The 144179-nt window shown below is 38.2% G+C and overlaps 6 protein-coding genes and 1 non-coding gene across 14 annotated transcripts in view; 5 read left to right on the forward strand and 2 right to left on the reverse strand.

Moving 5' to 3' along the window:
• The window catches only part of LOC146456904 (uncharacterized), an 11131-nt gene extending 2835 nt beyond the window's left edge, over positions 1-8296 (forward strand). The window contains exons 3-5 of the mRNA XM_085092568.1: positions 3322-3554; positions 4743-5126; positions 5942-8296. Coding sequence (XP_084948694.1) covers positions 3322-3554; positions 4743-5126; positions 5942-6108 — 784 coding nt within the window. The 3' untranslated portion in view covers positions 6109-8296. The remainder of the gene's footprint in view (positions 1-3321; positions 3555-4742; positions 5127-5941) is intronic.
• A 13359-nt stretch (positions 8297-21655) lies between these two features.
• Positions 21656-70142, forward strand: LOC146456905 (uncharacterized). 5 transcript variants are annotated; one of them, XM_085092503.1, is made up of 31 exons: positions 21656-21970; positions 22063-22483; positions 28328-28559; positions 30025-30097; positions 43885-44011; positions 45993-46072; positions 46247-46313; positions 47327-47391; positions 48438-48482; positions 49376-49441; positions 49908-49988; positions 50926-50994; positions 52090-52299; positions 52958-53151; positions 53842-54200; positions 54954-55198; positions 55916-56039; positions 57180-57193; positions 57568-57618; positions 58167-58253; positions 58373-58429; positions 59417-59664; positions 60242-60329; positions 60787-60840; positions 61307-61373; positions 61984-62026; positions 63075-63143; positions 63253-63318; positions 63991-64060; positions 64728-64851; positions 66419-70142. In XM_085092503.1, exons 1-31 carry the CDS (start codon positions 21848-21850, stop codon positions 68317-68319), a joined length of 5520 nt encoding a protein of 1839 aa, XP_084948629.1. In that variant the 5' UTR covers positions 21656-21847; the 3' UTR covers positions 68320-70142. The 5 variants fall into 5 exon arrangements, with proteins under 5 accessions (XP_084948629.1, XP_084948630.1, XP_084948631.1 ...); XM_085092504.1 differs by having other exon boundaries at positions 43888-44011; XM_085092505.1 differs by lacking the exon at positions 63075-63143 and having other exon boundaries at positions 21657-21970.
• A 3362-nt stretch (positions 70143-73504) lies between these two features.
• On the forward strand, positions 73505-83416 carry LOC146456906 (uncharacterized). Of its 2 annotated transcripts, XM_085092497.1 has the most exons (7): positions 73512-73844; positions 74423-74798; positions 76739-76777; positions 78678-78749; positions 79384-79473; positions 80041-80257; positions 81971-83416. In XM_085092497.1, exons 1-7 carry the CDS (start codon positions 73616-73618, stop codon positions 82211-82213), a joined length of 1266 nt encoding a protein of 421 aa, XP_084948623.1. In that variant the 5' UTR covers positions 73512-73615; the 3' UTR covers positions 82214-83416. The 2 variants fall into 2 exon arrangements, with proteins under 2 accessions (XP_084948624.1, XP_084948623.1); XM_085092498.1 differs by lacking the exon at positions 76739-76777 and having other exon boundaries at positions 73505-73844; positions 81971-82467.
• A 2360-nt stretch (positions 83417-85776) lies between these two features.
• LOC146456907 (solute carrier family 4 member 11-like) lies at positions 85777-105476 on the forward strand. Of its 3 annotated transcripts, XR_014858673.1 has the most exons (20): positions 85777-86219; positions 88620-88666; positions 88807-89014; positions 89737-89821; positions 91341-91464; positions 92347-92454; positions 93292-93414; positions 93673-93757; positions 94784-94906; positions 95617-95730; positions 97206-97338; positions 98218-98291; positions 98418-98604; positions 99076-99182; positions 100170-100335; positions 101130-101303; positions 101785-101980; positions 102602-102771; positions 103059-103493; positions 103777-105476. XR_014858673.1 is itself a non-coding variant. In XM_085092520.1 (19 exons), exons 1-19 carry the CDS (start codon positions 85964-85966, stop codon positions 103120-103122), a joined length of 2544 nt encoding a protein of 847 aa, XP_084948646.1. In that variant the 5' UTR covers positions 85777-85963; the 3' UTR covers positions 103123-105476. The 3 variants fall into 3 exon arrangements, 2 of the variants coding, with proteins under 2 accessions (XP_084948646.1, XP_084948647.1); XM_085092520.1 differs by having other exon boundaries at positions 103059-105476; XM_085092521.1 differs by lacking the exon at positions 85777-86219 and adding an exon at positions 87097-87200 and having other exon boundaries at positions 103059-105476.
• On the reverse strand, positions 105178-110076 carry LOC146456908 (RING finger protein 11-like). The gene is made up of 3 exons (XM_085092551.1): positions 109844-110076; positions 109596-109738; positions 105178-107478 (listed from the first exon to the last, which is right to left on the reverse strand). Exons 1-3 carry the CDS (start codon positions 109946-109948, stop codon positions 107298-107300), a joined length of 429 nt encoding a protein of 142 aa, XP_084948677.1. The 5' UTR covers positions 109949-110076; the 3' UTR covers positions 105178-107297.
• Positions 110077-110308: 232 nt separating this feature from the next.
• LOC146456909 (nuclear pore complex protein Nup155-like) lies at positions 110309-143881 on the forward strand. The gene is made up of 34 exons (XM_085092508.1): positions 110309-110659; positions 111865-112002; positions 113301-113397; positions 114077-114147; positions 114881-114973; positions 115974-116134; positions 117634-117739; positions 118259-118332; positions 119280-119371; positions 119961-120058; positions 120659-120814; positions 121652-121755; positions 122327-122494; positions 123362-123472; positions 124862-124924; positions 125847-126139; positions 128210-128276; positions 128458-128582; positions 129093-129148; positions 129868-130007; positions 131017-131076; positions 131656-131787; positions 132208-132285; positions 133093-133153; positions 133952-134087; positions 134704-134854; positions 135556-135660; positions 136572-136729; positions 137936-138185; positions 139274-139394; positions 140847-140957; positions 141527-141663; positions 142664-142770; positions 143565-143881. Exons 1-34 carry the CDS (start codon positions 110518-110520, stop codon positions 143704-143706), a joined length of 4104 nt encoding a protein of 1367 aa, XP_084948634.1. The 5' UTR covers positions 110309-110517; the 3' UTR covers positions 143707-143881.
• Trnaa-cgc (transfer RNA alanine (anticodon CGC)) lies at positions 112988-113059 on the reverse strand. The gene has a single exon. It is a non-coding gene; the product is annotated as a tRNA-Ala (tRNA).
• Positions 143882-144179: the final 298 nt, after the last annotated feature.

Consider the following 144179-nt stretch of genomic DNA (forward strand, 5'->3'; position numbering starts at 1 on the left):
TTAGCAGATGGCGATGTAATTGAAACCAAAAGCAGCAGATTTCAAAGAGCTTAAGTGCAATCTAAAGCATATAAAAAAGTAGGCTTTATCTCAAGCACTTTTCTAAAGCTTGTTCGGTGAGCCAATTATTTGCAAGCTCAAAAATTACTGCTGTCTGGTTGTTTTTGGCATCAAAAAAGTCTCACACAAGAAAATGTCTGATCGCGCCATTGGCCCTTTTTTCCAAATTGATGATTGTCAGCCTCAGCAGAGGTAAGCAGACAAATTTGAAACACGTCCAAGAATTTATCAACATTCTTGGCTTTATTTTTAAAAGTGATTGGCAGCCAGGAGCTTTGTTTGAAATAAGTAATGTGAACAAGGAATGTATATATAGCCTACGTTGTCAGCTCAGCAGCAACATTTGAACCATTGTGAGGCGACAAGACCTTGGTTTCCCAATTATTGTTCCTAATTAATAGGTAAAGTGCAACCAAGATGAGGACTATTTTGACTTTATCAGCCATCAGGATATTATAACTTTTTTGAGAAAGCTTGCTGTCTCAGACATGACACAACAAAAGCATGCGAAGATGTGGCAGCTTTGACTTGGCATTCTACTCACTACCAGATAAAATTTGCTAAATCATAATTCAAAAGTTTGCTTTAGCTCTCTAGCAGGGCTGTCACTAAGATTTCAAGTTGCTGGATAAATACAACAAGTAGGCGGGGAATCAAACAGCTAGGATTTTCTTTTGGTTCTATTTTTCTTCTATTTTCCTATGAAAATTGGCGGGGGCCATGTTCTTAGTAACCGGGGCCCGGCCCCCACCTCTTAATGACAGCCCTGCTCTAGTGTCACCACAGTCAGTCATGCCATGGCCATGACTGGCTGTTTTTTGTGTTTTTCATAGTAAAACATGCATGTTTCAGAAATCAGTTGGAGGGTTATTAAATAAAATATGAATAACCTCCTTTCTGGCTTGCTATTGTTATCAGTGTGATAATGCCCTCAGCTGAAAGATTGTCCCAATTTCACAGTTACCCTTGGAGCTTCACTTCTCAGCTAACTGTTCATTTTTTGGACAATCTTTCAGCGTTGGGCATTATCCTCCAATCTACCAGCTGCCTGAAGAGGTTTATTTGCTAAATACAAGCTACATGTATATGTAAATAAATTATTTATTAATATGTGCCACCCCAAGGGTAGCATATTACTTCTCTTTAAAATGCAAGTGACCCACACAAAAGAAGAACCAACACTTTACTGACTTTGCTGTGTTCAAGACTGAAATTTCTCCATCAGTTTCCAAGGTCCTAATTTTTTAACTCTGTTAGTCTTGAAATTCGAAATGCAACAAGTACCGCTTCCCTTTGTAGTAAGCTGAAAACATTCCTCTTATCATAAATATTTCTTTGTATATTTATTTATTTATTTACCTCTGCTTTTCACTTTCATTGTTTTTTTTTTTTAGCCTAACTATGCTCAAATTATATGACTATGTAGTATATTTTAAGATTTACTGTAGCTCTGCCATTGATTTTGGTCCCATGTGTAACTATGATAATATTTTGTTCTAAATACTTAACTGAGGGAGCCCATTCCTTATAAGCCCGGTGGCTTCCCTTGGGCTTCCTCACCATTATTGTTTAAATAATAATTTTTTTTCTTGCTTTTGTACAACTTATGGCAGAACAATAAACTGAACTAAAAACTGTCAACTGACTTTAATTTGTTGTGTTCAAGACTGAACCAACTCAAGCAATGTATTCATGCAGGTTGTGAACAAAAGAAATATAAAGTCAAGCATTCATTTGGTACCTCTTCTGTGTAGATTTGCTAGCATTTGAAAGAAAAGTAATTTATAAGCTATTTCTTGTTCATTTAGCACTCTACTCAAAAACTAAATATACAACCACAGTTCTTACATAACAAGCAGTCTTTGTGCCAATTAAAATAGAGCTTAATACATGTATCTGTTGCAATTTTGATTTCAAGGCAAAAAAAGTCACTATCAATAAATAATTTTCTTGCATAAAACACTTTAATAATTATTAATTATTTTAATTACTTTAATAATTACTAAGCTTAAATAATTATTGGCTTCCTCACCATTAGTGTTTAAATAATTATTTTCTCCTTGCTTTTGTACAACTTATGGCAAAACAATAAACTGAAACTGAATAAAACTGGTTAAATCTCATTACAACCAATTTTAGTGCCATAAATAAATTTATAATAATACATTGTCCATGTAAAACATACATAATCTGCAAGTTTGCATGCTGTACTTAATGACTAAAATTAGTAAAATGAGGGCAAACTTGCCGGGTAAACTTTGTGGCAAGTGATGGTATGTAGAGATGATGTGGCTGGGGGTGGTACATGACTTTAATCGGAGGCTATGCCCAAAAAGGGTTCAAATTTTCAGGCTGTGGATATATAAAATGGTAGGGATTTCACAAGCTGAAGTATTCAAAGGATAGGGTAAACTGTCCTTTAGATATTTTTAAAGGATGGTGCCTACTTTTGTTATTGCGCATACGTTCTGTGCATCTCGAGATACTCGGGTTTCCTATGGGTGGTGCCTGCTAATACAGGGATATTTTTGTGAGGTTTAAAACTATACAGAGAAAATAGAACTTAGCAAATGCTTTTGGTAGGCCGAAAGAAAATTGGGGGTAACCATGCATTTTTCAGAGATAATTAGGCTTCAATTTAGGAAAAGAAATCCCATGTTTTGGCGCTTTTTAGAGATATTATTGCTTAATTATCTCTAAAAAATGCGTGGCTACCCCCAATTTTCGTTTTGGATTCCAATAGCCCTTGCTAAGATCTGCGTTTTTTGCATAGTCATACACCGCACAAAAATACTTTGGTATTAGTTAAAGGATGTTTCAGAATATCTTGAACAGACCAACCAACAAGAGATGTCCTTGGGCTCTTTGGCCAGCGGTTGGTTGCCAGGAGAAATTCTAGCAAATTCGAAAAAAATTTAATTTTTTATCGGCTGCCTCGTAACAGCTTGCATTGTTTTACCTCAGAAATCCTTTGGTAACAAAATTCCTTTTCCCCAGAGTCTCTCCTGCCGACCAACTGCTGGCCAAAGAGCCTGAGGACTCTAGGTACAAGATTAATGGTAGGTATGTTAAACAGGAACCATTTGCTATGAAAGCTATATGAAATGGTTACATTCCTTTGAAAAATAGTATATAAAAGAGTAAAGGTTTGGATCTTGGGGTACAGCCCCCTATATAAAACTTTCCAGTCACCCTCCCCCTTCCCAGGTTGACATTGAGCCTTAATCTTATCTTAGTGAAGCTCTTTTTATCCTTCCTCAGCTGGCCTGAATTCTTGTCCTTTGTTGATCGAGCCCTGCCTCTTCCTGCACCTAACATTGCTTCAAGCCACAGTCAAAGTAGGGATGGTAGGCGTGGTTTAGAGACCCCTCCATCCAGGCCAGTTTGGGAAACAAGACAGCCCCTTAAGGGGCTGAGCCGAGAGGGAAGGTATCCATCTCAAGACAGTGGTTCGGGTTCAAAGGATATATATGATGAACAACAAAACATCTTAGGTAAGGAAAGCAGTTTTTACTTGCAACTGTTGTATGCAACCTCTGTAGCTCATGTACAACTGTAATTGCAAGAATAGAATGCAACTCTCAGCATTCATGACAATCATGGCATCGCCCATGGAGATTGCTGTTAATTGCCATGCGTGATATACCTAACATTTTACCATTTCCATATGCACTGCGAAACAATTTTAACAACAAAAACAAAAAATAACAAACCTATGCTTCTTGGAATGATAATCAGAATTTAAAAAAGTTGGGCAAATATCCATTTCAAGGGAATTGTAATAAAATATTCATTTAACTGATTTGAGCACTTTTCAAACAATAAACCCGTTAAACATAGTAAGAACGCACTCCTAATACAGATTGGAGTCGAGATTGTATGGGACAACGTTGATTGAATGAATGGATCTTGGGAAGCGTATCAGGCATCCCCCGCAGATTTTGCAGGGGCGGATGACATCATCACCAACTTGGCAAAGGAGAGAGAGCCTGGGATCGAGATCATCGAACACACTCCCTAACTTTGATTGTTACTAGTATTAATTTGATAATTTTGTAATATAATAATACAGTCGAACCTCCACTAACGGCCACCTCTCTATAACGGCCACTTTTTTGCCCCGGCGGACAGTCCATACATTAACTCTTGTTTAAACCTCTCTCCAACGGCAACGGCCACTAAAGCGGGTCCCCAACTGCCAAAATAACCTCTCGACAACGGCCAGTGTACAGTTCTTTTTCATGTGTAAAAGCCTTTTTCTATAAACGGATGCAGTATTCGACATTTGTCTTCGGAAAATTACGTTTCTGTATCCATTTTAATGATATACGTACTTTAATTGTGTGCCATTTATATGCTGCAGTAAGCATAAATTGTCTAGAATAATATAGCGAATGTTGCGAACTTTGCTCGTTTTGTCTTTCCGGTAAACATTTTGATTCAAAACATTATTTACGTTTTATTGTGTTTTTTATCTATATATATTATTTAAGATTGGATTGTCATTATAGGCTACAGTAAGCATGAACTTGGCACAATAAACATGTTGTACTTCCCGAAAAAAAGGTGTCATATTACAACCCCACCTCCCCATAACGGCCACCTCTCCACAACGGCCACTTTCTTCTGTCCCCAAGGTGGCCGTTGTGGAGAGGTTCAACTGTAATTGAAAAATTTTGTAGTGAAACGGCTGGAGGAGCACAGGGTGAGAGGCGGCTTCAGTCAGCAGCAAAGAGATTCTCAGGTCGCAAACTCAAGAGATCGAGAAATTCCCAAGAGGAGAGGCAGTGGAGATAACATGATGTCAGAAGATCCTGAGGAAGAAACAAAACAATTGGAGGACAGGCGCAAGGAATTGTTGAGACGTCAGCATCATCTGATTGAACAAAAACGACAGGTGCAAAAAGAACAAGAAGAAATTGAGCAGATTATAAAGAATCAGAAACAGAAATTGTATGGCGATGATAAGGATTATGACCCAGCACATTACTTTGAGGAAGAGAGTAAAGTCAAGCGGTTTATGAAGTTGGCAAATGCTTTGTATGTCTGTGATCAGCATCAGTCAGGTAGGTAGGAACTGAATGAAAGCACAAACTCGATTTTTTTTATTCCATACTTGTTTCTATGTTTTTGTAAAAGTTACTGCGAAAAAGCTGTCCCTCTATTAAGAGAAACAATGAGAAAAAAACAAACGGTTCTTAAAAATTTGGTTTATTTACACGTAAAGTGACGTCTGGCACGTGCACCTCTACTGCAAGAGATCCTGCGTAATCGTATTCAGAACAGTTTATTTGCGCGTCGTGTGGTCCCCTGCATTCGAAATTTTCGTAATTGCAGTAACTTGTTTCAATTTATTTGCCATAAACCATAAAAATATACAAGCATACATATAGTGTAATACTTACATTTACAGTAAATGTTAGATATTAAAAAAAAAAGGCTTTGGCAAGGAAGGCTATATAGAAGCCGGGGGGCTTATGGACCATATGCTTCCTAGGAATATAGAGTAAATAATGTGAGTTTCGGGTACTGAATATGTAATTAGATTATTTGGGTTCTTTTTAAGGGAAAAATAGCAAAAAAAACAAAACAAACTAACAAACAAGAAGAAAACGAGTGTGTAGCTCTTTAAAGAGTTTATGTGACAAAGTAAGAATTTTTTAAGTCTTTTGCCAAACAAACCAATACTCTCACTATCTTGAATTCCCTGACTTAGAGGTTAATAATAATAATATTAATAATAATAATAAGAAGAAGAAGAAGAAGAAGAAGAATAAGAATAAGAATAAGAATAAGAATAATAAGAATAATAATAGAAATAATAATAATAATAATAATAATAATTATAACGTTTTTCTGCTTGCATTTGTTTTCACTACAGGTCTTATTGAGGCTGACGAAGCTCGACGTCTACTTAATAACTACAACCTTGTAAATCAGTTGGACTTTTCAGCCGAGTTAATAGAAAACTCACTAAGAACTTGTTCAACAACAGATAACAAAGTAAGTGTGGATGACTTGATTGATGAGCTTAAAATCCACCTTTAAGAGTGATGAATTATTTTTTGGAATCTTCGGTGACTTTTGAAGTCCTGGTCAAACGGCTCATGATAGTCGATGATAGTTGATGATAGTCAAAACTATCATCAACTATTATCAACTATCAAGCAGGTGGTCAAACGACTCAAAGAAACTCGCAATAGCCGAGGATGGTTCACCGTGAGCCTCTTGTCTCAGGTACCTGCCAAATGTAAACATTGCAAACATGGCGTTACGTTACAAAACTTCGCACGGGTGAATTTTTCCTCGGCGAAAGAAGGTGGCAGCCTGCATCATTTTCCTTGAGTTGTTGGAGGAACTAACGGAGGATAAACCTCGAGAACGCTGGCGGAGAAAACAGCTGACCGAAAAACTATCCTCGGCTATCATGCGCGTGGTCATCAACTATCATGAAAAATGTGAACATGCTCGATGTGAATGATAGTTGGTGGTCAAACGAGCGCGCGAGTTTTAACTGTCATTGACTATCATGTGCCGTTTGACCAAGGCTTTACAGTTGGTCCTAATTATACTGAAACATAACAGTACGCTAATTAAAAATTTATTTGCGCCGCAGGTTACCTAACTAAACTTCCATATAGTACACAATTGACATAAATGATGGTATGAAATTAAGGGAGTATTCTTTTGGGACAATCCTGATTTTAATAGGAATAACAAGATGCATGATATTAGCTCCCAAATAACACAGTTCTACCTTTACCTTCATCCTCTCTTGGCCTTTACCCATTAACCTGAGAACCTTCCCAAAACAACAGAGTTCCTCTAGACTGCGAGCTGTCGTCCTTTTTTTTCTTAGATCACGCGCGCAATGTGAGGGTAAAATTATGAAAATTAGAATCAGGAGGGAGGAGGGATTGGGGAGAGGGAGGAAACAGTATTTTTTTCCTTCCCTCTGCGCCCGCGTTTCTCGTGGCTCGCGGCCTCGCCGTTCGCTACGTCCATCACGTGCGGAACACGCACAAAGCACAAAAAGAGTGTATGGATTAATACACATCAGGAGCCTGTACACGTGTGTAAATGGGTCTCGGCGACATACCGCTGGGGGAAGGGAGGGGGTAATCCTGCGATGGACTAGCATCTCATCCAGGGGGGAGTAACAATACTCCTAGTTGCTTCATACTACAGAAACCGTGTTATATTTGGGCCTTGTAGGCCACTCTAGGCTCTTGTGTGACTCAAGTAACCTTTTACCTTAAAATGTTTAATATTAAACAAATTTTACTCTTCACAATCACGTAATAATTCCTTGTTACCCTTCTTACAGTTTATTTAACAACTATTCCAACAGCGCCCGTTCGCAATAATTTACAATACTCCGTGCGGCGTATTTTATAATTGTAGAAAATTATTATTTATATAGGCTACTTTACCCTTCCTATATTATCCAAACACATACTTTTCGAAGACGTTAAACAGTGTTTTCTTTCTCAAATTACATTTTCGTATTACGCAACGTCGTTTTTAGACAGCTTGGTTTGTATAAAGTTTTGGGCAGCTCAGCAAAAAATCTTGAAATCTTGAACTCCCTTTACTGCGCCTTTCAATAACATGCGGACTCTAAACTTCAAAATTCAACCAACCGTTACGCTTTTCACTGCCGTCAATCACTGCAGCGGACCTCCTGGAAAACAAAACGTTCGTGCGCTGTGATTGGCGAATTTCGATCCACTTTGTCGGTTTCTGTATTTTTCTGGTGAGTTGCTTGTCACCGTAATTATGATTGACGGCAGTAAAACACGCAAATCATTAGCTGGGTTGAAGTTCAGTGTCCGTATGTTATTGAAAAGCGCAGTAAAAAGTGGAAAATGGCATTTCCTTCGGTTGCTTCAAGCTTTTAACGTGTTTTTGTTTTAAAAAATCGTGTATGAAAAGTTTGCGAACAATTTCTTTCCAAGACAAAAAACATTTAATGTACTTTTGCAAGAGTCATCCTCTCTTGACTTTCGTTATATTTACGTAACAACAAAATTCTCTGCCAGTCTTATACATGACATCTTGTAAAAAGTATATTTAGTCAAAAATTATGAACGAGTTTGTAAATTTTAAAGAATTCTCGATGTTATATTGTAGAGAATTAAGATGTAGATGTGTAAAGGTCCGTAAATACGGATGTAAAAAGAATTCCATCGTATAATGTGCTGTAACGAACGAATAAAAGTGACATCTTAGTCAACTTTGACTTCTTCATAAAACTACTACGTTCTGTGCTGGAGCCTCGAGAGAGGGGGCTTCCCTTTTAAGTGACTGGACCGTTTAGGACGGTGCCTACTATTGTTACTGCGCATACGTTCTGCGCATCTCGTGATACTGGGGTTTCCTATGGGTGGTGCCTAGTTATACAGGGATATTTTTGTGCGGTTTTAAACTATGAGGAGAAAGCAGAATTAAGCAAGTGCTCTTAGTATCCAAAAAGAAAATTGGGGGTAACCATGCATTTTTCAGAGATAATAAAGCTTAAATTTGGAAGAAAATGCCATGCATTACTTTGTATTTTACTGCTTTTTAGAATAATTGTTGTTTAATTATCTCAAAAAATGCGTGGTTATCCCCAATTTTCTTTTTGGATTTCCATAGCCCTTGCTAAGACCTGCCTTTCCCGCATAGTCATTAACAGCCCAAAACTACTTCGCTATTAGTAGGCACCGTCCTTAAGGGGTTAAAATTCGTCAGGGTTGGTACCCTTATCCGGGTATCATCAGGTTATGTCGGCCAAAATAACGCAGAACCTTCAACCTCGTTTTCCCTGGTAACGAGGTTGACGGACCTTCTAAAGCCTGCTCTTAGGGGTCTGCCTCGTCCCCAGTCTCTCTCTTTCGTCGAACGTGGTTTGGCGTTTCGCGTCCTTCCCATCAAGCCCTATGCCTCTGTTTTCCCGCTCTTTCCGCGAAAAGCGTTGGCACCTGGGCATGGCGCCATTTCAAGGATAAAGTTCAATAGACCCTTATCACTCGGCGGCCATGTTGAGTCTCGGGGGAATAAAAAGCTTTCTTTTTGCACAACAAGCCTCGGCCAGACGCGAATTCAGTGCGAGACGTGCCGTGCAAAAACAAATATTTTATATTCTCCTGAGACTCAACATGGCCGCCGAGTGATCAGGGTCTATTCAAACCACAAGTTGACGAGGTTGTGGTGCCTTTCAAGTTAAGGGGTACTTTTCAAACTTTACACAAACTGTCCCGCCACTTTTATAGAAGAGTCCAGCCTAGCGCACGATTAGGCGCATGCGCGGTGATATCCTGCGTGACAGGGCACACGGCAAAATGAGTGCGCATGCTCGCCACACGTGAGCAATCTTACTCGGCAAAATGGCGACATTTTTAAAATTCCCATTGCTTGTTCTCATTTTGCGTGGATAAGCCCAAATCAAAATAGATAGGGTTGTTGCTTTCAGGAAAGGTTCCTTCGAACTTCCTCCATCACATATCTAAAAAATATTGTGGTAACAGGTGTGAATTTGGCGATTGAAGTGGAGCATTTGTAATTGATTCACGCTTGAATCACAAATCTCCGGAGCATGCGCACTCATTTTGCCGCGGTGTCGCTCGAATCACAAATCTGCGGAGCATGCGCACTCATTTTGCCGCTGTGTCGCGTGGGCGGGAATCGGACGCGCACGGGAAAAGACTTATGGCGGGTGCTTCCTTTCCCCTCCCTCCGAGCTCCCCTCGTTTCATACGAGTAACACACGAATATTTTCGGGTAGATACGACAGTCGGATACATAAAGATCATATAGGATGGGTACTTCTCGGAAGTTTTAGTTGGGGTGTGCGGCTCAGTTCTCCAAACCCTGATCCTATTTCAGATCAAAATATGTAATTTTCCGGTGCCCTTTTTCAGACCTGGCGTCTAAAATCCAGATCCATTTGCAGAGGCCGGTTTGTAAAATCCATACCCGTTCTCAGGCTTTCGGACCAAAATGGTTAAAATCTACGATATGAAACAGACAGCGAGGAATACTCGTGCTAAGTGAATCAGCCATGTTCCCGATTTCAGACCAAAACGGCTCAAAAACCATAACCTTTGAGGCTGTACTTACCTGTATAGCTTACACAGGAGAGTAACCCCACCCCACCCCACCCCCACTCCCCTGATGTACCAGTTTGTTATATGATAGCAGTCAACTTCGTTCCCAAGGTCTCTCTTCTTCCACCCCCAAGAGCTCTTGGGGCGGGAAGAAGAGACGTGGGAACGAGGTTGACTCGTAGTTCATGTAAAACACTTCTTGTTAATGAAACCGGAAAGACGACGTTAACCCCAGCAAAGAGGAGATAAACCAGATGGCTATTTACAAACGTGTATGTATGTGGCCGAGGCTACACAGGACTACATAGCTAGTGGCTAGATCTGTGAGCATGGATTTCAAGCCCAGCGCACGCCCTAACCCGGCTGTCAAACATGCTGACTCTTCAAGGAAAACACGTACTTTCCGCCTCGTGAAGTCTTTATACCATGTGAATCATGGATCAAGAATAAATTATGCTGTTTCTTGTTAATGTAAACTGTGAACAGCCTTTTCCGTCGGCTAAGTGGTACGTAGACGTGCGCGAGAAAAATCCTGAACTCCGCGCGCGAAAATCGCCTGTCGCACGAATCATAACACATATCATCATCACGTGCGCTCACGTGCCCACGCGTTGCGTTCACGTGTACTTATTTGAATACCTCTCAGCCTGGAAAGACAGACTGTTTGAAATCTGCTGTTATCGTTGTCTTTTATTTGTTTTGGTGTGATATTGAAACTTTGGTCACTCCCTGTCTGGTTAGGAAATTGTCGAGTTGGTTCTCGCAGGATGGGCTCCTGGTTCTCCGCGTATCATTGTTATTCTTTACCTGGAATCAACTTACGCGGTTCTAGCTTTTGAGGATATGGACGAAATGCTCAATTGTAATCAATCAAATGAAAGTTAATGAGCAGTAGTTTCCTGTAAAGGTCTGCACAGACCTGTTTATCACGCTGTACAAGGTGGTTCTAACTTTTGAGTCTGTGGATAAAATCCTTAACTGTGCTATAAAGGTGTTACTAAGCGGCTACTGAGCAGTATTTAACGACGACCCAGTTTGCTACACAAAGCTTCAGTTTAACAAACGAATTTGGAACATTTGTCAAGTTTTCAGTATAGATTCCAAGTGGCTGCATTTCAGTGCAGTGAATTGATTATGAAGTCTTCTGAAACCGCTTACAGACTGAGAAAAGATTTTATTTCTTCATGGTGAATATGGTTAGAATATTTTCGTGTCAAACTTGCAGTTTTTCCATGACAACCAACGGTTTTTTTCGGTGAACTGATTAAGAGGCCTTAATCACCTCAGAAATTCAGATTGAAAAACCAAGGTTTTTTTCTAGCGCACTTTGTCACGTTGAAAAATTATTTTAAATTAATTATTTTCTTGTTTTCAAAGGGACGAAAAATTCTGTAAAGACAGCTAAGATTTTCTGGTGAACGAAAGTAGTAACAGCTTTCGGGGCATAGGGTCCGGCATGTTCCTCTCAGCTTTAAAACCCGAACAAATCAAACTATGTTAGATTAAACAAGAAAACGACATTTGAAATATTACTCGTTTAATAGTTGCCCCCGATAATTAATTGGCTTGATTTTTCTTGAGACAAAATCAGTTATACATACATTATAAATGTGTTTAATTTGTTCACTACACAAACAATATCTGTCCCTTGTGTATTGCGGAAGGGAGTGCCCCGGATAATTGTCGACCTCATGGGAGAAACACACGACATTAACAATGCAACATATCAAGCGATATTTCATGATCGTGCGTGCAGAATGCCGGTTTTGTTTACCCATAAGTCGGACAAGTTATGTCTAAGTCCTGAACAGTTGTGACGTGCACCAACTAGGTAGTAATATACGTCAGACCGCGGTGAAAAAGGCTGGATGAAAATTTACGTGAATAGGTAGGATTTAATCAAAAGGCGAGTATAAATGGCTGCGAACAGCGAGGTTACAAACCGATCAAAGATTTTGGGATCTCCAACAAGTAAAGTCAAGAGGGTCGAACTCAAAAGAAGTCACTCTTGGGCAGAATCGGTGAGCCGTTTTCGAAAACGCAACTTGGGCCTTTTTAAGAAGTCAGTCAGCGCCTCAAGTTTAAAAGGTATGTTGTGAATCTTTTTACGCATACATTCAATTGGTCTTCAGTGAATACACGAGATTTGTTTTTAAACCTGAAGCCGTACGCGTAGTATAATATAAAATTTAACTGTTGTTCTTGCCAGTTGACTATCAAAACATTCCTTGTTTTCTCGCGATGGTATTCAAGCGCACGCAAAACACACGAGCTCGCGGGAAAAGTTCCTTGGCGCTCGTGAAGTCCGCGGTGGTGAGTGATTTCAACGCGTTCTCGCTGTCATCAATTTTCGGTAAAATTGAGAATGAAATAATGTTTATCCGACAGTCAAATCAAATCAATGCTTTATTTGCCCCGTTCAATGTTTTCTTACAGAAGTATTATTAATAGCTTAGGAGCAGGAGCTCTCAATAAACCCTACTGCGCTTACATGGAGAGCCCCTGGTACATAAATTTGTTGATTAACTACTCTGGATTTACATGGCTGTGTCCTATATGTAGGTATCTATTTTTTGTCTTTTTTGTCAGTTTAATTTGTGTGTTTGCTTATTCTTTTAAATACACGAGGTGAATATCTCAAACAAACTACTTAAAAAAATAAATATATATTTCTTTTTTTACTAAACAGCTAGTTGCTCAATCAGAAAACATAAAGCGAAGGGCATATTAAATATGATTAAAGTTCAATCATAGTTTTGTGGAGGTTCGATTGATCGATGGATGAATCAGTCTATCAATCAATCATTTAGCCAATCGTACAATCAATCAATCAATTAATCAACTAACAACTCAGTCAATCTGTGAATTAATCAATCAATCGATCAATCAATCAATCAAATAATCATAACAATTACATGATCTATTACAATGTAAACAGATAAATAGTTAAAAAAAAATAAGTGAATAAATAGATAAATATAACCACTGTTGTCCAAATAAATAATAGTGATAATAATAATAATAATAATAATAATAATAATAATAATAATAAAAATAATAATAATGAAAATTCTTTATTAAAATATTCCACACAAATTGCTATTTACAAGTTAAAAGTATATAGAAAAAGAGCTATTAAAAACCTATTCACATTTTATAATAATAATAATAATAATAATAATAATAATAATAATAATAATAATTAATTTGTAATTTGGTCGTTACATTGATTGGCTAAACGGCTGGCCGCCCAATCATTGTTTAGGTAATCTGGGCATCCAGAAGTTTTTACTGCCATATAATAATAATAATAATAATAATAATAATAATAATAATAATAATAATAATAAATAATAATAATAATAATAATAATAATAATAATAATAATAAAAGAGACACCATCGAAATCAACTTTAGCTGAGCTGCGAAAAAAGGCTCCAAAAAAATTCAGGATGGAATTGGGAGAACGAGATTCGAACTCATGATTTCTGCGTACCAGCGAGAGCTGATGAGTTCACGGTATACCCATAAAGGTACATATTTTTTTAAGGCTTTCTTTTCGTAGCTGCTTAAATTTTTAGTGTCGTTTGAATAGCCGAAAAACATATTTCAATGATGTAAACATTCAAAATAATGGTCTGTTTTCGTTAACATAATAACCCTACTAGTGCGCAGAAACCACGAGTGACAGAAATCAATCATCTTTCGTTGCAGATGGCAAGGATGGAAATTAGCCAATTTTTTCAAGTTCCTCCAGTGTACTTTAAAAACATCGCTTGAAATTGTTTATTCTTCCTCGGAGAGATCATTCCAGGTGGCATCCCTAACGTCCTGCTAATTACAGTGTGTCACTCCCACAGTCTGTGGGGATGACATCGTACATGCAGAGTGGGTGTGATCACACAACTTGCACAAGGGTGGGGTTATCCAAAGGGCACACTTTCCTCTCTCTCACTATCATAAAGAATGAGACAATTCATACTTTCTAGCTGCCTTAGCAGATTCCTTAACTTCAAATCAACTGTCCACCTAGCCCTAGTTTCGCGAGGTTTTACGAGTCACATATTTTTAGTATGTCAGAGAATAGATTCGTTGTCAAATATTTGAGCAGTCGTTACCATGCAACATACAGCAAAATCCCCGTGACAGTGCCCCTTTAAGATGAGCATATAACTGCGATGGTGTCTCGATAAATTATCAATTCGTTCATCCGAAGTTTTAATATATACTATATCTTCTATATTATATTTTTTGTATTATGGCTATTAATGAGGCTATTTAGCTTGATTAATATTAGGAGCATCAGTCTTTCCTAAGGAAGACCTCGGATCAAGAGTACCTGATGGGGCCGCTGACTAAAAACCCGTCACGGCTGCAGGTTGGAATAGAGCTGGCTGGGAACTGAATACATTATACCGTTAATTGGCTGGAACGTTTCTAAATATCTAGTTTAATTTGCTGAGATTTTTTTTTATTAAAACACTGGTTATAGCTGGGTAAAAATGTCTCGTTAGTTTTTCCTGCCTGTCAAGACCTCTGTCAGGCTCGTAAAAAATCGTATTTGACTTTTCGCTCTTACGCCGTCTTTACCAATCGGATATTTGAAGACAAGTAGTGCGCCAGGAAATAACGGTGGCTCCACTGTTGTATGTGAAATTAGCTCTTAGCGGATGGGTCACTACCAACGTGTAACAGTGCTGGGTGAAACCTCTGATCCTCTGCCTTTCAGCTCCGGAGTAACTCAAGGTCCAATGTTATTTCTCATCCATGTGACTAACTTGCCCGATTCGGTCCTGATGAGCCATGTTGCCATGTTTGCCGATGACACAAAGATATATAAACAAATTAAGTCTTGGGAAGATGCTGCGTACCTACAAGCTGACTTGCTTGCTGGCTAGTTGACAGACATCACAGTTACAGCTGGCTGAGATTTTCATTTCTTAAAAGTCTTGCTCGCTGGCAGAGCAGAAGAGCGGGTATTTTTTCCCAAGGAACGTTAAATAGTAACCAAGATTGACGTAGGGACACTCAGCTAGTGCTTAGTGCAACGTAGGAGTAATTTTCTCTAAAAGTGTCGTTGGGTATTCCTACCTGAGACACCTGATGCTCAAGCTAAGATCGATATAACGACCAGTTGAACTTCGAGTGACAAAAAGCTTTAGTGTGAAGCCTGACAACGTTTGACTTTGGACATGCGCTTTATACATTAAGCAGACTTTTGTATGCTGAAGGTTGCATGTTCAGTAACGTTTACCTTATGTCGGCTAAAAGTCTACTGATGAAAGCTCTTGGACATGACTAAGAGTATTTTCCTAAGCGAACTTTTTATCTCATCTTATATGTACAATATGACGATGTACAAAGTGGTTTTAATTCTTGATCAAGATCTTACTATTATATCTATGACCATTCAAAACGAAAAAGGGTCGCGTGATGGATTCCTGTGGCACTGTTTTTTTAGCCTGCGAGCAAGCTCTCTTGGGGGTGGGGGGCGGGAGGGGGAAAGAGGAGAAAGCTCTCTCCTCTTTCCCCCTCCCGCCCCCCCACCCCCAAGAGAGCTTGCTCGCAGGCTACTGTTTTTTGTTTTTTTTTTGCTGTTTCAGATTGTTTATAGCTTTGAGTCTCTATCAGAAAATCCTAGAGTGTGACTATTTAGACGAAAGCTATCGAGGTGAATACTTTCCAGTTGAGCTATTTATTATACGGTACAAGATCATACTAATTTTTAAGTCTGTGGATAAAATCCTAAAGTGTGACCATTCAAATGAAATCTACTGAGCAGTATTTTCTGGTGATTATGCTGTACAAGGTAGTTCTTATTTTTAAGTCTGTGGAACAGAGCCTAAAATGTTACATTCAAACTGAAACTGGCTACTAAGCAGTACTTTCCATTTGTACTATTTTTTATACTGAAAGGTAGTTCTAACTTTTTAGTCTGTGGAGAAAATCCGCAATTAACTCTATAGAGCAGTACTTTCCCGTGGTACGGTTTATTTTGCTGTACAGGCTCTCTTTTGTAGGCTTTGGATGAAATCCTGGCGTTGCAAAGTGAGGCTCTGTTTGTTATGTAGCACAAGCTGGCGCTAATATAAGTTTGGATCCTACATTCTGGGAATAAAATGCTCACGTCTTTGCTTTTAAATCGGAACACTGATGTGCCTGTTGAGCATTACTTTCGCAGTGGGTGTGTTTCTTTTTGTCCAATTAAGGGACGGACCATTAGAAAAGTGATGGGGGGGGTGGGGGATTTTCAGTCTGCAGGAATTTTTTTTTATGCTCAGTGCTTGTGCAGGAATTTTTTTTTCAGTTGATACCCTCTGCACGAATTTTTTTTTTTTTGTTGTTTTCCAGAAAAAAAAAATTAAATAAAGGATTTTTAAAAAAAAGTTGTACTTTGTGGGCTTGGAATGATTACCTTTAACCCCTGAGACAATATCTAAAAATTACAGCATAATGGTCAAAACTAAACAAAAACAACGAAACCTAGTATCTAGTGCTGGTAGTAAAATCAGCCTCATACTTAAATAAAAGACTGGTCATCATTTTAAAATAATTTAAATCAAATTTCATGTACTGTCTGTTTATTGATTGTTTACTTTTTAACACATTTTAATAAGAATTGATTCAAAATTTTTCAAAACTGTTGGCGCCAAGAAATCTTATGAAATATTTCATAACAAACACTTCAAGTAGTATATAATCTCAACTTACTTAAAATTTAAAAGTCAAATTCATGGTGGGATTGTTAATGTTTTTGCTTAATATTACATGGATACTCTTTTGCTACAGACACAGTCCCCTTTCATTTTATACACGATAGAGTATCATTAGCACAGTGAAATGTTGATTCTTACTTTATATCACAATGATTAAAATGCAAATGATATTTTTTGTATATGATCAGACTTATATGTATGATCTTGCTTCTTTTAAATATATTTTTGTAGAATGTTTCATTTATGTGTTGGTGCTACTATTACTAGAATTTGCCTCTTTAACACTTTCGTTATAACATGATGCTGATGAATGAAACTATTCAATTCTTTCCACGTGTGCCTTTCTCATACACACTGTATTTTCACTAAACATACATAAAGGATACATTTACTGCAAAAGCTTCTCATAGATGTAAATGCAGTGTGAAAGGAGGAAGCCTTGTGGGGTGCATGGTTTCCCTGTACATTTTTGCAGTCCCTTCCCTCTTGTGTTCCTCTCCCACGACTTCAGACGGACGTAATACAGCCGCGTGTAGTCATTATGCATCGGTTTAGCTTGTTATCTCAGTATTACTGGTGTCACCTTAATACCTCTACTTTTTATAAGCCCGAAACCTCTCTAAGCCAGACAGTTGGAGTCGGTCCCGACGATGTGCGTCTTTTTAATAGAAAGGGTTCACCGTACTATATTCAAAGCAAATTTGTCCTACATCCTGATTTTTGCAGTAAAAGCTTTAAACATAAATTATTTTAAAACTATGTCGATTATTGACCGCCTTAATCCTTCAGTAAACAGCAAGTCATTCACAAGATACAAAGTACTTTCGATCACCAGATCACAAAGCACTTTGTGCGGTTTTAATTTGCCTACAGAGCACTTTGTGGTATTGACAATGAGCCACAGAGCATTTTGTGGTGAATAAAGTGAACACTTGTCCTTCAATCTAGATGCTCCTACAAGCGTTTTTAAAAGAGGACTTCTTGAAAATGACTCAGTTTTTTAAATTTTGTAACCATAAAGCACCCTGTGGCCCAACGAATAAAACTATAAAGCGCTTTATGGATAAGCAGATATGCTGGAAGCGTTTTACTGACAAAATCGTTTTTCTTCAAAACTAATTGACCTATTGCTCGTGATTATTGGGTTTACTACCAGTTACAAACACAAAACAAAATACTGAGTTGTAGTAAGGGAAAATTCCAGCCACGCCACAAAATGTGAGGTTGGTTTGTTGTTCATACAAAACAAACTTCCACAAAAAAATTTAGATTTTCAAAACATTAAAAAGGCCATTTTGGGGCATTCTGGAAGAAATTTTTTTGTCATTAAAACCCTAAAAGGTATTTTCTATAATAATTCCTTAATCTCCTTCTGCAAGAATTTTTTTTTCTTCCGTCTCGGCTTGCAAGAATTTTTTTTTCAGGCATTTTGGCTTGCACGAATTTTTTTTTTGTATTTTCCCCACCCCCCCCCCATCACTTTTCTAATGGTCCGTCCCTAAGTTATGGTTGAATACTATCCTCAGATTTTCCCTGAAGCAAACTTAGAAGATACTCTCCTTTGAATTGGCTTAGTTACAATATTTTTAGAAATTCTATGGTAAGTAACATTTGGCATCCCCTGTTGCCTGTAGCTAAGTTGACGGACTTCCCGAATAATTTATTACTGTGTGCATGTGCCGTAAGATATGATTGGTCAGTACTGAGCGCATGCGTAAATGGAATCTTCATTCATGTGTGATCATTCAAACGAAAGCTGTTGATTGTGCGTGACTGTTTACTTCTTGATAATTTTCCAAAACTGAGTTGGCACTTATCTTACTTCGAATTCTTGATATAAACACTCTTGATGCTGATGCTTATATGATGGCGGTATTAGTTGGAGAAGCAGTGTCACCTATATTAAGTGTCTATGAATAGCCTAAAAGCGTATTTGTTTCAATGGAATCGTGATCGTTAAAATAATGGTAGAGATTTGTTAACAATAACCCTACTAATGTACAGAAAATACTATTAATTACGTTTGGCTGCGGATAACTAGGATGGAAGCTCAAGTTTAAGTTCAAGTTCAAGTTTATTAAGTTTTCCAAAAGTTACTTACAAATGAACACCGCCTGCAAACTAGGCAGGCGGTGTTAAGGACATACGTAAACGAATTACTAATTGAAGGCGTTAAAAAAGTCAGTTTTGAATACATTATTTGTCAAAAGAGTAAAAAGTAATGAAAAGTGAAGAAAAATATTATGATTTATGATTGAATTATAATTAAGATGACTTTTTTTAATTCAGAAATAAGAGTGCCGAATGTCAGCATAACTGTCAAGAGTTTCTAAAGTTACAAACAGTAATGTTATGGAAGTGGATTGCACCTTCACTAAATTGGCCAAATTTTTCAAGATCTTCCTGTGTATTTTGGAGAAGTCGTTAAAATTGGTTATGGTTTGTTCTTCGTACGAGAAAAACCTTAATATTTTCTTCCCGATGTTTTAAGAGCAATTTCCTGTTACAAAACAGCTAGGTTCTTTGTCAAATATTTGAGCCGTTTGATCGAAATACAGCTAAATCACCGTGAAAATTCCTCTTCAAAAGGCGAGTATTGTCATACCATGGAAGTTGTGATTAGACGCGGAAAAGTCTTGCTTGACTATATCCTGTGCTGACACTCAGACATATACATAGTGAATAGTAAAAATCGATTTAGGTATAAAATAAAAATATATATGTATTTTTTTGTTTATTTTCTTTTCTCAAACCAAGGCACCGAACAGTTATTTTCGGTGGATATCAGTGTTGGGAAGGTCTTTTAAATCGGAATCGCTTAATCGAAATTCGGAATAAGTCGTCGGACGCCTCAACTGAAAGCACTTATAAGACTTGCTTTACCATGCCCAGCCTGAAGCTCTAGTACAGCGATTTTTAGGTATAAAAGAAAAAAATATAAGGTATTTTTATGTTTATTTTGTTATCTCAAGGAGTACCCAACTGTTTATTTCGATAGATATCTGTAAAAGAAAATCTGCAGCTCAAAATTTCTTAAACACTAAAAAACTAATTACTTTGCTTTTCGTTGCGGTAAATATTTCGTGAGAGCTAGCCGTTCTCGTAAAACCAACGAGTAATTCGTACCCTGCGAGCAAGCAGTGGTTTGTCCACCGGACGCTACGCCACGTCCGGTGGACAAACCACTATTGCTCGCAGAGTAATAATTTCGGGGAATTAAATTCCATAATTTCCTACAACTTTCAGTTGGAAATTGTCAACTGAAGCATCCAATCAGTTCAATTTGTATTACTTTGCATGTGCACAGTACTGTATGTCTTTAAAAGGTCACAAAACGACCAGGGAACAAAGGAGAACATGAGAATGATGAATTTGATCAGTAAATGTGGCATTTACTGATTAAATACATCATTCTCATCTATTCACCAGGCTTAACATATTCCATCACATTATTTCCAAACGAGAACATTTTAAGTATTCATGTTCTTGTTGAATGCCTCTGCTCAATCGCCTTTACTAACCATTTTATTTGTTTATTTATTCTTTTATTTATTTATTTATTTATTTATTTGTTCATACACGAAAATCATATAATATAAAAGCTATACAAAAAATATAATATAGATTAACTAGAGTAAAATATTCTTAATTATTGGCTTTTAATGTTTTACATGATTTAGCACGTGCCTACCTGTCAGACTTCATTTCAGCTTTCAAGTCGGCGTTTCGCTACAACCTTATTCTAGCAGTACTGACGATGGAATTTTTCTTCAGTATTCTCGAACAAAAACTCTTGGTGATCGTGCATTTATATTTGCCGCTCCTTAATTATGGAACGCTCTTCCTTTGGTCATTCGGTCTACCACAAGTCTCTCTTCCTTTAAAGTCCTCTCTTGGTTTAAGTTAAGACTTTTTTATTTAGGAAAGCCTTCGATTGATTTTACTCTGTAAATCGCATTAGAACATTTTATGGATAATGCGCTATATAAGTATTTTTAGTTAAGCAAACTTTTTAGAAAACAAGTTAGCTTTCGACTCCTGCCCGGAATCTGTATGTATACTGAAAGCAAACTTGTTTTCTAAACCACAAAATGACAGTATCAGGAAGCAATTTATTTTCTCAAATAAACTCAGGGTTTATATGATTGATGCGTTGAGCCCAAAGAAGAAAAGTACACATTTATAACAAAGGAAACTATAAAAGGCTTGTTTACAAACAACTGCTGTATTTATAGGCTACTGAAAAACGTGATATTGGATCGCTTTCGACAGCGTGTTTTTTTTTTTTTTTTTTTAGAATATTGCCCGTAGCAATTCATTTCATCAAGGAAATGCTTTTAATAATTAGCCTTAATTTATGCCTTCGCTTATTAAACCCGCATTTTGTCCGTTCGCGGTAGTTTGGAGTTATATTAACCTGTGTTTTTGGGATATACTTTCGTGTATGTGACTGACCACTTCAAATTGGAATGAAATGACACGATAAATGACTGAAACATTTGAAAACACTCTTGTCTGGAAGAGGTCCGTCGTCATTAAGTCTGGCAAAATTACTATGTAAACAGAAAACGAAATGTTTGTTGAAATCTTTCATTGCTTTCGAAACAGAACCCGTGCTATTTATTGCTGTTCAAAAATTAAGTGTCACTGGAAGAAATTCCTCGAGATAATTGTAAAATTCCTATTTCCTCAAAGGTACTTGTCTTTGTTCCTGCAGTTCGTAAATTTATTCCAATAATTTATGCTATTTGACCACGTGACCAAGCTTGCGGTTTCATCACTGCTTGTCAATCAAAGTTCGAGCGTAATGGCATTCTCCAAACACTCGCTGGGAAAGGAGAAGTTACGGGTCTTTTGACTTTGTGAAAGTGTTAAATTTTGACCTCATACGGTCTTGAATGTCGATCAGTTTTGCTTCTTTGCACAATGGTGTGATAATGCGAGGCGTGAAAGGCAACAGGGCGGGATTTGTGAGGTTTTAAAATGACCTCCGTGAAAGCAATATTTCTTCCTTCCACCAAGAAGAAACAACCGAAGCCAGGATCTTCAGTAGTGCCGCCGGCTTCAAATGCACAATCGCCGCCATATCTACGACCATTGACACCGGTTTGTAGCTTTTAGGTTTCGTAGCTTTTCTGTGGTGCAATCTGGGTTATTTCAAAGAGCATTTATTGAAAGAATGTTTTGTTGTTCTGAAGGAATCCATTCGAAAGCAGCCCCCATCGAGCCCGGCCGATCCTTCGCGAGCAATTCAGCGAAGCTCTTCACCCATTCCTTCACCGCTAGAAACTCGGAGGACAAAATCCACCGATGCCGGGTCGCTGGTACTGGAAGATATTCAACTGAGCCAGTCGGTGCCTGATTTAAGATATGGAATACGACATGTCCGAAGTACAAGTCAACCCACCAAACCTGTGACAGCTTCCCTACACAGAGAATCATTTTCGTCCGTGAACTTTACTGATCGCAGTAACTCGGTGAACAGCGAGACTAGCTATTATACCGAAGCAGCAGAAGTTCCAATGATTGTCCAAGAGGATATCATTGCCTTAACATTACACGTTCGAACGTTTTCGGAAGCCCTTAGCTCATTACGGAACACTTTTATTGAATGCGAAGGTAAGCTTACCCGTTTATTTTTTACTACGAGCTCCAGTACGACATGTAGTTGTTGTATAGACGTATAAAGTCAATTTTCTTTTATTCACCGTTGTTTAACGTGCAGTTAAAGAAGCTGTACAAAATGTGACTTACCTTGAATTTGCAATGCATGTTGAATTCGAGCTTTTCCTACGGGAAATATTTCGAAAAAACTGTACATTATAAGCTTACCGAATTCGTGCAACACGCAATTCGAGACAATTTATTTAAGCTGCGAAAGTCTCTCTTTAGTAATCAAAATTAGAGGGAATTTTAGACATAAAGCCTTTGATTGGTTTTAATGACCTTATTGAACATTTTCTCCTCAAATTATGTGTTAGGAAAGAAGTGATATCTTGCAATTCTTTGTGCATTCTCGAGTTTTGTGATTGTCACGGAATTTACGTTTCGAACCTTGACATGCACTGTTATCTTTTACCCTTCTTGAAACCTAAATTTTAGCTATTTATTTCACCTTTAGTAGAGCATATTCTGTTGTAAGATTTTGCTTTCAAATTATTTAACCATCGTGTTTTGTGGTTTGTTTGCGGTTGGTTCGCAAAACTCTTGAAAAGTAGAACAGCAAACTAGCTTCGTAATTACAAACTGAAACGCATGTAGATTTCTCGTGTGTAAACGATTTTAGGCGCTCTAGCGTTTTTTTAGGTTTAAAAGGTTCTAAGTCGAGGGTTTTAAGCTCGATTTTGTGGAACTTATCCCGATAAGTTGAATATATTGACTTAAAAAATTTGTTCATTATGTTATTATTACAAACGAAATGAGAGATTGCATAGCGTGTTTTACTTCATCATGAAATTTGTTTAGCAGGGTACAGAGTCAGTAAAATGGCCAATTTGTTGTGTCTTTTTAAAATCAAAACTTGAGGAATATGTTACGAGGCCTTTTAGTCACTGATATTGCCCAACTGTGAAGTTATCAAATAAATTCGCAGAATGTTTTCATAACTTTGGCTTTTTCCTCAGATGACAGTAAAGGAATGTTTATTCTATGGCTGACTGTCTAAACCTCATTTGAATTGATTTGCTATAGTCATTCACAAAATCACAGAGCAAGTACGCGGACTTTGTTGTAATTGTTTACTTTTTTCCGTAATACCTCAATTGCTAAACACACCAGTGAAACATTTCGATACAAGCATTCCAGATGAGAGCAGCTTTGAAATAAGCGTGGAAGGTAACAATGTGAACCACATAAGTATTATCAAAAATAAACACACTTTCCTCATCTCATTTTGATCTGAATTGCATTGTCAAAAGCATTATGAGAAACAGAAGAAATTGGAAACATCTCAATTTCCTTGTTCTCTGTTAACCCAGTTTCTTGTATAATAGCTAGTGGCTGTTTCCTTTACCCCATGGTTTGCGGTAGCATTTTAACGTACCAGATTCAGAGGTTAAACGGGCGGGCTTTAGCTTCTGCCTTGAGCACCAAAGGCGTGAACGTTGACTGCTGGAGGTACAAACTTCTTTTTCATGGAGGTCAGGGGGCATGCTTCCCTTGGAAATTTTTAAAATTGGACTCTCTAAAATGCAATTTCCTGCATTCCCTGGACTGGAATTGGTTAACCGGGAAGGTCTTTTCAGGCATTAAAAAATACTCACAAATAAATGAAATGTTTGATCATGATTTGGCAATTATAATTAACAGTCTGAGCGCAATTGTCTGATTTTTTAGTAGATGTATTATATGTGACAGGAATTATCTCTTTTTTGCCGATTGTGCGCGTTACTTAAGTGCGCAAAATAGTCAACTCTATCTTTGATTAATGAATACAAAACAAACCAATTTTCACACTAAAAAAAATGATTAATTGGTGTGTGAACTACTGTGTGAACCAGGTGTGAACTACTGGACATTACATCTCAAGCAACCAGACGTTGTGTCCGGCATCCGGCCTGAAAGGAAACCCCTGTGTTACCCATGCGGAAAAAGGGTATCATTATTGAAAGGATTTGGCTATTTTAAGGACTAATGATTTTAAGGAGGAAGAGCCTATAACTGAAGGTCCTGTTACTTTGTTTTTCTACAAGTTGCAATAAACTTCTGTTGCAGCCTTGCAGCACGAGTTGGGGTGAAATTTTTTGCATTACACTACCCCTCTTTGCAACTTTGTCTTGCATCAAAGAATTGTACATTCAAGTTGTAGCCATAGTAGACTAGTCATCTGTTGCATTTCAACATCTGCATGTAATAGTTTTCTTCAACTTTCAGTGCAAGGCTTAATGAGAACAATGTGCTGGCAAGTTTGAGAAACATTGCCTCTTTTAACAGTGCCTTGATATAGACCATTAAAATAAGATAAAGGGGGTTATTTTCTAAAGAAACTGTGGTGCTATGTTGGTGGGGGGTAGAAAGGAATGTTTGGTTTATCAACAGAGTTGATAACTGAAGGGAAATTGGCCTCTGTAAAGAGATTCGAGTGCTGACGTTTTGAACGATAGCCCTTCGTCCAAGCAAATCCAATAATAAGAGACTTCCACTTATAAACAAAACTACCTTAAACTGACCATTAAGAAACTTACAATTATTGGTAGTTTTTTTCTTTGAACAGCTTACAAATATCCAGTCATTGGGTTTTGATTCAAATTGGAATTATATTTAAAAAATATATTTTAATAATAATTTGTATTGCACAAATTTCTTAAAATGTTCAAATGCGCTAACAATAACAGAAAAAAATCCTAATACAACTCCATGATAAGATGAAAAAAAAAATGTTACATTAAAAAGATAAAAACCCTGCAAAATAGAAAGCTATGATAAAGAGTTAGGAACACCAGATCAGATTAGAGGCTCAGCTAAAATCCTTAGAGCAAGGATTAAAAGTACTGTAGTGGTAAAGTAACACTCAAATGCTGTCAATAGAATTTGGGATTTAAACCTGGGCTTCATCAATAGACGGCAAGTCTGATAGACAATCTATCTGCTATCTACAGTCAACTCCCTTTATTGCAGACACTCTCCGGACCGCAAGTTAGTGACCTTAATAGCAAGAGTCCACAATATAAGTGGAAATTTATTTCAGCCACACATCTGTAATCTATTTTTGCCGGGGATTTTGTTGCTGTCCGTATTATCAGGTTGTTCACAAGGCAAGAGTTGACTGTATGTACTGTTAAGTTTTCATAAGTAACATGTCTCGGGATATGAAGATAGGGAACAGTCTGTTACAGGATACCCTAAAGTAATTGCTATGATTCAAAGAAGATTTATAAAGTGGTTGCTTAAGGGGGCGGGGGTAGTTGCTAATGTAAAGTAATTTCTGTGAGACATTCAAACATTCAAGTTCTTATCTGTTTAATTAGCCACAAACATAAAAGTGACATTTGTCAAGAGCAGTTGATTCATAGCTTTAGTTTTACTGTGTGGTTAAGAGAATCTCCTATTAATAATAATATTATCATGAATGGAATAATATAACCTAAAGTCATGATGGGACTAGACTCCACAAGTTTACAATTGATAATTATTTTTATAACCTCTTCAAGTACTGTCAAGGTAATCGTGATAAATTATTGCTTTTATTGTGGTTTTGCCATAAACAGCTGTATGTGTTAAAAAGAGTGTGTATGTCTTTGCAAGCTATGAAAAAATTTATCTAACTTACTGTTAATTATTATTTTTGATTGGAAGAAACAATGATGATATTAAAATTTATATAGGGCAACTTTCCATAAAAAATAATCAAGTGCACTTTACATATGTAATAGGATAACAGAGAAAGAATAATAAAATCTCCAATTATTACAATTATAATGATTAAAATTTAAGATAAATGAAATTGTAAAATTGTACCCACACGGCAGAATGTAAACAGTAAAACAAGATAATAATAATAATAATAATAATAATAATAATAATAATAATAATAATAATAATATAATAATAATTATAACCAAGTGAATATTTTAATATTTAAAGTAAGTAAATTTAATTTGTATGTTAATTTTTTTTTTGAAAATATAAATATCTAATTTTGTTAAAACGTCAGGAAAACACATGCAATGTATAACTGTGTACTGTTTTTACATCTGTGCATGGTTCTCCCAGAGGAGGGCTATTGTTTGAAAATAGGGATGAGTGGCTGATGACTAAATTGCATCTTATCTCTGAAAATAAGTACAGGAATTTCCTGTACTTATTTTCTCCAATTTGTCTCATTCATTGTTCAGATTTTCTATTTGTTTGAACTACATGTAATTGTATTATTCGTTTGGAACTCATGAGAAGTTTATCCTGTCATACTGACTGATTTTGACGTCATAATCCTATCAAATACTCCCTGGGAGGTTGTTTGAAGTAATTATCATATTTGTAAATGTTAACACTTTTCAATAATTTGATTGTAATTCAATCATGATTGAAGCCCAGCCAGCCCAAAATGACCCAAGACAGTAGAGTAGGCCTTTTGCAACAGTTGATCACGTGACCTACTTTTCTTAAACATAATGGTTGTTCAGTAACGTTTACCGTTTGCCGCCTATAGTCTATTGATGAAAGCTCTTGGACAGGACTTAGAGTACTTTCCTAAGCGAACTTTTTATCTCATTTAATATGTAAAATTTAGGGGAGGTAGAGAAATCACGAGTAACACACACACAAAAAAGAAAAATAGTCGAAAAATTAACAAAAAACAAAACTGCAACACAACTTAGTTTCTCCTATCCCTAAACAGAAATGTTCTGTCAAACTCGAGGTTATGTAAGAATGTCAAAGAACTCAGTCTGATAACAATGAACTTAACAGAAACAGAGTTATGTGCTTTTTAACTGGTTACTCCCCAATAGTGATCAGTATCAAATTTCCCCTAACAATGTCACTACTTCACCCTGTAAGCCCTAACAGTGATCAGCATCAAATTTCTCCTTCAACCCCTGAGGCAAGGATAATTAAGGATATGATCACCCAAGGTGGATTTTCTTCATATTTTAAGAACTTCTTCCCAGCAGTTTGTAAGAAAAGTATGGGGACAAGATAGTAGAATTGTTCTTTGATATTAGGGGTTAAAGGGTTAACAAAGGCAAAAAAAAAAAATCAATGATTACTTCATAAATCAAAGAAAATGGTTGTTTAAAATAAATTCTCCTAACTATTACCATAAGAAACATGGAGCAAACAGTTAGGAGAACATGGATGTTGATATTGAGGCTTAAGGTGTTCCTGGAGGCTAATTTGAACATTTTCATCACATAATGTAATCTAAAATGTGTGTGACTCTGACTTGTAAAAAATGTTAAAAACAAAATGTTTATCAAAAAACTTAGCAAGACATTTCAGCTGAAAATCTTTGGCCTTGGTGGTTTAAAAAGTGACAAATAAGCAAACGCTTATCACATATCTACATGAGAGATATGTAAATACCAGCTTCGTTCTTCTGAAGAACTACTATTGCAGTTACCCAAAGGAAAAATGAAGAAAACTCTGGGAGACAGATCATTCCAAATAGCTGCCCTTACATTGTGGAACAGTCTGCCTGCAAGTGTCAGAGACATTGATAACGTTTTGGTTTCTAAATGAACAATAAAGTCTTATTTATTTAGGAGGGCTTTTGCCTGTTATAGTTACATTTAGATTTTAAATTTTAGGTATTCTTAAGTATATTTTATTGTAATTATTATTGGTAGTTATAGTTGTACAGCGCATTTGATCATATTCAGATGTTAATTTGGGCCTAATAAGTAATAAATTATTACATGCATAAAATATGTTGACAAAATCACTTAAACTTCATCATCTTGTCCCAGATGTTCACAATTTATTGTGAGAGTTAACACATTATTGAACCATTTTTTTTTTTTTCAGATAACCCTGAAGGAGATCCCCCAGAAGTGAAAGCTCATGAGCGCCTTGGTGAGGTGCTATCAGTCCTTAAAGGAGTCCTCAACAAATACCAGCCACTTCACTCAACAGATATTCTTGCATCAGCTGGCACACTCATCAGTAAAGTCAAGAGTCATAACTATGAGGACACGAGTAAAGCACCGGATGAGTTCTACGAGTCTATTGACCAACTTGCTCTGGCTTTTAGCAGCAGGTAATTAACAAGTCAACCTCTCTCTCTTAGGTTTACTCTCTTGTAGACCATAAAATGACATCATAAGAAGTTCAGAACTCAAATGGAACGGCTCCTGGTTTCACTGCCAACTTTTGAACATTTTATGGCATCATTTTTATGGCCGATTTATTATTCTTTCCAATGTGTGTTAATTAGCGCTACTTACCCCATTTCAGAGTAAAAATTCTTTGGATTTTGCACATGCTGACGAGGATAGTAAGGCTTATTTTCATGAAAACAAAAGAATAATTCTATTGGCCGCCATTTATGAAAAAGGTCTAGAGACCATAGAAAATTGCTGTTGATTTGCTTTTTACAACAACATGGAAAACGTACAAGTGGAATTGGCTTTAGTTTCTGTTCAGAAAGCGTGCATGTTGCATTTGATGTCATTTTGATTGTCTGTGCTCTTAAAGACAATACCTACGAGCCAATCAGTGCATAGGAATTATGAAAGTTATTGCAAAGAAATTTATTGTCTCTGACTGTTGACTATGGAGAAGTGTTGGTGTTTGGATATGGGCCTTATTGTTTAGTTACAGCGAAGGTATGGTGATGTAGCTGAGTAGTCAGTAGAGTAGTCACTAAAAATATTGTTTTTCAAAAAGATCAATTCCTCAGAACTCGCGCTCTTTCCTTACCAGCAGATACTGAGACTGACTCTAGAAACATGATCGGTCTGGCAAGTTATCATCAAAAGTACATAAATTGGATTAATTTGGAAAGTCCTGTTCTCACTCAATCTTGACTGGTACCCAAATCTGAGGGACCTTAATAAGGGCCATAGCTGAGAATGCCTGTTATAGCTGAATACCCTTGATAGTATCTTGATACATGGGTGGTCTTGTGTGGTGTATTTTACTCAAGGTAACAAGCTTGTTACAGATACAGTGTATGGCTGAAAACTTATGACAGCTGATATGTGATAAAAAGAATTTGTGCAAGTAAGAATAACCCAGGCACTTATCTTATGCATTCAAATGGCCATAGCCTCCTTGCCGTTCCCAGATCTAACCACAAGTCATTTGGTGATCGCTCCTTTGCACACTCGGCCCCTTTTCTCTGGAACAATCTCCCTTGAAAAATACGACAAAGTCTAACTCCGACTGTTTTTAAATCAAAGTTGAAGACTTACTTTTTTAAATTAGGGGTCGATCCATCTTATTAATCATATATGTTTTTATTTTTATTTTTTTAAATGATTCTATTTTTTATACATGCTTCATTGTAAAGCGCTTTAGAATATTTTATTATTTTAGCGCTATATAAATCTAATTTATTATTATTATAACTAGTATTATGTCATGTAAATTTATGTATCAGACACAAAGAAGAGTGCTTCATATGATTTCCACACACCAGGAACTGGTTTGTGAAAAGAGGCACAGTCCATACTCTCTGTTGACTCTGTCATTAAGGATTGATTTGTTTTCACTGTCCACAGTGTCTCTGATTTCCTTATGGGTGAACAGGATATGGTTTTGTCAGAGTCTGCAATGTCTAAGCATCATTCCAGGGTAAGACTTACTGTTCTATGAGGTACCATTAATTTTTATGTCCACTGGCATTATTTTGGGTTAGGCATGTTTACTGGTACTTCTGTGGACAAAATCCTAAAGTGTGACCATTCAAAATAATGAAAGTTTCTGAGCAGTTCTTTCCAATTGGAAAGGAGAAATTTGATGCTAATCACTGTTAGGATTTAAAGGGTTATAATTTTGTGTATGGCAGTGTTTCATGCTGTAAGCAAAAAGTGTGTGGCCGGTCACCTTTGTTTCTTTACGATGCACCCTCCCCTTGTTCCCTGAATCTCATGGCATTTTGTATACGTCTGTCAATAATAAGAGTACTGTGATAGTGATCAACAAAGATAAGTAGATCACAGTTTTGAGACAAATTAAACTGATTATCTTTTTTACAATAGTCTACGGTTAATCCTTTCTACCCTGAATACAAAGCTTGGCTCGTGTAATAGAGCTTTCATTTTTTACTCAGTGAAAGAGATCCTAAGTTGTGACCATTCAAATGAAAGCTACTGAGCAGTACATTCCTGCAGTACTGTTTATAATTTTAATCTTCTCAAAAGGGTTTACCTACAGATGTAGTTACATGTACCACTAAGTTGCTCAATGTGATTAATGTAATTTCTTGGATTTTTGTAAAGAAGATCATGTGGTGTGTTTATGTCAGTGCATTTTTTAATAATACATTCCTGAGAATTATTGTATCATCAGTTTAATTAGTCTTTCCAAAAAGAGATTCCATTGGATTTTATTACAAGTCTGTCCCATCTTTTCATTCTCTTATGTCAAATGTCTGGAATGACCTCATCCAGGATTTACTTTTATTTTCGTGAAGCCACCAGGTTTGAGGCATGCTGTATTTCAGGCCATAACCACTGAAACTTGGGTTTCCTGTGCAAGATGCTAAGAAATTTGAAATTTTTGCAAATAATTTAGGCGATGTTGCCCCTTTCTGTGCCATGTTATTCTGTACCTCAATTTTATGCCTTTGTTGACTACAAGTCGTTTTCCTCAATTGTGCAAAATTTTGGGTGTGACGTTGATACTTGCTTTGATCATCGCCACAGATCAACTTCTATTTTGTCAGTATGATAATTTATTATGGTGTACCATGCAGCTTTTAGATTAAATATTATTACACTCACTTTGCTCTTAAATGCACTGAATAACTTTTTGTTATATCAAATCATCTTCTTGTCTTTTTTATGAATTTACTATTAAATATTTACTTTTTCTTTAAATAAAGTCTTCTTTACTAATTATGCTTTTTGAGATTCAATTGTTTTGCAAATTGTCTCAACAAATCACAGGCAGTCCATTATTATTATTATTATTATTATTATTATTATTATTATTATTATTATTATTATTATTATTATTAGTATTAGTATTAGTATTATTATTGTAGAATATGAGTACAAGTTTATTTACTGATATGAAGCTGTGAATCATAGTGGTAGAAAAATCTGTCAGGAGTATGGCAAAACAAATTACAGTCAACTCTCTCTTAAGCAACCACCCACGTGGCACAACAAAGTGGTCCCTTACGGGAGGTGGTCGCTTACAGGAAAGATCAACAAAATAAGCCAAATACTAGCTAGTTTGATTAATTAATTACATAAAATTAAGCAAATAGTTACATTTTCTACGGAGACAATGACATTTTCTAGTCCTTGGCTTAAGGAAAACATTGAAACCACTGGCATGAAACTTTGTTTGACCTTTTTGAACAGACCACTTTTATTATCTGTCAGCAGTCCGGGGTAGCGTCATTAAAAATTGAACTTTTATCACTTCTGAGTAATTATAATTTACTAACGATCATACATGATTACATGTATGTTGGGTGGTCGCTTACCGGAAACAGAAAACAAAAGAACATGTCAAATTTCTGGCCTAAAAAGTGGTTGCATGGATTTGAGTGGTGGTTACTTACGAGAGAGCTCTTGAAACAGTATTTTACTGGGAAACAAAACGGTTGTTTATGAAGTGGTCGCTTACGGGAGGTGGTCGCTTGGAGAAGTGGTCGCTATGAGAGAGTTGACTGTATTGTCTTTATATTGCTTTATGGCCCCCTCAGATGTCCTGTTTGCTTTAGAGTCAATTTCCTTTCAATTTCTTGCAATTTGTTCACGATAATTCAGTAGAAGAAACTTATCTCACACACTTATGTTGGGCATCCTGTTGGCAGTTCGCACAAATGAATGTAAACCTTCAAGTCGTTTCATGTACTTTTTTCTTTAAATAATTGATTCCACTGCTAAAATAAGCCTTGCCAGTTGGCCCTTTTCAGGTCAATCAACAAAATGTTGAGAAATTGTAGTGGGTAGCATGACAGCTTGACACTTTCTTGTTAATTTTGTTTGTTTGAAATTGCTAGTTTTTGATCAATAAGATAAAGAATCATTGATGGAGACTTTCCAAATATTGAAAGTGATTAGTGATTTCATTGCATAGCAGGGCATCAGGAGAACTTGAACCTTGCCCAATGTATTAAAGATTGAAGCGAGCCGCTGTGGGTGTATGAACCATGAGTGTAATTGTCAGAGAATTTAGAATAAATCGTTTTGTTTATTTTGAACTGTGTTATCGTGAAGTACGGCTGTCTAGGCATTCCTGACAAAAATAAATGTAAGTTCATTCAGTACGTATCTATTAGCTTCAACTTTGAACTTTTCAATTTTTATAGTTGCAGCTGTTTTGCTCACAGTTGCTTATCGAGAATCGATAGGAATCAAGGATGATGACAATAAATTGAAGGCCTCTGTGAAAAAACACACAAGTGATGATCTGGCCTTGGCATTCAAATTTCTCTGAACTTGCCCTAATTTGGCATGCACCCAGACTGGTTCTTGTGCCAAAAACATAGTTCCATATTTCTTTTCTTCTCTGTGATAACTAGCCTTTAGACTCAGGTTTGGCTAAGATAGTTGTTGTTATGTTAGAACTTTTGTTTAGCTTTAAACAAATCATTTCAAACATCACTTTAAAACAGTTCAGAGTTGGTTCAGCTTTCAAGCTAAAGTCATCAGCTTCTTGGGTGAATTCCTCAAATCTCAAAGTAAACATGGAACTATACGTTTCTGATGCAAGAGCCAGCCTGTATTATTGCTCACATCAGAGCTCTGTCAAAGAAATTTTACCAAAGCCAAATCATCACTTACTGGTACATCTTCTTTTGTACCGGTTTTAAAAGAAAATTAAGGCAGAATAGAAGTGAGGAAATTCAGAATAAAAAGTACAAAATATATGTTTATAATTTTAGAAGGAAAAGAAAAAGGAGACTATTTAGAGATTTTTCTTATTCTTTGGCAAGTCTTACTTTTTTTCTTGTTGTCTTTGGCGCTTCAATATGATGTCGTTATCTTTTGCCAGTAATCTGCAAATATTACTCGTACAGTCTGTGTATTTGTCATTCAGTTTTCCTTCTTTTCAATTTCAACACAGCTGCAAGATATAATATTGTTCTCCAAACAAGATTTTTAATCTGTTGGATCTTCTGATAAAAAATATCTGCAACTTAATCTCGTTAGGATAGATTTCTTTAGGCATCAGTGCTTTACATTCCAGAAAGCTTAAGAAGTGAAATACTATATGGTCTTAGTTAAATATTATTTTAAATCTTTCCTGTGAAAATACTGTTTATCTGATCATTGAGCTACCCGTTGATGTTCCATTCCTCAAGATGGAAAAGTTGTGTTTATATTTTGTCTTTGTGGTGAAACTCAATTCAAGGAAAGGGGCAAAAGTCATCGCCATGTTGAAAAGGCATCTTGTCTGGCGCATTCCTAGGAAATTCAGTCATGCGATCACATACAAAGCTGTTGTCACTTCCAATTGTCAAACATAAGACAGACCTTTGGCTCATCCCTTATAAACCGGGATATTGAGTTACACATGGAGTCTACACATTGAATGCATATTTTTGTCAACCCACAACAGTGACTGCATTCCTGCGTAACAAGCATGGCCATTTTCCGGATTATTTTCTGTACATTTGTGTGCCCAGTGGGGCTATAACACCTTGTTATGAACTTCTATGGTTGGATATGAGCTTTATCTTCAAACTGCCAACGAATTGAAGTGCAATAGGACAGTCCAAATGGTGCTTACTTTGGGGAATTCTTGTGACGTTAGCACACAGGATATCAACCCTTCAATGTCATTTCTACGAAAAAGAAAACAGCTAAGTTGTTTTCAGACCAGAACAGTAAGCTACATTGTAAGTTAATGGCTTCAAATATTTCTTCTTTTTCCTTGTGTCGTTAGATTTTAATCTCAATTGCCTTTGTACAAGGGGAAATTCATTCCTCTTTTGTTGTGCATGCGGCTCAAGCGCATTTTTTCATGGAATATTCCTTATCCATAATTGTACTTCCTGTACATAATTTCAAGTGTACATGCACTTCCAGTGTTGAATTTAAACTCAATGCAAACTTCAGTGATTTTTAGACAATGTGGTTGCTTTTCTACACACCAATTTATTTTCTGTTCAAATATTTAGTCAAATCATGCGAAGGGCAGTTAATACTGTAAACTTGATTAAGTGCCACAGGTATTAATAGGTAGAAATGACAGGTTTATATAGCTGTCAAACGCAAGGATAGTATCTCCTCAAAGTTTGTTTTGTTGCGTAGGCTTAAAACCCATACAAGCAAAAGAAGGTTCATCCACAAACCAAAAAAAACTCCTCTCTGAAAAGAATGGAAAACAGTTCCAAAAAAATTGCTGCTCAGCAGTTTACATTTTTGTGGTCATACTTTAGGATTTCATCTACAAATTCAAACATCAGAACCACCTCATACAGCATAATAAACAGCATCAAAGGAGAGTACTGCTCAGTAGCTTTCATTTGAATGTTCACACTTTTGGATTTCACCCACAAATTGAAGCATTAGAACCACCTTGTGCTGAAGGAAAGTTCTGCGTTGTAGTGTCCTTTAAATGTTCACACTTTATTAAGGTTTCATCCATTGATGCAAATATCAGATCTCCCTTGTGCTATGTGATTGTTTGTGTTCACATAAAATACATTCTTAGTCATTAGTCTCACAGCGTTGTACTCACTAATGATTTAAAAGACTCAATAACATTTACCCTAGAGAATAAACAATTGGCGGTAAAATGACAAATAAACTAAAAATAAAATTGATCATTGGATATAAAACACACTCAAATGGAATCAATGTGATGACATCTACCGGAAGAAAATTATAATCTTTTCTAGGAAAGGAAGAGAAATGAAAAGCCTATTTTTATCTTCTTTTAGATATTTTACCTTTTTAAAGGAAATAGTCTCACCATTTTCAACTTTGGAAAGCATGTTTTAGATTCATTTGATTGTTTCAATAAATACAGTGGCTGTTTGTTTAATCCATTGGTTATTAGTCTCAGGACATCATAATGATTTAAAAAAATGGCTTAGAGAATATAAAAATGGCAGCAAAATGACAAAAATTAACTAAAAATAAACATTGATCATTTGACGAAGCACGTTGCATGAAACCAACGTGATGACGTATACCGGAAGAAATTCTAATCTTTTCTAGGAAAGTAAGAGAAACCAAAAATCATCTTTTTGTCTTCTTTACAATATGTTTTGCCTTTTAAAGGAATTAGGTTCAACATTTTCAACTTTGGAAAGCATGTTTGTTGATTTCCTTAATTAATAAATACAGTGGGACAACACATTTACTTTTCGACAGCTTTGTTTACGCTGCTTTTTTGGCTATCTTCTGATCCAATCATTGTCATTGCCAATCAGACAACCTTAGGGTAAGATATATATCATCCATGAACTATGGACAAAGAAGCTACTATATTAATATATTCTTGATCTATTCATGACACAGCTAGTCAACTTGAGATTAAGCTCAGTGTTAAAGTGCTTATTAAAAAGAACACTTTACTGACAATTACAAACAGTTATACAAGAGTGAAACAATTTTGCTTGGTAACAATTCAATAGTACTATAGAATGCACAACAAATAACAAAAAAATATAATTATTATACCAGCCATATCCGTTTGCAAAAGACAGAAATTAATGACATTAAGGAAGTGAGAGGGTAAAATATTAGTGGGGTCTATTGTTATTTACAACACTTTTCTGACATACAAACAGTTATACAAGAGTGAAACAATTTTGCAGGGTAACAATACAATAGTACTATAGAATGCACAACAAATTCCAAAAAAATATAATTATTATACCAGCCATATCCGTTTGCAAAAGACAGAAATTAATGACATTAAGGAAGTGAAAGGGTATAATTAGTGGGGTCTATTGTTATTTACAACACTTTTCTGACATACAAACAGTTACACAAGAGTGAAACAATTTTGCAGGGTAACAATACAATAGTACTATAGAATGCACAACAAATTACAAAAAAATATAATTATTATACCAGCCATATCCGTTTGCAAAAGACAGAAATTAATGACATTAAGGAAGTGAAAGGGTATATTTAGTGGGGTCTATTGTTATCTACAACACTTTTCTGACATACAAACAGTTACACAAGAGTGAAACAATTTTGCAGGGTAACAATACAATAGTACTATAGAATGCACAACAAATTACAAAAAAATATAATTATTATACCAGCCATATCCGTTTGCAAAAGACAGAAATTAATGACATAAAGGAAGTGAGAGGGTATAATATTAGTGGGGTCATTGTTATCTACAACACTTTTCTGACATACAAATAGCTACACAAGAGTGAAACAATTTTGCAGGGTAACAATACAATAGTACTATAGAATTGCACAACAAATTACCAAAAAAATATAATTATTATACCAGCCGTATCCCTTTGCAAAAGACAAAAATTAATGACATTAAGGAAGTGAAAGGGTATAATTAGTGGTGTCATTGTTATCTACAAGTCTATCTTTGGTGTGTAAACTGTCCTATCTCATGTCTGCTTGTGACCTAACTTAACACTTAAACTCCTATCTTGCCCCCATACTTTTCTTATAAAAGTACTGTGGAGAAGACATTAAAATATCAAGAAAATTCACCTTGGGTGATCATATCTGTAATTCTCATGACCTCAGGGGTTGAATAAGCATCAATATTACAAGGAGAAATTTAATGCTGATCACTTGTAGGGCTTAAAGGGTAAACAATAAGCCAACATTTAATAAGGTTGTTATATTTATGTTCCTTTAATGGTGATAGCATGTTTTGGAATGTTTCATTTATTTATTGCTTTGCTATTTTGACCCCAAATCATTTTAAATTGCTTCGCCATTTTGACCCCATTCTCCTAAATATGTGGTGACCTAATTTAATTAATGTTGAAACAACTTCCCATTTCGCTGAATTTGTCTGTAGTACGTGCCATCATGTGCCACGGCTACCTTACTTTAATTAGGGAATTCATGAATTCAGATATACTGGAAAAATCTACTAAAGGGGTGGTGTCACCTGTATTGAGTAGCCAGAAAAACGTATTTGAATCGATGGAATTGTCAAAATAATGGTTCGGTTTTGTTAACAATAATCCAGCTACTGCACCTATATTGATACATGTGTCACCTATATTGAGTAGCCAGAAAAACAGATTGGAATCGATGGAATGGTGAAATTATGGTTCAGTTTTGTTAACAACAATCCAGCTAGTGCACGGAAATTAGTGTTAGTTATGTTTGGCTGTGGATGGCTAGGATGGAAATGGATTACAATTTGAAAAGATTGGCCAATGTTTTCAAGTTCTTACTTGTGTATTGTGGAGAAGTCACTAAAAATTGCTTGTAGCTTGTTTTTCCCTGGCTAAATCTCTTAAGTTTTTCTTCCTGGCGCTCTTACAGCAATTCCATAATTTCATCTTAGCAAAAGGATTCTTAAAAAGTTGAGCAGTTTTGACCAAAATACAGCAAAATCGCTGTGACAGTACCCCTCTAAGCCGTCTCCCTCCCCTCCCCCTTCACCATGTTAGAAAAACTCAGGTATATTAACCCATTCACTGTACATGCTACAAGGACATACTGAATACACTCTGTATAAATTTGAATTACACATATGCTACAAGAACAACAATTTTATTATGCGCAATGGAAATAGTGCCATGGAATATGTTAAGCCTGATGAATAAATGAGAATGATGTATTAATCTGTAAATGACACAGGCATACTTGGAAAGAAAATCCAAGTGCTCCGATCAGGAGTCAAACCTAAGACCTTCCAATTACTACGGTGTAGTTTGGGTTAGCTCCCATGTGTCTCCTGTAGCTCAGCAGTAGAGCATCCGAACTAGTAATATTGGAAGGTCTTGGGTTTGACTCCTGGCAGGAGCACTGTGTCATCTACTGACTTATGCATCATTCTCAATTTTGTTGTTTATGTACACACTGTTACAATATTTGCAGGGCTATTCAGGCTGTTCTTCAGTTTTTACTTGAAAGTGTTCAATGATGCACCAATCAGTTTATATGTAAGAAAAATGAACTACTTTACAAGGATAGTTGGATGTTGCTGTGACCTCACTTTTTTGTCAGATGGAATGTATGTGAAGCAAGTTTCCCGGAAATTGGTTACATCAGTTTTTCCTCATCACCTGAATTTTGATGGGAGTAGGCGTGGGAATGTTTTGAATTCATTCCGCACCGCTTGCCCTGTTGTGACTGTGATACATGTGGCACTTTTGAAACAGCTCTAGACATTTTGACTTCTAGATTGACTTTATTTTGACCTCATCTTATTGTAAACTGAGCTTGGATATCTGTTATGACACAAAATGAGAAAGAATCCATTTATTGAGGATACAGTTAGAATGGCTGATATAGTTCTGCTAGGAAGCATAGATCAGGTAATGAGAGCTTCATATTAATATTAATTATTAGATGGCAGCTAAGAGTCTTTCCACTTCATTTGGAAATTTCAGGCTACTAAGAAATCGGTTACTCGTTATTGCCTTTAACCAGATTGAACCATGTGATTTGAATTAAATTTTAGTGTGTAACCAATGCTTTTACTGTAGTGTGTTAATTACAAATAATTATACTGGAAGAATGTGTTTTTTACTTTTGAACCTTCATCTAGTGATGCAATCCCAACTTCATACACTGTCGCCAAAAAGTGATATAATTTATTACTACCACATAATAAGTAAATACCATTTTGTGAAAATTGTAGGCTGCTGTTCCTGTAAAATTATCTGATCTTAATTTCTACTGGCTGAGAAATCTTGATCAATGTTATACTATTTTACATAGGTTACTTGGAATTTATTCACCTCGTTGAAGGTTTTCAGTCAGATTTTTTGTCTGTAGATGACTTTTGCGCTTTCACATGTTAATCTTTTGCCATCTGTTATGAATATTTTGTCTTTTTTTTAAGAATGTTTACCATAGATATATATAAAAGGGCATTTTACGATACTGTACATGACATCATGATTATTTCTTAAGTTATCTCAAAGTTTTTTTTAAGCCAAGGTCATGGCCACAGACAGTTTCTTCATCTTGCAATTATTGAAACTGTTTCATTTGCAGTCTGTTTGAATTGGCTTGTTGTTCAAAGATGGTGTTTACAGTAGGTGTTTACTTGGTGTTGCCCAAAAATGGTTCTGTTTCCACTGAAATTAACCTTTTGCTATCTTCTTACAACTGCTGGTTCTCAAGTTGTGTCTACCCTTAAGATTTAGGCTTATCACATTTAACGGAAAACTCATTTAGACCTACAAAAGCTCTTGACCATCTTTTGTCCATAGGTAATTCTACCTTTGCTTTTAATTAATCTGACTTGCTATGCTGTTAGAGATAGTAATATCTGGTCAGAGTTTGTGATTTCTCAAGATGATCATGGTTACATTGACATAAGGTGTAAGCTTATGCACATGACAACAGTGCCTACTCTTTGCTAACTGTTGCACTACATTTTGTCGTAGAATTTATGAAAATATGTTCATCTTGTCATAAGAACAGGACACAGAAAAAATATTTGTCTGCGATGGAAATCCAACCAATTACCTTCCACTCATCAGTCACATATGCGACTGATATGTGGAGGGTTTAATTTGACTGTATCTGTTTGGTGTGTATAACGTCATGGGTTTGACTCCAGTTACAGACTCAAAACATAGTTTTCTTTTTGTCTGTTGTGACGAGATAAAAATTTCATCTTTTCTAATTCACTACCTTTATATCTCTTTACCGGCACATGCCACTTTCAACAGGGCTGATCCTAGCAGTATACAGGTTGCCTGCTACATATGAGTCTAGTTATGAGAGTATCTTAGATGTTTTCTTTTTTCAATGCTTGTGACAAGATTAGGGGATTAGGGGAGCAGGGATGGCGCAGTGGAGAGAGCACTCGCCTCCCACCAATGTGGGTTGAGTTTGTTGTTGGTTCTCGTCCTTGCTCCGAGAGGTTTTTCTCCGGGTACTCCAGTTTTCCCCTCTCCTCAAGAGCCAACACTTCCTAAATTCTAATTCGATTTGGAAAGTGTCCCCAATTAGTGCTCTGCGCTAAAGACATTGGCACTTAAATAAAGTGATTTGTTTATTTATTTATTTTTATCAACTTTTCATCTTTTCTATTCATTTTACTGAGCTTAAAATTATCATTTTCTGTCTTAATCAGACATCATCATGTTTGTCTAATCATGGATTGTAACAGTACCTCATTAACCAACAGTTGTAGTAAGGTAGATTCCAATGGAATACAGTAAAAACCCGCATACAAGAACATGTGGATTAAGAACACCCAGGCTGACATTTGGTAAAAAAGGAGCATATATATAACAACACATTCAGCCTGAAAATTGAAAATTGTTCTTATATATAAAAACTCTTCCCTTTTCAGTGTAATAGAACAAACAGTATCTGTAGCTTTACTGTGGTATTGAGCTAATATCTGTATAAATGCTAGTAATTTCACTTGCTGTGTATGGCAAATGTACAACAACTGTATTTGGAATTAAAAGTCTTATAATTACATGAAAATTACATTTTTTTAGACGTAAAAAATTAAGAACACTTAAGAACACTTACAGGCTGATTTCACCTAAACTACCCGATATATAAGAACCCAATCAGCCTGAACCCCGAAAATGGGTGTTCTTGTATGTGGGTTTTTACCGTAACTGATTCAGTTTGTTCATTGGTGGCCATACAGTGGAACCCCGCTTTACGACCACATCGTTAATATGACCATCTCGTTATTACGACCACTTTTTTGTGCCCTGAGCAAATTGAAATTCCAGTCATTTCCTTAGTTTTACAACCTCGTTCACCTGCCACCCTGATAGTATGACCACATTTTCATGGCCCGAAGGTGGTCTAAGTAAAAGGGTTCCACTATTCTTAAATCTGGTTTCTGTAGCACAAAGCAATTAAGTGCATTACTTTTCCTGGATGGGATGCTAGTCGCAGGTTACCCCCAGCAGTATGTCGCCAGCACACATTTATACACCTGGGTGAAGAGAGACAGTGTGGAGTAAGAAAAGAACACAATGCACTGACTAGCATTGAACCTTCCTATCCTTGATCTTGATCAGTTTGTTCAAAAGTCCTCAAACATGTGCAAACTGTGACATGACATGCATCTCGACAATAGTGATGCCTGTCCAGCTAACAACACGTGCATTGTAGCAACCCCAAATGATTAGTTTGATAGAGTATACATTGGTGGCTAGAAAGATGATCCACAAAATTCTTTCTGTGAAAATATGATTATAAGTATTTGTTTGTTTTTTTCTATATTTATCTGCACTACTCACATTAATTTGTTTTTTTGGTTCATAATAAATATTTACGTAAGATTAGAGATATTTTAGAGGATCAAATCTATTCTAGGTATTTACTTTAATTTAGTGGTTTTAAGTTTTTTTTACTGTGTTTAATTCTTGGACAGTTCAAGTTTTTCACTTGTTTGACAGCTAAAGGACTTGGAATTTTAGTTGTATTTTTCCTGCAAGTGCCAATGGTCTAAAATTGATAACACCAGCCAATGGTTTGTTTCATTGGAATGTCTGCATTTTTAGCCTTAATCACATCTAATTATAAATTTGAATTAACTGCAATGAAAAACGAGACTTTTCTTTGATAACATGGAAAAGTCCTATTATGTTTTGGAGGAACCAAAATTCTGTTTCTTGTTGGAAAGGAGGCCAACAAGGATGATCAAAATGCCAGCAGCAACTTGAAAATGTGGGGGAGAAGATCCTGTTTGCTAAAATTGCCAGTATGATTCAGGAAAACCAAAAATGACAAATATTCCGCTCAAATTGTCTCTGTTTACCCTCTGATAAATTTGTGCAACCTTTGGTATTTTTATTGCTGTTAACCATATTTATATTTCAATAGCAGTGGTTTGTAAATTCAACAAAGGATTATTTATTGATTCAAGTCTGTGTCATGGTTGTGTCAAGCCCTACTAAAATTTCTGAATGGCTAGAGATGGTTTAAGTATTAGCTTATGCTTAGTTCCCTGAATGGTAAACTGCATGTCCTTACAGTTTTTGGGAGTAAGTCATTACAACAAGTATGCTAAGAGCAAGAGGTCTCACCACTTTACCATCCCTGCTTCCCCTCCCCCTCAAAAAAGCAAGCTGGGTTACAGCTGAGTTGCTGTTTATCATATGCACTTTCTTTTTGAAAGACATGTTTGGCTTTGTTTCTTGAAAACACTGATTCCACTCTGTTAACATCTTTCTTTCTCACAGTGACAAAGTAGGCAGGAATTGTTCCTTTACAGTGCAGTTTGTTGTTTAAAGTAAATGAAGTTTGCAAATGAACTTGCCTTCTCTAATTTTAGGCATGTGTTCCACCTTTGTTGTTGGTAGGAGTGTTCGTATAATATTATCATTATGTACAAATAACGCAAATCTTTGATGAGAAAAACTTATGGATGGTCAAGCTTTGAACCTCCTTGCTTTGGCTTTGTTTGTCTTTTGTTTGTTATCTTTCTTTGTCTTTTTTTTATGGTTTTGACCTTTCAGTCACCCTTGTTGATGTTGAAAATGTTTCCACATACATGTAGACATGGTGAATGAGAAAGTTTTTAAAGAAATGTGTCATTTGCCAGGAAGGACACGTTGTTCCTCAATTTTGGTAGAAAGCCAGTTTATACCTGCCAGCTCTCATGGCTTAGGCATGAGTCTCATGCCTGTGGGTTGAAAACTTCGATTTCATGCCAGCTCAGGCTTGCAGACCAATTTCTCGCGCCTGGTTGAAAAATGTGAGCTATTACAACCTTAACTGACACACTTTCCAAAAATGTGTAAGTTCAAACCGATGCAAGAAACAAAAAGTCCATGTAAAATGGGTAAATGACAATACTTTCCCTGAAATCTCTGATTTTTGAAGGTCCTTATGGAGCTTATATTAAATCATTTTCTTGAGAACTTCAGAATAATTCGGAACGTCTTTGGCAATCTTCAGATGTAGTCGTGTTGTCTTGAAAATCGTGGCACCCCCAGGATAGAGATCTCATGCCTTTAAGTCAGAAAAAGTTGGCAGGTCTACCAGTTGTGGCTGGTTTGGAAGTTAGTGGGTTAACCCTTTAAGCCCTAACAGTGCTCAGCATCAAATTTCTCCATGCAATATCAATGGTTATTCAACCCCTAATTAAGGTCATGAGAATTAAGGATATGATTGCCCAAAGGGAATTCTGTTGATATTTTAAAAACGTCCACAGTACTTACTAAGAAAAGCTTGTGTGGGGACAAGATAGGAGAATTTGTTCTTTGATATTAGGGGTTAAAGGGTTAAAGCAGCTACCTTTCAAGTATACTAACAGTTTTTTTTTACTTTGGTTCATTTTTTAAGCAGTCATTAGATGACTTTGGTGATGATGACGACGAGGATGACGACAGAGGGTACGAGGAAGATAACGAAGATGAACAAGATTATCTTGAAGATGTGAGGAGAGTTCCAACTGAGAAGAAAGAGTCAGGTAATAAAACTACTGTAATAAACTAATAAAGAATACTATTAACAAGGCTAAAAAGTTAAAAAGATATTAAAAACCAAACGTTTTCGACTGATCAAGTCATCCTCAGGGTAAAAAGACCGTCCGCTACGTGCATTTCTTTTGTGCGTTAGGTGATTCCGATGGGAACGGTCTTTTTACCCTAAGAATGACTTGATTAGTCGAGAACATTTGGTTTTTAATATTGTTTTAACTTTTTAGCCTTGTAAATAATATTGTAAATCTCAATAGAATATTATGGACAAACTAGTAAAGCTTATAAAACTTCTTAGTTTAACTAAGTCTTATATAATAATATATTATTGTAATCATATATTGTAACAGTATGTGTAAACCTGCATGTTGTGTTGTTCTGTTTTTGTGTGTAGTGTGTAATGATGAGTGTAGACAATAATGGAAATCAATCCGTACTAGTCTTAACTTTTGCTGTTATTCCTATTATAACTGAGTCTTACATTATTGTAAAATATTGTTATAGCGTCTGCATTGTAGACTCTAGCGTCCTCTGAAAAATATGCCTCGGAATCTCATAATATCACCACAGCAATATAAGACATTTGATATCTAGTTCTGTTAAAAGGATTTACTCTGAAAACTAAGCCAACAATTATTTTTATCAGTAAGGCTTGTAGAAAAACATGCATGTTGATTGTCAATTGTTTATGCTCTGATGGTTGATTGACAACTGAAATTGAGAATAAGCAGGCCAGGCTACTATTATACCAGAATTTCCTGTTGAAGCTTTTCGAAAAAAGAACAGAAATAATTAAAAACTCAGTGTACCAATGCATGTTCAAAAACAACAGCTCCCAGTGGGTCTATCAGCACGTGAGCTACAATAGGCGGAAGTGTTATCGAGCTAGCGTAACAACGGCATTCATTGTTTTTATAATTGCAAGGACAAAAGCAGAGTTACAATAGTAAGACAAAACTTATTTGAGGAAATATATGACGCTTTAAATGTAATGCTTTAAATTTATTTTTTGGATCCTGCAAGCTAATTTTGTTCTCTAAAGACTAAGCATAGTTACAATAGGCATTACATACATAATAAAGAAGTTAGCCAAAACAAACGTGCAATTGCTGTTGGCGATTAACTATCTACTTACTCTAGAGTTATATTATTATGTGACTCAGTACTGGAATGTTTCAGTCAGTTGTGAAGATAAATTTTGGGTAAAGCTAAACTCAACTTTTCTTCCAAATTCAGGCTTTGAAATAAACCCACTCTCTGTTAACCCTTTAACCCCTAATATCAGAGAATAAATTCTCCTATCTTGTCCCCATGTTTTTGTTATAAAAGTACTGGGGAGAAGTTATTAAAATATCGAGAAAATTCACCCCGGGTGATCATATCCTCAATTCTCATGTCCTCAGGGGTTGAATAAGCATTGATATTACAAAGAGAAATTTGATGCTGATCACTGTTAGGCCTTAAGGGGTTAAGCTCCTGCCCTCAGTGTTCTCCAGGCCTGAAATACAAATACACCTCCGTGGGGCTTCTTAGGGGGTTTACACTATTTACAAAAATAACAAACAAGACCAAAGTTTAACAACAATAGCATGCATCCAATAGACCCTATGCAAAAATGGCTGACATTTTAGTATTCCTTTGTTTGCATTCAAATAAGCCCTACTAACCTCGTTCTTGATTAAAAAATCAAAGGAATATTACCCTTGATCAATGCTAGTGAGGCTAATTTGAATGCAGACAAAGGGCTCTACTGAAATGCACTCATGTGATGTGGGCTCCCTGCCTAAAGATTTTCTTCGTCGTCGTCTTCTTCTTCTTCTTTGTCTTCTTCTTCTTCTTCTTTTTCTTCTTCTTCTTCTTCTTCTTCAAATCTCAGCCATATTTACATAAGGTCTATTTGTTGATTTATTTATGAATAAATATTTTGGGTGAGTTAAATTTATCAATTAATCTTGGTGTCTTGATTTTTAGTGGATACATCGGCTGAGAAAGCGGATGAGCTGGATAGAGCTTTAATACAGTTGGAACATGGTGTTGACATTGCTATGCAGGTTGGAAAATTAAATGTTTTTGTCTATCCAGTTTTCACTTGATCATTTTTATTGTATAACAACTGACATTAAACTGTATCTGCCTGTCAAACAAATGTGTCATTGTAATTTGGGAGAAAATGCGTCAATTAAACCTTTTTTGTTAATAGTGTTTGGGATGTTTTATTTCAACAGAGAACTAAGATTTGGGCCAAATACTCCAAAGACATTGAAACTTATGTTGACAAGAGAGCTCATTTAGGTAAGAGCAGTTGAGAGTTGTTGTGAAGTTTTAGAGGGGTTTCCAGTTGAGTGTTGTAAAACCAAACCAAAGTAATTACTCTGGCCAATCGCAACAGACATAAACAACACAACGAGCCAATCAGAATTCCAAGCAAGTACTTGTTACTAGGGCCAAGCGCGGGAAAACGCGTGCCACAAAAAACACAATTGGTTTTGGTTTGGATTCCCATTTGTTGAGAAAGTGGCGCAAGTTTTGTTAACTAATTGCAGAGTGCAGTTATGCAAAGCCAAAGCAAACATGAAATTACTTTTGACACTCAATTGAAAACCGCTCTAATGAACATCTACTTACTGACTCAGTGTGAGAGCTGAATGGGAATAAATTTAGCACAAGGTCATGGCCTATGGACCAAGCCCACCAAGGTCTGTGTGCACACCATGGCTCAGAGCCTAACCTTATACAGAGAAACCCCACTTTATATATGGACACCCACTTAATACGGACACTCATTATTACGGACAATTTTCTCTGTCCTGCTCCATACATTTTCCATAAAATTAGTTAACCCGCTTAATAAGGACACACTGTAATACGGACACTTTCTGGTCCCAATGGTGTCTGTAATAACAGGGTTTGGCTGAAGAGTCAATACATTTTTTATCATAATTATGACCAATTGAAATTTTTTGTAGTTGATGGAGAGAAAAATAATGAGCTATGGATTTGTGAAGTAAAGTTAATTTTTAATTTGCTGTTTGCTATCGGTGTGTACTCTCAAGTCAAAAATTAGATGAGTTATACAAGCAACAACAATCTTTCAAATCATATTGTAGGGGCCTTCTGTCTCTACCAGGGCTGTATGGCTTTTTCCAGCCCTGCTCCCATACGGCCCTCATACAGGGATTTTCTCAATAGGTTTACGATAAAAGCATTCCCTGGACTTCACTGGTTGATATGATTGAACTTCTTTCAATTCAGTTCTAATTTTATTATTGAGACACTCATTGAGTCCCTTTTTAACCATTTCACAGAACTGGAATACACCAATAAACTAACGAAACTGGCTCAGGCAACAAGAGCAGCGATAACAGAAGAGGTAAGGTAGTCCTGTGTACAAGCAGAGGTACTTGGTTGACCTGTGCACCAGTGAGTGAATAGAGACCTTAAGATTGTTGTGTGAGTACGACTACCAATTTGAGATTTGACTGCAAGTTTTTAGTGAAGTACCAAGAAGAGATAAATCCCAGCTTCACTTTTTTCCTTGTCAGTAACAAATTGATGCAGTTGTTTTGAAAGATGATAAATAATCCTTTCTTGATTCCAAAAAGATGAGATCTCCTACATCTCAAGGTGTTGTTTTCGCCACTACACCATTCTCACAAAAAGCTGTGGTAAAATGATGACAGCTATGTTGTTTTCCTACCAAAATTACACTGTTTCACATGGGTGCACTCCATTTCTATTGGAAAAATGTACTAGAATCTAAAGATCTTTTTTAAGTTGTCTGGGTAACCATCTTTCCTTTGAGTGAGCCCATCCAGTACCAAGGGACAAATAAATTAAGAATCCCAGTTTAAAGGGGTCCTGTCAGGCAGATTGGGCTGTATTTTGGTCAAAACAGTGTCAATATTTGGCAAAGATTAGAACATTTTCCCTAACATGAAATTGCTCTTTGAGCACTGGGAGAAAAATAGTATTTAACATTAAAAACTGGATCATCGTGTAATGCAATTCCAGGGATTTGATTGGTGTAGCAGCCATGGTATATGAGCCATTATACCATGGTTGAGAATAGTGACCATTAAATTGTCTTCAGTCTGGTTTTTCTTTTGAAGCAAAATCAGCAAAATCTAGCAATATATCTTGATTGTTTTTAATAAAACAATTATTCCACTCGCGCTTGTTGGATATAAGATGACTATAGCCAACTCAGCGCCCCTCGTTGGCTATCTATCATCTCATATCCAACACGCTCTGGTGGAATGATTGTTAATTATAAGTAATTTCACAGAGGAAGAATAAACTTTAATAATCATTTTTTATTCCTACAAAATACACTGGAAGAACTTGCAGTTTATGCCAGTTTATCCAGTAAGCTTGATATGTTTTTCTTATAGCAAGTTTGTGTGTTTTATTTCCTAGAACTATCTCCCATTTCAGTCTATCTTTGTCACAGCTCTGGATCAGGTGAGTCGCAACAAATGAAGGGATTAACCCTTTAACCCCTAATATCAAAGACCAAATTCTCCTATCTTGCCCCCATATTTTTCTTATAAAGTACTGTGGAGAAGTTATTAAAATATCAAGGAAATTCACCTTGGGTGATCATCTCCTTTAAATTCTCGTGACCTCAGGGATTGAATAAGCATTTGATATTACAAGGAGAAATTTGATGCTGATCACTGTTAGGGCTTAAAGGGTTAAGTGAACATGATGACTTGGTCTTAAAATGTGTGGTTCCAGAAAAAAAGTCACCCCTCCCCTCCTCCCACACCCCCAAAGAAGGTCATTGGAGAGGGAGGTTGGGTTTGTCTCAAAGCTGAATTGGAATTTCCTGTGGAGGGAAGGTGGGCGGGGGGGGGGGGGGGGTGCAACCAAAACACTCTCAGTGGGAGGGGTGTGGATATGTTCTGGGGCAGCAAAATCCAAGTTTCTTCAAGTTAGCTCTACTTTTATATACAGACTGGTTATCACTTATAGAATACACACGTGGTTAGTGTTTCTATTTTTGCTTGCAAGCTTAAAAATTAATTCAAAGAAAAGTCACTTTTGTTCTCCGTTTACACCAAAACAGAAGAAATTAACCCAGCTCTGGGTCCTCAACCTAGTTGCTTGAGTTTCTAGAAAAAAAGTAATAAGCTTTGCTAATACTTTATTCTTGTGAGGGATATGTGAACTTGCTTTATGTGTTTAATAATGCTGTTGTTGTTGTTTATTTATTTTCATTAAGAACTTTATATTTAGAAGAACTTGTCCATATTTACAGCCTTTGCTTTCTGAAGCAACTCAAGGCAACAGAACAAGTGTGTAATACTTTGTTGAAATGAGGAATTATATATTTTTTTTGTAACAAATGACAGGATATTGATTATGCAGAGAATGCCAGCAAGACATACACAGGACTCATGTCCACCAAGTTTATGGAGGTCAGTACTTTCTCTTTGTAAAATTCCCTTGTAATAAGTTTGTGGGTCAACACAGTTTTTACTTTCTTTGATATGAATGTTTCCGGTTGCTGGTTTCTGTAATTATGTTTCTCAAATTCATTAACAATTCATCAAGAGAAAACAAAGAAAATCACTACCGTGACCGTGGTTTGGATATGTGTTCCTAATTACCATAAAATTTTGCCAACTTTAGCCTCTCCAAGAATTATTGATCATTTGAGAAGCCATATCAAACACTCGAAAGTGTGTTTCATCAGATATCCAAACACCTCGAAGTTGTTTAAAAAAACTCGGCTGCGCCTCGTGTTTTCAACCTCGTTCTCAGTGTTTGGATATCTGATGAAACACACCTTCTCGTGTTTGATATATTACTTGTCAAAAATTAAAATAACACTCTTGGAATGGCTAGTGTATCATCCTAAATTTTTTGCATGTTTTTGTGCAGCCTTTATCAACGAGAAGAAGCACACACGAGAGAGCAAGAAAGGAGCTCAAGGACACATGGTCAAAAGCTTGTAAAAAACTGGTAAGATAGGTTTAGAAAACACAAGAAAACTCTGGTTTTCAAAGATGGGTCATTTTGCCCCATCCATCTCCATAAAGTGAACAACCGTGTACAGTCAACTCGCTTTATTGTGTACACCCTCGGGACCGCGAGTTAGTGTCCTTAATAGCAAGCGTCCGTAATTGCAGGAATTTATTTCAGTCAAACGTCTGTCATTTGTTTTTGTTGAGGATAACGTTGCTGTCTGTATTATTAGGGTGTCCGTAATAGCGAGGTGTCGACAAGGCGAGAGCTGTCTGTATACACCTGGCCCCGATTGTTCAAAGGAATAAAACTCAGTTTCCTAAAACTTTCAGCAACTTAAATTTTTCAGCTAAAGCATCCAAACAGATGAATCTATATTAGCTTACACAATATGTCTTTAAAGTGCCCCTAACCCTTCAATTTGTTTTCTTTTGGTAGATTTCCATATCTTTCAAGAACTCATTTTCGAAAAAAAATTTGAGAAATATTGAATCCTTTTTTTTTTTTTACGAGCGCTAGAAGTGAAGGCTGTCTTGTCGATATTTTCACCTATCGTTCGCATTAGTCCCCCACTCGGCCAAATGTGTCCAAATATGGAGCGTGACGTAAGAAAAGGGCATCGTGCAAAAATATCCGAAGATTCGCGGTAATGCTTCAATTGTAAACAGAGAAAATGGTTGAAAAATGTGTAGCTTTTGGATGCAGCAACTCTCGAAATGTAGAGAAAGGAATCAGCATGCATAAGATTCCTTCTATTCCTATTTATAAAAAAAATTTTCGAAAAAGTGTTCTTCACAGAGATGAAAATCTACCAAAAGAAAACAAATTGAAGGGTTAGGGGCACTTTAAAGGACGTAAAACGATCTAGGAACGTTGCTTGCCCCTGAGATAAGTATGACAACTTATGATTTGTTTTATTTCCTGCAACTTGTAGAATGATTCGCTGGGGAATCTTGAAAAGGCTAAAAACTTGTACATCCAGAAACAACAGCAACTGGAGAAGGTTTGTAATGGAATTTCCAAACTTATGAATTTGTTGGTGTGATAGAAAAGAGAATCAGTACTTGTATCTCTATCGTCACTTTCCCATTTTTTTCGTAAATGAACAAAATGCTGTGGTTAGCTTGTGATGGTTATAGAGGTTAGGGAACTGTTTATAACAAGTGTGTTCCAAAGAGGACCCGCCTTGTCTGGAGTAGGGGGGTTATTGAAGACCCCACCTATCTCATGAACATTACCGACAAAATTTACTGGCTTTAAAATTTGATTTGACACAGAAATATTCAGCTAGCAAGAGTCAGTATTGCTAGATAAACAAGAAAAGTGAAGCGTGAATATCATTTTTCATTTTTACTGCTGGATAGAGGGGGGCTGGGGAGGGAGCTATGCAATAGAGACACCATCTTTAGAGGTTGAGGAAGGGGGGTGCAGGCAGAGACCACCATCTATTTTGTGGTTTGGTGGGTCTAGCTCGAGTAAAGTAGTTTTGACCACTCCCTCAGTGGGGGAGTGAAACCGTAAGAGCATTTATCTCTTATTGCCTTCAAACGAAAGTGAGAAGAAAACTGGAAAAAAGAGAAACTGAAAGGTTCATTGGACACGATCAAGTTCGATTTACCAATACTGCACCAGGCTTGAAAGTGGGAATGGATTTTAGAGACCTGTGACACTAGTATGAAATATTACGTATTGTTGGTTCGAAATAAGGCTAGGGTTTGGAGAAATCTGGTGGCATAGAGCGGTTTTCAATTGAGTGTCGAAATATAAATATAATTTCGTGCTCTGTCATTGGTTGGCAAAGTTTGCGCCACTTACTCAACCAATGAGAAGCCAAACCATAACCAATCGTACCTTAACCACACGCGTTTTCCCGCGCTTGACGCCAGTCACACGTATTGGCTTCGAGTTCTGATTGGTACATTGTGCTGTTTAAGTCTACTGTGATTGGTCAATTTGGTTTTACCACTCTCAATTGAAAACCGCTCTATTCTGACCAACGAGTCCAAGGATTATCTCTCCCCTCCCATTCCTCGGGGTTCTCAACATGAATTAAACAAACAACTGTTTTTCACTTCCATTGTTTTGTTGTTCTTCTCAGGAAGAGTCATCTTCTGCCACTCTTTCCGCTTTTGCTCGTGGCACTAAAAAGAAGGAAGGTGATTTGAGAAAAGCAGACGAAGCCGAGGAATATTACAAACAGTGGGTGAACGAGGCTAATGCTAGGCAAAGGGAATTAGAAAATACCAAGTCAAAAGTGCTACTGGAATTACGGCAACTGGTGTACCAGTGTGATCAGACCATGAAAGCAGTAAGTGTTTAATAGACCCTTCTCCAAAATGGCGGCCGAAAATTCAAATAAGTTAAAATTAAAAACGTATACCAGCACTAGAAGGAGTACTTTTACTTTAGTAACCCTGCAAAGTTTCAGCATATCAGGTGTAGTATCAGTTGAGAAAATGTAAGTTGAAAAATAAAAAAATGTACAGACGTTTGTATGAGTGAGGGTATGACGTATACCCCCAGTCGTACAAACGTCTGTAAGTTTGTCAAATTTCATCATACATTTGCTAAGCCGATATAACACCTAATATGCTGACACTTTGCAAGGTTACTAAAGTAAAGGTGCTCTTTCCAGTGCTGGTATCAGTTTTTCATTCAGTTCAGTTTTAACTCATTCAAATATGTTGCCGCCATTTTGGAGAAGGGTATATTCCTTTTAATGCCTACTAACATTATTAATCGGGAGTCAAATTAATAACCAAAAAAAAAACAACAACAACAACAACACGCAACAAAGACTAGTTATAATCAAAGATTAGGGAGTGTGTTCGTTCCATCCCAGGCTCTCTTTCCTTTGTCAAGTTGGTGATGATGTCATCCGCCCCTCAAAATCTTCGGCGAATGCCAGAAACACGCCTTTAAGATCCATTCATCACTTACTTTAAATAATACCCGTTTTTCACTAGGTCACGTGCAACTACTTCCAAATGATGAACGCCCTGGCCTCTCCAGCCCCTGTTCAGTTCCAGACCCTCGCGGAAAGCAGTAGGAATTACGAGCCTGGAAACCAGTTTTCTGAATTTGTTCGTCTGCAGCAGGCCAACTCGCCACAAGCTGTTTGTCCAGTATATCAATTTGAACCTTATTCGGCAGGAGGATGGTATGTATTAGTCAGTGCAGGGTGTTGTAAAACAAACAGCACCACAGGAAAATACTGCCCAGTAGCTCTCATTTAAATGGTCACACTTAAGGATTTCATCCACAGACTCAAAAGTGGGATTGTACAGCATAATAAAGGGCACCACAGGAAAGTACTGCTCAGTAGCTTTCATTTGAATGGTCACACTTTAGGATTTCATCCACAGACTCAAAATTAGAATTACCTTGTACAGCATAATAAACAGCACCACAGGAAAGTACTGCTTAGTAGCTTTTATTTGAATGGTCACACTTAGGATTTCATCCACAAACTCAAAATTTAGAATCACATTGTACAGCATAATTAACAGCACCACAGGAAAGTACTGCTCAGTAGCTTTCATTTGAATGCTCACACTTTTGGATTTCATCCACAGACTCAACAGTTAGAACCACCTTGTACAGCATAATGAACAGCGATAGTGAGAGCCACCTTGTACAGCGAAATAAACGTTATCACAGGAAAATAATCCTCAGTACTTCATGTAAGTGGTCGCCGGTTAGGTTTACATTGAGAGACTGATAGGAGCTTCCTCGTAGAGTTGAAGACAACCGTTGGCCTTTGTACAAGTTGATGTAGATAACTGTTGTCTTTGTAAGGAAAAAAAGGAAGACACAAAGCAGAATTTTTTATTTTTGTTTCCATTTGTAGTTCTGATAAAGGACCGCAGACCCCGTCACGCCATAACTCCTTATTTGACTCACGCAACAGTCAGCAACAGCTTGCCATAGAAGAGAATGCAAAGATGTCACCATTTACTTCCCGGCGCCATAAGAGTCTTAATCTACACGGATCACAGGCTGTTAACAGTTCGCAGTCGCCTATGAATGCATGGAGTCATTTGAAAGAGAATAACAGTGATTGTGAGAGCACAACGAGTAGATCCCTTCCCGGGTCCCCTAATGGTAGCCCCACTGGGTCCCGTAAACAAGGAAATATCCCGCGGGCGAAATCCCTTGAGTTGATGTCATCCGATGACGGCGAGAATAGAGGCGATGCGAAGGGGAATGGTGAGCGTTTGATGTTTTAATGCTTGATAGGCTTTCTCAGTGCTTTTTAACATCTTAAAGGTTGTAAAACACTCTTCCATTAACATAGCAAATGGCGTTACTTATCTAGCACAAACTTAAAAAGAGAGCCAACGAAGAACCGTTCACAACTTAAACTTTTCTTGAAACAACCTATTTTTTGGGTTAGCATTGACTCTAGTATAATTGTCTTTTGAAAAATAAACCCAATATAGCTTTTGCTTTAAAAAGGTGCTATTGTTTTTACATTACAATACTTGCTGAAACGTTTAAAGCGACTTTTGCCAAAGTTTTGCTTTTCCTAAAATTGCAAAAGGTGCCACTGTTTTCATGCCGCGAACTTTACATTCTCTGCACCCTGTTCTTTTGATAGAGCTCTGTTTATTTAAAAACCAAAACCAGAGTAATTACTGCGTCAGCGGACGCAAAGAGCGCAATGAACCAATCAGAATTCGAAACAAATACATGTCACCCGCGCCAAGCGCGGGAAAACGCGTGCGACCGAGTCCCGACTGATTTTGGTTTTGCTTCTCATTGGTTGAGAAAGTGGTGCGAGTTTTGTTAACCAATCACAGTGAGTTGTACAGTGGAAGCAACGCAAACGAAAAACTGCTTTCAACACTCAACTGGAAAACGCTCTAAAAGCCGAGAACAAAAACAAGTCAAAAATGCAAGGAGCGAAACGTTTAACCGTAATCGTTAACCCAAGATGGTGTGTCATTTTGTTTTACTCAGGGCCCGTGGACCCAGGTTCCAGAAGAAAGCGCCCGGCCAAGAACCGAACGTCAGCCGGGCCTTTCCAGAACAGCCGCTTGTCATCTGCAGCGCAGACTCACACGCTGAAGAAACTCCGCTCAGCTTCCAAATGCCGTGACTGCGACAGTTATGTGTATTTCAACGGCGCTGAGTGTGAAGTGTGTGGACTAACCTGCCACAAGAAGTGCCTGGCAAGATTGAATATAAAGTGTGGAACGTACACGGTGAGAATCGTTTACTTTCGAGATCTTAGCCTCAAACGTACTATTTGACCTGTAAGTTTTTAACGTGTGAAAGGAAAACAAACAGCACCACGGGAAAGTACTGCTCAGTAGCTTTCATTTAAATGGTCACACTTTAGGATTTCACCCACAGACTCAAAAGTTAGAATCACCTTGTACAGCATAATAAACAACACCACAGGAAAGTACTGCTCGGTAGCTTTCATTTGAATGGTCACACTTTAAGATTTCATGCACAGACTCAAAAGGTAGAACCACCTTGTACAGCATAATAAACAGCACCATTCACTTCAATGTCACACCCCAGGTGGTACTCGGGCATATTAGGGATGGGAGGTGCGAAGTGCCTTTTTCTGGGATTAAAAAATTGTGGTGATTTTTTTATGTGAAAGATTTTGATAAGAACTTTTTCGGGTCTAAAAAAGTCGAAAAAAGACTTTTGTTCTGGGCCATTGAACTTTTTGTGTATCCAGCTGTAGGCTAACCAAACCTTTTTTGGGTTAAACAATTTGGCCTCATTTGCGCGCCCCCATCAAAAATGTGCCTGAGTACATACACACTTTAGGTTTTCATCAAAGCAAATGGCCATAAAACTAGAAAACGAAACAGGAGTAAAAACAGAAGTTCATTTTTTTCCCTTGGTGAACCATTTTCTACCCGAAGGAACAGTTTAATTCATTGCTTTCTCTTCAATCACAGAAGGTTCAGCGACGCATGACAACATTCGGAGTTGACTTTCAACGACATCTGCAAGATTCCAATACTGAAGAGGAGAACATACCGCATTTAATCTCATCTTGTATCGACGAAATCGACCAAAGAGGTATGCAAACAAAACTACTTAGGTCATTCCTGATTGCGTTCGACGTAGAACGAACGCAATCTTAATAGCCCAATTTCGATGTATAAAAATTCAGCCTGAAACGATAAACATCACTGTCAGGCGCCGGGAAAAACCCCATTTAAACTCTACAATTTCTTCCCCGGAGCCTTGAAGAGATGTTATTGTATCAAGCTGAATTTTAATATATGGAAACTGGACTATTTGCGTTTGGAGTCGAGATTGTATGGGACAGTGGATCGATCAACGAATGAATAGCCTGTGAACAGGCTCCCAAGTGGGGTATAGGGCGAAGACAAAAATGCGCTCCGCTTGCCCGGCTCGCCAATTTTTCATTTCGCCCTATATCCTCTTGGGAGTCTGTTTACAGGCTACGAATGAATGACGGGATCTTGGGACGCGTATCTGGCATCCCCCACAGATTTTGCAGGGGCGGATGACATCACCAACTTGGCAAAGGAGAGACTGGGATCGAGATCATCGAACGCACTCCTCAATCTTTGATTGTTACTAGTAACAATCAAAGATTGGGGAGTGCGTTCGATGATCTCTGATCCCAGGCTCTCTCTCCTCGTCCAAGGTGGTGATGATGTCATCCGCCCCCTGCAAAATCTGCGGGGGATGCCAGATCCCAAGATTCATTCATTCATTCATTCATTCATTCATTCATTCATTCATTCATTCATTCATTCATTCATTCATTCATATTCATTCATTCATTCATTCATTCATTCACTCACTGAATCAACGTTTTCCCATTCAATCTTGACTCCAATCTGTATAAGAAGTGCGTTCTTACTACGTCGAACGCAATTAGTATATAAAGGGAAAAGTCCCTCGCTAGCCACAGGGAGTCCGCACGGCCATTAGATTGTTCACATTCCCCCCTCGGGCTATTTTTCCGTGGGATTTTCAAGGCTCAGCTTCCGCCATCTTGGTTTATAACGGCGAGCGCAACCTGTCTAAACTACCGAGGGGACCCCTAGTCAGGGTACACTGTGTATGGGAGGAGCACTCTGGTTACAATTAAAAACGGGTCTGGGTAATTCCATGCTCCTTGCCTAAGAAAAAATAAGCAAGTTTATTTTTGTAACACTTATTTTTATTTTTGTCTTTTTACAGGACTTGATGTTAAGGTGAGTGTGATCACTTTATTTATTTATTTATTTATTTATTTATTTAGTTAGTTATTTATTTGTTTGTTTGCTTGCTTCATAACACACACGTTAAAAGAAGAGAAAAGAGGGAGCCTTAGGAGAAACCATTGGGCTCACAGAATAAGGCTTACACATTACAGTACTGGAAAAAACGATATAGCAATTGTGAGACGGTTCATAACAACCTTTTGCTTATTAAGTGAAGGAAGCAAAGTCATTATACAGTGCTTAAAAAAAACGGCGTCTCTTCTTCAGCTAGGAAAAAAAACTGTTTTGCCGTTGAAGAGTTTTTCCCCTTCAGACATGTAGTCCTTACGGTCAATTGAGTATTTTTTGTTTGTTTGTAATTTCAGGGAATCTATCGTGTTTCGGGAGTAAAATCCAGAGTGGAAAAATTATGCCAGGTAAGATGGCAGACGTATATGGACCAAAGCTGACTCTTCCCGGCAAACGGCAGCGATGACTACGTGATCATGTTTACCTTATATTTGCCGCTCGTGTTTTTCAGTGTCTCAGTAAAACTGGGTAGTTTTGTGTTAGCATATAAGGCCAGAAATATTTTGCACTGTTCTCGTCTATGTACTCAGTTTTTCAAGAAACATGAACGCGAATCTCACGTTTGTCGTAAAACGTGGTGCTTAATCTCTAGCTTATCAGTGTCCATATTAAGCGGCCAAGAAAACCGTCCCTAAAGCGGGGTTTCACTGCGCTAATGAAAGGACGATATATCACTTGTGACAACGTCTTTTAACCCCAAATATCCAAGAACAAATTCTCCTATCTTGTCCCGATACGTTTCTTATAAAAGTACTGTGGAGAAGTTATTAAAATATCAAGGAAATTCACCTTGGGTGATCACATCCTTTATTCTCATGACTTCAGGGGCTGATTTAGCATTGAGTTTACAAGGAGAAATTTGATGCTGATCACACTGTTTATTTAATCTCCACAGGCATTTGAGAATGGTGTTTACCATGCTGACTTGTCTGACACACCCCCACACGTCATTGCGGCTGTTCTGAAACTGTATCTCCGTCAGGTGAGTAAAATCCTTCCCGACCCTACCTCCCCTATGATCCCCTTCCTCTGAACTCTCCCATCCCTCATGAAAGCTGGATTGTAACTAATTTTTCACGATCTTTTTTTTTTTTGTTCCAGCTTCCAGAATCACTTCTAACTTTCACATTGTATCCAGAGTTCATCCGGATAGCCAAGGTAAGGCGTTCGTTTGCAAAGCTGGAGCATTGAAGTGTTTGTCCATGTTCTTATCATCGTATACAATATTCGAGAGGTCTTAAAGGGCCCTAGTCAGCCACACCTTTGTTTTTGTTTATATGCGAGAGTTTCGGAGCATGTCGAAATGAACGAAATCACTGTGAAACTACTAAAGATAACGAAACATACTTTCAGAAACACAACTTACAGTAAAGCAATAAGATTTCACTTCACCATGCAATATCAATAATTTCGATGGCATCGAAAATGGCGAAGGCTGACTAGGGGCCTTTAAGCCGCCGTTACACGTTAAAACTTTTAGCTGAAACTTGTGTGCAACGGCGAACGAGACCAGTTTCACCAAGTGGTGTTTCACGGTGAAACTCTTGTTTTATCACCACTGCGTCCGTTGCGAGCCGTGGCAGAAGTAGAAAGCGGTTCTACTTTTCGTGAAACTTCTCTCGCAACGGAAGTTCGAAAAAGTTTTCCCGAAACCGACCATATTACACGGTGCAACGCCTGCTGAAACTTGTATCGCAGCGCCGTTGTACACAAGTTTCAGCTAAAAGTTTCCACGTGTAACGGCTTCTTTAGAAATAACCGGGAAACTTCATGGAAGCATATCTTACAGATAGTGACACCGACATACTCGGAGAAAGAAAATCCGAGTTCTCCGAACAGGAGATGATAGGTTCGACTCCTGTTGCATGGAAGAACTCGGATTTTCTTTTTCTGAGTATGTCTGTATCACAGACTGAAATAAAATACCTCTATCATTTATTCAGCTGAGCCCAGTTGTTCAAAGCCCGATTAAGCTAATCCTGGGTTAACGTGAAGTTTGATTCGAGTAAAATTACTAATTCTTTCAAACGGGAAAACGCCGGGAAAACATCGAACTTTATACGTGCCTAACCTAATGCAAAATTCATGGTAAAATTCACCCTATGTATTTGTCATTAACTGTTGTTTTCTTTTGGTCGCTTTCAGGAGAGCTTCGCAATCATAAACAACTCAACAACATGCAAACAAGCTTCCGAAAACGAAGAGCTCCGAGAAGAGTACGACAAGCTGCTCGGCAAACTTCGAGAAGTTGTGATGCAGCTTCCGACAGCCAATCGAGTGACGGCGGAGCGATTGATTATGCATCTGAAGCGAGTGTCGGAACATGATGAAGCGAATGCTATGCCTGGCAGTAACCTGGCCATTGTGTTTGGACCTACACTACTCAGACCATGGTAAAACTATTTTCTTTATTGAGCGCTTTTATCAAGGGTAGAACGTGATTCACTTTTGTGAATTTCCCGCTACCTTGAATAACTAGAAGTCAAAACACGACCAATCTTGTCTTTCTCGCAAGTGTTTACCCGCGACTTCCCTTCGATTACTTAATTTTCTGCTGTTGTTGGTTGCGTCTGTCGTTCAAGTAATGCGCTGATAAACTTGAACCTCAACACCCCGCCTCACCCCCCCCCCCCGGTCCCGGGCATACCCCTGTCATTTGACCATTTTCCTTGCCCGTGGAGTAGGGAATTTGACGCGAAATTCCTTCCAGAGGGTGGGGAATTTTAATTTTATCTGGGTAGGGTGGGCAGTTTGAACTTAAACAGTCAAGTTTACGCCCTCCTTCTTGTTCAGCGGAATACACGTGGCTACTGATCCATGGACGAGTTCAAGAGGGAAAATGTCGCTTTTGTGAGCGATTGGCTCACCATAAACGGTCTCACCAAACTTTGCAGTAGCTGAATATGAGTGATGCCAATTTATCTACACTTCAGAGACTCAAACGTTAGAAACACTTTTTTTACTTTGCAGTGAAAACGAAGCGACCTCTACTCTATCTGCTCTTGTGGAAATGCCGCATCAAACTCGCTTGGTGGAGCTGTTAATCGCCAGTCCGGAGGTAAGGCAACGTACACAGCTGTTTTTAGCATGCATCGTAGGCGTTTTCGTGGGGGTGGGGTGGGGGGGGCATTCGTGGGCTCAGCCGCCATCTTGGATTAACCAACAGTGTAGGCTTCCCAACCATTCATCTCCGCAGTAATGACCAGTATCAAATTTCTCCCAACACAATCACCACTTGATCATAAATGCTTATATGGATACGCAAATTCTCTCAATAAGTACCATAAGAAATATTTGATGAAGAGTGACGAGAATTTGCACGTTGAAAGTAGGACTTCGACGGTAACCCTGATTCTTACTCTCTTGGCCACCATTTTTTTCCTCGCTCTAACTCGCCTTTGTTTTCTAATTTTATGGACGAACAACGCTTGCTCACCCAGCTTTGCAGGCTGTTAAGATATTTATTGACCTAGCGGTTGGTCCCTATTAATGTGTCGTCGTTCCTTTTTTTCCAGGTGTTTGATCTTCCGGAAACAGACGAACCGGCTTCGCGGGAGACACCAGTAGAGGTAAGCAGCATGCAAAACTTTAATTTAAAACTTTAGCTTGAATAAAATAGGTTGATTGCATTGCCGCCATGTTGGTGCCAAAACAAAAGAAAATTTGCTCACATAGTTGGCATAAAAATTGAAGTTAACTCCCATTGTCTGTGGAGAAAATGCAACCTCGTTCCTTGTACACTATTCCTGAATAGGCCATTTCCGAGTTACTTTGAACCTCATCATGAAAGCGAGGATAAGTGTAAAGTAAAGCTTTTCATATGAAAAGTAGTTTTGATTGCATATAAATGAAAACTAGTTTTCATAATAAAAACTTGGCACTTAGCCTCGCTTTCATAATGAGGTTCGAAGCAACTCGGGAATTATACTGTCGACGCTTAATTGAACACCGCTCTACAATTTTCATGTCTGAGTTCTTTTCTGCCCTTTGCAATCTTCGCTGTAAGTCACACTACAATGTGTTATTTGTCTGCAGAAATTCTCTCCTCCCAAGCCGCGTGACAGAGAAGGAAGTGTGTTTGCTGTCCAGAGTCTTCGACCTGGTAACGCAATGATTTCTTTTGGTTTTTAGTACTTTTAGTCGCCTTTAGAGGCGCTTATTGGCTCGTCACTCAACGCTCAAATAACGGCTGTCTGAGAGGCTAGTATTGGTTGCCAAATCTATCTTTCAGTAGCAAAGATGATGATACTGATTTTGATGATCATTGAAAAAAAAAGTATACTAAAGGACGTTGCCTCCTAATACACAAGTATTTTTGCACAGTTTATGATTATGCAGGAAAAGCAGATCTTAGCAAGGGCTATTGGAATACAGAAGGAAATTGGGGGAGAAGGCCGTCGTTTAGAGATAATTAAGCAACGATTATTCAAAAAAGCAGTAAAGTGTAAAGCAATGTATGCCGTTTTTTTTCCAAATTGAAGCTTTATTATCTCTGAAAATGCATTGTTACCCCAAGAGCACTTGCGAAGTTCTGCTTTCTCCGCATAGCTTTAAACCGCGCAAAAATATCCCTGTATTAGTAGGCACCACCCATAGGAAACCCGAGTATCGAGAGATGCACAGAACGTATGCCAGTAACAAAAGTAGGCACCGTCGTTAAGAGTCCATCTATCCAAAGTGCTGTGGTTTACTGTTTTCTGTTCTCGTCTCAGGTGTAAACACAGATGAAAGTTACGAGGCCGGAGACGAAGCCAGGTATACAATAAACAAAACTGTGTCAGATCACTTGCAATCTATTTCTTTGCCTTTTCTTGTCCTTTCTTCCGTCACTGCTGACAGCTGTTTCAATGACTATCGCGTCGTGAGAGTCTTTATAAGGTACCTTAGGCCTGTTCCAAACGTCGCGCTACTGCCGTGCCGAACTAAATTCAAGAATTAAATTCGACTTAAACACGGCAGTAGCACGACGTTTGGAACAGGCCTTATGCAACCACAACGGCAACGAAAATGGTTCTTAGAAATACATACGCTCCACGCTATCTAATCTACTTTGTGCGCATTGTTTAAATCCGTTTAACGTGTCTAATGTGCCCAAATATGGAAACATAATAATAGGCCATTTCCGAGTTGCTGTGAACCTCATTATGAAAGCGACGCTAGGTGCAAAAGCTTTTCATATGGAAATTGGTTTTGTTTGCAAATGAATGAAAACAAATTTTCATAATAAAAGCTTTGCACTCAGCCTCGTTTTGAAAATGAGGTTCACAGCAACTCGGAAATGGCCTATTAGGTAGTAGCAACGACGTTAAAGCTAACCGAGAAAGGGACAAAAAAATTGGCCGTCGTACGCACACGTTGTCCATAAAACTTTGAATTTCGTCATTTCACGTTGTTTTTTTTTTGCCGAGGAAGGCAAAGGCATGTACCAAAATTTTCAACGCCCGTGCAAACCATTGTTTCGCTCATTAAACATTTTTTTACGTTTTCGTTGTCGAGTTTGCGCTCTTTTAGCTCGTCACGCAATCTTTCCGACAAAAGATTGCGTGACGAGCTAAAAGAGCGTCTGTGAGGGAGGCAAACGAAAATACGACGGCGACGGCATCGAGAACGTAAACATCATGAGGTGTCCAACGTTGTTTGGTTCATTCTTGGTTCAAAATTTTTTTTAACTTGTCTAAACTATATGCCCTAACGTCAAGGTCCAGGCATGTACTCCTCTGTACAAGAAACATCTTTGACCTGTCTTTTCTCAGTATGCTTTAATGATCCATACGTTTTTTTTACGTTCTTTTTGTTCGTGTAGCCTCATCAACACTCCTGACCCAAACTCATCAGAATCTACACTGGATATCTCTCCTGTTCGCCCAACAGCGTAAGTACAGCGCATGCGTCTCTCTCATACGTAACGCAATCATCTTTCCTTGTAACGCAATGCGTGTTTGTTGTTTGTCGGCATAACTGATTGTTGTTTTTGAACGCAGGTCGATAAACGTGCCTCATCGTCAACCGACGCGGTTGAATCCGCCCAAGTCACCTACACCATCAGCGTGAGTATCGCCGCGGAATGGACGATAACGCGGTTTCTCTTGTTATGTTTTCTCGCCTGACTCAGTCCACTAACGTTCGTTGCTTGTCATGGAAAACTCGAAGTTGCTTCTCTTCTGGTTTCTCACGCAACGCTCACCGTCACTTCCTCCCTTCCTTCCTCCCTTCCTCCCTCCTTCCATCTGTCCGAACATCGATCAGTCTGCCCCTGTCCATCCTTTCTTTCTTCCTTCCTTCCTTCCTTCCTTCCTTCCTTCCTTCCTTCCTTCCTTCCTTCCTTCCTTCCTTCCTTCCTTCCTTCCTTCCTCCTTCCCTACCGCTCTTCCTACTTCCTTTGTTTTTCCTCTCTCCTTTCCCCTCCCTCCATCGTTCCTTTGCTCCCCCAACACAGACAGTCAGTTTTTTTCTTCCACTTTTTCTTGTCACACAACACTTAAAATCGTTGTCACATTTGGTTGTCACGTAACACTAACAGTCACTTCCTCTCACTCGTTGCAACTGTCATAACCACAACCTCTACAACTTGTGAATGAACACTTGCAGTCGTGTTCGGACATCTTTCCTAGTTTGTCACGCAACTTCTCATTTACTTCCTCTCGGGAATTCCATACGCCAGTTTCACGGTATCCCGAGCTTGTCACGCAATAATCACAGTCGCGTCGTTTTCTTTGTAGGAGAAGCAGTCTTGGGTTTGGATCAGAATTCTTCGAACTGTTAGCCAAGTCTAACAGCCGAAGTGATGGCGTAAGTGCACATTTTTTTTCCTTTGCAACCTTCTACAGCAAAGCATGTGTTTCTTAATCATCTTGTAAAGTTTTTAAAGTTTTTCTTTTCAGAATTATTAAAAATCGATTCTCTGTTAATGAACATTGTGTAGGTAAAATAGCTTTTTGGGCCCGAAATGTTTTAAGAATTTTCGAGGAACGTACCCCAGAGCCGAGCAAAGAGAACTAAATGGTTGGATATTGACTGCTTAAAATTGAAAACGGTGATTGGTCAGTTTTTGTCATTTTCGGTACGTCAGGCAAGGTAGATTATTGAACCATCGCAGGGGTGAGTGTGTGATTGGATAATTGAGGATTTTTAGACAAGAAAAGCCCTTGTGGGTGACTCTAGAAAGGGAAAAAACTAAAGAGAGAAATGGCGCGCGAAGTGCGTGAGGAACGCGTGGAACGCAAAGGGAGGGAGATAGAAAGGCAGCGCCCGTTTCCCTCTCCTCCACGCTCCCCTCGCTTCGTGCGTACGCCTCTCTTCCCGTCCCCTTTCAAGCGCCTCTTGCCCAGTTTAGATAACAAAGTGAAGGCAGAGCTTGTTTCAAGCCAACTGCGTAAGTAAACGACGTGAGCACATCAGTAAATTGGGGCTCCACTGTACATCGAAGTATAACACTTGTTTCTGTATGATCTTCCAGCAAAATGATCGTACTGAGTACAGTATCCCAGAGTTCTTGCTGCCCGAGTCATCGCATCAGATACCCTTAGTTTCTCGGGAAGATTCGGATATGGAGGATGAATATGAAGACGACACTACTCAAGGTCAGCGGATTCCTGATTTTCCATTGGGAACACATAATGCTAAAGTAGATCACTGGCCCCCGTTGTTTAAAAAGTGGATAACTCTATCCAGTGGATAAATCCCTATCCATCGGATAAAACGTAGTCCAACAAATGCGATTTATCCGCTGGATAAAGTTATCCGCTCTTTGAACAACTGGGGTATGGAGATTTGCGAAAGTAATTACCCTTGTTACTACATACTGCCAGACTTGAGAACAGCCTTTTATTGTTAGACGCTCACTTATCTCTGGTGGTCTTTTCTATCTAATGTGCAACGTGAACAGTGGCAATGTGCAAACAGACGCAAAAGTTATAAAAAGGAAATCAAAAGATGATTTTTTTTCCCCACTACTTGAAAGAGAGACGTCTGCCCAAGTAGTTTCTTTCTGGGCGAATATTCGGATTTATTAACTGCGTTGATAAGTTAATTTGGCTACCGTATAGAGATTCGAGGGCTGACGTTTTAAGCGTTAGTCCTTCATCAGAACCAATCCTCTCTGACGAAGGGCTAACGCTTAAAACGTCAGCTCTCGAATCTCTTTACGGTAGCCAAACTCAGTTCTTAAAATCAAATATTCGTTTTCAGTCCCCCGCGACCGGCGTAGCACCAAAGTTCTTTTTGAATGAATGAATTCTTATATACCGCACATATCACCAAGTCTCATGGCGGTTTACATTTCTGTGGGGTGAGATCGGACGTCAGCGTCACTAACCCCTTGCCTTGTTTCTTTCAATGGTCAGCTTTAAGTTTCTTGGGATCGCAACTGTCGGGGTGCACCGACAGCTGTCGAATTTATAGCTACTTTTGTGATATCTAAAGCGCTGAAACTTCTCAGGCAGTAAAAGTTATTCAGTAAGCAGTGCTTGCTTGTGGAGCTATTTTTATTCTGTGAAAGATGGTTCTTCCTTTTGAGTCTGTGCATGAAATCCTAGGGCGCTTTCGATTTGTCATTACTGGCCGGCCAAACCGGTTAGTTCACAAACGGACTGTACTGATATGAAGGATAAGTTTTATCCTAGTCGTTCGAATTTCGTCAAAATAACGCGTACAATCTTCAGAGTAATTACTTTTCAAGATTTTGCAGCACCATCCCGTCCGTGGCCAGTCTGTAAATCGAATGAGCCATTTTGGTCTGGCCGGCCAGTTGTGGCAAATGGAAAGCACTCCTTAAGTGTGGCCTTTCAAATGAAAGCTACTGAGCAATCCTTTGTTGTTCTTCTAGTAATATATGATTATCGAACACGAGAAGGTGTGTTTCATCCGATATCCACTGAGAAATAGGCTCGCCTGGTTTTTTCAAACGACTTCTAGGTGTTTGGATATCTGATGAAACACACTTTCGAGTGTTTGATATAGCTTGTCAAATGATCAATAATTCTTGGAGAAATTTAAGGCTAAAGTTGGCAAAATTTTATGGTAATTAGGAACACATATCTAAACCACCGTCACATTGATGACTTTCTTTGTTTTCTCTTCATGAATTATTAGTGAGTTTGAGAATTTGTTGTTAGATTATAATTTTTTTTGGTTTTATCGTCGCTCTAGGAACCAGTGGATCTCGTACTCCAGATGATGACCTCGACAGTACTCATTTCGGAGCTGCACGACGAATTAGCTCTCCACGATCGTCAAACGAAAACTTAACTGAAGACGACAAAGTCAGTGTAAATCGGGATTCGACGCTGTCGGTTATGTCTCGGAGCTCGTCGTCATATTCCGTCGCTCCGAGTTTCACTTCGGAATTGACTGAATCAATGTTACCCGATCTCTCCGATACCGCTGAGTTGGACAAATTGAATTCTTCGGAAAATATCGGGTCAACCGACAAAGACACGAGAATTGCGAATCTCCTGTCCGATGCTCGGGCTCGGGCATATTCGGGTGATATCGGCGCGCAAAAACGTCCACGAACTTTGGGCTTACTGAAAAGAAATTCAGATTTACCTGGCCGTGTACAACGAGCCGATGACTTTAACACTGGTTATTTTCCAATAGGGATGAAGACATCTAACAGCGATTTGAATCTCAATAAGGATCCTTATGCAATCGGAGAGGAAGTATCTTTCGCTGGGATTTCTGCAGCAGTGAATTCTATGACAAACGCTATGAAGAGCTCTTTAGATGATGAGGTTGGATGGGTTAAAGAGGACAGTGTCGTTGGTGGAAGAAACCAAACTTTGAACTTGAGTGAGCCTGTGAATGTTATTCATGTTAACGATGATGCAGTGCTTTCTCCCGCGGAGGGTAGGGTTAGCCAGGAAGTTGTTCCGAGCGAGATTATTATAAGCCCTGTTCAGTCTCCTACAAAAGACAGATCAAAGCATGATTTACCTTCTCCGAATAAAATGGAACCGCCGCCCATAGCGAAAAAACCTGCGCGATCTCCTTCATTGGAAAAGAAGGATTTCACGCCCTCAGAAAAACCTTGGGAGGAAAAGGACCAATCCGTTCCCGGCGTTTCTGAGGAAGGAGCGCCACGTGAGCTTATTGTCCCGGTAATGACTGCGTTACAGGAGCGAAGGCCTTCCACTCCGGATTGTTCTACTGCTGAAGCGTCAACTGATACTAAAGTCCCGGATAGAGTCCAAAGTCCAGGAGAAGCGCCGAGCGTGTTGAGGAAGGGCAGTGGAGGCGATGACAAAAAGCCTGAAATTAAAGCTCCAGCTCGATCCGCATACACCACGCGAGTCTCTGTCAAAGATCGTATGCAACAGTATGAGCGGAACCGAGTGGAAAGCGGCGAACGCGGTCGGAAGCAGTCGTCGGAACATTTCAACCCGAACTCGGTTGCTTCTCGGAAGCAAATGTTCGAGAAGAAAGAACGAGGGATGTACAAGCGCGTGAGTGACGTGAACATGAGGAAGCCGAGAAGCGATTCCGGAAGCGGCTCAAGCTCGGCCAGCGGGAGTCCTAGGTTGTCAAGGAAACGAGTGAATGACAGCGAAGATGGTAGTAGCGCAATGGGTACTACTAACCCGGCCAGCGATAGTCCTAAGTTACCAAGGAAACGGTTGGATGACAGCGTAGATGGAAGAAGTGCGATAGCTGCTGGAAACCCAGTGCAAAGTAGTCCAGAAAAAACAAAACCTGTTGAACAGGAAAAGCAGGAGGAACATCGGCGTCGTCATAGAAAAGATAGGTCGGAGAAAAGTGACCGTCCGCAAAATTTGGTGCTTGATAATCTCGACAAGGTGGACTCATTAAAATCAAGTCGGCCGCGAAGTGGCGATTTTGAATCTCTGAAACTTGACTTACACGATGGAGAAAAGGAGACTTTATCGCCGAGAGAAATAAATATACCCCTTGATGACGACTCCAATGACAAACACCGACCCGAACGACCACGAAGAAGCCCGAACACTAGTCCGAGGAATAGTCGGGCAAATGGTCGTTCTCCGTTTCCTGATAACAGTAGGGAAGAAGACAGAGAGCCTCAGTTTGTCTAATCGATACTTAGTCGGCATTCTTTGTTTGCGGTGGCGAGTAATGTCGAAGACATTTGCGTAAGATTGGTATAATGTGACTAGTAACTTAACAGAAATCGGTAGCGTGTCGCTTCTTTAACCAAGTAAGTGTCGCTAGGATGTAGAATTAATAAGACAAATCTAGATTGTATAACATTTTTAAAGGTCCATTTGTAAAGTGAAGCTAGGGAGAAAGATTCTACCAGAGGCACCCAACGAGCAGTTTTCGGCGAGATGCTAACATGGTTTGGCTGTTCGTATTTTTTTAAGCTGAATATTCAGGCAAGGAAAATTCTAGAAAACGTGTTTGTCCCATGAGCCTAGTTTAATGGCCTTAGCTCCCGCGAGTCTATTTCACTAAGGAAACAACTTTTTAAGACAAATCCGAATTACAGAGTGGATTTCTGAACAGAGGTTTCGCCAAAATTAATCGTTGTGTGCCCTTGATCATATTTTACTCGCTTAGCCGACGATATTATTGTTCACTGTGATTTCCTTTGCGTTCCGGATACGACTTGAATTCGGGACTTTGCAGTTCAAGCTTTGGCTTACGTGAACAATTCCGCCAGCTAGAAAGGGCAGATTATGTGAAAAGTATGGTTATAACCATAGAAATGTGTATCAGGAAGATAGTTTGAAGGGTCTTTTCGTAACGTAGTTTTACATCAGTGGTTTTCAATTGACTGTCGCAAAACCACCACGAAAGTAATCACTCCAGTCAATGTGTCAAGTCGGTGAAACCTGTGAATCGCTCTGACCAATCAAAACACGTAAACTACATAGTGAACCAATCAGGGAACTCGAAGCAACAACAAGTAAATGAAATTCGCCAAGCGCGGGAAAATGTGTGCGAGCCGCGGTCGATTTTGGTCTTCTCATTGGTTTAGAAAATGGCGCGAGTTTTTCTAACCAATCACGTAGCGCATTAGGGCAAAACCAAATCAAACGGGAAATTACTTTCAACGCTCAATTGAAAACCGTCCCACTATCTAATTTAATTCTGAATTGCAAAAAAGGTTATTCCTCAGTTAAGTTTTAACAGTGGCAACAACAAGCTTTTTTGGACTATTTAACCATTTTACAACTTCACCCGCTTGCCTCCAACAGACTCAAATGAAAGCTACTGAGCAGTACTTTCCTGTGGTACTGTTTATTATGCTGTACAAGGCTGTTTCTGTGGCCAGTCTAGAGATTTAAAGAAGGATTCATAATTTTTTACCTCGTCTCTCTGGGGAGGCAAACACTCGCATATTACTAGCAAATTGACATATTATAATCAGTTAATTTCTGTTGTCTTGAACTAGTTGTGGAATTGATATAGAGAAAGAGAGGAAGACCGCGTACGTAGGGTCATTGTGGGCTTCGTTGAGACTACAGAAAAACCGGAAATCAAGTCCACATCCAAGAATCCGTCCTGCCATCTAAAGTGATATATTTTCATAGTTGTAAATGTGTACTGTATACGTAGTCAATAATGTTGGATGTAAGACAATGTTTTCAAAAAAAGTGGCTTAAGGGTGTGTTTTTCTGGGATGGGGGACATGGCCGAGAAATCTATGCTAACATGAGGCGTGTCGATACCAGTTTTCGAAATCGATCCGATACGAGTGCGATATTTACTGGCTTTTTTTCGATATTGATATGAAAGCGTCATCACCCATGATTTGTTTTTGACGTAATCAGTCAAGGTGGTGCTCAAGTAACTTCGTTCCCAGGGTCCACTCTCTTCCTTCCTCGAGAAAGAGAGAAAGCTCTGGGAACGAGGTTGGTGCTCAATCCGAGTCAAGCAACATATACGTACATATTTTTAAATAGAAGAAAGATCTCCGCAGTTAGTACGCAACTTAAGCAGTTGCCGAAAGACAGCCCGAGGCTTTTCAGGCTTTCTTTCCGCAACTGCTTAAGTTGCGTAGTAACTGCGAGGATCTTTCTTCTATTTGATCTTTCATCCGCAGCTCAAATATATGTTCTATATATTCATAATCAATACACATTTTAATAACAAAACCCCGCGTTAGCTTTTGAGGATCAAGTATACACATACATATAAACACTGATAGAAACGAGTGGAGAACGCATAACCTGCTTGATTACAGTACTGCGGTCGAGTGAGGTACAAAAAAACTAAAATTCTTGGGATTACACTTAGCCTCGCTTTTATAATGAGGCTCACAGCAACTCGGAAATGGCCTATTGGAGTCCATCACAAGAAAGATCACATTGAAATTAGTCGTTTTAACAAGTTTGAGGTTGTGTTGTTAAATTGAAACCATGTAGAAAGCTTTCAAGAATCGGTGAAATTAGACGCTTTGCTTTATTATTTCTGAAAAATGCGCATGGTTACCCCCAATTTTCTTTTCGGATACCAAGAGCCCTTGCTAAGTTCTTCTTTCCCCGCATAGTTTTAAACCGCGCACAAGTAGGCACCACCCATAGGAAACCCGAGTACCTCGAGATGCGCAGAACGTATGCGCAGAAGCAAAAGTAGGCACCGTCAATCATGAGAGCCCATCTATCTGAAGTGCTGTGGGTTATTTTTTGGCGGAGAGAAGCGACAGCCGGAAATACGTCTGCGTTCGCACGCTAGGGTACCCTGGGTGCCAGAGATTTTTCATGCGCGGTTTCCTGTTTCGGCCCTCGGCCAATCTCGTTCCCAGAGCCCACGTGTGTTTTTGTCAGCGCCAAGATCTTGGTGCTGACCGAAAGACACGTGGGCTCTGGGAACGAGATTGGCCGAATTCGCGAAGGCCGAAAAAGTGTTTCTGCCGCGCGAGAGAGAAAAACCTCCGGTACCCAGGATAAGATTTAGATAAAACCATCTTGGAATTAGAGACAAAAGAGACTTTGTATGGATTGGTGGGGGGGGGGGGGGGGGGGAGGGGCGCCATTTTAGAATTAGAGACATTGGTATGGAATTTGGCGACCTTTGACGGGACAGGACAAAAACTAGTTACCACGCAAGGAAACATAGCCAGTCTTGGTAAACGTACTAATTTCTATGCGATCTTTCTGGCAATGAGGTTCATTTCTCCATATGATGCAATTTGAACAGTGTGTAGATTAGGGCCCAGTCCCTTTATGAACCTCGGACACAACTTCTTCTTTCAAGTGGTCACGTGAGCAGTATTGAAGCAATCGATATTTCTCGCGAGCATCGATATTTTGCAAGGCAACTCAGTATCGATATCGAATCTATGGTATCGAAGACTGTTCACACGACAAATGAAACTCGAACACTCGAACGATCGACTTGCTTCACTACGTGAAACGAAATATCTCGCTTTTGATCTAAAAATTATGGTGGGGGCACCCCTTCCCTTGATCCGCAACTGATTATATTTTCCAGGACCCTGGCTCTTGACCGGCTAAATAAAGGTGTCACTATGACGTCTCCTTTGAACAACTTCGAAAAGTTTTGAGTGCAGTAATTCCAAGGTACGAAAAGGGATCTCGGAATCAGGGTAAATGCTCTAAGAGAGACATCCCCGAGGAAGGCGTTTCCCTACGACAGACACTTTCTAAGTCAGACATTTCTCTAGTTATCGTTCTAGACAAGGCCTTTGCCGACACCACTACAAAGACATAGAAAAGAGACTGGGAAGGATTTAATCTTAACCTTATCAAGACGGGGGAAGTGGGGGTTGTCAGGTGTGAGATTCTGCCCGCGGCGACTTTGAATAAGAATAACTTCTTTTTTTAAATATTTGAGCAAACGCCCTGAAACGTCAGGACCTTTTCAAAAATTTATTTGGAAAAGGTTAATGTGGTCGGTACTGTTAATTGACTTTGACGTTACTGTGACAACCAAATTTTGATAGGCGGAGTTTTTAGAACTGGAAAATACCTTTTTAAACTGAAGAAGAATTACTTTTCTTACCGTAACTTTTATGTTTTTAGCTCATGTTATCTTCCTTTATTGGCTTGATTGTTTTTCGTTCAATTTCGTCGCTTTGCTGAAGTTTTGGAGAAATCCAGAAATTCAAGATGGTGGATCCAAGATGGCCGTTATTTGGCAATCATGACGTCATCACTTCCCGTCGTAAGCCTCAAAGTAAACATATTTAGACGTACTTTCTATCCTCCAAGTCTCATTGTCATAACTTTTATACTTGCGAGGTTATGTAGGAAAGGGGGAGGGGGGGGGGGGGGAAGCGCAGAATCAACCTCCACGGCCCCAGAAGAAAAAAAGCCAATTTTAGATAGATTAAGCTGTAACTTCGACCTCAGCAGCTTAGGTTTTCAGGTTATCTGTGCACGTAAGCGCCTTCAAATAGCCGTTTTTAATTGTTAGGAGTGGTATCAGTAGTTTTAGATATTTTTACTTTTTTATCATCTCTAGTTTTTACTTTGTAGACTGTAGTTACCCACACTGGCCACAAACTGCACAACTTTAACTTTTTATCGTACGTGCACTGCACTGTAAGGGAAGTGGTCAAAACTACTATACTCGAACAGGACCCACCGAACCCCAAAACGGATGGTGGCCTCTGCCTGCACACCCCCCCCCCCTCCCCCACCCGCTTCCTCAACCTCAAAATGGTGTCTAAAGAAAACCAAACTGATTGCTTAGCCACCCCTCTATCCAGCAGCAAAAAATGACAGTGAGATTCAACCTCACTTTTCTTGTTTATCTAACAATGCTGACTCTTGCTAGCTGAATATATCTGTGTCAACTCAAATTTTAAAGCCAATAAAATTTTGTCGATAATGTTCACGAGGTGGCGATAACCCCCCTACCCCAGACAAGGTGGGTCATGTTCGAACAAACTTGCTACGACCAGTTTCCTAACGGATGTCTGTGTTTCATCCAGTAGGAACCTCGAGTTCGCATTATAACCATTTAGTTAAGTGCAACGAGAAGTGTGTAAAGAGAGATGTAAACACGTTTGAATTGACCCTCACCAAGAATCATGAATTGAGGCGTACGTGTACCATTTACCTGTCCCGAAGGACAGTATTCCTCTCCCTAGAAATAGGTACTGTTTGGTCTACAAAATGCTATCCCTGATTGAGCGACCGATTCTCTTTCTTTGTTTTGTTAGAAACCCTAGATCTATACCATTACATTCCTCGCACAACGCTAGCTGTACTACCCCTATCCAGAAGATAATGTTTGTAACCCATGATGCAATACGAGATTCGCCCGCCAAGCTCCCTCCAAGCATGCACCGCGCGTGAAGCATAGCTTCGAGGAGTGAAATCTGCTGATAGTCCCGAGCAGCTAGAGTGTTTGCAGCACAATCTTCCATCATCTGTGCTTTTTCCATCGCATCCATTCATGATGGAGGTGGAATACAGCATAGGAGTGAATAATCGCTTCGGTGCATTAAATTTTGACGACGAGGATCCGGAAGATTTCCTGCAAAAGCAGGAGAAGAAGGAGGAGCCGTCGAAGAAGGAGAAGACTAAGAAGCAGGACAAGAAAGCTACGAAGCCGCCTGTTAAAGAAACAAAACCAGTCGCGAGCAAGAAAGACACTATCAACGAGGAATCCAAAGGAAAGGAAGGTTGGTTGAATTTTGTTGTCGTTGTAACGTCGAATGTACAAGTTGTACTGTGACGCCATCATGTTGTCACTCCACATGTGTAGTTTACACTCAGGTGTTTTCAAATTTTCCAGCCCTGTTTTCTTTGTACCTCGTGTTTTAAATCAATCGTAAACAACCCAAATATCAGAAACAAACACAATTATTGATTTCAGTTCGTTAAGAGGAAAACTGCGCGGTGTTTTCTCTTGTAGCGACGAAACCAAGCGTACAACTTCAACACAACCCTCGCGCGTAAATTGCGAAATTTACTCGATCAGATACATGGCATTTAAAACCGAAGACAGGGTTCTTTCTTGGTGTTTTTCGATTGTACCTTTTAGTGACACCTGTCGATGGCGTAAAATTCGTCTGGATGTAGAAAATATGGACAATTTGCAGCACGCGATAACAGTTGTTATGTACATAAAGTTGTGTAGGTTTTTTTTTAAATTGATAAATAATTCTATCCGCTGTAAACTTTCCACTTGCTCGTGTTCAGTAAGTTTTTTCGCGCAATGAGGCATCCCGTAATGCTCAACAATTTCGTTGTTTTGCAGAGAGAACCGAAAGCAGACGTGGTGGTCGCGGAAAAAGCGATGTGAGGAGAGAAAACGAGAAAAATACGCGTCTAACAAATGGTCCGAGTGAGAGGCGAGAGCGCGATGAAAACGCTCCGAGAGAGAGGCGAGGCGGCGGATTTGGCGGCGGTTTTAGTCGCAGGAGAGAAGGTTCCCAGGGAGATCCAGAGTCCCCTGATAAGGAAGGAGCTGATAGAGAGAGAGGAGGCTTCGAAAGAGGAAGAGGAGGCCGGGGAATGCGTGGTGGTGGTGGCGGCAGAGGGGGCCGTGGGGGATTTGGACCGCGAGGCGGTGGTGGTGGAGGCGGCTTCGGGAGAAAGCGAGAATTTGAAAGGAGAAGCGGAAGTGATCGATCGTAAGTCCTCAATTATTTTAATACCCTTTAATTGTAAAACCCACTGGCTTGTTGCTAATTTCAGGATCCTTTCTTTAAAGTTAACTGTCTCGCATGCGCTAAAGTTAAATTCTTAACTCCATTCTATTCCACCAAGTTGTCAGTTCTAACTTTAAAATCACTTCTCATTTACTGACTCTTGGACCTCATGTTTTGGTTTTGAAAGTTGTGTTATCACTTGGCCTGCCTGTGATGCAGGTTTCTCACACAATACTGTTATTTTTCCATGGCATTTTGTTTAAAAACATTTTGCTATCTTGATAAGCCACACAGGTGTTTTGTTGGGGAAAATATGTGAGTTTGTTTTGTTATAATGCTTTTGAGTTAACCATGTTAAATCCTCAAATTCCACATGTTTGAATTTAGCTAACACATTAACAACTGTTGATAGAATGGTAATGTTAAATGTTAGGACTGAAAGTTTTATGTTATCTCTTTTCAACCTTTGTAATATCTGTGGGTACTTGGTGTATGGAGTTTAATTTGTGTGGCTTCAAATTACAATCTTACCTTACTCTTCATTATTATAAACAGACAAATTAGTATTATGATTGATAGTAAAAGGCATTGAAAGAAAATTGAGGGTGGATTTATTTGCACAATATGTTTATCATTGTGATATGTGCCCTTGCAAAGGGGCCTATTGTGTTTAAAGTTCAAAACAGTAGATGCTTTGTGGGGCAAATGCTTCAACCATGAGCATATTCTGCAAATATTTCCACCCAAAATCAGTCCAAGGGAAAAGATAGTCTTGTCAAAGGTTCAAAACTGGCACATGCAGATTACAAGACCACTTTTGTGTTCGCAAGGTCATGTTGATCTGAAACCGAGTGGAAAGGACAAGCGAGGCCATTTTATGAAAATTGAAAAAATCCGACGGCATAGGTGGCTAAAGCCAGGGGTGTTCAGATAAATTAGTGACATGGAGGTGCAAGTAACATAAATCTTTTAGAGGAAAAAGTGCCATTAGGCTAAAAGTAGCCTACCAAAAAATCCAGTGGCCCAGAACGTAACCCAAAGAGACCCTTTTTTGGCCGACAAGAATTTGAGAGAGTGCGAGAAAATTGATGCACCATCAAGTATTCGTTTGTGAATTTATCATAAACTTTTGGCAGACCTCTGTCATTCTTTCAATGTGCCAAGGGAAACATTTGTGATCACTGAGGAACATTTTTGGTTTTAGGAGGCTGTTTTGAAGCTATGAAATGAAATATCACTGATCTGGTATTACTTGCCTAATTCAGCTATTGTAAAGGACCCAAAATGATTCGTGTGTGTGGTGTGTTTTTTTTTATTAACTCTAAAAAGTTATTTTTAAAATCTTCCTGACCTCCATTGTTGCTGATGTATCTGAAAACCCTCCCTGCTGGATGAAGAAACAACACAAAAAATGCTGAATTGATTTAAGTGGGAATTCTGAACATCTACACCAATGAGGATATGAGTGCAGGGGTTTATTAAATTTGAACAGCTGGGCAATTACAGGTTGGCTAGTGCACACTTGGGTAGGATAGTTAACTTCGCTGTGGTCTTTTTTGAAAGAGTTGGTTGGGATGTTAAAAGCACTACGGGCAAAGCTGTGTTCACAGATGTTCAATTTGCCCGATGCCTGGCCCTTTATGAAATCCCTGTGAGTGGGTGGCATAAAGTTGTGCCTTTTACTTACAGTGGGAATATGATTTTCTTGAGTACCTATGTTCAATTTAGGCATCAAATTAATTTTACCTGTAATAACAAAATGTTAAACTGTGTGTTTCTTGTCAAAAAATGGGGTTTCATTTCTTCTCGTTTCAATAATTTCTTACTAAACACTCAAGCTCTTGTTTAGTCATCCTTTGCCTTTTTCTTGGTCTGAAGCATTTCTGTTTTGTAAAGAAATTTGTCCTCTTCTTGTGGTCTAGGGGCCCCCGACTGGACAATTCAAGTCGCGGGGACAGAAGGTTGGACATACATTCTGTAACTGTTTTTTTTTTTTTTTAATATAAATCCATTCATAGCCTGTTAACTTTGTGTTTTACTTACTAACATTCCTGGAACAGGTTTAAACCAGGTCTTTGTCTCTTCAATAAATATTTTCCTTTGATTCCTTTGCAAGGAATAAACTAAATTAAATGTTGTTAGAAATCTAAGGGTAGGCATTTCTGTATAAAAAAGGCTGTGTTGTGTGAAAAAAAATTAAAATGCTAACCTCTTTGGTCCAGTAATGTTTGAAGTAATAATGACTGTATGAAGCAGGCATGATTTTGGTAATTCTTGAGTTATTGTCTCTTAGTTTACTCAATTCAATTCCTGAAAACTTGTTCTTTAATGATTAAAGGTTTGTTAAAACGTTTCAGTAGAAATAGAAAAATTATCACGATACTACGATTCAATGTTGTGACCATCATTGTCACAAAGTATAGAATATGTGAAAAGTTACTATAAATGATTCGTTGGTAAACATTGACATTTTTGCATTTTGAGTTATGTAAACAGTTCAGCTTGGAATGAGTCTCATTACGCATGCGATGTTTGGGTTACCTCTTGAATGAGGAAATCAAATTTAGTTTGACAATTTTCACTTTCTAATTGTCATTCTCTTCTTGATAATGATGTTAGCAATATTTAAATGTTGTATCCTGATAATTTTTGTATTTTTCCTGTAACATTGTGTTAAATTTAAATGATATGAAGATTTGCTTTTTAAAAAATAGATTCTGAGGTAACAAAATGTTTCTTTCAATTTTTACAGTAGAGAGTAACATTAGTTTGTTTCAAGAGGAATTCCTAAACTAAAGAATAGATTAATAATGCTTTAGAAATACACAGGCAAGTAAAAACTAACAATATAATGTTCCGACGTTTGGGCGATGTCATGACATCATTCGCCTGTATTATCCATTCCTTGAGAATGGTGTCATGACGTCGCCGAAACGTCGGAACATTATATCGTTAGTTTTTACTTTCCTGTAAAGAATAGATAAATCTTTATCATTCGCCATTCATGTTAAAATTTATCATGAGCTTGCAGCTGCCCAAGGTGACAATCCTTTCAAGCAACTGATATTTGATGTGATTTCTACAATTCCTTTCTTTGTTTTCTTGGATACTAGTAGCTCCTTTAGAAAGCTGGTTTAGTCTTATTTAATTGTTGTTGTTAAAGAATTATGTTGTTGTATTGACTGCCTTTTAAGTTTTTGACTAAAATTTTGCCAGCTTCTCTGATTTGCGCTAATTTGTGGATAATCTATTTCATGAATACTAATCAAGTTGATAAATACATATAATGTATATGTTGTAGGTTAAAATGAATCCAGGTTAAAATGATTTCAACCTAGGTTGATTTGTATTTTCCTTTATTAAGGTTGGGTAATTTACATCTGAAACAAAGGAAAGTACGAATCAACCTAGGTTAAAATCATTATAACCTGGGATTCATTTTAACCTACAACATACACATGTTCACTGCCTTTTTTTGTCATATATGTAAGGCATAGTGGCTACCTTGTCTTGATCATTAATTTTAGAATGTTTCTCAAAGGTACCAGTGTAATTTGTTTTCTTATGAAAAGCAATTGAAGAAGTGAAGTCAACTTTCATAGGGTTAAACCTCCACCAGGAAGAAATTCTTTTACAGTAGGAACATTTTACTACATCAAAAATCTGTGAACATGTAACATGCTTTACTGGACAATGAACCGTTAAAAATTGCCCATTAGATTTGATTCTAGAACAGTTCCCTTCATTGTTCAAAGTTTTTCGCTTTTTAATGTGAGGAAACGCTTATTCCAAATCTATTTTGTAGCGATTTGACAACTCAGAGAGTATTAATTTCTTGGTTTGCTTTGCATTTGTTTGTAGTTCAGTGAAGCCCCAAGACAAGCGTGATGGCGGAGGGCAGTATAACTGGGGGAGTCCTACAGAGGGACAAAGGTAAGATGCACATTTTGATCATGAAAACTTAAAGCTACAATCTTGGACAGAATAAAATGAAAAATTAAACCCCCCCTCCCCCCAAAATCAATGATGATTTCGCGCGCAAAGCAAAACGCGCCATTTTCCCATCATTGAAATGGGGGGGAGGGGTGGTCTTAATTTTTCATTTGATCTGTCCAAGATTCAATCTTGGACAGAATAAAATGAAAAATTAAACCCCCCCTCCCCCCAAAATCAATGATGATTTCGCGCGCTAAGCAAAACGTGCCATTTTCCCATCATTGAAATGGGGGGGAGGGGTGGTCTTAATTTTTCATTTGATCTGTCCAAGATTGTAGATAAAAGGGAAGGCAGCATGGTTGAGTGGCTAGGGTGCCAGACTTGAAATCCAGAGGTGCTGGATTCAAGTCCTGCTCTGATCACTCGCTAGCAGGCGTTGTTTCTCGGTAGCCCTGAGTTCAACTCCTCGGCCGCGCTTGTAAATAGCCAGCTGGTCTGCCTATTGCTAGTTGGGATTTTTAACCATGTTATTTTCAATTTCAACTATCGACCACTAGTGACATTCAAACCAGTGAGATTTTGGTATTTCTTGTTTGACATTCATCAGAGTTTTACTATTTTGTGATTTCAGTGAAGACCAAGAGGTGTTCCCCCAGTCAGAAGTGACAGACTGGGCAGAAGCCTCTCCTGATCCAGATGCCGTCAAGGAGACCCCTGAGGAGTAAGTATGTTTTACTGGCTTAGAGAACAGACATGCTATTCTTAGGGGGCTTTCCATTAATTTTGTCAGAGCTGACTGAACAGTCAGTCAGAACAGTCAGTTTGTTAATGTATGGCATAATTTGACACTTCTTCAAATTGGCACACTTTGAAAAGAGAAAGGATCTGTTTAGAAGGACTGGCTCATAAATGCCTTCACTCGGCGGTTTAAATTGGTCACCATTCCACTTGTGTAATGACTGCTGTTGTGACCTAGGGAAAACCAAGCGATGGAATTGTAATCTTGACAGAATCAGAGTCAAGAGTGAGACACTATCCATAACATGAAGGTTGTGCCATGTAGAGCTCATGTTGATGGAGCACATTAATTTTACAGGTGTAACGTTAACGGTGACACCTGGGACAGGTGAAGGTTGTTGCTTCTTTCAAGAACCTTTATTTTCAGCTTTTAATGTTGCGACAACAAGATGAAACCATTCCGAAACCTTTCTGGGCACCTTACAGGGTGGTGTCTACAGCCGCGTATAAGTGGGATGATCTAATAAACACTTGTTACAATTTTTTTTAGTGCCCAAGGAGAAGATAAGGAGAATGAGGAAACAAAAGAAGAGGAGCCGCCCAAGGAGATGTCTCTTGATGAGTGGAAGAAACAGCAAGAAAAGGAGCGTGCATCAGCTTCATTTGAACTTCGCAAACCAGGCGAAGGCGAGAAAAAAGGCATGTGGAAAGACACAAAAGTCTTTAAACGAAAAGGCGAGGGTGAAGAGCAGTTTGCAGCCAGAAGGGTAAGTACAGTTTAAAATTTGTTTACTAAAATAAAATAGCAATATTTAACCCATTGCAGCCCACGTGTTTTCGACATTTTCACAAATTAGCATATTGTTAATAATTAACCTAATGTGCAGTAAAAATTGACAACTTACTGGGTCAAAGAAACAGCACTCCTTTAGTCTAGAATAGCTAGAATTTCTAATTGTCGAATAAAATACCCTACCTGCGATTTAAAGATTACCCAAAAAACAAAGCTGAAGGTAAAAATTTCGAAAATTTAATGAAATTTGATCCTCTCGTCACATGGCAGTAATTGATCCGCTCTCGAGAAGACGTGTTTGTTTACGCAAGATTAGGCAGTTATCACGTTTCATCAATGAAAATAGAAAGAAAAACAGGCAATAAAGCTTTCCTAATTAAAACATTTATTCAAATAAGTCTTTGTATAGGTCTTAGAAGAAAACGCATATAATTTTTGCCGCGAGGCGACCGACTCGCAAGCGATTTGAAGCAATTGCAAGTCAATTTTGAAGCGAATTTATCGACCCGTGCGGGGCACGTTTTTCAAAACTTCTGCGAAAACTGTTCGGAATACGAAGAATCGATCAATTAGAATAGTATTTCAGTACAAATCCACAATCAGACCTGTAATTCTTTGTGAGTTGTATTGCGAGAAACACTCTAACATCACCAAGAAAGTCCATGGCGAAAATAATGATTTGAGATGTCCGCCAGCTCGTCGCCTCGGTAAAACTACAAATTTTCCTTGAAGCATAATTTCTTCGCCGTTACTGCTTGGATTTCCGCTGTTGAAACTGTCGAGTATTCCTTAGAAGTTCCTCTTTCGATTTACCGTTTCAAAAAGGTGTGTTTTCCTTCGGAAAATGCGAAATTGGCGTCTTGAATATTTAAGCGTAAAGCACGTGGCCCGCCATTATCGATGAAATCTGATATTTTTGGAAGACAAAAACCTTTTTGTGTCTAGACCCCCCTAAGACCTAAAAATATATGCTCAGACGATAGATTCTGATTGGTCAGTCTTTTCTAAAGACAATTAGAACAATAAAGGACAAAATTATCCCTTCTAGGGGAGGCAGGAACCTAGCGCGGGCGCAAGGAAAATATCGGCCGGTTTTGGGCGCCTCGACCGTTAATGGGTTAAGGAAAGCACTGGTATTAGTACTTTACTATAGCAGTAAACAGGAAGCATGGTCCCAGGGTCTTTGAGCTGTACAAGCTTGAACTTTTTGTGGTGGAGTCTGGAACCCAAAGTGTTTCTCTAATTGGAGCCCACATGGAAATTATGACTCTGGCTAAATGGTGCCTCGAAGTAGGGAAGTGGAGCAGATTTTTTTCTTAGTATACTTGTGTCCTGACTGATAGAATACATCTTAAGGCCTGTTTAAACGGTTTCAACATTTACTTCAACATGCGTTCAACACAGTTGCTGAACCAAATGTCGGGGCGTTTGAACAGGTCGTTCAACATTGTTGAAAACGTGTTGAATCAAATTTAAATTGGTTTAAACTTTCATTCAACATTGATTCAACATTTTCTTTGTTCTTGAAAATGTTGGATGGCGTTGAAACCATTTGAACACTCCATTCAACATTTGCTCAACATCTGTTGAATTAATGTTGGGAAAATGTTGAAACCATTTAAACGGGCCTTTATTCATTCAAATGAAAATTGTCAGGAAATAATTATTTGAATCTTATTCCTTTCAGGTCATTGAAGAAAAAATTAAGACTTCTGGCAGAGTCAAGCAAGTGCTTGACATTCCTATGGACTTCAAAGGTACTTCTGAACCACGAAGAGGTGGGCGTGGTGGCAGGGGCGACAGAGGAGGCCGTGGCCGGGGTGGTGGCCGTGGAAGAGGTCGTGGAGGAGGATTTGGTGGCCGTCCCGATGGCGGTGAAAGTGCTAATTATGACTTGAATGCCGATGAGGAGTTCCCAACTCTTGGGTAACAAAGCAGTTGCCGATTAACAAGCTGGCTGTGTTCCTTAAGACTTGAACTTACGTGCTGCACATATTCGAGGAACAAGGGAGCGACAAATTTTACATGCATTTTGAACGATAGAGGAGACAATTTTTCATGACTCATTCAATAGGTACATGTGCAATGTAACCCTGCATTTGCTGAGGACTTCAAAAGAGGACAGCATTTATCGATAAATGAACAAGTGCAATGAATAAATGCACCTGTTGAGTAAGTGGTAAATAGTGATATTGTCCGTCAGGCTGTGTACTGGCTGTTTACTCTGGTGTAATTCTCTTGAGTTGCGTGTGGAGATCTTGATGGTAATTTAAGAAAGTCGTGGCGTAAAATGGTGAGCACTGCGAAAAATACAAACAAATTTTTTCTTTCCAACTATGAAGGCAATGCAAGTTAACATGTTGTGATTCTTTTGTATAGAGTTAGTTTTTTACACTTTGGGCAGTTGGACTAGACCGCAAAACAGTCAGTTTTTTTTTCCTGAACCCTTTAAGCCCTAACAGTGATCAGCATCAAATTCAATGCTTATTCAACCCCTGAGGTCATGAGAATTAAGGATATGATCACCAAGGTGAATTTTCTTGATATTTAAAAACATCTGCCCAGCACTTAAATGAGGAAATTATGAGGACAAAATAGGAGAATTTTTTCTTTGATATTAGAGGATAAAGGGTTAAATTAGCGCTGAAAGTGTGGATCCTTGTGCGAGCCTCACACTTTCAATATATACACTTGCTCCAGACCTTTTGTTGAAGACCTTGTGCATTTGTTGAAAAACCAACGCAGTAATATGACTGTTTTGCTGTCAAGGCGGTCCCTGCTTTCTCTCAGGGGTGAGTAAGGGAGAAGCATTGCAGCATTTGGCATGCATGTTTTGCTTGTCGCTTACCCAAGTCAAGAGGGAAGACTGACTGATACCTAAACAAGATTTATTCTCAGATTTTGGCATTGAAATATGCACCAGCATATCAATCATGATGTTCAAATTGTGCAAAGGCTAGTCTATATTGAGAGGTTAATTAGTTTTTCAAACGTGATCTTATGTAAAATCATCTAAAAGTTTATTCACTGTAAGTGTAAAATTCATTACACTGCAAATTCAAGCTAACCATGGAAGCGATATTTTTACTGATGAAGGTTCAGTGTCTCGTAATAAATTTTTCCAGTGCTTGTTTTTTTGAGTGCAAAGCTGTGTATGACAAGTTTGCTTAATGATTAGAATTATTCTCTGTGGTCCCATTTGTAAATCTGAAAATTTAGATGGGGTGTGGTCCACCAGGTTTTTGTACTTGTAAATCCTGTTGTCATTTTCTGTTAGTTTTGAAGTTAAGGTATGTGTATAGTTTATCTCATACTAAAGTCTTTGATTCTGTTAAGCAAAGGAAAATGAAAATAATAGTCTGGTGATTGATGGAAAACAAGCGGTCTTTCATAAATAATATGTCTTGAGTGTTACTCATTCTAGGATGATTTTCTTATTGGTGTGTGTTTCATCCCTGTTCTTGGTGATTTTCGAGTCTTCTCTGGTTGTTTGCGTTGAAAACTGACTGAAAAGGAAATTCATCCAGAAGAAAAACCTGTTATCTGTAAACAGAATTTTTTTTCCAGTTGGTATAAGTACAAGATGCGTTACAGCAATGATCTTGTTCTGGGATTAACACCAAAAAGAAAGTCATCCAAGGTTAATCATATCAACATAAAGATTCTCTTTAGCATTGTTTACATATTTGTTATGTTACAGTTGGGAGAATTTGCTCAAAAATCAAAGCATTCATCTTTGGTGATCATTTCCTCTATTCTCCTCACCTGCATGCTGGAGAAATTAGATATTGATCAATATTGAGGTTAAAGGGTTGAACTCGGCTTTCATGTCGATGTACATGTTGCCCACTCTGGTACCCAGAGTTCTCAGGCTCTTTGGCCAGCGGTTGGTCGCCCGGAGAGACTCTGGGGAACTGGAATTTTATTACCGCAGGATTTCTGCGGTAAAACATTGCAAGCCGTTACGGGGGAGCCAATCAAAAAATTTAAATACAATTCCAGTTCCCCAGAGTCTCTCCTGGCGACCAAGCGCTGGCCAAAGAGCCTGAGGACTCTGGGTACGCGATTGCATGTTGCCTTGCTCACACATGTAATCTTTTCCACGATAATCAAAGAGCCTATGCAAATTTTTCTTCTTGCACCTGTGTTCTGTCAAAAACGTTTGGAAATGTTAATGATAAATCACTGTAAATTTGTTATCCACTTGGTTGCTCAAATATTTCAAGCCTTCCTGCCGGATCTCGATATATTTTTTCAAGTGTCGCTGTCTCTCGTAGTTGGCTATTTAATTTCAACTCATTTACATTTGTCAATGTCGTTTCTGCGTTGTAGAAATTGTGCCACGGTTGATGGAACCAATGCGTTTTGCCACGAGTTTGTTTTCTGTGTAATTTTGTTAACTCTCTTTGTTAACTCTGCCTCTTTTTATTCTCTTACATTAATAATAACAGTACATTTTCCCAGTCACTGCAGTTGGGGAATAATAATAAAATGGGTAAAGACACACCTGGTCTCTACTTATTGTCTACTAGGTGACACAATCGCGTGAATTGATTAAATCTTGGGCGGAAGTAATGTGTAAAAAGTGACACGGCGCGCGTTTCATGTTCATTGCAGATGAAACTAATAAAATTGCATCTCCAGTTTCGGTTTCCTAGATTGCTGTCTCCGTTATGCAAACAAAGTTAACGTGTTGTCCAATAAAAGTCGATCTTGTGAACCGATACATAAAACCAAGCTTCGACTTGCAATCACGGGAAAAGGGAAGAAAGCTTATGAAAGGAGTATCCTTTGAACTTTTACTTGTGGGCTTACTATTGGCTGGTGGGTCCGCAATCGGCTTGCCCATTTTTGAGTGACAAAAAAATTTAGCATTTTGTTGTCAAGACTGGGGTCAGAATGGAGACGGAAATTTCTGTACAAAGGTGGGTTTATTGAACAAAAAGTTAAGCTCCATTTCCGATTCAGATTCGAATAAGTGATGTTTTCCTTGCAAGCCCAGAAATATCAACACGAATTACACTTTTTGGTACATTTCTTTGTCGTCATTGCACGACTAGGACGTGAAATTTGCTGATGGGACGTTTTGTGGAGGACGTAAACACGACGAATTTTTCTTTCTCTTTCTCAACTTGCGTGCGGTCTCCAAGAATTCAACTCCAGGAAATTTCACCTACATGAGTTGGAATAATCACGACGATGTTTGAAACAACGCGAAGACATTTAATAGTGGCGTTTTCGCTTCCGTCGCTGTCGTCGTTGCTAAAGCTCCCAATCTTCTCAGGGGCGGGGAAAAAGGGGGGAGAGGGGGGGGGGGACTTAGGGTACATCAATGACCCCCAGCGGAACCGAAAAGAGCTTGCTATCATTTCATTGGCTTTCATTCAATATATTGTAGTCTTTAGCCAATCAGAATAGAGCACTGTAGTAAGTAGCTATTTGATAAAATGGCGGCAAAGCAGTGTGGTCAAAGGCAAAGAGTGCCGCTGTGTTCGTGTATTCCGTTGCCAGTATTCGGTTGGCAAGCAGCTGACTAGCTAAGGGTATTTTTAATATTCGAAATTGTTCTTCAAATACCGAGAAACTATTACCTGGTGGTTTATAAGACATGTATGTGGCTTCGGAAGTGATTTCCAACCTTTCAAAGTGTTTGACGTGATCTGTGCTTCCGAAAGAAAATATGGAGAGATCCTTTACTCGATGTTTAGATGGTCTGAAGGAAGGGAAAATCAATGATTCCACCGAGAAAGATACTAGAGGGAATGGTCGCCATGCCACTAAAGAATCTCCAAACGAAAATGAAACAGACCTAACTGCTGTGCCAATGCATTCATTTTCAAGCGGGGAAGACAAAGATTTGGAGATCATTGCGTTGCATCCTGAAAGCAGACAACAGCTGGAAGATGAGACAATAGCAGAGTCATTTTTAGATGACGGTAAGAGCTGTGTACTTTATAAAGAAATAGGAAGCAGAGTATATATATGTCAGACCGAGTGCCGTTTGTGTCCTTACAAGGTATTTCTGTGTTGCGTGGAAATTTTCTTGGAATTTTTACGGTTTTGTTTGTCTTGTACCCACTCGGTGACTCATCACTGTTCGCATAGATGACGTTGATCAGTTTCACATATTTAAGTAACGAGTTAGTTGTCGGTGGTTCACTTCAGGTTATTCGGTGCTAATTTCTTTCTAAACTAGACGCTCTCTGAACTAAACTGCTGAGAAAGGCATGACTGATGTCATGTGGGGACCTAATTCTCCACGTGTTCATCATGCATGCTTTGAAAACACAACTGGGAAGTTACTGACCTTGTATAAGCTTAAAGGAATGATAATTTTATAAAGTTACAGTAAACTTGGATGTGCAAAGTACCGTAAATTAATATACACGTAATTAAATGCTCTGTAGGATTAAGATTCTTGTCAATTTATTTCTATCTCAAGTCCTTTAATTACTACAGCTGAGCTCGGTCTTGAGAGAAAAAAAAAACATCAGACTTATTGAAGGGATGTGCGGAATAAGACCCAAGTGACTTTATTTATCAGAAGTCTCTTTGGGCTTTTTTTCCAGGTACCCTTTCATTTCTATTGATCTTGGATGAACAGCATATTATTAAAGTTAGCATTAGTCTCCTTCGCAGCCGTTGTTTGGGCTCATCGGTTAGAGGAGGGAACGCATTGTGTGATGAGCCCAAACATAAACTTTGGCCCGATTCAAGCATCACATTTGTCATGTGCCAAACCTAACAAGTATTCAAGGAGTTTCCTTGATTGTAGGGTGGAGTATTCTTAAGTCGGCATTCTAAAGCCTACTTAGCTACCCAAGAGTGAGGGAGTTTGAGAAATTATTATATCAATATGCCTAAACCTGAAATGATTCAAGGGGGAGGGGTAGAGTGCTTCTCATGCTATGTAATAGGTATGTCATACATTTAATGGTTTTGTTTGGGAACTGTTATGGTCATATATTGGTTCATTGATTGCAAAACAGTTGCTTTTTTCTTTTGAGAGAGTTGTGAATCCCTGAAAAATACAACTTAGGAGGTGCAAAGGGTGGATTGTTCTGATTCCCGTCTTTAAATGTGAAAGAAAGACGATCGCAGTAGCCAAAATTTATAATTTGATGTCGTAGTCTTGTGATCAATAAAGCACAATTTACAGTCGATTAATTGCAGGATTCGTGCCACTCCTTGAAGTCCTTGAAAAGCCCTGGAATTTAATTTTAGATTTCAAGGATGTTTGAAAAACCCTCAAAAAGAAGAATTTTTACTGAAAGTGCTTGAAAATAAGATTTCAAAATTGGGGACAGATTATATCTGGGGGAGCATTTTGAAACATAGTGCAAGACAAAGTAAACTTGCTTTGAATACTCAGGCTTGAAAACTCAGTTTTTAGTGCTTGAATACTCCTTGAATACTCCTTGAATGTTGTGTTCAAAAACCAGCATGGACTATGTATTTGGTCTGAACAGGATTATGGATAATTTTCAGAGAATTTCAGAAAAAATATGAAAATGGGTACACAAAATGACTCATTTTGGTGATCTCAGAAAGGACCAGGACTTTGAGAACTGAGGATCACAACTTTAGCAAAATTTCTGAGGAGTATCCTTCCACCCCACCTCCTTCATAAGAAAGACGGGATAACAAACTCCATCTCTATCTGCCCTGGGTATAGTGGATCAAGCTAGAGCATCAGTGGTAATGTTCAGGCTGTTGGCTCTTAGGTGACACTTTCAGACCCTGAATATTTTAATTGGTGTGACATAGGGATCGATCTTTGGTGCTCTGTTGTTTGTCGTTTATGAATGACTTATAAAACCTACCATTCCTCCCAAGTGTATTATACTAACTTGTTATATCTCTCAGTTAGTACACGCGGTGTGATTGGTCAATTTTGCAGGCTGTATTTCACCGTACAGCCCGCTAACTTGGAAACTGTTTCCTTTCCTGCACGCCCGATTAATCTCAGAGATATAATAGATATGTTACTAACCTCATTTTCTCTGTCCATACTGTAAGTGATGGATCTTTGTATTTTCTCATTCATTTATGGCCCAAGCGTAAAGCACACAGGCCATAAATCAACAGAAAAAAAAAGGATCTGTCACTTACAGTACGGACCTTGAACCTGGTTAGTAAGAGGTATGTATGCTGACGATACTGTTTTATTTTGTTGTGGGAAGACCACTACTAGAATTGAGGAAAGACTTAATGGATATCTTAATCTTATTGGATCATGGCTTTATGATAAAAGCCTGTTCATGAATACAGCAAGGATTGAGGCTTAATGTTGCTTAGAACATGCTTTTAAGAATGAAATGTTTTTCTTCATTTAGATGAAGGAGATGGCCCTGACACTTCTCTTATGCTTTCAAGTCACCAGGTGAGCATACAGTTTCCTTCAAGGTTTGTTCAGTTTTGTCCAAAATCACAGCTTCCAACAAAATAATGTTGGCTTTTGGTCTATTTTATTTTATGGAAGAGAACTGATCTTGAAACTTTTGCTTCAAATCATTGCTTCAGAAACTCCCGTCCAAGAACTTTTCTGGTGAAATCCGAGCAGCTAAAGATGTTGACATTTTCCTTGAACGACCAACTCTACTTCTTGGACTTCATGAGACAAGCTTGCAAGGGATTGTTGACACAATGCTGAATAAAATCATCGCCGATTCTGATGGGGAAGATATTGATTTTGATACAGCCAGGATGGCCTTCTTCACACATGATTCAGGTTAGCAAAACTTACATTACTACATTTATTTAATAATAATAATAATAATAATGATAATAATAATAATAATGATAATAATGATAATAATGATAATAATGATAATAATAATAATAATAATAATAATAATAATAACAATAAATAGAAAAAAGGCTATCTCTCTTTTACCAAGTCGGTGATGATGTCATCCGCCCCTGCAAAATCTGTGGGAATGCCAGATATGTGTCCCAAGATCCATTCATTCATTGATTGATAGTCCCGTACAATTTTGACTCCAATCTGTATTAGGGGTGCGTTCTTTCTACGTCAAATGCAATGATATAATAATTATAATAATAATAATAAATTTCTTCGGGGCCTTTTTTCAACGATCCAAGGTTACTAATCGCAGATGAATATCCTAAAAACTACAAGAGTAATTCTTAGAATGTAGAGCAAGCTTAAAAAAGAAAACAATTAAATGGAATTACAGTTATATTCTATCAAAATCGTCAAAAAGGCAAACAGCCAAAATGCCATGTCAAATTAAGCTATAAGCCACATCCATTTGCAAAATCCCTAAATCTCTAAAAAAAAAACTACCCTAGCCCTCTGGAAATTTCACCCACCCCCTGAAATTTCCAATCTCTTCTGTGATGGTGTGTGTGTGTGTGGGGGGGGGGGGGGGGGGCTGGGTTGGTTGGCTTGAGAAGTGATCACTGTTTGATGCTTTATTCTCCTTGTAGTCCACTGCTTATCACAAATAATCCAAGGCACTGAAATATCTGAAGGAGGAGGATGGGAGGAAACACAGAACTGGCTTATTGCTCTGTAAGTGACACTTTCATCCTCTGATTATCTTGGAAACCCCTAGCCTCCCCCGCAGACGTTCTTAGGGGTTCGTCACGCGTTCCTACCACACGAACGTCTGCTGAAACGAACAGCCACTTCTCTTCGTCGGCAAATTGCCTTTGTCTGAACAGACCAATCAGCATTGACTCATTATGACAAGTAAAGCCAATCACATGCTGCGAAACAATGAAAATCATCAACCGTGGAGATATTTTTCAACCCCGCTTCCGGACGTGCATAAAATTATACGATTGAAATTTTTCCTTCCACAACACTCTTTGCATTTTCTTCAGTGATTTCAGTGAGAGAAGCGGCAAGAATTCCAAGATTTGCCAGTTTGTCTACCTGGTCTTTCATAAGATTTACAAGCGGCGAAATTAAACCACAACAACAATCAGTGATCAGCAGCTTGAAGAATTGAATTGTAAACAAACGATAGAGCTTGATAAATAAGTGACTTTCCATAACCAGTTGGAAGGTTTACGAACACATCAGTTTTCGTCTGCCCAAGTTGCACTATGACTTCTCTTGGATATGCATTCAACTCCCTTATAGCAAACGTTTGGCACACATGACCAAAAACCACATTTAAGTCCGCCATCCTGTCTACAGTAATATTTTTATTATCAAACACGAGTTTACCCAAAGTTGGGAAACGGCTCCTAATTGGTCCGCAGTCAACGAACGGAAGTGGCTGTTCGTTTCAGCAGACATTCGTGGGGCAGGAACGCGTGACGAACCACTAAGAACGTCTGGGTGGGAGGCTAGGGAACCCCAGGCTACCAGGCTCTTGCTAAGCAGTAGCCTCAGCTTGTAACCAGAGTCCCTCCATTAACTATGATGTAGGCCATGGTGTTAGAGGAAGACGAAATCAAATGTTCTATAACTATTGAAATTTTACAAGCATTTGTATCCCACAAAACTATTAAAAAAATACCATCACATTTATTCCATTGCGCATATGCCACACATTGACCTTCCAATCCTAGCAGCAATATACAGGATGTTTGTCCCATGAACCTAGTTTAATGGCCTTAGCTCCCACAAGTCTCCTGTAGCTCAGTGGTAGAGCATCCGAACTAGAAATCGGAAAGTCTTAGGTTGACAACTCCTGATAGGAGCACTCAGATTTCCTTTTTCCGAGTTTGCCTGTGTCTCTCACTGAATAATACATCATTCTCATTATTTTATCTTTGCTATTTCAAATGGTCAGAGAAGTCTCTCAAACTTGGCCATTCAATTTACTAGTTTAAAGCTAATCTTTTCCAGCAGTGTGAGTAGATTTTCACTACCTGCCTGGCCTACATAAAATTTCAAACTACCACTACACAGGAAGATTGACTGTCAGATTTGACGATTTTAAAACAATCATTATCAGGCATTGCTGTTTTTAGCTAAATGTAGTATATTTAGTAGAAAGCAGAAATGTGTAAAGTGGTCAATTTGGGAGCTTGGTTCATTACGATTGCCTATTATCATTTTAATTGACTGTCTGCAGAGGAGAGCTGCCATCATTACAACAGAGTCATGTTGCTGTTGCTCAGCTAAAGCATTCTGTCAACCTTGGAAGGACTCTAGAGGAGACTCATCTGGTGGTCTTAGTTCTTGCTCCAAGTAAAACCGTGAGTACTGCTGAAACAATTATGCTTAATATGTTTTTTTTATGCGCCATGAATGGTCAATCTGACTGATTGCACAAGGGGTCAAGATTTGTGGAACCTTAATGCTAACCTTTAACCCTTAAAACCCTTTAATCCCTAAGATTTCTATGAATTTTTGGCACCAAGATGGTCTTCTGAAGGTCTACTCATTAAAAGGATGAAAACTTAACCCCTTCCATAATGTGATATGGTTGACCACCCCCATAACCTTTCAACTTTTTTCCCCTAGAAGTTGTGGGTCTTAATATAAGAAATAAGCTATAGTTTAGGGGTATACTTAATATTACACAAGCATTGGGATGTTTTTGAACTTTTAAATTTTTCCATGTTAAGGCCATTTATCTCAAAGCCATAACTTTTCTCATTCATAATTAATTATCAGTTATGAAATACACTCATGAGTAGCTTTAAAATGGTATATCATACATGGACATTGAGTTTGAAGTCCTGGATCTGGAGAAAATGTCATTTTGCCTTAGAGGAAAGTGAGCAGAATTTAATTCCTCCTTATAATATTCATGTAGCTACTTGATTATTAATAAAGTGTATATGATTGACAGAATTTTTTTTTTTCCTTGATCATGTTAATGTTCTTCTCGTATGACAATCGGGAAAGAAATGAAGAAATAAGAAGAAAGAAGACAAAAGGTTTATTTGCTGTTAGACAATCAGATTTTAGAATTTACCATGGCATCTGATTACAATTATCAATTAAATAAATGTATTTTGCAGAATTAGTTATAACCTTATACTGTATAGAAGAACGATCTGCATGACTTTGCTAATTTCCTTATTTCCTTGCTTGGGTGTCTATGAAAAATTTCACCTTTTTTTATCCTGTAGAAAAGCACTAAAAGCTCTTTGGAGATGGGAAGAACCTTTGCAACATTGCTAGCAGATATAGAGACAAGGCAGCTACTTATTGAAGTAGAAACAGAGGAGCAGTTCAAGGTTTATTGTCCTGATATTGTCAAAATGACTTCAGTATTCACAATTAGTTGTGGAATTAGTGCTCTGTAACTGTTTTCAATATCTTTTGCATATTGTGCATTGAAATGTGATATTTGACTGCTTTCCTTCGTGGTCGCTTGGTATGCCAGACCTTTGCAAGTTAACAGTCAATCTACATAATGTGTGACAGGTATTTTTGAAAATTGAACAGAATTTTGAAATGTACAGGTCAGTTTTAAACATCACCAGCGAGATTTCAGTTTTCATAGAAATTTCCCTAGTTTATTGGCTGTATAAAGCTATGAATCCCGAGTATTTTGATTTTCTTTTCAGTTAATGGGTCTTTTTTGGAATGATTTCCAGAGAAATGTTCAAGGTTCCATTCAAATGCCGGATATCAGATTACAAAGAGGAAATTTGAATGTTCATTTCATTCCCGGAAATAATGGTTATGCGTGGCATAGGTTGACTGTAAGGCCAAATGTTCTGTCTACTAGTAGAGTAATATTCTGTTGTTTGTGAGGTTGGGAACAACTCTGGCATATAAAAAAACCTGGGACAAACAGCAAAAGAATACTCTGATAGTATGGCACAATTCATGTTTAGCATGACATTTAAATAAAATATTAGATTAATTTGAAAAACTAGTTCAAAAATGAATTCCCCATACTGAATTTCAGGCTTATAAAGCCTGCTAGTCAGAGTATTCTATCCCATCTTGAAGGAACACAACATATTAGAGTAGAAACCAGCTTTCAAACAAACTATATATCTCCAATACAAGTTCAACTAATTCTGTTCATGTAAACTATTATTTTGTGTCCTGTTTGTCAACAGAAAGTGTTAGCTGACCGCGCAAAGTGGCTGTCTTCGCAGACACATTCAAAGGAGCGGCCCTCTAAGAGACAATCTATGCTTCACCCGAAATCCTCATTTATCAACCAAAGAGACGAACGGAAGGTAATGATATATATAGGGACAATAAAATATGTCGTACATTTAAAACTCGCTGTTGTTGGAAGTACATGTCTTCTTCAGACAAATGGCAGTTAAATTTTTCACCAGGTGGTGATCTCCTCTCAGGTTTGGAAACATCACAAGCAAAAATCATTTGAAGGATTTTCCCAATATTCAGAGAATCATGATTACATACTTATTTAATGGGTGTACAGTCTTGTATACTCACAATAATGTTTCAATTTGTTTGCAAACTGATAGAAATCTGAACTTTGTGCATTTGGACGAGGGCTTGTGAGGGATTTGCAAAGAAGATGGCCGCATTATTTATCAGACTTTAAAGATGGTAAGTTGAGGAGAAAATGACACTGACAATAAATTCTAAAGAATAACATATACAATTACAGTGGAACCTCGATTTAACAAACCTCTATTTAAGGAAGTCCTCGATATAACGAACGATATTCTATGTCCCGGCCAAAGTTACAGTAAAATGTATGGAATAGAACCTCGATATAACGAACCTCGATATAATGAACTCTTCAATATAACGAACATAATCCGGAAGCCCAAACGTAAAATCTATCTCGATATAACGAATTACAACGTCAACACGCAACAGAAGATAAACGCTGAACAGATCAACACTCTGAAAGTGTCGTTTTTTTGTAAACAAAGTTGCGCGTCTGCTCAAAAGTGAAAATAATTACTATTGAAAGCCACCATGCTCAATGAATTGCATCTCAAAACGCGGCAATTCTGGGTGACGAAAATTGCATTGAATTGCGTGACAAAAGTTACCTGTGTTGAGAATCAATCATTAACTATGACCTCAATATAACGAATATTTTAGTCGTTTCCCTTCAAGTTCGTTATATCGAGGTTTTCGATATAACGAACCTTGATTTAACGAACAAATTTGGCCAGTCCCCAGCGACTTCGTTAAATCGAGGTTCCACTGTAAATATTAAATGAATTTGTAATAGTATCTGTAAATCAGCGACAGATTTTGCCCTGATGTACATGTAACCCTTAAACCCCTAAAAATCAAAGAACAAATTCTCCTATCTTGTCCCCATAAATTTCTTATAAAAATATTGGGCAGAAGTTATTAAAAATTAATATGAAGAAATTTCACCTTGGGTGATCATATCCTTAATTCTCATGACCTCAGAGGTTGAATAAGCATTGATATTACAAGGGCAAATTTGATGCTAATCACTGTTAGGGCTTAAAAGGTTATTATTATGTATTTTATCATTTCATTTATAAAGTATTGTTAACAAATTAGTGTGATTTATAGAGATAATAATTGAAACTTCATCCTCTGATTATAACATGTTGAACAAGCTTTAAATTTCTACGTCAACAGGAATGAGGGGTCGCCACACCATTCCTAAGATGGTTTCTACCACACTGTTCTTGTACTTTGCCTGCCTTCTGCCATCGATTGCTTTTGGCGTCCTCAATGGCCGAAATACAAAAGGACAGATAGGTTGGTTTAGTGGATCACGCTACATGGAAAGATAGAAAGCTTGGATGCCAACATCCTTTCCCAAAGCAAGAGTTGGCAAATCCTGAGCACTGTTATAAAAATTTTATTTCTATAGATTCATCTCAAGGATACTGCCTTACAGGGGCCTTGTAGCCTGGGCCACCCAAAAAAATGCTCTAGGTGCCTAAATCGTTTACAGCAGCACCTAACACTTCACATGTTGGGCTCCTAACTTCTCGGCTATTGGCGTTGCAGGCTCCTTGAAATTTTTCTTAGGCAACAGCCTTGAATCTCATTACCTTTCAGGGTGTAATGTAACTTTTTCAGGGTGAAAATGAATTTTAAGCTGCACCACAAAACTTTGGCGGCTTGTTATAGCACTCACTTGCCTGCCAAAATATCCATATATACACTGCATACTACTACTTAGTATTACTCTACTTTCGCCCTAATAGTTCCTTAAAATATAATAATACTACTTGATCACACGCAAAGGGTACAGAGAGAAACAAAATAATCACTAGAAAGAAAATGTCTTGATGTTTATAGAACAAATTTGTTCAACTAGTACCATAAGGAATTAATTATTGAGGAGAAAAGGCAGATCAAAAGGTTTTCCAGACTTTGAGACTTCTTGTCTGAACCATGCACTATAATTGCCTTCCCTAAATTTCTGTTCACCAGACAACTGTATGACTTTCTCTTTGTAGATGTTCAGAAAGTAATTATATCACAGTCTGTTGGAGGGATATTATTTGCTCTCTTTGGAGGACAACCATTAATTGTGTTGCTTACCACTGCCCCTTTGGCACTCTATGTGAAAGGTATGTACTGAAATATAGTTACCAATAATGCATGTTATTAAAAACTGGATCATTGTATAATGCAATTCCAGGGATTTGATTGGCTTAGGGGCCATGGTATATGAGACATTATACCATGCCCAAGAAATGGTAACCATTAAATTGTCTTCTTATTGTTCTTGCAAAGCGAAATGAACACAAGCTATCAATATTTCTTGATTGTTCACGCTTGTTGGATTTGAGATGAGTATAGCCAACTTGGCGCTAGGCGCCTTATATTGGCTATCTATCATCTTGTATCCAACACGCACTTGTGGAATCATAATTAATATCATCCCGACAGTACTGATCAGAGTTGACGGATGCAGGCATACTCAGATAAAGAAAATCTGAATTCTCCCGACAGGAGCCAACCCTATGACTTTACGATTACTAATGGATTCTCTGCCACTGAGTCGCTATGACCAGTGGTAGAGCATCCAAACTACACCCTAAAAGAAAATAAGTTGGGTGTAAGAAATATCTGTCAATGGTATAGCACTCCAGTCTGTGATACTGACAGTGAATGCAAAATAAAAATTTAAGTCTGTAGTTCATACCAACAAGCTTTGGTCTTCGTTAGTCAGGCTTCTTACAAGTTTTAGTTGAAACAATAATTAATTGTTGAAGGGGTGCCGGAAAATAGCCCTAGAAGTGACTTTGATAAACTGCTAGATTCTCATCCAAATTACTTTATGTTTCCTTGTAAAAAGAGGGAGAATTTAACATGAGATCAAGAGTCACTTAGGGCCATTTTCCACGCACCACTTCAATGATATTAGTACTTCATTCTGTCTTGATTGCTTTTCTCCCTCCCAACTCTGTTAAGTCTTTGTGTGTATTTGACTCTAATACTTTTAAATATTCCTATTGTGTGTATCATCCTTCTGGGTACTATAGAGTTCCAGTTGTTTAAAAATTCCTTTAATTTAGTGTCATCTTTCAATTCCAACATGGTGGGATACTTACAAATATTGAAAATATGCAATAAATTATTGGGACCCATTTCTGTAGATTTGCACCAATCATACTTTTTTTTTTACATGTAAGTTTAGTTATGTTGTCAGCTGTTTTAAATTTTTAATTTTATACTCTTACTGCTTTTTAATACTTGTTCATTGTACTGTTGTTTTATGATTTATAATAAGCTTTTCCCAGACTGAGAGTACATGTATATCCACCACTATTTGTCTTGCTATGTTTTCTATGTCTATGGAGTACATTATGATTAGAAAGTGGTCTATTTAACCCTTCAAGTCCTAACAGTGATCAGCATCAAATTTCTCCTTGTGATATCAATGTTATGCAACCCCTGAGGTCGTGAGAATTAAGATATGATCACTTCTGGGTTCTCCAAAGTACTTTTATAAGAAAAGTATGAGGACAAGATAGGAGATTTTTTTTATTGATATTAGAGGTTAAAAGGTTAATTTATTAACATTTTTCATTCTTTTTAGTGATCTACAACATCTCAGCAGACTTTGATTTGGATTTTTTCGCATTATATTCCTGTACGGGATTATGGAATTCTTTTTTCATCCTTATTTACTCCACATTTGGACTTTCACAGATTATGAAATGGTCGACAAGGTAAACCAGTCTCCACATTTTGTTTTGTTTTGAGTAGAAGGTCAAAACAGGACAGGCATTCCTTATGAAAGTGAAAAATGAATCTCCTAATGGTTTAGCGTAAAACTGGTTCCATTAGTAAAACCTTGAAATTGAAGCTTGATCTAACAGCCAAATGATTTGAATTTTTTTTGTTTTTGTTTTTGTTTTCTTTTCTTTCTTTTTCTTTTTTTTTTGGTTTTTTTTTTTTTTTTTGCAACCAGCCTCTTTTTACCCCATAGAGATGAAGTAATCCAATCCAAATTTTTACCATCAGATTGAGTGCATTTTTGAATTCTTCATTGAAAAACGTATCATTGAAATGAAAAACCAAAAATAGGGAAAAAACTAGAGATAGGTAGAGTAAGGAATAAATACACAATTAACAGAACAAAATTAATGAGCAGAACCATTCAAGTAGTAGTAAGTTGTTTTGGTCAAATGATAGGAAAAATATGATACACAAAGATTGCACTATAATAATTATTATGTATTAACCATTACTAACATTGGTTTATTTATCAGCTGAATCTGATTGAACGTTATGTGATTTGTCAAATGAGACCAAGTGTTGCGTCACATTTGGTCAGTCTGCCACTTTTTCACAACTTTTAATACATGAAATTGCACAGTTAAACTGTCTGAAAATTGTTGATCCTGAATGGAACATTTGTGTGTTTTTGTGTTCAATTTTGCTGGCTACAATGCAAACTACCCATCTGTATTTTATGGTTTCTGTCCTTTTAAGGGAGAACAGTCAGCGTTTCCTGAGACGTGTCCATTAAATAATTAAAATGATTTTTTTCTATATTTTATGTTTTGAGTTTTTCCATAAACATTTATTTTTTCTGATTTGTTCAGGTCTACAGAAGAAATCTTTGCCTTGTTCATATCCCTTGCATTCACAGTAGATGCAGTCAGTAGTATTGTCAAAGGTATTATGTCATTTAATTTTTCATCTTGATTTGCTAATTTATGAGAAATTTATGAGATGTGAAATTTTAATCTCCTTGAATTTTCAGGTCTGTATTAATTCAATTTTTTATGGTTTTGATTTGCAGAATATTCAAACCTTCACTGCCCAAGTTCTTGCTGGAATTCCTCAGCTGGGAATATTGCCCAGACATCTATCAACTGTACTAAATTAAGTGATGATTCATTGTGCCACAGAGAAGGTGGTTTGTCTTATGCTGTAATAAGCTTAGGAACAGTCTGGCTGGGTCTGGCACTCTATAATTTCCGTAAAAGGTAATGAGCACTATAATAGCCATCCCCGATATCAATATTCATTTTCTCATATTGATAACTGTTCTCAAATATTTCTTATGGGACTAGTAAGGAGAGTTTGTTAACACATCAAAACAACTTGTCCTTGGTAATCATTTCCATTATTCTCATAACCTGAGTGGTTGATCAACAGTGAATATTGTAATGAGAAATTGGATGCTAGTCACTCTTAGGGGTTTACCGTGAAAGGGTTAATTCAATGTTGCTGTTGCCACATCCAGATTTGAAAAAAAGTGGTGAAGTCTCATTCTTGAATTTTTGATGGAGGCCTTGGCACAGCCAGTCTCGGATTTTACCATTATATACCCCTAAGAGATTAAAAGCCAGTCTAAACAAGACACATTAATGAGTGGCGCCCGTTTTACCATTAAGAACTCTCCTATTACAAGAATTAATAAAACCCCTGGTCTTTTGTTTTTCTTATTTTTGCAGCCCATTTCTTGATGCTGGTAAGCGTGAAGCCTTGGCTGATTATGCGCTTGTGGTGGCTGTTCTAGCCTTGTCCTTTGTTGCTTCATATTTTGTGAGGGACATTGGAAGTAAGTATGAACTGACAGAGATAACATGAAAAATGCTACTTTTTACTTTTTGAAGTGTTTTGTTGCACTATGCAGTGCATCCTAGCTGCAACTCCAAGACAATCTGCTGTTTTGTAGTTGCATTAAAAGGGGGTGTTTATAGCATTTTGTGTAACAGATGTTGCACAACTTTCAATGCAAAGTTAACTAGATATTACCGGGGCAGCTCAGGGCAGACAATGTATACTTACAGAGTTACTAAACGAGGGAAACTGAGAGACAAGTTGTAGAGAAGGTACATGTTACACTGTAGGATGCTAAAAACTACAGTTGCAACAATTGCAACTGCAATACTTCCTGCAATATTGTTGCAGCTGTTGCAGGAAGTACGGGTTAAGTCCAAGGCAGGCTAATCTACCTTGAGCACAGTTAGTTGGGGTCGGGATCAAGCCAACAAAGCAGCTACTTTCCAGTAACCCTACCACCCCCCCCCCCCTTCCCCAATAGGGGCAAAAAGCCTAAGTCAAATGAGAGCAAAGATCTAATTATAAGATTCAAAAAGAGTTCTAATCATCATTTTCCTTGTATTGTCCATTTTCCACCAACAAGCTGCTACAAGCAATAATGTTGCAAAAAGGTTGCGATACTCTCAGCATTTTTTCTATTCCTTGCAAACAACTCACTCTTAAAGGACAATGAACAATGTAATGTACTTTGAGAGCGCCCTCCCCTTCCCCCTTTCAATGTTGAGGCTTGCTTGGTTGTATGTTATTGCAAATTTTGTTCAACATTGATAAGCGGGGGTGGGGGGGGGGGGAACAGGGGAACAAGCAATACAATAGGATAGGATAGGATAACTTTATTTATACATGGTATTTCCATCAGCTACTGAATGATGAGTGTTTAAACTGTACCCAATAACAGAGAGTGTATCAACTCTTTTAGCAACATTGCTTTTAGTTCTAAATATCATTTACCTTGCATTCATTGTTCATTTTCCACAAACAGGATACCAGTTTCAAGCTGCTAGTTCATTTTCCTTTGTTACTGCTCCTCTTCACAAGCTCACCTGGGGAGCCGTGTTTGCAGGCATGGGCCTGGGCTTTTCCCTTTCTCTGCTGTTCTTCATGGATCAGAACATTTCAAGCGCCATGGTCAACAACCCTGGAAACAGGTGGATTGTTAGCTCTTTGTTGAAAACACCACACAGGCACAGGAGCTGCCTTTGATAGCAGACTGAGACAATAATTATTGTCTATTGAAATTTGAGTGGCTGAGAGCATAATCAACCCAAATGACTTTCCAGATCTCTTTTTGTTCTTTTAGCTCAGATTCACCGGAGTTTTTACATGGGACCTTGAATTCCATCAGGAAATGTCACTCCAATGTTTTGTCTGTCACTTTGCGCTTTGTTTGCAACAAAAGCCTATGATTATGGGCTAAGATCTTTCCAACACCAGTTTGCTGAAAAAAAATTCACTGCAATTGACCAGGTTATGATTTACCAACAGGAAATGGAAAATCATTTGGCAATCGTTATGTACAATTTAGTTTTAAACAACAAAGCTCCAGGTTATCTTATCAATCTTTTTAGAAAAAAGCAACAGTGCTTAATATGTGCTACAAGAGAGTGAATGTAGACTTCTCCTCCAAAAATATAACACTGACTTTGTTAAAAGCAGCAGTTTTTCTTTTGTCAGAACAAAGATACGGAACGCCATGCTGTATCATGAAAGAACAACTCCCACCCTCTCTGCTTTTAAAGAACAAATATTAATAGCCTGAGCATGCTGTCATTTAAGTACTGTACATTGAGCTTAAGTCCATTTTAACTGATGAAAAACTTGTATTACTTTACACACCGCTTTTCTGCAAAGCAGTAGCCATTTACTGATGTAAATACCATGGTTAAATAAAATTTGTTCATTCATTCATTCACTTTCAAGCTAAAATCTTGGGTCCTTTCAGATTAAAGAAAGGCAGTGCTTACCATTGGGACTTGCTGATAGTGGCTTTGGTAAATGGAGTCCTCTCTGTGTTTGGCCTGCCATGGGTTCATGCTGCCCTGCCACACTCTCCCCTCCATGTAAGAGCATTGGCTGATGTGGAAGAAAGAGTAGACAGGGGACACGTGTTTGAAATGTAAGTATGAAAAAGCTATGGGGGGCCCACTGATATTAGGACTTACGCATTTTTTTTAAAAGGTCTGTGTCCAGCTGTTTGAAAGCCAATTAATGCTAATCCCTGATTAAAAGTTAACCAAGATTTTCATCTCACTTATTAAAAACGTTTTTAAAAGCTGCTTTTGAGTTACAGGTAAAGAAAAGGCTAAATCAAAACTGAAAAGGAAAACTCTTTTGGAAAAATGCTAACCTTACTGTTTAGTTAATAAACTGGTTCAAATCACAAAATATTTCACATTAACCCAGGATTTGCTCACTGTAACAACTTCCTTGTGATCTGCCTTATGCATACATGTATAGTCAAAAATTTCAAAACATCCTTGAACTGACGATAGATACTGAAGTATCCGAAATATATCTTCCAAACTCAAATGTTATGTGGTTGTGTTGAAATGTTTAAAATCTATGCTACTGTTACAAAAATTTGATTTCATTTTCAGCATTGTAAAAGTAAGAGAAACAAGATTAACTGGTTTACTGTCAAGCCTTCTGATTGCATTGTCCCTATTGATGTTGCCGACTCCCCTCACACTGATTCCTACACCAGTGCTCGATGGCTTGTTCCTGTTCATGGCCATAACAGCATTAGATGGTAATCAGATGTTTGAGAGAGCATTGCTGCTGCTCACAGAACAGGTTAGAAATGGCTCAGCCTAAACATTTTGAGCATGCAAAATTACTTTCCAATAAGTGAATGACTTTTGGTCAATTGTGGATAGGCTGTTTGAGAACAAACAAGGGTTGGTTATACTGCGCAATCTTTTGCACAACTAGTCCTTTAACAGCAATGCAAGAAAAGTTGTACAGAATATTGTATAATTTAATGCATATTGCAATAGATAAAATCACTACAAGACAAACTACAGCTGTACACGCAAGAGCTGTTGCAGAATAGAAAGTGAAGTCTACATTGCTGGCAGCAATTTTTAATGCAATGAAATTTATCCATTGTAAAACATGTTGCGAGATGCGAGATATTAGACGTAAGTTGTTATTATGCTCCAACGAGCCCCAGCATACAAATCCAGACAAAATTAGAAGGATTTGTATGGAGTCATTAGAGCATAAAAGTCCCAATATCCCACTCCCAAGATGCAATAAGATGCTGATTTTTGGCAAGTATGCATTCTTCATTATGCTCTTTGCAAACATCGTAATAAATCACATAATAATTTTCAAAAATTCAAATATTGTGATGCGATGTCACACGTTAGTACTCTATAAACACTCCTACTAATTTAAAAATTACCATTACAGGCTGCATATCCTCCCAATCACTACATTCGTCATGTCCCTCAAAGGAAGATGCACATCTACACTGCTCTTCAGTACCTACAGCTTGGTGTCTTGTGTGGATTTGGTTTTGCCCCACTGCCTTACCTTAAGATGGTTTTTCCTGTTCTACTCATGTTCATTTTGCCTATCAGGTAAGAACAAACCAAGGTTTAGAAGGTGAACATTACCTAAGCAACTAATCGACAGCAGTTTTCTATGGTCTATACTCTTATAGAACATAAAAGGATGTCATAAAATGTTCAAAACTCATTAGTGGAACCATGAGCTGCAAGCATAACACAGGAGTGACGCAAAAAAAATCATGCTTGTCCACACACCATTACATCATATTTCTTTTAAAAAACTCAATACATGCATGTTCTTACCCATGAGCTCACTAGACAAATGTTGCAAGTGAATTTTTATTTCTCATTTTCAGGCATCTTCTGGTCCCCAAACTGATCTCTTCAAAGTATCTGGAGGCTTTAGATGCTCACTTGTGATTGATGGGCCATCAGAGAATGTTAGTAAAACTGTCTGATGATCCCTGTGGCTAAAAAAAAAACAATGTTCTAACATTGTTGTACATGTGTTGGTTCAACAATGTTGAAATGTTTAGCACCCGAAGTTAGACAATGTTGGATCAAGATTTTTTGTTGGATGAATGTCAGAGAGGTGTTAAATGACGTTTAGCTGGGCGTCCTACTTGTTGTAAAACAAATGTTGAACATTAATGTTGGAACATGTAGCCGTGGCTTTAGAGTCGCACAGCTCAGCCACAAATCACACTGTGTGGTGTGTTAATGTGTCCATTAGATTGACCCTGAACATTTTCCAACCCTGTGGTACTATTTGTTTGTTTTTTGTCACTTTTGTTCCAATAAATTATTGTGTATTTGGTTATTTTTTTAATTTTTGACCCTTTAAAGGACACTAGTCAGCCTCTCCCATTTGCGATGCCATCGACATTATTGATATTGCATGGTCAAGCGAAATCTTATTGCTTTACTTTAAGTTGTTTTCCTGAAAGTATGTTTCATTATCTTTAGTAGTTTCACAGTGATTTCATTCATTTCGACATGCTCCAAATAAAATATAATAGCCAAACTCTGGCATATAAACAAAAACAAAGGTGTGGCTGACTAGTGCCCTTTAAGTTATGCTTCCAACCAGTAAAGGCATCACAAGGAAATCCAATGGTTGCAGACTCGCACCCTTACGCAAGCTACTGCCGGTCACAACACGAGCTGGAACTCTTGAAAGGTGCTGTTTCCACCCAAATGGAAGGAAGGGTTGGAAAGATTTAACATTTCCTGTATAAAGTTGTTTATTCATTGCTTTGAGATAGTAATATGACTATGGAAATTTTGGGTGGAAATGGTGTTTTTCAAGAGTTGTTCAGTAGCTCATTTTACGACAAGAGATAGCTTGTGTGACAGTCAAAGTCACGCAACAAAAACATTTAAGCATATAAGACTTAAAATGTCGTCTCCCTTGTTTTGTGTTCATTTAAACACGTATTCGTGTGACAAGATTGATCTGTTCGGATGCTTTAACTGAAAATTTAAGCGGCAGAAAGTTTTAGAAAACTGAATTTTATTCCCCAAATTTAAGATCTGTTGTTGGCTGTACAAAAATACTAGCTGACATTTTCTTCTCATTTTTAACAGCATACTGGCCCCTTCGAAAACAAAAGGAATTAGTTTTCCAGTGCTAAAAAATTTGGAGCTAACATTTTGCTAAAGAAAACTTCAGATTTTCTTCACGACTAAATCCGAATTTCTGAGGCAACTTTAAGGCCTTCCAAACAGATGTCCACCAAAAAACCATTGGGTGACCATAGACAGTGCATGTGTACAAACTTCAGACTTGTTTTTATCTACTATTTGTTTTCACCGATTAGAAGCATAAATACCTCTTACTAACCAAGTTTGAGGTCTGTACTGTAAGTTACGAACCGAGTATTTTCCCATTGATTCATGGCCCAAGCGCAAAGTGCACGGGCCATAAATCAAGGGAAAAAACAAGGATCCACAACTTACAGTACGGACCGAGAAAACAAGGTTAGTAACTAAGATATTTATTATATCTCTGAGGTTAATCGGGTGTGCGGGAAAGGAAACTACTGGTAGTTGTGGTTTAGCGGGCTGTACAGTGAAATACAGCCTGCAAAATTGGCCAATCACACCGCACGTAACAACTAAGAGATGTACTGTAATAAAATATTTCAAAGGATGCTTAATATTTTTTTTTCTAGAAAGTGTCCAAAGCTTTACCCCAAATCACAAGTGAGTGTAGTCTCCCTCGCAGCCATTCTGTGTCTCGTCACGCAACACTCATCCCCGCAAATTTGTGGGTAGGAACATTGCATGACAAGACATAGAACAGCTGCGAAGGAGACTAAAGTAAGTGAGGTACAAAGAGTAAAAGGCCAATTATATTGTATTTTCAACTTTCAGCCAAACAACCTTTGGCTAACCTGTGGAGAAGTCGAGATAGTCAACGTTACGGCTGTACTGCGTGGAACAGTAAACTGTCAATGAAACAAATACCAACACTTCATATTATCATATTTCAAATTTATTTACAAGTTTAGATGACGTTGTATTTTACATTTTAAAATATTAAATTATTACAAGAAGTTGGCTATGTACAAAAAGCTGTTAGTCATAAAATTAATGATACATAATTTTACATTTTGTGGTATAGTTCTATGCAAAATTTAATATAAAAAGGTTAGATTTTACTAACCAAAGACGTCACTAAAAGAATTATTTATTAAAGATGTTTAAGTTATTTCAACTTTAATAAAAAGATTTTAATAAAGTTGTCATTAAATAAAAACAGTGAAACACAACTTTTCATTTTCAAAAATGGCATACTTCCTAATGACTCACAACTGTGGTCAGTCAAGTTGCTTTCAAAATCTGAAGCTTGCCAACATCGTGGACTGTACGAGAAAGTAGGTAACACGTACATAGTTCTGTTATTTTTTTTTTAAAGTAACCTTGTACACTCAGAAAGCTGTTTTTCTGTGTTTAATTCTTAGCTGAATTAACAGTTACTAGGAAGCAAATCCGGAAACTCATTAGAAACATAATGGGGTAAATTTGCCATTGTTTTAAATGTCTTGAGAGAAAATCAACAGACAATTTCAGAACGTTTTGTCCAGAGCTCTGAGTTAAAAACAGCAGTAGAATGCAAAGAAGATATCCTTATTGATACATTTGTACAATGTATGTGTTTTGTGATGTCGAGATCTCATACTTTCGTATCCTATGCTGTTGTTTAATAATGCATCAAAGAATGTATTTTACCTATCCGTTATTGGAAAGAACAATCAAAATTTCAGCTTTCAGTTGTATCTTGTAGCAACTTAATTCACAGTAATTCCCTCATACAATGTAGCTCACAGCAATCTGTTCCAAGCAAAACACCTTGAAATGTTTACAAACCTGGCCGTACCCATTTAAATGCATCTTTTCCGATGCAAAATATTAATTTTCAAACATAAATATTGACCTACAAGTTACAAGTGGGTCCCTTTTTTTAAGAAAGTGAAAGATTGATTTTAGCAACCTACCTTTACACAATGTCACAGGTATATAAGCCAGCTGAGAATCCCAGCTTCATAATGCATACAATTTGGGAAGTACCCTTTGGACAAACAAAAAAATCAGGCATTTTTGTTGTTGTTTGAGAAAAATATGCTCTCCTCTCAGTAACAGTCTCTCCAGCCAAGGTGTCTTTTGGGGTGAGGGGGCAAGAAAGGTCACCCCTCTCCTTTACCCCCTGCCCCCCACCCCCCCCCCCCCCCCAATCATGTCTGGGTGATATCTGATGCAAGAAATGATTTCCATTGTCAACTACCACCTTCACTTGCAAGGTTATTTAGTTTTTAAACAAGACTTGAAGGTTTTACTTGGTACAAACTGATTGAGAAAGAAATAAAAGTTCAAGCTGGAATCAAACGAAAATTGATTGTAAAAATCCTAATCAGTGAAACAAAATATAAATAAATTATAAACTTTGGCATAGACTAACTATAACTTCTCAGTATTTCTTTAGCAAGTTATCAAAAAACATTTAACATCAAGATAATTAAGACTTGTATAGTAGGAAATTCAAAATAAGATTATTTTCAAAATAACTTACAAGGCTGTTATCTGTTGGTACAAGCTTAAGTGTGTAATTACTATGTAGCGAAATCTGCATGACATTTGCATTTCATGAATTAAGCGGTCTTTAAACTGACTCATTTTTATGGTGGAATTTCTCTCACCATTGCCTCATCATAAGCAAATCATGACAGTAAAATCATAGCCGTTAAATCACGTCTGAGAAATCTGCATCTATTTTAAGACATAAAATAGTTACATGCAGTAACAGAACTAACACATGAACATTGTGATTCAAATAATTACTACCTACATGTACACCAGACCCTTAATTAAAAATTATCCTCAAAATATTTCCTTATTTAATTTAATAATTGATTAGAACCGTAACCTTTCTTAATTTTTTCCCCAGGACTTGAGTGGGCAACACCAATATGTAACTTTTAAAAAACTCAAAGCCACAGGGTGCAGATGCCTCTTCATTAAGATTCTAATTAAAAAATGTCTTCAATTTGTTGCCTATCATCTTGGTTGGTAATTTTTTACTCTGTATGTTGTTGTTATTCTGTCGACGCTTCATAGTATGTTGACAGTAGCGCTGCCTCTACAGGCTCCATACATGAAGGACACGTGAATGATCGCACCAGCCAGTCTTCTATGCAGTCTTTGTGGTAAATGTGCATACAAGGAAGAAACCGAATTGGATCACCCATTGCAAAGTCAGTCATACATATTACACACCTGATGGAAAAGAAGATCAAAGTTTAAATTAATCTAAAATTAAAGTAGATCAAGTAATATTTAGGGTCCACACAGCCAGCTCAAGTTTCCGTAGCTTAAACAGGAAGTGTCATGGGGTTGCTGACCTCTTATTAAAAATGATGAAATAAGGCCTACACTTAGCTACCAAATAATTCTAGAACAACGAGAGGAAAGAAATCAACTCAGTTCTTGAAAGGAACAACTTGTGATCTGTTTTGGCGCATTTTGGAAACAAAAATGTGAGAGCTTGGAAAATGTTAGCCTAAAATTTTTCATGTTTCAATCCATTCTGACCTACTCTGTCTCTGGCCAGAACCACTAAATTATCAACAGTTTTATTGCACTGGGGTGGTAATTCATAATAAAACTAGACAATTATTATTATTATTTCTTTGGTTCTGTTGACTGCAGACAAACATTTTTGGATTTCGAAATTACATCAAATTTGTGTGATACTTCCACTTTAAAAAAACAAGGAGTACTGTCAGCCCTACCACCCACCCCACCCCTGGGAGATACTACCTCATTACTGAGTGATCCCGGGGCAGGGGTGGGAGAGTATGTATATTAGGTAAGTGAAACCAAGTTATTTGATCCAAAAGTAAACTTCCTCTTGGGCTGAAACTGGATTAAAAAAAAAGTTCAGTGACCTTAAGAACATATCCCCAAAAGCCTACTCTTCTCTGTTTAACAGCACTAAATATTAATGAGACTCTGCCATGATCTGCTTCACCAAAAAATGCACAAGATGCACATGTGATTTACTTGACTGATGTTCAACCACATGCTGTAAAAGGGTACAAAGTCCTTCCTTTCTTTCCCGTTTGCCGAGGCCTAGCTAAGGTTTCGAGCTACAATGAATCACCAAAAAAGCCCTAAATATTACCACTCTGGTTTTTAAAAATAAATTACAAAAATACTCTAATTTTTAAGGCAAAGGGTTTTTTCCCCCTCATAATATATCATTATTTAAATGAGGTAAACACTGAATATGACCAAATTATTATAATGCTGGCAAATATATTTGCATGACTCCAGGTCACGTAGCATGCCTATTGATCAACATTTCGATTCACAAACATGTCGTTACACGGTCTATTAATGACCAAAACATGCTTTTTCTCACGCAAATTTTAATAAGTGATTTGCCAAAGAATTTTGCTTGGATTTCTGAGAATTTTGTGTTTACCTTATCTCATGTAAATTAGCTAGACTTGAACTTGTGAGCAGAATGTCAATATAAAACATAAACAAAAGGAAAAACATAACTCACTTACTTAATGCCAAGCACTCAGAAACTAGAATTTACTTTCACTCTTGTTTTAGTTTATGCAGATTTTGTTTCGTTTTGAAAAATTTCCAGCAATTGTCTTGGGAAGTAATATTCACGGTAAATTTGACTGTAAATCAATTCTTTGTGAGTGAAAATTTTCTTACATGTGCAAAACAGCGTCCAACGTCATGACTTGAAGCATTTTTGAGTTCCGCGTAGGAAATAAGACTTCTCAGACCGGAAGTGATGGTAGACAAGAAAGCAAGTTGATCGATACAAAGGCTCGAGTCCTGAACTGTTACATTGCGTGCATCTAATTGTTTCTCCTTTTTCCTTCAATCATCTATTGGTGATAAGGCACCAAAATTCATAAAAAGCAAACACGGGTACTTTACACAGCAATTAATTTTCACGCCGTCTTTCGAATATTAACGCACATCTGTCCTCGATAAACACGGACAAAAAGAAAAATATATGATACACAAAAAATTGGCATGTCCTCCTTCCAGGTTCGCAACGTGTTGTTCTTGGAAGTAGAAACACATTACGAAGCTAAATACACAAGATTATCACGGAAAAATTCTATTGTATTCAAAAAGTTTCCACTTGACGAAATGTGGGTTATTCAGAAACAACACCAAGGGTTTATAACTCGAATGTTTTGAATAAAATATTCATCGCATTTCATAAGAAAATAGCTTACTTTGAGCAATATTTTTCTCTCAACTCTTCACCTTACTTTGAAACTATTTGCAATATCTACAGAAGATATCTAGCGTTGACGTAAATCATTTCATAATACAATGGCTAAGCTGTTACATACTCGCGTTTTTTCCCTTTAGATCCATCGTATTTACCAACGGGAAGATGTTGAATAAGACCTAGACGTTGAGCTAAGCGAATCTGCTGCTCCTCCGAAAGTAAATGCGGAGCGTGTTGACTTTGAATAAAGATAGGCGCTTCCTCCTGCAATAAAATACACCATACATGACTTCAAATCATTGGCAGCGAAATCAAAAAACGAAGTATCTTCATGTATTTGAGTGATGAGGCAATTTTCACCATATATACCTGATATGGCGGTGGTGGTTCGCCAGTTGTTGGTGAATCGGCACTTTCTTCGTCGTGTAAAAGCGAAATATCGTCCTGTCCAGAGCTTTTCAAACAGTTTCCCATGTCGGGATGAACTGAAGCTCTACAAAGTCGAGGCAGTTCACTGAATACACACACGGATACTCACTTACTAAACTGCCGGCCAGTGGTTTGTCTTGTGTGAAAGAAAATTTATTCTCAAAACAAATGTCATTCTGTCGTGACCTGACGTCATCTTACGTGCAACCGATAATCGGAAGTCGTCGGAAACCTTCGGAAGCTTCCGGTATGATTTCGCACGTAGCTAGAAACAGTTCTACAGATGCGATCTCATTCATTCTTGCCCATAATTATTTGGGCAATTATGTATAATCTGTTTGCAATATCCTTTTTGTATGCTAAAACAAATGCCTTTTGAAAATTAAAACTGCCCAAACATCAGTGAACTTCGTGCTTTCGTACACGGTACTGTGACCTTCGGAAACGGTTCGGTTAAATTCGGTTAAACTCGGAGTTCATCGCTAATGGCATTTCCGAGCGTGCGCATTGTTGTCGCGCGCCTACTTCGAAAATGGCGGACGCCATGTGTGCGTTCCCAAAATGACAGATATTTCGGGTTTTGTCCGTGATTGATATAAAATTTCAACTCAAAGATGCCCGTAGCAGTGACAGCAGGTTCTCTGAGTTCGCTTGTAACTCCGGAAGGGTTGGAAAATGCGGCGAAGGAAGTTGATCGACAGCTGACTGCCGATAGACAGTATCCTGAACTGGCTGAGCAAATTAACGCTTCACAAGGTACTCCTTCTGCGTTGCCCTTCCTTTCACGTACAAGCCGTTTTCTCTGTTTCACACTGTAGTACGGACTTTCTAAGGAGGCTTTCAGTTTACAAGTTCCACTTTGACAAGCCCTTTGTTTTAATATTTGGATCACGTTCTTTTGAATCCGAGCATTGCGTTGCACACCTCTTTTCCTCTTTCAAGATCAAGGTTATATTTAGAGATCCGCTTCCCGTTATTGACCTTTATCCCATCTTCCACCTATCAGAGTTCTCATCCTAAAAAAAGTATTATTTCATATCACGTGACGTAGCATTAGTGGATGAAGCCAAAAGGGGGTAAATTTACAAGAATCAATTGCAACGTACTAGTAAATTAACTCATTTTGAATTTGTCCTGACCCAACTATCTGCGCCTGGGTCTCCGAGGATACTGTCATACTAGCCCTCTTACAAAAACACAAGCATGAATAGAGTTTGAGTCCAAAATAGATGTATAATAATAATTATTTATTATGTATGGAGCTCTGTGGAAATGTTGCTCCACTTCCTGCCTCAGATTTTGTCACCTTTGCTGATTGCGTTGGTCTAAAAATGTCTGTAGCTTCCTTTGCCTTGAAGGTTTTTGGTTTGGACCCTCCAATGAAACCCTCCACACCAGTCAGAATTTCCACTGATCTTCTGATTAGAGGTGTGTGAGGCAGGGGGGGGGGGGGGGGGGGGTATGGATATATTCTTGAACCTCAAATACCAAGGGTTTCACCCAGAAGAGATTCAACTTCTTTCAAGCCACAGACTATCATTACTGACAATAATAAACTGACAATAATAATTATTTCTAGTACATTTAACCCATTTTTTAGTGGACACCATTGAGATCAAATTCGACAACCCCATGGCATTGTCATTTCCTTTTCTCCCTCATTCCCATGAATAGCCAGTTTGATAACCACATTGTGTCTTACAATAATAATTATTTCCCTTCGAAAGAGTATTTTCATCTGATTTTCAAACACCTCAAAGATGGTTGACTAAGTCATGTTTTTTTAAACCCTCTTCTCATTGTTTGCAAATTGGATAAAACACTCTTCCTTGTGTTTGATATTTTACTTCCAATGACAGTCGGTCAAGAGACAGAATCTGGCCAGAATACACCGTAAAGACCTGACTGATACATGTATATAACTCTAACTGTTTCATTTCTTTTTGCATCCTGTGATTTAGCTGGTACAACCTTCAGCGGCGTAAATGATTATGACTACCCATCTCTGTCTTCACCATCTGTTGGTTTGGCCGGCATGGAACTCATCAGTCTCCTCAAAAGGGTTCCTCTCCCTGCAGAATTGGTGGAACAGTTTGATCGTATCCTTTCAAACTTTTTTTCCTTCGTTTATGGTGATAAAGGAGACATTTTGTATCGAACCAAGATTACATTCAGCCTGTTTTACTCACTATTGGATTCTCCTCTTGGTTTAAAAAAGTAATTTCTCAACCACAATCTTGCTTGCTGGAAATCTTTCACAGCTTCAGTTTGTTTATATAAATTGAAGGGCGCCAGACATAACGAGATGTGGTGCATTTCAGATAGCCTTTTGTTATCGTAGCTCAGATTCACCAGAGTTTTTGCATGCGGCCTTGAATTCCTTCAGGAATGTTGCTCCAATGTTTTATCTGCTGCTCTGTGCTTCGTTTTGTGATGTCCATAATCATAGCTTTTTATTGCAAATGAACTGCAAAGCAGCAGATAAAACATTGGAGCAACGTTTTCTAAGGGAATTCAAGGCCACATGCAGAAACTCCAGTGAATCTGAGCTAAAACAATGGAAAGTGATCTGAAATGCAGCATAGCTCGGTTATGCACTGAGCTCTTCAATTTCAACTTGCAGCTGTGTACCGCAGATCTCCATAGATACAGTAATGCCTTTCTGGATAAACTGCAATCCATATACTAGATACAGTGTAGTGTATACTTCAGGAATAAGGTTACAGTAAGTGAAGACATATGGGCACCCAAAAGTTGAAGTCTGTTCACCACAAGTTTAAATCACAGAGGTTTGGCTTGATCTGGGGTCAAAGACGCATCATTGGAAACTGAAATTTTGTGGTTGGTTTTTTTGCGAGAGACTGGGCCATATAAATTTTGTGAGATCAGGATCAAACTTTTTCCATGTGTTTGATATCAGGCCGGTCACAATTTTTGGTAAAAAGTGGGAGTAGTAATGAAAAAGTATAGCTGGGTTCAGTTTGTTGTTAGGAGCCGGTAACTGGTTTTTTTTTTTTTAATAGAAGAAAAGATTCTCGCAGTTATCTACGGAACCAGACTGTTGCAAAAAACCTGAAAAAATTCAGGCTTGAACGGGATTTGAACCCATGACCTCTGCAATGCGGGTGCAGTGCTCTACAACTGAGCTATCAAACCAACTTGGAGCTGGTCATGTTCTGAGTTCTAAATATACCTGTGAAGAATGAATGAATATGAATATATGTGTAACATGTATATGCACTTTGGATATTGACCTTGTTACTGTGGTTTTTTTTTTTTTACCATCTATCCACAAAAATGTTACTGGCCACAAGAAGAACAAGAAGGCTTAACAAGAACCCTGTGGCTTATAGCATAAAACATTTTCTCAATGTTATCCTTGACCTTGTTACTATAGATATGCAGTGTAACTGTATGATGGGTCTATTCCCTGAGATCAGACGAGCATGGCTTACCATTGATAGTGACATTTTTGTTTGGAATTATGAAGATGGGTAAGCACTTAAGGATGGTGCCTACTAATAGCGAAGTATTTTAGCGCTGTTTATTACTATGTGGGAAAAGCAGATCTTAGTAGTGGCTATTAAAATCCAAAAAGAAAATTGGAGGTAACCACGCATTTTTTAGAGATAACTAAGCAACAATTATTCTAAAAAGCAGCAAAATACAAAGCAGTGTATGTTGTTTTTTTCCAAATTGAAGCTTTATTATCTCTGAAAAATGCATGGTTACCCCCAATTTTCTTTCTAAGTTCTGCTTTCTCCGCATAGTTTTAAAGCGCGCAAAAATATCCCTGTATTAGTAGGCACCACCCATTGGAAACCCAAGTATAACAAGATGCACAGTAACAAAAGTAGGCACCATTCTTAATTTCTCAGCTTAGTTTCATGAAGTCACCAAAAAGTTTGCAAATCAAACTGAAATTATTTTTACATCTCATTTGCATGATTTAAACTTGACAGTGCTTGCTAATGTTCATTTTAAGATGTTTGTCAAAGACTTCTGGTGAAGTACATGTAACTGGGTTGAAATTTGAAAGTCATATTCACTATGGTGCTCCTACTTAAATGTATAGGTCCCTAATATATTAGAAAGCCTCAGTTAATTAAAGGTTGAAAACTGATTATTTGTTGTTAATGATGTGATAATTTTATTGTCTCTGATTATTTTTAGGAGTGACTTGGCTTATTTTGATGGTTTAAGTGAGACGATTCTGTGCGCAGGATTAGTAAAACCTAAACCAGGTAAAGTACAGACTTGTTGATGGCTTGTAAGCTTGCCTTATGACAAACAGGTTTTCTTGCCAACCCAGCTTCAGTAAAATGGCCTGAAATTATATTAAGAAGGTTGTAAGACACTGGATAGGGGCTGGGGTTACCAGGTCCGTTTCACTGTCATCAGGTGACAGCTTATGGTTATAATGTTACATTGACTGTTTGCTTCAGTTTCAATTTTTGCTTTGTATACTCAGCACATAGTTTGAAAAAAAATAATATTATTTTTCCTTGATGTCATTGTTAACTTTAGCTTTGTCAACTTAATTTTAGTTTGCCTTAACTTTTGTATTGTTCGAGTGAAAACATTTTTGTGACAAATCCTGCTGTCCCCCAACTACCTACCAATTTCTGTGCAAGCTTGTGCAAGCCAGTTAAACTAGTTGACAGCTAGTTAGAAACCAGAATTTTTAATTTATTCATCCAGGTTTCTGGACAACAGAAGATCAAAGAATTTTTTTCTGTTTCTTCTTCGTCCCATTCTTGACTAGAGAGCCTGTTCACAGGCTACCCATTGGTACATAGGGTGACCAAAGGAACCACCGCATACAGGGTAATCTCAAGTCTCATAAAGCACCCTTCCAGTTGGTTTTTATCAGACACAGCTGGAGATGTCACAAGATATAAACATCACATGTATCTGTGCTGTTCTCATTGTTGACACTAATAATAATCCTGTACTGTTCTATGATGTGTTTTGTAGAAATCCTAAGAGAATCTGTGAGGTACATTTTATGCCTTACCACCCCAATTGATATTGTTCTGCTAGCTGTCACATTTACACCAAGGAGATTAGGTAAGTCAAAGTTAACTGTGGAATCTGTTTCACACAACGTACAGCGGTCAAGACTTGTGCTACGAAATCAAAATTATTGAAAACCTATAAAAAATAAATTGTAAATTTAAATTGCGTTAAATTTGTATATTGCGTAAGTTTGTTTTCATCATGTAAAGCGCTCTGCCATCCGTGCTCCTTGTTTGACTCGATCTTAAGTCAAACAATAAATTTTGATCTATCATTTCGAACCATGACAACAAACACTTTTCATAAAACAAGTGTAGTGGTTCCTAACTCTTTAGACCTCAGGAGAATAAATTAGGTAAGTCAAAGTTAACCGTGGAATTGGTTACTTTCAAGGTACAGGGATCAACACCTGTGCTACGCAATCAAAATTGAAAAAATATAAACCAAATAAATTGTAAATTTAAATAGCGTAAAATTTGTATAGTGCATAAGTTTGCTTTCAATTATGTAAAGCGCTGTGCCATCACCACTGTGCCATCCCTGCTCCTTGTTTGACTCGATCATGGGTCAAACAATAAATTTTGATCTATCATTTCAAACCATGATAACAAACACCTTTCATAGAACAAGTTCAGCTGTTCCTAACTCTTTAGGCCTCAGGAGATTAAATAAAATAATCACTAAAAATATAACTTTTAATGTTTCCATTCTAGGTATTCAACAGTCCCATTCATATATTCGTCCATGCAGTTTTCTTCCCCTGCACATGAAAAAACAACTAAAGAATAGAGAAATCACAAGACTAGCATTCATGTGTTGACGTCACAGCCCTACTATCCTGGGTCTCTGGTCTTGCGCAGTATTGTACCCAACCAGAAGTGATATTTTTGACATTTTTTTACGCCGGAAACGCGGGGAAAAAATTGATAAGGATTTTTGTTTTGATTATCATACAAGGACAACCCAAAGATTTGATCAAGCATATAAAAAAATTTTGTCATTTGTAATGTACTTTAAAATTTGTTGACCATTTTGTTTCAAATTTCTTTAGGAAACCGTGCCCATGACGAGTTCGCAGAAATGCATCTTCAGCCAGACCCGCTGTTTTCCATCCCGTCGGATAATATTTACCTGACATGTATGACAGGAACTCACTTAGGAAGAATTTTCCTTGGTGGGAAAGATGGATGTGTTTATGAAGTAGTCTATCAGGTAGGAATGTGTAAAACAGTCCAGGCATTGTGGGCAAGTGACCACCTGAATGTATCATTTTGGGTGGTCGCAGGAGGCCAGACAAAAATGGCCTGAATTTTTGGTCTGTCAGAGCAGTATGTTTTAGCATTAAACAAATCAACGGTAGTTTTCCATGGTCGATGCTCTTATAGACCATGAAATAGCATCATAAAACTTTCAAAACTCATTGCCAAGTCTTGAACATTTTATGGTGTCATTTTATAGTCTGTAAGAGTATAGGCCATAGAAACAGCCGTCGATTTGTTTTTTTAGAATAACATACAAAAAGTAAGAGTGGAATTGGCTTTCTTTTCCATTGAGAAAGTGCATGTTTCATCTAACGTCATTTGTATTGTCTGTACTGTTATAGATAATAGCTAGCCCTCCCCATTCTCCTCATGGTTTTGCGGCTCGCTTCTAGCGGCTCCACCGCCAAAACTTTATTTCGCGCACGCCTACAATACCGCCAGCTACACAGGCTAATAGCTACAAGCCAATTTTGTCAGTGTATGACTCAATTGTTCCTTGCATTCAAAGGCTCAGTTGTATTTCAGCATCTTACTCCTTACATGTACAATAGAGTATTTTAACCTTTGGAGCATGGGCATGTTGATGCAGTTTTTTCAAGTTCCCCTCCTACACTTTCAGGGTAGCCACAGTCAGGGAAAAGTCGGGAAAAACATTTTTTTTCAAGGCCAGGGAAAATTCAGGGAATTCTGTATCAAAGTGAGGGAAATTAAAATATCCTAAGCCACAGTCAGTGGAAAGGCAGGGAATTCTATTTTTGGCTAACCATTGGGTTTGCAAACAAGTTTCCTTGTTAGCAAAGGAAGATTGTTCCAAAAATTATCTGTAAAGGAGCTAATTTCTGTGGCTTCATTGCTGCCTTTATTGCCTAAAGATTGTGTTTGGTGGTCAGTGTAAATTGTTTTGTGGAGTGAATAGTCAGGGAATCTTAGACCCCATTCACATTAAATGCATTTTTTTCAAAAGTGTCCGTTTTCATCTTGGTAAAAACAAGGCAAAATATTTTCATCCACACTTGCATTTTCGTATCGTTTTCACCTATCCACACTAAAACGCTCAAAAATAATGAAACTACTGGGACCTGGGATTGTGCATTTGTTAACATCACAAGACCATCTGCCGTCTTGGATAGATGCACTAATTTGGACTGGAACCAATGGCATGTGACACTTTTTACGTCACCGTTTTCACAAGTCTCCGTTTTCACCTGTCCACACTAGAAACAAAGCATTTTCAAAACAATGCTTTTTCAAAAGTCTCCATTTTCGTCAGTGTTTTCAGGCATTTTAGTGTGGATGATAGGTGAAAATGCATCAAAAAGTATGCATTTTCAAATGCAAATGCATTGGTGTGGATGGGGCCTTATTATTCTGGTGAGTGGCAACCTCAAGTTTCCTTTGCATTCTCTATCACTCTTACCTTCATGTGTTTAATACCTTTCTCTTTGACAGGCAGCTGACAGTTGGTTTCAGAGAAAATGTCGCAAGGTGAACCACTCGTCAGGAGCGTTGTCATTCCTTGTGCCCTCGTTTTTAAATGCTACATTCAGTGGTGAAGGTAAATGGTCATTAGCTACAGTTTCTTTTGATAAGGTATAGCTAGTGTGGGTGGTGGAATTGGCTGGAGGCATTTGGAAAACAGTAACAATTAGCTTCAAAGAGGAGAAAGTCATTAAAAAAAATAGAAAGGTAAGGGGATTTGTTAAAAAGTGGTACAGACTCCATATTTTCCCTGTGTAAGCAATGTGAACAGGCTTTCATCAGATGGCTGGATCCATCTTTTGTTGTTCTGTTTGTTATTTTCTTTTTTTTTTTTTTTTTGATCAATAATGATTTCTTGAAACATAAGCTAGCGAAAATTAAATTAAAAGCCCACGTTGCCTTGTGAATGGTGTCATGGTGACGCCGAAACATCGGCTATTAACTTTAATTTTTCCTTGCTTATGTTTTTTTTTCTTTAGTTTTGGGGTAATCTTGGCAAGTATAGTAACATTTTGTTTCAGTATTTAAAAGTAGTCACTTCCATGCCCAGTTCATAGTCTAAAGTTGACACAATATTGGTAACTTATTGTTCCAGATGCCATTGTTCAACTGGCAGTTGACAATACAAGGAACATTCTCTATACTCACTCAGAAAAAGGGGCAATTCAGGTATGTAATTCTTTAAAGAATTTACTTTGGAAAGTGATTAAAACATGCTGTTTAATACATTTTATAATTGTGCAAGGCAGGAGACTAACTATTCAGCTTACTAATTCAGTGGCTAGTGACAGGTTTGATTTTACTAGTGAATGTCTATTGGCCAGATGTTTTCATACATGGTTTCACTAACTGATTTGTTTTAAGAGCAAGGCAGTGAGAAGCAGACATCTTTTATTAATAAGAAAAATCTTCTAGACTCATAAACACAACTGCAACAGTTATCATGTTTTCCTTTTTTATCCTCTTTTCTTATTTTCCATGCAGGTCTTTCTTTTGATTTCTGTTCTCTCTGGTTGCTTTTGCGATCCATCTGAAATATTTTTCTGCTTATTTCCATCTCAGTGGTGCTCCAATGCTTCACAATTTTTGGCTAGTGACGGCGCAAGACCAACATTACTAGCCAAAGCTGAATTTTTACTAGCCTTTAACTTGTTGGCTACTGTTTGCAGACTGTGGCCTCATTATCATTTTAGAAGGATAGTGAAAAAAATAAACACATTATTAGTCCACCTTCAAGCATTATTTAAATCTTGCAGTCAATCCACATCACATGTGACTAGTATTATTGAAATTTGAACAGAGTTTTGAAATATTACATGTCAGTTTTGAACGTCGCTGGCAAGATTTCTGAGTTCCCATAGAAATTTCCCTAGTTTATTGACGGTATAGAGCTTTGAATTTCAAGAATTCAATTTCAAGAATAACAATTATTTTTTCCCAAGTATTTTGAATCTTATTTTCAGTTGAAGATTTCCAGAGAAATGGTCAACATTCCATTCAAATACCGGACATAACAAAGAGGAATTCAAATGTTCACTTCATTCTCGGAAATACTGGTCACATGTGACGTAGACTGACTGTAAAAATTAATTAGCTTCTCCAATCAATCCTTTCAGGTTTTTGATCTTGGTTCTGATGGTAAAGGCATGGCTTACGTGGCATCGCTCACACAGGACAAAATTACACAGAAGTCTTCATCAGCGGCTAGGTATTCAACCAAAGATCTTTTCCCTGTCACAGACACTTGTGCCTAAATACTCTCCCCCACCCCTCTAAAACAAATGGTTTGCCTTTAAAATGCCTTGCTATTAAAATAAATTCTCTCAAATGATGTGTTATAAAATACACTGAGAATGTTGAGGGATTGTATAGAAGAGGGTTTTTAAAATTGGTGACCGTTGTTTTGTTTTCATCTTTTCCAAGCACAGCTGGGAGCCATGGAAAGCAAAACCGTGCACCTGCTAAATGCTCAAGCAAGCATTTTATTCCCCTTGTTTTTATCCTATAGACTTCCAAACTTGCCCTTCTTCTATAAAAAACAACCAACAAAAGAATGATAAATCATTGGCAATTTGAGCTGGCTGACTTTGTAGCTTGTGTTACTTTGGCACCAATAACCTTTTTTGACACAAAATCTCATAATCCAGAAAGCTTATGAAAGTGGTTTCAGTGCAAAATTAATTCCCTCTAACAATTAACCTTTCCCTCTGTGAAATGCAAACCTTTCATAAAGCGTAGCTGTAGTTTAGAGCTGTAGTATAATGACTGTAAATCAAAATCCATTTATTGTATTTTAGAACAATTGATCAGAACCACTTCAGGCCCATTATTCACATTGCTCCAATTCCAAGGAATGAATCCAAAACTGTTCATCTGGTTGCAATTACCCAGGCTGGTAAGCTTACTGATTTGTCTTGTTGTATCAATGATAACATAATGCTGAATGTAATTACCACAATCAGTATGAAAAACAACTCTGTTAGGTTGCAGTAATTCTCCAGTACTAGGGAATTAAACTATTGTCCATAAAAGCAGGATGTCTTCAGGTAGTATTGAGGTGTTTGCAAGGCGAGGTTCATGGGGGCCAGTATTTTAGAAGGAGAGGGAGTTGACGGTTCAATCTTTGCAACTCTGTAAAATGTAAATGTAAATAACCTTTATTTACCCTCGGCAGTGTCTATACCACAAGTGCTAGTGGGGCCAAGCATTAAAAGAAATACTTAAAATTGAAAATAACATGGTTAAAAATCCCAACTGGCAGGAGGCAGACCAACTGGCTATTTACAAGCGCGGCCGAGGAGTTGAACTCGAGGCTACTGTGAAACAACTCCAGCTAGCAGTCAGAGTGGGACTTGAACCCGGGACCACCGGATTTCAAGTCCGGCACCCTAACCACTCAACCATGCTTATAAGAAAAAAGTCTTAACTGGTCACTTTTCAAATCAGACAGCAACTTAATGAAATAATTTGTCAAACTGCAAATGTCATCACATAGGTGTACGACTTTACTTCACCACAACAACTGCAAGGGTTCCATTAGAAAGACCAAGTAAGCTGCAGCTAGTTCATGCCAGACTGCCTCCAGGATTTGGGCCATCGGCAACCTCGCAGAGACCTCCATCGCAAGTACATGCAGCCTTCTATAGACAAGGTGAGTAGCGGCTACCATCTCGTAACAGGGATTATCCTCTCTTGCAGGCTTTACTCTTGCATACTAGCAAATGTTACTAGTTACCGATAGTCATGTGTAGTCTGTTTACTGTACATTGACTTCCCTTTTGGCAACTTGTGTGGAAATCTTTTCCCATGTTATATATCCTCAATTATTGATGGTGTTTATATTTTGGTTTATTGACCTGATTGGTTAGTGTTAGTAATAAATTATTTTAATTGACCTGATTGGTTAGTGTAGTAAATTATTAGAGGTTATGCAAGGGACGCCGTGTGGCCTGAGGTATAACTTGAGTTATAGGAAGATAAAGGAGATGAGATGTAAATATTATTTCCCTGTTGTTGGAGTGAAATAAAGTGGGTTATATTGTTATTTCAAGACAAATGTCTGTATAATGCAGGATATTTGTTTATTTATTTGTTTTATTTTCTGGTGATTTAAATTAACTAAAATAAAGTCCTCACCTTAGCTATGTTACAGTATGTTGAATATATCCTCTATTATCAAGTCTCCTTCCCACAATGTTCACTCCAAAGCAGTCCCCAGTTGTTGAAAGAGTGAATAACTCTATGCAGTGGATAAAGCGCTACCCAGCAGATAAAATGTTCTCCAGCCAATACTTTTTATCCACGGGATAGCAACTTATCCACTAGATATGCATGTAGTTATCTGGTCTTTGAACAACTGGGGCCAGATTGACAGTGTAGAAATGCAATGTTTCAAAATAAGTCTCCCAGGCTTGTAGTTATGATGAATTGTTTTATAATGTGGAATGTCAGCTAACAAGCCACTCTACTTTGTATGTGACTACTGCAGGTATCTCATTGCTCGCGGCAGCTTCTCAGACGGAAGAGAGTGATAATCTCTGGGGAATTAGCCCTGATCCATTTCCTTTTCAGTCACCACTCAAAGAAATGCAGGTAAGATCCAGAATTACAGTCAGTTCATGTCGTGCATGACCCCAGCATTTTTGAGAATGAAATGAACATTCAAATGGAATCTTAAGTTTTCTCTGGAAAGCGTTCCAAAAAAAAGATGCATTAACTGAAAAAATTTAAAATACTTAATAATATTTTTTTTTCTTGTAATATAAAAAACAATCATAGATTTATACTGCCATTGGTCATTAAAAAATCAGGATTTCTTTGTTTTGTTATTTTGATGGACGTCAAGCCTGAGCTGGAACATAGCCCTGTCATGGGGATTTTGGTGGGTGAGGAATTACTCACTTACTTACTATAACAGCAGGAAGAGTGTGGGGTTGGAGTGTTATCATGCCCTGTTTTCTTGAATGCATTTTCTCCATAAAATACTTACATTATGGTTTTATAATGAAACCATTTTGGTGGCCAAGAAGTTTTGTACTTTGTACAAGACTCAGAAAAATTGTGAGTATTGCGATGGTCAGTTTTGCAAAATCATCACCAATTCTTAACTCCTATGTTTGAGGGCTACAGTTAATCATTTTTACATGTTAATTACTCCAATTAGGTGACTGTACCGATGGAAGGAAGAACGTGGTCATTAAGTGAAGTCCCTGAATTTGGCAACAGTTTGATCAGCGAATGTCCAATAATCAGTGAGAGATGGCCAGACCCACCAGCTGTCGTCAGACAACATGCTGCCACTCATAGATCTTTTGTGGCTCTCAGTGCCCAGGTAAGCCAGACAGACAGACAGTCAGTCAGACAGTCAAGCAGTTAAGTTAGCGCTGTCATAAAGGGCCGCAAGTCCGTAGCACATGTAAGGGCTGAATACCCTCAAAAGAACCTTGGTGTTACAGGTGATATTGATGGTTGCAAGGTCATTTTACTCAGTAACTTGACAAACTTTTAACATGTTTAAAAAACCAAGTTGCAAGGCCCCCGTCATGTGTTTTTGTTGTGCAACTTTATGGTTTTTGTTAGGAGTCAAGGCAAAGTGGATAAATTAATGCAAAGATTTGATTTCTATACTCTGCAGTCTCTACAAATTAATTTAACCACTTTGCCTCGAGAATGGTGTCACAATGACACCAAAACATCGGCTATTAACTTTAATTTTTGCTTGCTTATGTTTCAAGAAATCATTATTGATCATAATTATTATTATAATTATTTAAAAACGTCCAGCAGATAGACACATTGAAAATCCATGGCCTGTAAAGAAATCGTTCTGTGTTTGAGCATTCTCTTTCATCTGACTTCAAGCTCTGCCATGTTTGGTTCCCACTCCTCCTGTGGCCGCCTTGCTTCCATCATTCCCTGGGAGATCTTAGAAATTCACAAGATTGCATCTACCTGTTATAATTGCAAATTTATTTCCTCCTTTTACAAATGTTAACACCCTGAACTTAAAGAAATTTCTTTCAGAAAGAAGAAACCTATTCAACTTTTTAGCCAACTTGAAAAAGCCAAAATTCAGTTGCACAGGGAGATGTTGCACACAAAAAATATATGCATACAACTTGCAACTTTTTTGATTGAAAAGTTAATTGCTGCATTTGTAACAAAGCTTTAATGTGAACTCTATGGTACGTATCAACAGGGTAGTTACTTGTTTACAACTTATCGCCCACTGGAGCAGCTGCGTCAGCTGTTATTGCTCAGCCAGGGGTATGATTCTGAAGCGCTGCAGGCTTTCTTCAAACTACACAAGGTGAATCATTATTTTGGTATGATTTATCTTTTTTTTGTCCTGTTATCTCTAGTGGGGACCAGAGAAATGGTTTAAAACGTAGTTAATTGAGGGACTGGTTAGGAAGCCTTCCCTGGAAAATAATGGTGCTACAATTTATGTCGGAAGGGCCGCGACCCTGCACAATCCTTTGTTTTAATGTTCACACTACAGCTGAATATCTCAACAAAAACGTTTTGATTGGTCAGTTGCTCCAACACATTCCAAAATCTATTTTTGTTTGTGCAGGGCCAAGGCCAAAAAGGCAAACAAAAACATAAAACAAAGAAGTTTGTCAGGTTTCATAACCATTGTATCCTAACTGCAGAATAATGGAACCTTTTATCTGCAATACAATAATCATCATACAATAACCCTGATATATTTACAGGACAAGGTAATAAGCAGCAAACTTTATTTATCATACTAGCCTGCAGTTGGTTCTCTAGCCAGGCTTACTGATGCATAATTGTTTTAAAGAGAAGTAATCATGTGTCCCCCAAGCTCTGTGGGTGTCTATCTGCACTCCCAGCAGTCTGGCAAAGTCCCTCTCACAGTGTTTTATATGTAAATTATCCCTGAAAAGTCCCAAGGAGAGTGGATAGTAAGATATTTGATTTGATGGGACAGCTGCGACGCACACCATGCTGCAAGCCAAGAGTGTAGTAATTACATTTTTCAGGGTTCGTGCTACTCCTTGAAGTCCTTGAAAAGCCCTGGAATTTAATGTTAGATTTCAAGGGCACTTGAAAAGCCCTTGAAAAGAATAATTTTTGCTGAAAGTGCTTGAATTTTTGTTTGGATGGGAAATAATGTAGGATTGTATCAAAGTAATTCAGGGATTGAGCGCAGATTTCAAAATTGGGGACGTTATATACGGGGGAGCTTTTTTACAGTAGCTGTTGACCAATAAAAACATTTCAAAACATAGTGCAAAACCAAATAAACTGGCTTTGAATACTCAGGCTTCAAAACTTAGTTTTTAGTGCTTGAATACTCCTTGAATACTTCTTGGATGTTATGTCCAAAAACCAGTACAGACTATGTTCTTATTGATTTGGTAATGTGTTAAAATGTGCCAACTTTAACTAGGAAAGCTACACTCGTCATTTCAATGTCAATTGGAGATATACACTGTATGTCAGTGAAGGTAAATTATAGAAAAACCATCTTGAGAGGGATGAAAACGTGGTTGGCCTTAGCAGAGCTTTTAAAATACATGTTACCGAGACATCAAGATATGTAGGGTAAAAACACAATGTTAAACTAATGCAAATATTGCTACTGTAAGTTTCAATTTTATAAGTGAAGTTCTAGATAACAGGACCCCACTGTGATTTATTAAATTGATTATCTTGCTGTTTTAAACAGGAAGACCAGGCATGTGCAACATGTCTTGTTTTGGCTTGTTCTGCACAGGCATCACAACAACAGGTAAGTTTTGAAGGCATGCACTGTGTATTTTCATAAGGTGTTTTTGTATATCAAACATGAGAAGGTGTGTTTCATCAGATATCCAAACACCGAGAACTAGGTTGAAAAAAACGAGGTTTTTTTAAACAACTTTGAGGTGTTGGGATATCTATGAAACACATGTTTTCAGTGTGTGGTATGGCTACTCAAATGATCCTTAATTCTTGGAGAAATTAATGCTAAAGTTGGCAAAATTTTATGGTAATTAGAAACACATATCCAAACCACAGTCACTATAGTGATTTTCTTTGTTGTCTCTTGGTGAATAAAAATAATTATTATAAATGAGTTTGCGAAGGTCACGTCAGAAATCATGTATTTTTTTTAAACCATCGGGAAAAACTACACACTGATTTGAGTTACTTATCATCGTTTCAGCTTCTGAAGTGCATCCAATGTACACGAAATTCCTCTTTGACGTCACAAAAAGGCAGCCAGGCTACAAAGTGCTAACCAAAATGGCAGCACCAATTTGCAGTTTGGAGAGGAATTTCTTGTGGATTGGATGCACTTCAGAAGCTGAAACAATGGCATTAAAGTAACTCAACTCAGTGCGTACTTTTTATGGTGGTTTAAAAATCACAATTTCTGGAATGACGTAAGGCGAAAAAGCAGCATTTCTGGACAGGTTTACCTGTTTGTAACTTCGCTAAACTTTCATGTGTGTTATCCAGGTTCACGAAAAGGAAAAAAAAAACAGTGTTTCTGGACAGAAAGGTTTACTACTTAACCAAACCTGTTTGGCACTTCGCTAAAGTTGTCATGCGTTATCCAGGTTGCTAAAAATGAAAAAGGAAAAAAAGGGAAAAACAGTACTTCTGGACAGTTTACTGCTTAACTAAACCTGTTTGAAACTTCACTTAACTTGTCATGCTTTATCCAGGTTGCTGAGTGGGCCACAAGGGCCTTCTTCAAATATGGCATAGAGTCCCACCACCCATCACCAGGAGTTCCTACTGGAGTGCACCCCCCTGCAACAAGCACTGGTCCTACTGTAGGGAGTCCGGCTCCAGGGGGGAGCCTTACAGGCAGTTATATATCATCTCCAGGGGTCAGACCTGGGTTTGTGACATCCACGCCTCAGTATGGTGGAATGGGCCAAGCTGTGGTGAGACCTGAGCTGACAAGATCTAGCAAGCATGATGGACTCTGCCTGTACTTTGCTAGAATCCTTGAGTAAGTATTTGATTTGATATAAAGGGCTGTTTTAGTTATACGCATTGGTGCACAGTAGTCATCAAGGTGTGATCAAGACTTGCACAGACATAGCTACAGGGTAACAGTAGTCCTCATGAGCCAGTCAGTGCTTCACAGAGGCTTACAAAGGTGACAGAGAGCCAAGTGATTGATTGATTGATTGATTGATTGATTGATTGATTGATTGATTGATTGATTGATTGATTGATTGATTGATTGATTGATTGGTTGATAAAAATTGCCTTAAAAATTACACATTCAAGCATATGCTGCCCACATGTACGAACAAAATAAGTAAAGCTACATCATGTTGATAAAAAATAATTCACCATGTTTTCATAAAGGAGCTGAAGATAGGTCATGGTTGTAAGACTAGCTTAATAGGCGAGGCTAAGTGCAAAAGCTTTTCATATGAAAATAAGTTTTGTTTACATATGAATGAAAACTAATTTTCATAGTAAAAACTTTGCACTTAGCCTCGCTTTCATAATGAGGTTCACAGCAACTCGGAAATGGCCTATTAACCCTTTAATCCCTAAGAGTGCCATTTGGCACATAAGGCCACAACTCTGTCAATATTTGACAGATTTCTATGAATTTTTCACACCAAGATGGTCTTGTGAAGATCTACTCATTAAAGGGATAAAAACTTAACCCCCTCCCATATGTGATATGGTTGACTACCCCCATAACTTTTCAACTTTTTTCCCCTAGAAGTTGTGGGACTTGAGACATCTCTCACATTAATGAAGATGTTGAGACCTGCAAAATAAGCTATAGTTTAGGGGTATACCTAATATACACAAGGATTGGGTTTTAAATTTTTACGTTTTAAGGCCATTTATCTCAAAGCCATAACTTTTCTCATTCATAATTATATCAGTTATGAAATACACTCATGAGTAGCTTTAAAATGGTATATCATACATAGACATTGAGTTTGTAGACTTGGATCTGGAGAAAATGTAGTTTTGCCTTAGGGGTTAAAGGGTTAAGATGCATGTTTCCACTGCTGTAAGCAGTTGCAAAAAGAGTTGACACACTCATAGTTGGACATATTAAAATTTAGACCTCTTCTATACTGTTCACTTGGTGCGTGCTCTCCAAACATTATTAACCCTTTAACCACCAATATGAACCCACCAATATCAACATGAAAATTCTCCTTACCATCCTCCGTAGATTACTTGTGGCATGGGTTGAGAGAATTTGTCAAAAAAAACCATGACACTGTGGGTCAGTTATTAAAAGACAGTTCAGACGGTGTTTAACATAACCATGTTCTAAGCCATTTTCTATTTTGGCAACAATCATATCTAAACGTGCACTGCCGACAGTAACAAGAAGGTTTGCATTCCAGACTAGAAAACTATTTATCTAGACTTATTTCATGAATCACACATTTTCTTTTGTTATTCAACATCCTTTATTTAACTAACATACTTCATGAATATTAAACTAACTGAAACGAGGGATTTATACAGATAAATCCCTCATCTACTGTATAAATCCCTCATTTACATTAGCAGTACTGCGAGAAACGCACACATCAGGTTGCTTCTATTGTTCTCCGTTTCTCACCTAAGTGTGACGGTACTAATTAGCCGGCGTTTGTCCCCTTGAACAAAGGAATAATTTCATGAAATAAGTCAGATAAATACCTCAAACGTCGGTATTAATCCATATACATCCCTCGGGCCTACGGCCCTCAGGATGTATATGGATTAATACCTCCGTTCTCGGTATTTATCTCTTACGTAAAATAAACCACTTATAAACAGATTTGGAGGCCCACTGATTGTCTTAAGCCAGGGCCCAAGTTAGACTCTGTTTAAATAACTGGCCCTGTATCTTCAGTGATCAGTTCCTCCATTCTCATGACGTGTATGTTTGAACAAGTACTGACACCGTAAGGAGAAAATAAGTGCTCATCACTATGGGGCCTTTAAATAGCTAATTTCTTTTAGAAAATAATCCCCAAGAAACAAAGTCTATATATCTAATTTATTCAGTCATGTATTTAATACTTTCATTGGCATTCTTTGACAGAACTCTATGGGATGGAAGACTTGTGTTTGAAGATCTTTTCTTGCCGCTTCATTCAGAACCACAGCAGGTAAACGTTAATGTTTAAGGTCTTAATAATAATATTTATTGATTTATTTCTTGTGGAAATACAGTAGTACCTTTTGATTTAAAATTGTATCCAGACCTATAAATATTGACAACTCTGAGAGGTTAGTTAAGAAAATTCTTAACTGCTTCCTTGGTGTAACTTATAGACTTTTTTTTGGTAGCCAACACCAGTACTGAGGAGCATACTCAATGTTGTCCAGCTGGGATGGATTCTGGAAAGACTGCGACAGCTTCAAACGTGGATGGAACAGAATATGCAGTTTATGTTACCCCATTTAGATGGCGGGTAAGAATGAAAAATGGTCCATGAAATTAATTCTATGTTATGCTATGTTATTGAAACTTGTTGCCATAGTTTAGCTTGGGGGTTAGTTTCTGAAAGATTGGTTGAGCCACGGATATCCAGGGTACCGGGTAAACAGCAACCATCCAGCTCTATTATACTGATCAAATTAATGCAAAATAATACCAAAGCAATGCACCATACTAAGCTAAAAGGAGGGGGCTCTGCAAAGTCATGGGCAATATTCTGCACTGACCAGACCAGCATTGTCTTGCACATATCTTTGTTTAAATTGCATTTGTGTGATTTCTGTGAAGTTAGACATGATTGTCCTTGGGTAATTACAAGTTAACAATGTTAAATAACAGCTTTGTCTGTTCAGCATATGATTTCATAATGTCTTTATATCTTACAAAAGTTTTGTTTCCTTCTTGATCTTAGCAGTGCCCGGAGTGATAAAAAAACAAAATTGACACTAAAAAAATCATTGGTATTATTTATTTTTCCTTGTAGTTTTCCCAGAGTAACAATGACTGGTGGGCAGTCACTTCTCCAACAAACACATCAAGGTTAGTGTTTCTCTTTTTGAAACTCTTGCACTCAGAGTAAAACACAAAGCACATGTCTTTCTCAAAGGACCTTAGGAGAATTTACATTATTACAAATGACATAAACCCTTCGCCTGTGGAACAGGTTGATGTTAACTTTCAAATTTTCCCAAACACTGTCTGGTTAAGTTAGCATGAATGCAATTTTCCATTTCTTCCACGCAAAAGGATTCTTGTGGTCCTTGAAAGTTGTGTAACTTGACTTGAAGTTTTTAAGGCCCTTGGAAGTCCTGGAAATTATGTTTTATTATTACTAAAAGTAAAAGTCCACAAGATTGAGTCATACATTTTTGTGTTTCTGAGATGGAAGATTACAAAATTACTACTTGAATGTGTTTATTGCAAATAAAATGACATGACAAAACGGTTTAGCCCCCCCCAAAAAAGAATACACAACATTTGTAAATTGCTTGGATTCCTTTAGAATAGGTGAGAAAGATTAAAATTAATATTCTGAAGATTTTGTCTAGTAAGACATGTACAAACCTGACTGAAGCTTGTGTAGTTGATGTAGGTTAAAACAATTTCAACCTACGTTGATTTGTATTTTCCATTGTTAAGGTTGGGTAATTTACATCTGAAACGAAGGAAAATACAAATCAACCTAGGTTGAAATCATTTTAACCTGGGAATCATTTTAACCTACAACATAGTTACCTATTTTCTGTCTGAAAATCTAGCATCAGCTGAAGCATTTGTTGCAGAGAAGAACTTTCTGATCAACTTCAAGTCGCTGTTAGACCGATCTATGGAGACACTCTACTTGTGGCAAGTCCTGAATGAACACAGTTTTGAGGATGTCATACTGCGGCTTGAGCCTGTAAGATGACTTCCTTATTTTACTGTTATTAGACTGAGAGAGTTTCTTTTGTAAGTAAGCTCTTTTCAGTTTACCAGAGGGACATTAATTAGAGCAAAATTGGTTGCATCTTTTATGCTAGCAAAAAAAGAAAAGTACATTTACCTCTCTTGACTATAATATTATTAGAATGATAAGATTTAAATGGTTTAAACACACCATTACAAGTGTAACTGATAATTAATACATGTAATTATCTTGCAAAATTGTGCAGAATATCACCTGATACTTAGCCGACAAGTCCATAGGCTGAGTTGGCTAAAATCAGCAGATATTTTGCATGAATGAGCAGATATTAATATTTTATTATTCAACACCTTGATAACAAAGCACAGTTTTATTGCAGAAAAGCTGGAGACAATCTTTATTTTGCCATTTTTCTGCCCAACACACGAAATTACGTATATCACAGGATATCAGTTGACTACGGACAACGAGTATTCAGTGTACCATGACCATATTTGGGCAGTGTTACATTTTGTTGAATAATAATGCTATAAACTAAATTCGATTTTGAGACAACATTACAGCTTTATAATGACGGCTAGTTGGGAGAAAATATATTCCAACACCATCTAACGTCGCATGTTCATTCACAGAAGTAAAATTTTGATCTGTGTGCACCAAACCCATTTAAGTGCCGTGCTGCCATGCTTACATGACAGGTTTTGAGCCAATCAGAAACCGTCATTTTGAGACGACATTATCGCAAAATAGCGTTGCTTCAGCGCAATAAGAAGATCCCCCAGGATCACGATAATTCGTGAAGACTTCAGAACAAAAATCAAAAGAAAGCAGAGCAAGCTTTAATTTATATATGCGTTGTTCTAGGGATGGCTATCCTAGGTCCTCTATCATGTCAAAGACATTTTTTCACTAATCCTTTATTCTCACGATATATACACTTGATCAAGTTGTGATATATTTATTGTATAGAGAAATAATTTGCTGGCTCTCATTTCTTTTCCAGGCAATGAGGGATCGTCTGAAACACATCAAGTTTAGAAACCTGATAACCACTGGGCAAGAGGTGGGGACTTCTTAATGAGCTTATAAATGTCTGAGATAAAATTAAAATTTGATAACCATTTCTGCCGTAAAAAGGATGAAACTTCCATCATTCCACCCCTTTGATGTGTGAGAAAATGATCAGGTTGACACCATAATTTTTCCAAGGTGCCAAGCAGGCTAGCTCAGTATGCCAAGTGTGTAGTGTTAATCAAGTCTAAAATGAATTCTTCACAGTCCCCTATTTTTTCACGTGATCTTTAAGATCGTACACTTTGATCAAATGGCTGCCACCTTGTTTTGTTAGGGTGAGTGCAGCCTGTGGAGAGAGTCAAAATTACTAATAAAACAAATAGGACTCTTGTCAGGGTACACATGTATATAGAATTGGGGAAGGACCCCACCTCTCCCCTACCCCCCCCCCCCCCCCCCGCCGTTACAAGCCAAGAAGACCATTTGAAGCAAAGGATATTAACAAAATGATCACATAAAAAAAGGGGAACTGTAAGCAACTGTTAAAAAGAATGAAATTATATACTGCTTCACTCAGAAGGGCTTTAATCTTGTTGGAGTATACTACAATAGTTTTGTTTCTCTGTAGATTTGCAGTGCTCTTATCGACTCTTTGATCAAGTGCTACTTGGACGACATTGCTTCTACAGATGCTATAAGTGAAAGATTGCGAGATGTTTGTCCAAATTTATTCAGCAGTGATGATGCAGTATCCACAAAGGTAATGCCATCATTGAAACAGTGACTTCAAGTTGTCATCAGCAGCTGTCGTTGGTCGATAATATCTTTAAAAGTGATCATCTGAAATCCAACAGTTTGGTTCCCTGCTGGTTGTTCTAATGCCCATTGTTGGTTGTTCAAAGGGCGGATAACATTATCCAATGGATAAATCGCTATCCAGTGGATAAAACTGACTTCAGCCAATACATTTTATGGATAGCAATAGATAGCGATTTATTCACTGGATAAAGTTATCTGCCCTTTGAGCAACTGGGGCCAGATTGTCACTTTCACACTTATTTTCTAGCAAACTCGTCAACTGGTCCTTGCAATCAGAGCTTTTAAATTCCCCTTTCTGGCACTCATTAAATAAAGCAGGTAATTTTGACATAAATAATTGTCATTTTTCATTCCCTGTCAGGCCAGCGAACTCTTAATGTTAGCCAAGAGAAGTAGAGACAAGGGAGAACAAGAGCGAATCCTTAGAGATGCCCTTCAGGTAAGATTTGTTCTAATTTCTACAATAATTTTAGTATCAAAATCCTTGATAGTCCAGGGGTTTCATAAAGGGCCAGGGGCCCGTTTCTCGAACGTCCCGGTAACTTATCGGGCCCAATAAGTGTGTTTGGTGATAAATGTTTCTTAGCAGCAGTCCATTTTTGTTAGCTTTGAATACTAAATTTTAAAACCTTATAATTCTATGAAAACATTGGCCAAGTATCATGTCTGTAATCACTGTGTAATCGGCGAAAAAACATTTAAAAATATACTTATCGGGCCCGATAACTTACCGGGACTTTCGACTGAGAAACGGGCCCTAGGCACCAGGGCCCAGTTGTTCAAAGCCCGATAAGTTAATCCTGGATTAACGTAAACTTTGATTGGAGTTTAATTGCTAATCAATAAAGACTTTTCCAAAAGATTTTTGGCCCTCAGTTTTAACTTAGACTTTTCTTTACCTTTAGCTTGAAATTAGCCATTTAAACCATTTTTACCAAGTGACATGAAAGCCTCAATTAATGTTTAATCGTAGATTAATCGTTTAATCGAAGATCAGCTTTCGAAGAACCTGGCCCAGGCAAATTGACAGTCGGTGAACACGACTTCACCAGCTGTTTTTAACATCTCAACCAAGTTACTTTTTTAACAAAAGACCATATCCAAGCTGACTACTGGTAATCTGCACAGGTTCATTAATCTCCTCCCCGCCTGTGCAAAATCTTAATGAAACCTTGGTGATACTTTTTCGGTTAATATGCTGATCATGTGCCATACACTTATTGTTTTTTCTGTTTATTTTTTTCAGTGCTATCGTCAAGTTTCTCATCAAATCAACCTAGAGGCGATTTGCTCCATGTTTGAATCAGGTAAGCTTTAAAGTTGGTATCACAGATTTTTTTATTATTTGCTTGATCAAATGTTAATGTTGTTCTCATATGAAAATCTAAGAAAAATTCCTTGTCATTTTTCTTCCTGCATTTGAGGCGTATAAAAAGCGTCAAATTTGACTTCCAGGCCCTAGTTGTTCAAAGGCCGGATAAGTTTATCCGCTGGATAAGGCACTATTCAGGGTCTTAAATATACTTCACGTTCAACGTTGTCCAAGGTTTTCGTACACTCCCAAACTTAACTGTGGTTAGAGTGTGCATATTCGCCTGTACAAGAGGAAATACTGAAACCTTTTCCCAGATTGAAACTGTCGGATAGTGACTTATCCACAGGATAAAGTTATCCGGCCTTTGAACAGCTGGTGCCAGTTGGATACAATACTGCCCAAGATGGGAGACTAGGGATGTGACATCAATACGGTTTCTTTATTCCTCACTTGTTTCATTCTGAATATTCAACAATCCCATTCATGTGTTCGTCTGCACAGTATTTTTTCCTCTTCCACAAAAAAAAACAGCCGAGTAATACAGAAATTGCGGGAATAGCATTCCTGTATAAGTTCCTGTATTGACATTACAGCCCTACTATCCTCAGTCTCCCATCTTGCACAGTTTTGAATCCAACCGGAAGTGAAAATTGACAAGGAATTTTTTTTTTTCCGGCTTTCATATGAGAACAACATGAAGATTTGATCAATGAAATAAAAAATTCTTAAAGAAACTGAAATGTAGTTAGATTACGGTAAAATTTTATGACAATGTTCGTTTATTTTGTAGTAAGATTCTATGAAGGAGTGGTGGAGCTGGCTTTGTATGCTGCACTCAAGCGTGATCCTCAGGGGCTGGCTTTGCACTTCTACAGAAATGGTGAGCCACATGGTGACATCCAAGGAGAAGATGCATTCATTGCCAGGTACTGCCGTCAACTTATGATGGTTAATATTTCCTTTGCAACTAAGAGAAACATGACCAGTCCCTTAGTAAAATTGAAGGAATGTTGGAAAAAAGCCCTAAGTGACTGCAATAAAACGTAGGTATGATTATGGGCAAGATTTTCATTTTTGTCACAAAACGAAGCACAAAGCAGCGGATAAAACAATAGAGGAATGTTTCCTGGAGGAATTCAATGCTATATGTAAAAACTCCGGTAAATCTGAGCTAAAATAACGAAAAGTGATCTGAGAAGTCATTTGGTCGTTTATGCTGTCCGCTCAATCAGCAACTACACCAGTTGGTTCTTACAATGACAAAGCACAGATAAAACGAAAAAAAACTTACCGATATCATTCTTGAAGAAGGAAAAAAATTCAAGTGAAATCCAGTAATTTTAAGCGCGAAACACAACGACGCGTGACGTAGCGAAGATGAACTGAGCGATTTTTTACGCGAAGCATCATGGGAATGCCCTGAAATCTTCCTTGGTGTAAGCCCTTCAATTTGATTGTAACTGTCATCTTACAGTGGATAAAGTGACGCACGGTTGTGTCCATTTACTAAATCATTGCAAACTTCTTTCAATTGCTTCTCAGACAACAATGCTACAAGTGCATTCTGGACATTCTGCAGCGCCTGTTGGTGGTGAAAACAGCTCCTTCCCAGTCTCCTAGCAGACCAACCCGGCCAGGCCCTCCACCAGCCCCAGACCCCAACGCCCTCAGTCCCCAGGATGCGGAGAAGCATGTAAGTTGTGAATCAACTTCCAAAGTGATTTTCTGATCCTTTCCTCCATGGAGTGATAAGGACCTTCAGATCAGAGTACAAGTACGAGATTGAGCACGAGTACGACTTTCAAATTTCAAATTAGTCACATCCACAGAACTCTCTCTCCTTCCCGTTAATTAGGGAGCTTAAGCAACGACGACGGCAACGACAACGCCGCAAAACAATAGGTGTGATGAGCAAAAACAATCGCTCTGCACGTGCGTTTTACATTTTGGTACATTTCTTTGCCGTCCTCTACAAAACAACAACGTGAAATGACCACATTTAAGGTTTTGTGGAGAACGTCAACGGACGACGGTGAATTTTTCATTTTATTTCTTAACTTGTACGCCACTCCTACCAATTTGGTTCCTGGATCGTTCGCCATTTTTGTAAAAGTTGAGCGAGTTGAAATAATCGCAAAGTAGCACAAATTGAATAAAGTTTTATTTTCAGGTTACGTTTTCGTTGCCGTTGCTGTCGTCGCTGCTTAAGCTCCCTAATAATTACCAGCAGATAACGAGACCCTAGAAACAAGATTGGTATAACAAGCAGTTATCTTAACCACGCCGGCAAAATAGATTTGAAAAGTCGTACTTGAGTCAAATCTGAAGGTTTCTAATATTACTAACGACGAAATAAGAATACTGACAAAATCCTGTGGTGTGATTTTTTTCTAGATGGAAGAAATGCTGTCATTCTCCTTGTCCTATGGGGATGAACTATGGCATGTGATGCTATATCAGTGGCTAATTGACAATGCGCTTACTGACAGATTGCTGGAGGTAAGGTCCATGTTGTTGTTAATAATAATATTACCTGGTGTTGAGAAAATGTTGGGACTTCTTTTTGTAGATTTAACTTCAAGGTCAATGGTTTGAATTTGAGTTAAGTTGCTGCGCCTTCAATTAGTAATTCGTGAATGTATGTCCTTAACACCGCCTGCCTTGATTAGCTCGCTATTTGCAGGTGGTGTTCGTTGTAAGTAACTTTTTTGGAAAACTTAATAAACTTGAAACTTGAAAATATTGTGGTTTTATTTGGTGAATAAACTTTGCCCCCCAACCCCCACCCCCTCTCTCATTCTCTCAGTAATTTTAACTGTGTCAACATACAAATTCTCCTCACTTCTCTCCGTGTATTTCTTATGGCACCTGTTCGGAGAATTTGTTTAAAAATCAATCCATTTTATTGCTCGTGATCATTTTCTTAATTCTCTTTACCTGTGCGTTTGAACAACTTGTGATATTGTAAAGAGAAATTGGATGTCAGTCATTATTGGGACGCAAACTCGTAATCATTTGATGCTTCTTTGATAGTACTTGAATACTCCATTCTAAAGGCCGGGCCAAACGAGAGCCTATAGTAAACGATAGTGGCTGATAGTTGCCGATAGTTGAAACTCTCGCTCTCGTTTGGCACCTAACTATCGGCTACTATTGGCCGCTTTCATCGAGTTTGAACATGCTCAAATTTTTGTCGATAGTCGCCGATCGATAGTTGCCGATAGTTTTGCAACTGTGTTGATGACGCAATGATTTGTCACGCGATTCAACTATCGACAACTATCGCTCTCGTTTGGCCTGGTCTGCCGATAGTAGCCGATAGTGGCCGATAGTTCAACTATCGGCCACTATCGGCTACTATCGGCTCTCGTTTGGCCCGGCCTTAACATCACTGTTTCTTTTCGTTCAAGATCAAATCACCTCACCTTGAGTCGTTCCTCAAGCGATCCTCAGCTCAACAGCAGCCTAATGAGCTAAAGATCTTGAACTTGCTGTGGAGGTACTATGAGAAGACCAAGAACTACTCTGCGGCAGCCAGGGTGCTCTCCAAACTGGCTGAGAAAGAAAGGTAAAGATCTTAGAATTCTCAAATGACGTAGGTTGTGTTCGATTGACCGTATTCCGGAACAAGAATAAGAAGAATAGCTGTTAAATTTGGGAAGACATTTCTGCAAACTTTCGCTGATACTTGATGTTAGGGAGCTTAAGCATCGACGACGGCGACGGCAACGACAACGCCGCAGAACAATAGGTTTAATGAGCAGAAACAATCGCTCTGCACGTGCGTTCTACATTTTGGTACATTTCTTTGCTGTCCTCTGCAAAACAACAACGTGAAATGAACACATTTAAGGTTTTGTGGAGAACGTGAACGTACGACGGTGAATTTTTCATTTTCTTTCTTAACTTGTGCGCCACTCCTACCAATTTGGTTCCTGGATAGTTCGCCATTTTTGTAAAAGTTGAAATAATCGCGAAGTAGCACAAATGAAATAAAGATATATTTTCAGGTGATGTTTTCGTTGCCGTCGTCGTTGCTTAAGCTCCCTAATATAAGAGCGATTTTGTATTCCGGTAACTCCAGAATCCTCTTATGAGGGATTTCTTGTCATCGTTGTAGGTATTGCTATCCCGGAACAGGCTCAATCGAACGCACGTTAAGTTGCACCACTGCTTTGCCTTCGTTGCTGTGGCATTTCGTCATTTTTAACGAGCGAGATGAAAACCTGGGTTAATTTTTAATCAGGGATTAGCGTTAATCGGCTTTCAAACAACTGGGCGCTGACTTAAGGACGGTGCCTACTTTTGTTACTGCGCATACGTTCTGCGCATCTCGAGATACTCGGGTTGCCTATGGGTTGTGCCTACTAATACAGGGATATTTTTGCGCGGTTTAAATCCATGCGGAGAAAGCAAGAACTTAGCAAGTCCTCTTGGTATCCAAAAAGAAAATTGGGGTAACCATGCATTTTTCAGAGATAAAAAAGCTTCAATTTTGAACAAAATGCCAACATTTCTTTGTGTTTTACTGTTTTGTAGAATAATTGTTACTTAATTATCTCTAAAAATTGCGTGGTTACCCCCGAATTTCTTTTTTGATTTCAACATATTCCTTGTTAAGATCTGCTTTCCCTGCATAGTCATAAACAACACAAGAATACTTCTTTATTAGCAGGTACCGTCCTTAAAAGCAGTGACATTGTAAGGAGAAAGTTATTTCTTAGTCACCACTGGAGCTTTAAAGGGTTAAGGTATAGGTGTGGTTCTCTTTTAGCCCTGATGTGACATTAGAGTTGAGGTTGGAGTACCTTTCTCGTGCTATCATGAGTGCAAAGAGCTGTAACCTGAGAACTTCCGCCAGCGGTGAAGGAGAATTCCTACATGAGCTAGAAGAGAAGCTTGAAGTGGCTCGCATACAAATGCAAGTGTATGAAGCTCTTATGAGAATAAATACTGCCACACCATCCAGGCACCTTGACCAGGCTTTGGCTGTTTTGAATTCACGCCTCATGGACATCACTACGGTAAGTCCAGGAAAGTAGTGGGGAAGTGGTTAGGGTTGTGAGGTTGTCCACATTATGGTGGCATAATTTTGAGCGAAATAGTGACGCAAAAGAATCAGCATTATTCTGAAATAATAGTGTAAAGTTTCTTCGAGTCTTTGTGTTTTATAAAAACTTTGCCAAAACCATAGGATTCCCAAACAAAATACCTGCCTGGGTACCACATTTTTAGACCTGGGACCCGTTTCTCGAAAGTCCCGGTAAGTTACCGGGCCCGATAAGTATATGTTTAAACGTTTTTTCGTCGATTACACAGTGATTACAGACATGGTACTTGGCAAATCTTTTCATAGAATTGTAAGATTTTAAAATTTAGTATCCAAAGCGAGCAAAAATTGACCTTTATTAAGAAACATTTGGTAAATCTTTTCATAGAATTGTAAGATTTTAAAATTTAGTATCCAAAGCTAGCAAAAATTGACTTCTGTTAAGAAACATTTATCATTAAAGACACTCATCGGGCCCGGTAAGTTACCGGGACTTTCGAGAAACGGGCCCCAGGCCTGATAACAAATTAGCAAAAACATTGCTTCAAGCTTGACTGTTTCTATTTACACTTGTAATCAACATAAAGGTGTCTACTGTGAGCATAGTAATACTGATGCTATTTGAGATTAATATTGACATGTGTGAAACATTGAGCATAATGTTGACAACCGTAGCAGTCGTGTGAGGAGGAGGTATCACAAAAGTTTAAGTGGAAAGTGTTGCCATGGCGGTGTTTTTTATGTTGTTGTTTTGTTTGTTTGTTTTTTATGTTTACTGTCCATTAAGAGACTTTTTGAGGCGTAGGTGACAACATCACAGAAAAGTATTGGATGATGACGTCACAGTATCGGTATTGGTATCGAAAATAATGCCAAATATCGATAAATGTCGTATTGGTATCGGATCGATTTGAAAATGGTATCGGCTCACCTTTAGCTAACACTTTGGACTTCTGATTGGTCTCTTGATTAGAAGTTTGAAGGGTTTGTGTTTTGGGGCTTCATCTCCGAAGAAGTAAATTCCACTACAATGATTTCCCGTTGACATTTTTTCTCGTTTAGCTGTATGGTGATTTTGCTGATGCATTTGCGCTGGCTGAGTGTAAACTTGCCATTGTCCATTGTGCTGGGCATTACGACCCGACCCTGATTGAAACGCTATGGAGAGACATCATCGACAGAGGTAAGTAAACTTCAGATTTTTACCCATAGTGTGGTTTCAGTTGCTGTGCAAGCACATTGTGTGAACGTGAAACATGACTGTGCAGTGCACTGTTACGGTTCTAACATCAAATTTTTCACTTTGTTCTCCTTTGAACTTGAAGAATTCGACGTTAACCCTCAGGGAATAGGGAGCTTAAAGGCTGGTTTCCATATGATCGCGGATCGCAGATCGCAATAAGGTCTGCGATCGTCTGCGATCATATGGAAACTACTTCTGCGATCGTCTGCGATCCTGCGATCGTGATCGCAGACGATCGCAGAAGATAGAACCACATTCTATCTAAAGGCTGGTTTCCATATGATCGCGGATCGCAGATCGCAATTGATCGCAGACGATCGCAGGAGATAGAACATGGTTCTATCTTCTGCGATCGTCTGCGATCACGATCGCAGGATCGCAGACGATCGCAGAAGTAGTTTCCATATGATCGCAGACCTTATTGCGATCTGCGATCTGCGATCCGCGATCATATGGAAACCAGCCTTAAACAACGACGACGGCGACGGCAACGACAACGCCGCAGAACAATTGGTTTAATGAGCAAAAACAATCGCTCCGCACGTGCGTTTTACGTTTTGGTACCTTTCTTTGTCGTCCTCTGCAAACAACAACGTGAAATGACCACATTTAAGGTTTTTTGGAGAACGTGAACGCGCAACAGTGAATTTTTCATTTTCTTTCTTAACTTGTACGCCACTCCTACCAATTTGGTTCCTGGATAGTTCGCCATTTTGGTAAAAGTTGAGCCAGTTGAAATAATCGCGAAGTAGCACAAATGAAATAAAAATATGTTTTCGGTTGACGATATTTTGTACAACATTTGATGCACAAAAGCACTCAAAAAACCACTTACTTGGTTGAGAAGCTGCAGCGATGAAATGGTGTGACAAAGGAGAACATGATATAGAAACAGACTAAAAAAACGTTAACACTAAGGTCCTACAGTCAGTATTGTAGGTTTCGTTAGAAATTCCATTGCCTGGCACGATATTTGTTACCATGTTTGAGTGGTTTCCTTCTACAAAGTGATCGTTAAAACAGGTCAAGACAATATAAACAGCTCGTTGTCACTTTCGTTGTCTATATTGTCTTGACCTGTTTTAACGATCACTTAGTAAAAGGTGACCGCAACCGTTTAATAGAGGTCAAAACTACAGTAATTAAGGGACGTAATTTTCGGGACTTTCACAACTGATCGCTTAATACAGGTTCGACTGTACCATGTTAGTCAAAAAAGCCCCCCCCCCCCCCCCCCCCAATTAAGTGCTATCATGCAGCAATGTTGCAAAAGGATTCCAGTTTTTCCCAGATCCCGCCCTCTCTTCTCCCGCCCCCTTTCCCCCCGGGTTCCCGCCCCTGCCCCCCCCCCCCCCACCACTTTGCATTCACTTCAGTGCTTTCTCTCAACAGAGCTACACGAGTCCTTGCAGAGTTCCCCTAGTGACCGAATGGCCATCGTAAGTAAAAAGATTGCCTCCCTGGGAAAGATGTACGTTCACTCGGAGCGCTACTTTCCATTAGGTAAGTACGATTCGTTGCGTGATGTTAAACTAATACATATTACGTGACATTGATATAACTAATATTGCGTGACAGTTTTGTTAAGTAATTTTAAAAAAGTTGCACGAATAGACCTTTATCACACGGCGGTCATGTTGAGTCTTTGTTTTCGCACGGCAAACTTTGCACTGAATTCTTGTCTGGCCGAAGCATGGCTTGCGAAAACAAAGCTTTCTATTCCCCTAGGACTCAACATGGCCGCCGAGTGATAAAGGTTTATACACGCTATAAACTGTCTCTTATGACCAATAATACTTCAATGCCCTCAGTTGGTTACGCATGGTGCCTTAACCTGAGTGACAAGCTTCACCTAACAACCCCTCCCTCGTGGCACAGTAAGACCAGGCACAACTAGTGGGGAGGGGGGGGGGGGCTTTCTAGCCTGCGCCTGAGAACAAAAGTCTTTCCCGAGTCTTTTTTCAGCGTTTAAAGCCTTCTACTCTTGCTGGCTATGGTTTTTATCGAGAGTTTGAAAAGCAAATGCCTAAGAAAAAGATTGCGATGGTCACGTGTCTATCTTTTTCTTCCAGGCGCTATCATCCTGATGCTGGAGAAGAGGAGCGCCGAGCTGGCCTGGGACCCAACCTGGGTGTTTATGACGTTGTTAGAGATCGGCATTCCTTTCCCCGTGCTGCATGGCATCTACGACAGACTGTTCAAGGCCAAGGTAAACACAGCAAAACAAAATGTCGACTCTCTGGTAAAGGACAAACATTCCCAGTATTTCTCTGGTGTGCTTTTGCGAGTTTCGCGTCCAGATTGATTATCCAGACTCCGGGTATCGTTTTTTCAAAGAGCGGATAACTTTAATAACTTTATCCAGCGGATAAAGTTACTTCGAGTGGATAAAATGTACTACGACTAATTAACAATTATTCCACGAGCGCGCGTTGGATATGAGATGATGCCCCAAAACACAAACCCTTCAAACTTAAAAACAATCAAGAAATATTGCTAGATTTTGCTGATTTCGTATTGCAAGAACAATAAGAAGAAAATTTAATGGTCTCTATTTCTCGGGCATGGTGTAATGGCTCATATACTATGGCCGCTAAGGCAATCAAATTGTTCGAATTTCATTTTACAGCGATCCAGTTTTTAATAATAGATTTTATCCGACGGATAGCGACTTATCCGCTGGATACAGTTATCCACTTTTTGAACAACTACAATAGCACTTAGCATTCATATGGCTCGATTCGATTTGAAAGTTCTGAAAGTTCTACTCGCCCATCTGTCTTTGTCAAACTCTCCATCGTCCGAAGCCGTTAATAGCAAACAATTTCAGTTCTAGTTTTTGGAAACATATACAATTAGAAAGGAATTAGAATTTTCAGCTTAAGGTGTTTTCCCCAAAGATCCGTTGCGGTTACTCTAAAGCTGTTCAAATTAGTTTTTGCCTGTGAACATTATTCACCAGGATTTACAATCCCGGCCCCGGTTGTTCACAAAGCGGACATCGTTATCCAGCGGATAAAATCTATTGGTTGGAGTACATTTTATCCACTCGATAGCGATTTATCCACTGGATAGAGTTATCCGCTCTTTGAACAACGGGGGCATGATCCGCTGCCAAATTCTCAAATTTGTCAATAATCGAAACACAAATAAATAAGTTAAAATAATTGATAATTCGAGCTTCGAGTAACATTTTTACCTGTTCTTAGGACCCTTGTTGGCGAGCTCTTAACAGGCCTCTTCACATCCTTGAAGTTATTTATCACTTGTTGATGAAGTTTGTGAGCACGCCATCACTTTCCCCACCATATGAAAGGTAAGCTGACGATTTTCGATGTATAGAAAAATAAATAAATGGTATGACGTTTTGCTGAACCACACAATAAGTTTAAACGTTTGTATGTGACAATAAGCTTACAAGGTGCGATGAAATCTAGATAAATAATAATAAAAAGTTGGATCATTCATTAGAACAGTCTTCTTATTTTTATTAACTCGCGCTGCAAAGCTAATACAGTGGTTTATTTCGTTTGCTGAAACTTGGAAGCCGTGCCAAGCGCGGGAAAATATTAGGCTGGTGCCAAGTGTTGGCGGGAAAACATGCAGCCAGGCCGTGCCAAGCGCGGGAAAACTTGTAATGGTGCCAAGCGTTGGAAACACCAAAGAGATTTAGAATCGGGTTTACGGCAAACGACAAACTTGAGATTTCGCGTTTATGTTTTCTTGTAGAAAAAAGGACATAGATGAGACTAGTGCAAAATGATTCTGACCTTTGATGCTATAGGGTAATCATGGTCACGTGTTCATTTCTGCCATTTGCCATTTTTCGTAATTCTAAATCTCTCCAGTGTAACTGATGCCAAGCGCGGGAAAGCTTGCGTCTGGTGCCAAGCGTGGGAAGCAGGGTAACCGGTGCCAAGGGCGGGAAAACATGCAACCTTTGCTTTGCGAGGAAAACTACACGAAAGCCAAGTCATGTTAACTTTGGTTTTCGTTTCCTGTCTTATTATTCAATCCTTTCATTTGGTGACGGCAATATAATCAAGTTGTTTTAGGGAAACTCGTTTCTGAGACACCAGTAATCAGTTTATGTTGTGTTCGTTTTCACAGACCTTCATTTACAACTTCATTGTATGACGCATGCGCGACATATCTGGTGGAATTGGAGTCAATTTGCTCACGTGACCCCACAGTGCAGGACACGCTGGCCAAGTTCAAGGGACTGCAGGCGCGCTTGAAGCGCCTTCTGTGAAAAGGCCGTCGAAGGAAAGCGTTAAGTAATTTTTGTTTTGAAAACTACAAAGACTAATACAAAGGTAATCATCAGAAGTGTGGCGCCAAAAGTTTCTCCATGTCGACAAATGTACCTTTTATGCCAATTGAATAGCTTATTGTAAATAAAAATTGAAATTAACTTTTTAAGAGAATATTTCATCATCTTGTTGTCGCGTTACTGTAAGTGAACTGCAGTGGCGGTTTCCTTTCACTCCTTCGCTGTTCCATACCTTAAAACGCTTAATATTTGTGAGCCTAGCCAGGGTTTTTGAAACCATAAGAATAGTAAACAGCAAACTGATCTTAAGTCGATAACAGATTTGACACATAGTTCCAATTTTGGCGGACAGCTATCTGCTGATATTCCCTTGGTTTCTCTCTCCTCTCCTCCTCCCCCCCCCCTCCCCCCGGCTTTCCCCGGCCCCGAAAATTCCTTTTTCTTTTCTCGGG

This window comes from Pavona decussata, unplaced genomic scaffold (assembly GCF_977016875.1).
Source record: "Pavona decussata unplaced genomic scaffold, jaPavDecu1.1 SCAFFOLD_253, whole genome shotgun sequence".
NCBI classification, from domain to species: domain Eukaryota; kingdom Metazoa; phylum Cnidaria; class Anthozoa; order Scleractinia; family Agariciidae; genus Pavona; species Pavona decussata.

Excerpts from the sequence above, each read along its gene's own strand:
- LOC146456905 (XM_085092503.1), top strand. The coding sequence starts at position 21,848 with ATGACCTCCGTGAAAGCAATATTTCTTCCTTCCACCAAGAAGAAACAA. Across the intron at positions 60,841-61,306 it reads CGCGGGAGACACCAGTAGAG|AAATTCTCTCCTCCCAAGCC; the intron begins GTAAGCAGCATG and ends ATTTGTCTGCAG. Across the intron at positions 63,144-63,252 it reads TCTCCTGTTCGCCCAACAGC|GTCGATAAACGTGCCTCATC; the intron begins GTAAGTACAGCG and ends TTTTGAACGCAG.
- LOC146456906 (XM_085092497.1), top strand. The coding sequence starts at position 73,616 with ATGATGGAGGTGGAATACAGCATAGGAGTGAATAATCGCTTCGGTGCA. Across the intron at positions 76,778-78,677 it reads TCAAGTCGCGGGGACAGAAG|TTCAGTGAAGCCCCAAGACA; the intron begins GTTGGACATACA and ends ATTTGTTTGTAG. Across the intron at positions 78,750-79,383 it reads AGTCCTACAGAGGGACAAAG|TGAAGACCAAGAGGTGTTCC; the intron begins GTAAGATGCACA and ends TTGTGATTTCAG.
- LOC146456907 (XM_085092520.1), top strand. The coding sequence starts at position 85,964 with ATGGAGAGATCCTTTACTCGATGTTTAGATGGTCTGAAGGAAGGGAAA. Across the intron at positions 98,605-99,075 it reads CTCTATAATTTCCGTAAAAG|CCCATTTCTTGATGCTGGTA; the intron begins GTAATGAGCACT and ends TTATTTTTGCAG. Across the intron at positions 101,981-102,601 it reads TGCTGCTGCTCACAGAACAG|GCTGCATATCCTCCCAATCA; the intron begins GTTAGAAATGGC and ends TTACCATTACAG.
- LOC146456908 (XM_085092551.1), bottom strand. The coding sequence starts at position 109,948 with ATGGGAAACTGTTTGAAAAGCTCTGGACAGGACGATATTTCGCTTTTA. Across the intron at positions 109,739-109,843 it reads AACCACCACCGCCATATCAG|GAGGAAGCGCCTATCTTTAT; the intron begins GTATATATGGTG and ends ATTTTATTGCAG. Across the intron at positions 107,479-109,595 it reads TCTAAAGGGAAAAAACGCGA|GTGTGTAATATGTATGACTG; the intron begins GTATGTAACAGC and ends CTTTTCCATCAG.
- LOC146456909 (XM_085092508.1), top strand. The coding sequence starts at position 110,518 with ATGCCCGTAGCAGTGACAGCAGGTTCTCTGAGTTCGCTTGTAACTCCG. Across the intron at positions 117,740-118,258 it reads TGCTACATTCAGTGGTGAAG|ATGCCATTGTTCAACTGGCA; the intron begins GTAAATGGTCAT and ends TTATTGTTCCAG. Across the intron at positions 130,008-131,016 it reads TCATACTGCGGCTTGAGCCT|GCAATGAGGGATCGTCTGAA; the intron begins GTAAGATGACTT and ends TTTCTTTTCCAG.